The sequence below is a fragment of the Felis catus genome, chromosome C2, assembly GCF_018350175.1.
Source record: "Felis catus isolate Fca126 chromosome C2, F.catus_Fca126_mat1.0, whole genome shotgun sequence".
Lineage (NCBI taxonomy): Eukaryota > Metazoa > Chordata > Mammalia > Carnivora > Felidae > Felis > Felis catus.
This window is the reverse complement of record NC_058376.1, coordinates 158144464-158258885: the sequence shown is the minus strand read 5'-3', so window position 1 is coordinate 158258885 and position 114422 is coordinate 158144464. Positions and strand designations below refer to the sequence as shown.

Here is a 114422-nt window from a genome sequence, read left to right as displayed (position 1 = left end):
TTTATCCATTCATCAGTTGATGGACATTTAGGCTCTTTCCATAATTTGGCTATTGTTGAGAGTGCTGCTATGAACATTGGGGTACAAGTGGCCCTATGCATCAGTACTCCTGTATCCCTTGGATAAATTCCTAGCAGTGCTATTGCTGGGTCATAGGGTAGGTCTATTTTTAATTTTCTGAGGAACCTCCACACTGCTTTCCAGAGCGGCTGCACCAGTTTGCATTCCCACCAACAGTGCAAGAGGGTTCCCGTTTCTCCACATCCTCTCCAGCATCTATAGTCTCCTGATTTGTTCATTTTGGCCACTCTGACTGGCGTGAGGTGATACCTGAGTGTGGTTTTGATTTGTATTTCCCTGATAAGGAGCGACGCTGAACATCTTTTCATGTGCCTGTTGGCCATCCGGATGTCTTCTTTAGAGAAGTGTCTATTCATGTTTTCTGCCCATTTCTTCACTGGGTTATTTGTTTTTCGGGTGTGGAGTTTGGTGAGCTCTTTATAGATTTTGGATACTAGCCCTTTGTCCGATATGTCATTTGCAAATATCTTTTCCCATTCCGTTGGTTGCCTTTTAGTTTTGTTGGTTGTTTCCTTTGCTGTGCAGAAGCTTTTTATCTTCATAAGATCCCAGTAATTCACTTTTGCTTTTAATTCCCTTGCCTTTGGGGATGTGTCGAGTAAGAGATTGCTATGGCTGAGGTCAGAGAGGTCTTTTCCTGCTTTCTCCTCTAAGGTTTTGATGGTTTCCTGTCTCACATTCAGGTCCTTTATCCATTTTGAGTTTATTTTTGTGAATGGTGTGAGAAAGTGGTCTAATTTCAACCTTCTGCATGTTGCTGTCCAGTTCTCCCAGCACCATTTGTTAAAGAGGCTGTCTTTTTTCCATTGGATGTTCTTTCCTGCTTTGTCAAAGATGAGTTGGCCATACGTTTGTGGGTCTAGTTCTGGGGTTTCTATTCTATTCCATTGGTCTATGTGTCTGTTTTTGTGCCAATACCATGCTGTCTTGATGATGACAGCTTTGTAGTAGAGGCTAAAGTCTGGGATTGTGATGCCTCCTGCTTTGGTCTTCTTCTTCAAAATTACTTTGGCTATTCGGGGCCTTATGTGGTTCCATATGAATTTTAGGATTGCTTGTTCTAGTTTCGAGAAGAATGCTGGTGCAATTTTGATTGGGATTGCATTGAATGTGTAGATAGCTTTGGGTAGTATTGACATTTTGACAATATTTATTTTTACAATCCATGAGCAGGGAATGTCTTTCCATTTCTTTAAGTCTTCTTCAATTTCCTTCATAAGCTTTCTATAGTTTTCAGCATACAGATCCTTTACATCTTTGGTTAGATTTATTCCTAGGTATTTTATGCTTCTTGGTGCACTTGTGAATGGGATCAGTTTCTTTACTTGTCTTTCTGTTGCTTCATTGTTAGTGTATAAGAATGCAACTGATTTCTGTACATTGATTTTGTATCCTGAGACTTTGCTGAATTCATGTATCAGTTCTAGCAGACTTTTGGTGGAGTCTATCGGGCTTTCCATGTAGAGTATCATGTCATCTGCAAAAAGCGAAAGCTTGACTTCATCTTTGCCAATTTTGATGCCTTTGATTTCTTTTTGTTGTCTGATTGCTGATGCTAGAACTTCCAACACTATGTTAAACAGCAGCGGTGAGAGTGGGCATCCTTGTCGTGTTCCTGATCTCAGGGAAAAAGCTCTCAGTTTTTCCCCGTTGAGGATGATGTTAGCTGTGGGCTTTTCATAAATGGCTTTCATGATCTTTAAGTATGTTCCTTCTATCCCGACTTTCTCAAGGGTTTTTATTAAGAAAGGGTGCTGGATTTTGTCAAAGGCCTTTTCTGCATCGATTGACAGGATCATATGGTTCTTCTCTTTTTTTTTTTTTTTTTGTTAATGTGATGTATCACGTTGATTGATTTGCGAATGTTGAACCAGCCCTGCAGCCCAGGAATGAATCCCACTTGATCATGGTGAATAATTCTTTTTATATGCCGTTGAATTCGATTTGCTAGTATCTTATTGAGAATTTTTGCATCCATATTCATCAGGGATATTGGTCTGTAGTTCTCTTTTTTTACTGGGTCTCTGTCTGGTTTAGGAATCAAAGTAATACTGGCTTCATAGAATGAGTCTGGAAGTTTTCCTTCCCTTTCTATTTCTTGGAACAGCTTGAGAAGGATAGGTATTATCTCTGCTTTAAACGTCTGGTAGAACTCCCCTGGGAAGCCATCTGGTCCTGGACTCTTATTTGTTGGGAGATTTTTGATAACTGATTCAATTTCTTCGCTGGTTATGGGTCTGTTCAAGCTTTCTATTTCCTCCTGATTGAGTTTTGGAAGCGTGTGGGTGTTTAGGAATTTTTCCATTTCTTCCAGGTTGTCCAGTTTGTTGGCATATAATTTTTCATAGTATTCCCTGATAATTGTTTGTATCTCTGAGGGATTGGTTGTAATAATTCCATTTTAATTCATGATTTTATCTATTTGGGTCATCTCCCTTTTCTTTTTGAGAAGCCTGGCTAGAGGTTTGTCAATTTTGTTTATTTTTTCAAAAAACCAACTCTTGGTTTCATTGATCTGCTCTACAGTTTTTTTAGATTCTATATTGTTTATTTCTGCTCTGATCTTTATTATTTCTCTTCTTCTGCTGGGTTTAGGCTGCCTTTGCTGTTCTGCTTCTAGTTCCTTTAGGTATGCTGTTAGATTTTGTATTTGGGATTTTTCTTGTTTCTTGAGATAGGCCTGGATTGCAATGTATTTTCCTCTCAGGACTGCCTTCGCTGCGTCCCAAAGCGTTTGGACTGTTGTATTTTCATTTTCGTTTGTTTCCATATATTTTTTAATTTCTTCTCTAATTGCCTGGTTGACCCACTCATTCGTTAGTAGGGTGTTCTTTAACCTCCATGCTTTTGGAGGTTTTCCAGACTTTTTTCTGTGGTTGATTTCAAGCTTCATAGCATTGTGGTCTGAAAGTATGCATGATATAATTTCAATTCTTGTAAACTTATGAAGGGCTGTTTTGTGACCCAGTATATGATCTATCTTGGAGAATGTTCCATGTGCACTCGAGAAGAAAGTATATTCTGTTGCTTTGGGATGTAGAGTTCTAAATATATCTGTCAAGTCCATCTGATCCAATGTCTCATTCAGGGCCCTTGTTTCTTTATTGACCGTGTGTCTAGATGATCTATCCATTTCTGTAAGTGGGGTGTTAAAGTCCCCTGCAATTACTACATTCTTATCAATAAGGTTGCTTATGTTTATGAGTAATTGTTTTATATATTTGGGGGCTCCGGTATTCGGCGCATAGACATTTATAATTGTTAGCTCTTCCTGATGGATAGACCCTGTAACTATTATATAATGTCCTTCATCTCTTGTTACAGCCTTTAATTTAAAGTCTAGTTTGTCTGATATAAGTATGGCTACTCCAGCTTTCTTTTGGCTTCCAGTCGCATGATAAATAGTTCTCCATCCCCTCACTCTCAATCTAAAGGTGTCCTCAGGTCTAAAATGAGTCTCTTGTAGACAGCAAATAGATGGGTCTTGTTTTTTTATCCATTCTGATACCCTATGTCTTTTGGTTGGCGCATTTAATCCATTTACATTCAGTGTTATTATAGAAAGATACGGGTTTAGAGTCATTGTGATGTCTGTATGTTTTATGCTTGTAGTGATGTCTCTGGGACTTTGTCTCACAGGGTCCCCCTTAGGATCTCTTGTAGGGGTGGTTTAGTGGTGACAAATTCCTTCAGTTTTTGTTTGTTTGGGAAGACCTTTATCTCTCCTTCTATTCTAAATGACAGACTTGCTGGATAAAGGATTCTTGGCTGCATATTTTTTCTGTCTAGCACCCTGAAAATCTCGTGCCAATTATTTCTGGCCTGCCAAGTTTCAAAAGAGAGATCAGTCACGAGTCTTATAGGTCTCCCTTTATATGTGAGGGCACGTTTACCCCTTGCTGCTTTCAGAATTTTCTCTTTATCCTTGTATTTTGCCAGTTTCACTATGATATGTCGTGCAGAAGATCGATTCAAGTTCCGTCTGAAGGGAGTTCTCTGTGCCTCTTGGATTTCAATGCCTTTTTCCTTCCCCAGTTCAGGGAAGTTCTCAGCTATTATTTCTTCAAGTACCCCTTCAGCACCTTTCCCTCTCTCTTCCTCCTCTGGGATACCAATTATGCGTATATTATTTCTTTTTAGTGTATCACTTAGTTCTCTAATTTTCCCCTCATACTCCTGGATTTTTTTATCTCTCTTTTTCTCAGCTTCCTCTTTTTCCATAACTTTATCTTCTAGTTCACCTATTCTCTCCTCTGCCTCTTCAAGCCGAGCTGTGGTGGTTTCCATTTTGTTATGCATTTCGTTTAAAGCGTTTTTCAGCTCCTCGTGACTGTTCCTTAGTCCCTTGATCTCTGTAGCAAGAGATTCTCTGCTGTCCTGTATACTGTTTTCAAGCCCAGCGATTAATTTTATGACTATTATTCTAAAATCATTTTCTGTTATATTATTTAAATCCTTTTTGATCAGCTCATTAGCTGTTGTTATTTCCTGGAGATTCTTCTGAGGGGAATTCTTCCGCTTGGTCATTTTGGATAGTCCCTGGCATGGTGAGGACCTGCAGGGCACTTCCCCTGTTTTGTGGTGTATAACTGGAGTCGGTGGGCGGGGCCGCAGTCAGACCTGATGTCTGCCCCCAGCCCACCGCTGGGGCCACAGTCAGACTGGTGCGTGCCTTCTCTTCCCCTCTCCTAGGGGCGGGATTCACTGTGGGGTGGTGTGGCCCGTCTGGGCTACTTGCACACTGCCAGGCTTGTGATGCTGGGGATCTGGCGTATTAGCTGGGGTGGGTAGGCAAGGTGCACAGGGGCAGGAGGGGCAGGCTTAGATCGCTTGTCCTTAGGTGATCCACTTCAGGAGGGGCCCTGTGGCAGCGGGAGGGAGTCAGATCCGCTGCCGGAGGTTTGGCTCCGCAGAAGCACAGAGTTGGGTGTTTGCGCGGAGCGAGCAAGTTCCCTGGCAGGAACCGGTTCCCTTTGGGATTTTGGCTGGGGGATGGGCGGGGGAGATGGCGCTGGCGAGCGCCTTTGTTCCCCACCAAACTGAGCTCTGTCGTCAGGGGGCTCAGTAGCTCTCCCTCCCTTTGTCCTCCAGCCTTCCCACTTGCCGAGCAGAGCTGTTAACTTATGACCTCCCAGACGCTAAGTCGCGCTTGCTGTGGGAACACAGTCCGTCAGGCCCCTCCGCTTTTGCAAGGCAGACTCGGGGGCTCTGCTTGGCCGGCGAGCCGCCCCTCCGCCCCGGCTCCCTCCCGCCAGTCTGTGGAGCGCGCACCGCCTCGCCGCCCTTCCTACCCTCTTCCGTGGGCCTCTCATCTGCGTTTGGCTCCGGCGACTCCGTTCTGCTAATCCTCTGGCGGTTTTCTGGGTTATTTAGGCAGGTGTAGGTGGAATCTAAGTGATCAGCAGGACATGCGGTGAGCCCAGCGTCCTCCTAAGCCGCCATCTTGCAAACCTCCCTGAAGCTTTTTTTTTAAAAAAAAATTTTTTTAACGTTTATTTATTTTTGAGACAGAGAGAGACAGAGCATGAACGGGGGATGGTCAGAGAGAGAGGGAGACACAGAATCTGAAACAGGATCCAGGCTCTGAGCTGTCAGCACAGAGCCCGATGGGGGGCTCGAACTCATGGACCGCGAGATCGTGACCTGAGCTGAAGTCGGCCGCTTAACCGACTGAGCCACCCAGGCGCCCCATGAAGCTTTAATATATATTGGTACAAGGCCATCGCTTGGTATTCTGATTATTGAAGTGTTATATATCACATAAATAACCGGATTTCTTGTCAGCTATACTCTCATCAGATCTTTATGTCAATTTTTTACTCTTTTTGTCATTTATAGTTTTTGTGACTCTTGTTAAAATATTTCTGGTTCTCTAATGTGTGCTTTTCCAGATTAGGGAAATTTCTCTTAAGATATTTATGATTTACAGAAAGGTGATAGAATATTCCTCTGTGAACAAATTGAAGCATTTAACTTTCTCCTTGAACCCTCTGAAATTCAGAAAACTCTCATTGAGTATTCTTTTTTTTTCATGGCAACTACAGATATTTGCATAAGTTCAATAAGCATCTGTTCTTGTAAGAGGACACCATTGGAAATACTGGTTATTTTACCAAGGCATCGACTGAAATGTCATTATCTGACAGACATACATAGACTCAAATGACTATACAACGTTAAGGAACTAAGGTTGACTTTATGAAGCATGAGCCATTAAAGCCCCTTGGAAATGTTGGCCTGATACCTTGCTTATAGAGTTCCCAGCAGCCTTACTAGGTGAGTAAAAATTGTCACTTCCTGGCAAGTGCCAAACCTCAGGATATTTTGGGGACCTTGAGAAGAGGAATTCACCCAAATCTACAGGTATTTCAAGCATGTGTAATGGCAAGTACTTGGCTTGGCTTCTGGCCTGGAGAGACTACTAAAAGTTCAATCTAGAGATTCCTTATGAAAAAGTCCCAGCAAAGCAAAAATTTTAAAGATCTATATGATCAATCACTATTGTTACTGAGCTTATGTAAATAATTAGGCCAAGTTTGTTAAAATTAGATTTGTTTTACAAATGACTTAGTTTTGATTTGGCTATGGCTCTCCAAATTAAGGTTTCTAATATTCTTCCAAAAAGCCTTTTCTTGTAGAGTTAACAATAGATGGAGACTATAATGCTCTGCTAAATTATTACATGAGACCAGGTTAATTCATAAATCTCTAAATGAATATGAGAAGGAAACCTGGTAAAAAGCAGACAAAAAGGGCCAGCCAAGATGTCCGAGGCTGGATACTCCCTTTGCATGCTTTTGGCTTCTGCAATCTTGCTTGCCTCTTGTATCAGCCAGCAGCCAGGAAACAAAAGCTTCTCTGTACTAGTCCCACCCAGCCTGGAAGCACTTATGTATAAAAGACCAGTAAAACGCAAGCCGGATGCTCAGCTTTTGGAATAACTCAGCTGGGGGCGGCACTGGTGCGAAATAAAGTCTTTTCTGATTCCCCGAGTGCGTGTCCCTTCCTGGGCACTGAGTATTCCTGTAACAAACATGCAAACTGTATCCTCCCTAAATCTGATCTGACGGTTACTAGCAACCCCATGTAAACTCAGGAGACCAGGTTTATTTAAAGGTTTGGAAGTCTAATACAGTGGGGTATTTAACTGCAAAATGTCAGGGTCATATTATGTACTCCCATTGCAGTAAATTAGAAGGACATTCCTCATGGACTCATATATCAAGAATTAAACATTTCCTTCTTCCCAGGAATCTAGTATGCCCGATGACATGCCTTCTTATTCCTATGAACCTGTGGAACACCTCAAATTCCTCTTCCAACGACAATGAAGGACTTGAGGAAAATTTTGGTCAACTATCAAAGGTCTTTTATTCAGGCTTCTTTTTCTCACGATAATATTAAACTTATTTTGTTGTCTTTTCCAGTGTCTTTCTGCCTGGCCTTTCTTCACTGCCATAACTTGTAGCTGACAGATGATCCTTTCTACTCAAGAAGGTTCATATATCTTGGATTGTTTCTGCCTCTGGTAACTCCTACATATATATATATATACCCCAACTGACCAATGTTGACCCATAGGTAGGGACATCTCTATGCCCCTATTCAGCAGGAAGAGGTTACAGAAGGTAAGACCTTCCACTCTCAGCAACCTTAAAGATTTAAGGGTCAAAATTGTCCAGGGGTGAATGATGTGGGAAACAAAGGCAGAAAGAAATGGTAGATAAAATTAAATTTCCTTATAACCTGCAGCCCATTGACAAATACTTGAGTCTGGCAGAGTATGACATTCCTCCAGGAACTCCCAACTGTCTTAATGTTAATGCTTTGCTAGAGAGAAAAACAACCTTGGCTTCACAATAAGCTAGGCCTCCAGGATCCTGCGAATCTTCGTTAGCATATTAAAATCTCACTGGAAACTTCCTCTTGCCTTACCTTCCTCAACTCCCAAGTATGTAATCAGCCACTCTTCACAAACCCCAGGGCAGCTCTTTCTGCCCATGGACCCTGTCCCCATGCTTTAATAAAATCACATTTTTTGCACCAACGATGTCTCAAGAATTCTTTCTTAGATGTTGGATCCAGACCCCCCTCACCACCACTCCATAACCTCATCAATTTCTACAACCTTATTGTGCTTTTGAGTTTTAATTTGTCCTGCTTTATAGATCTTCTTCTTTTGTTTTGGATTTATTGAAGCCTTTAAATTCATTTTTTTCTCTATACTATGGTAGAAGTTATATGCTATTTCTGTTATCTGAAAATATCATGCATTTTATACCATATACATACTTACATTGTACCTCTATTCATATATGATATTGTTATTACTACTTCAATTTTTTTGAAACACTGTCTCTACTCACTTTCCATCTTTAATTTTTTCTTTTTTGAAAAGAAATTATCCAATTAAAAACTGTAAATGAGCAACTATTACACAAAATTTTATAGAGCAAAAATTATTAGATGCTAAGACAGAACTGCTGAAATCTCTCCTACTTCCTTTTTTCATTTAATATTGACAATATGTTATAGACTTCCTTCAAGGTCAGTATATATAGACACTTTCCATGTTAATGTCTGTTTTAATTTTGTTTGGTTTTTATCCCACAAACTACACATTTTTATTATTGTTTTATACACTGTTTACTACTGAGGTAGACATCTTTAAATACAATTAATTTCTGTCCATTTTTTAACCTTCTGTAAATGGAGTCAAAAAGTATTTTGTCTTGCATCTTTTGCTCAAAATTATGTTTGTCATTTTATGCATGTTACTACATGCCACTGTGCTTTAGTTTGTTTTATGGTATTCTGCATAACACAACTGATATCCAGACACTGGGCTCTTTCCAGTTTTTGTCCTAGCTCACTGGGAATATCTATGTCCAACACTATGAAATAACGTCAAATCATAACAGTTCTTCTTGTTAATGCTTGATTTTGTCAGATTTCTTCACATTTGCCAATATGATAGATTTGTTATAAAAAGCAGCACACTTAATCTCATCTTTACTCACAACACCAATGTTATCTTCTGCAAAGGCTGCCTGCTTCTTCATAGCCATAGCTCAAAACTGTCTTGGTTGAGTGTACAGAGTGGTTATTTTTTTCAAACTTGCAAGGAACCAAATTATTCAACTGTCCATGTTATGGCAGGCCACAGTTGGAGTTACCTTCATTAATAATACAGGGTCCTTAACAACTCTCCTTGCATACTGGATAACTCCAGCCAGAGACCATCTTTCTTACAAGACTTTGCTAAAAGCAGCTGGAAAAAAGCCAAGAAATCCACCATTCTGGATTCTTGTTACCATTTTCCTAATGCCATCTGTGTGGTCAAACTGTGCCCTAACCCCCAAATTAAAGCAGACTGCAACCTGGCTGAACATTTTACTTGAAGCACCAGCTTCCCAATCTGCCTAGCTAAAAGCCAGGGTTTCTATTATTAGGGAAAAGTGGAGAATGGACATTGATGTCTTTGTTATAGTTTCCTCTGGCATCATTTCCCCCCCCTGAATAATATGCTTTAGACCAGTGTTTCTCCTCAAGGGGACATTGCTCAATGTCTGGAGACAACTGGGAAGAGGGTGACATCTAGTGCATGGAGGGCAGGGTACTGCTAATTATTCTACCATGCACAACACACTGCCCCCCCTCCCCTCACCCTCTACACCCCCAAGGAATCCTCTGGCCCAATATGTCAGGAGTGCTGAAGTTAAAAAACACCATTTGAGACATTTCTTTAGGTCTGATTATAGTAATTCACCTTGAAAATCTTTATATTTCCCTAATTCTTGATTAGCTGAGCATACAAATCCCAGCTGGTGGCTGGTTTTTCCCCACATGTTAAAGATATTCCACTAAACTCCATCATTATTGATGGCATCAGTTATTTTCTTTAGCCACTTTCAAGGTTATCTTTAGTGTTCCATGGTTTTGCTACTATGTAACTTATCTTGGGATTTAGTGGGGTCCCTGAGAATTTCTGTCTTTCAGCAACTTGGAGGAAGTCTCAGCTTTCTATCTTTGATGTAGCCTCCCCACCTCTTCCTGTTCTGTTCTAGAGGTTTCTCTCTCTGCTCTGTATGTTGTCATTCAAATTTTCTTTCTCCTCCTCTCTACTACTCAAGAAATATGGCACTTAAGTCTTGTTCAAATTTAGCCCTGCTTCCATCTGTGTCTGATTTTGTTTAATCTGTCCATTAACTTCTTACTCCTAATGATATATATATTTTTTCATTTTTAAAATTGAAAAAGCACATTAGCACAAAGAATGAAACAGTAGTATTGTTTTAAAATGAATTTATTTGTGTCTCATGTACATAAAATACAACCAGACCAACACTGAACCATCCTACACACCTAGAAAACTGGAAGATTAACACAACAATCTGCACAACCTGAACCACAGAATTCAGCAGGCACGCAGTGTGGAGAGCTGAACTTTGGGAGCAAGAAGTCCCAAAAGGTAGGGAACTGCTTTTGCGGGCAGAGGGAGGACGAAGACTGGGGAGGAGGGAAGAATCACCCTTCCCCAAAAGCAGCTGGAGAGAAAGTGGAAAACTGGAAATAGCCGCAGAGACGAAACTAAAAAGGGAGAAAGGAGAAAGGAGAGGGTTTGAATTCCATTAAGACTGTAAACAAGGGGAGCGCAAAGGCCGCAAATCTGCAGCTCGATACTTGGCGGTGCTTTGATGGGAAGGGCAAATCCCCAGGAACAGAGTGGGGTCCGGGAGGTTCTAGGGCCACAAGGGGAAAAGTGGTTCCACTGCTGGAAGGACATTTGGTAGAGACTGTTGAAGCCACCTGGTCCCAGCAGACCCCGGAAGGTGGCCACGTTAGCTGGTGCTGGGTCAAGGTTGTTAAGGGTGAAGCTGGTGCCGGATGTGGGTTGTGATTTTCCATAATCCCTGAGACACTGCTGCTACACTGTCTCGCAAACATCTGGGATGGGCTGGCACCTGGCTGCAGTCTCAGGGCATCAGCAAGGCATCGGCAACAACAGCGTCCAGCAGGAGTTCCTGGGTGCAGCTGACATTCGGCCATTGCTCATTCAGCCATTCCTCGGTGAGACCCTCCCACAGAGGGGTGGAACGGGTCAAAGCCAAAGTACTTTGGAAGTAGGGGGCCGGGGAAAACAGCCGCATCTGAGACAAAACTCGGGGGAGAGGTGCTGCCTGGGGCCTGGTCACGGAGAGTGAAGAAGCAGGGAGTGGATGAGAGCTGAAGAGAGGACGGATGCGCAATTGCTGATCCAGGAGAACAGACTGGGAAGCTGGGTGGCGCCATTTTCATTGCTGCCACTACGCACCTACGAGTCCCACAACAATCCATCCCAGTAGACTAGCAGCGCCACCTAGTGGAGAGCAGAGCTGTTACCCAACTGGACCAACTTCACTGTTCAAGAACACAAGTCTCACCGCGGACTTAATTTATGGACGATAAAGAGCTAGACTGACATAAAGAGCTAGACTGACTTCTAGGGGAAAACGAAGCAATTTCAGTCCTACTTCAATCTGTTAGCAGATTCATCTATTCGATTTTCTTTTTTCTTTTTCCTTTTTCTCTTTTACAATTCTTTTCTTTTTCTTGTATACATAAAGAGAAAACATTCATTTTTATTTTCAATTTTTATTAAAAACATCTTTAATTTTTATTACTGTACTTTTTACTTTTGTATAAATTTTTTCAAATTCTACTTCCATCATTTTATTTTAGCCTACTTCAGTGTACTCACCTTTTCAAACTCTCAATTTCCTTTTTTTTTTCTTTTTTCCTCTTTTTCATTTCTTTTCCTTTTCTTGAATACAGAAAGAGAAAAACTTTATTTTTACTTTCAATTTCTACTAAAAATGTTTATTTAATTTTTATTACTATATTTTTTGTTGTTTGGTAAGTTTTTTCAAATTCTATTTTACTTCCATCATTTTATTTTAGTCTACTACAGTGTATTCACTTTTCAAATTTTCAAATGATTTTTTTCTTTTCTTTTTTATCTATTTTTCTCTTGTTCATTTCTTTCCTTTTTCTTAAATACAGAAAATAAAAAATTTGATATTTATTTTTAATTTTTATTAAAAATATTTTTCTTTAATTTTTTCTACTACATTCTTTACTTTTGTGTATATTTTTCAAATTCTATTTTACCCCCATCATCTCATTTTAGTCTACTTCAGTGTATTCATTTTTCCAAATTCTCAAAAGATTTCCTCCCCCCATTTTTTTCTCTAATCTGTCAAACCACTTTCAACAACCAGACCAAAACACATCTAGGATCTAGCATCATCTATTAGATTTGTGTGTGTGTGTGTGTGTGTGTGTTTAATTTTTAATTTCAATATTTTTTTAATTTTAGTTTTTTTATTTCAATTTTTCTACCTCATTAATTCCTTTTCTCCCTTCAAGATGACAAAACTAAGGAATTCACCCCAAAAGAAAGAGCATGAAGAAATGACAGCCAGGGATTTAACCAACACAGATACAAGCAAGATGTCTGAACCAGAATTTAGAATCATGATAATAAGAATACTAGCTGGAGTCTAAAATAGATTAGAATCCCTTTCTGCAGAGATAAAAGAAGTAAAAAATAGCCAGAATGAAATTAAAAATGCTATAACTGAGCTGCAATCACAGATGGATGCAGCGGTGGCAAGAATGGACAATGCAGAACAGAGAACCAGCAATATAGAGGACAAACTTATAAAGAATAACAAAGCAGAAAAAAAGGAGGAGACTAAGGCAAAAGAGCACGATTTAAGAATTAGAGAAATCAGTGACTCATTAAAAAGGAACATCAGAATCACAGGGGTCCCAGAAGAGGAAGAGAGAAAAATAGGGGTAGAATAGTTATGTGAGCAAATCATAGTGGAAAACTTTCCTAACCTGGGGAAAGACATCAAAATCCAGGAAGCACAGAGGACCCCCCATTAGATTCAACAAAAACCGACCATCAACAAGACATATCATAGTCAAATTCACAAAATACTCAGGCAAGGAGAGAATCATGGAAGCAACAAGGGAAAAAAAGTCCCTAACCTACAAGGGAAGACATATCAGGTTTGCAGCAGACCTACCCACAGAAACTTGGCAGGCCAGAAGGGAGTGGTGGGATATATTCAGTGTGCTGAATCAGAAAAATATGCAGCCAAGAATTCTTTATCCAGCAAGACTGTCATTCAAAATAGAAGGAGAGATAAAAAGTTTCCCAAACAAAAATTAAAGGAGTCACAAACCACTATACCAGCCCTGCAAGAAATTTTAAGGGGTACTTTCTGAGGGAAGAAAAGATGAAAAAAATATATATGTAAATAAAAAATATATATGTATATATATACACATATATACATATATATGTATGTATATGTACACATGTATGTACATACACATACACATACATACACATATATGTACACATACATGTATGTACACATGTATGTATATATGTATGTGTGTACATATGCATGTATGTATACATATGTGTATATGTGCACACATATACGTATATATACATATATATGTATATGTATATATGTATTTATATATATGTAAATAAAAAAAATATATATGTAAATAAATACCAAAAGCACCAGAAGATTAGAAAGGACCAGAGAACAGCACCAGAAACTCCAACTCTACAAGACAAGCATCATAATGGCAATAAATTCATATCTTTCAGTACTCACTCTAAACGTTAATGGACTCAATGCTCCAATCAAAGACATAGGGTAACAGAATGGATAAGAAAACAAGATCCACCTATATGCTGTTTACAAGAGACCCACTTTAGACCTAAGGACTTCTTCAGATTGAAAATAAGGGGATGGAGAACCATCTATCATGCTAATAGTCAACAAAAGAAAGCTGGAGTAACCATACTTATATCAGACAATCTAGACTTTAAAATAAATACTGTATCAAGGGATGCAGAAGGGCATTATATCATAATCAAGGGGTCTATAGACCAAGAAGACCTAACAATTGTAAACATTTATGTGCCAAATGTGGAAACACCCAAATATACAAATCAATTAATCACAAACATAAAGAAACTCATTGATAGTAATACCATAATAGTAGGAGACTTCAACACCACACTCACAGCAATGGACAGATCATTTAATCAAAAAATCAACAAGGAAACAATGGCTTTGAATGACACACTGGACCAGATGGACTTAACAGATATATTCAGATCATTTCATCCTAAAGCACCAGAATATACATTCTTCTCCAGTGTACATGGAACGTTCTCCAGAATAGTCCATATACTGGGACACAAATCAGCCCCAAGTAAGTATAAAAAGATCAAGATCATACCATGCATATTTTCAGACCACAACGCTATGAAACTTGAAATCAACTACAAGAAAAAATTTGGAAAGGTAACAAATACTTGGAGACTGAAGAACATCCTACTAAAGAATGAATGGGCTAACCAAGCAGTTAAAGAGGAAATTAAAAAGTATATGGAAGCCAATGAAAATGATAACAGCACAGCCCAAAACCTCTGGGATGCAGCAGAGGTGGTCATAAAAGGGAAATATATAGCATTCCAGGCCTTCCTAAAGAAGGAAAAAAGGTCTCAACCTAACCTTAATGCCTTAAGGGGCTGGAAAAAGAACAGCAAATAAAACCCAAAACCAGTGGAAGACAGGAAATAATAAAGATTAGAGCAGAAATTAATGCTATTGAAACCAAAAAAAAAAAAAAACCCAGTAGAACAGATCAATGAAACCAGAAGTTGGTTCTTTGAAAGAATTAACAAAATTGATAAACCACTAGCCAGTTTTATCAAGAAGAAAAAGGAAAGAACCCAAATAAATACAATCAAGAATGAAAGAGGAGAGATCACAACCAACACAACAGAAATAAAAACAATAATAAGAGAATATTATGAGCCATTATATGCCAATAAAATGGGCAATCTGGAAGAAATGGACAAATTCCTAGAAGCATATACACTACCAAAACTGAAACAGGAAGAAGTAGAAAATTTGAACAGACCCGTAACCAGTAAGGAAATTGAATTAGTAATCAAAAATCTGCCAAAAAAACAAGAGTCCAAGGCAAGATGGCTTTTCTGGGGAATTCCACCAAACATTTAAGGAAGAGTTAACACCTATTCTCTTGAAGGTTTTCCAAAAAATAGAAATAGAAGGAAAACTTCCAAACTCTTTCTATGAAGCCAGCATTACCTTGATTCCAAAACCAGACAGAGACCCCACTAAAAAGGAGAATGATAGACCAATTTCCCTGATGAACATGGATGCAAAAACCCTCAACAGGATATTAGCCAACCGGATCCAACAATACATTAAAAAAAGTATTCACCACGACCAAGTGAGATTTATACCTGGGATGCAGGACTGGTTCAATATCTGCAAAACAACGTGATTCATCACATCAATAAAAGAAAGGACAAGAACCATATGATCCTCTCAATAGATGCAGAGAAAGCATTTGACAAAATGCAGCATCCTTTCTTTATAAAAACCCTCAAGAAAGTAGGGATAGAAGGATCATACCTCAAGATCATAAAAGCCATATGTAAACGACCCAATGCTAATATCCTCAATGGGGAAAAACTGAGAGCTTTCCCCCTAAGATCAGGAACGAGACAGGTATGTCCACTCTCTCCACTTTATTCAACATAGTATTGGAAGTCTTAGCCTCTGCAATCAGACAACACAAAGAAATAAAAGGCATCCAAATCAGCCAGGAGGAGGTCAAACTTTCACTCTTCACAGATGACATGATACTCTATATGGAAAACCCAAAAGATGTCACCAAAAAACTGCTAGAACTGATTCATGAATTCAGCAAAGTCGCAGGATATAAAATCAATGCACAGAAATCGGTTGCATTCCTATACACCAACAATGAAGCAACAGAAAGAGAAATCAAGGAATTGGTCCCATTTACAATTGCACAAAAAAAAAAAAAACATAAAATACCTAGGAATAAATCTAACCAAAGAGGTGAAAAATCTATACACTGAAAACTATAGAAAGCTTATGAAAGAAACTGAAGAAGACACAAAAAATGGAAAAAGATTCCATGCTTCTGGATAGGAAGAACAAATATTGTTAAAATGTCGATACTACCCAAAGCAATCTACATATTCAATGCAATCCCTATCAAAGTAACACCAGAATTCTTCACAGAGCTAGAACAAATAATCCTAAAATTTGTATGGAACCAGAAAAGACCCCGAAGAGCCAAAGCAATCTTGAAAAGAAAACCAAAGCAGGAGGCATCACAATCCCGGACTTCAAGCTATACTACAAACCTGAAATCATCAAGACAGTATGGTAGTGGCACAAGAGCAGACGTTCAGATCAATGGAACAGAATAGAGAACCAGGAAATGGACCCACAAATGTATGGCCAACTAACCTTTGACAAAGCAGGAAAGAATATCCAATGGAATAAAGACAGTCTCTTCAGCAAGTGGTGCTGGGAAAACTGGACAGCGACATGCAGAAGAATGAACCTGGACCACTTTCTTACACCATACACAAAAATAAACTCAAAATGCATGCAAGACTCAATGTAAGACAGGAATCCATCAAAATCCTCGAGGAGAAAGCAGGCAAAAACCTCTTTGATCTTGGCCGCAGCAACTTCTTACTCAACACGTCTCTGGAAGCAAGGGAAACAAAAGCAAAAATGAACTACTGGGACCTCATCAAAATAAAAAGTTTCTGCACAGTGAAGGAAACAATCAACAAAACTAAAAGGCAACTGAAAGAATGGGAGAAGATATTTGCAAATGACATATCAGATAAAGGGTTAGTATCCAAAATCTATACAGGACTTATCAAACTCAACACCCAAAAAACAAATAATCCAGTAAAGAAATGGGCAAAAGACATGAATAGACACTTTTCCAAAGAAGACACCCAGATGCCCAACCGACACGTGAAAAAATGCTCAACATCACTCATCATCAGGGAAATATAAATCAAAACAACAATGAGATACCATCCAGGCAACAACAGATGTTGGCAAGGATATGGAGAAAGAGGATCTCTTTTGCATTGTTGGTGGCAATGCAAGCTGGTGCAGCCACTCTGGAAAACAGTATGGAGGTTCCTCAAAAAACTAAAAATAGAACTACCCTATGAGCCAGTAATTGCACTACTAGGCATTTATCCAAGGGATACAAGTGTGCTGTTTCGAAGGGACACATGCACTCCCATGTTTATAGCCGCACTATCAACAATAGCCAAAGTATGGAAAGAGCCCAAATGTCCATCTATGGATGAATGAATAAAGAAGATGTGGTATATACATACAATGGAGTATTACTCAGCAATCAAAAAGAATGAAATCTTGCCATTTGCAACTACGTGGATGGAACTGGAGGGTATTATGCTAAGTGAAATTAGTCAGAGAAAGACAAAAATCATATGACTTCACTCATATGAGGACTTTAAGAGACAAAACCGATGAACATAAGGGAAGGGAAACAAAAATAATATAAAAACATGGAGGGGGACAAAACAAAAGAGACTCATAAATATGGAGAACAAACTGAGGGTTACTAGAGGGGTTGTGGGAGGGGGGATGGGCTAAATGGGTAAGGGGCATTAAGGAATCTACTCCTGAAATCATTGCAGTATATGCTAACTAATTTGGATGTAAATTTTAAAAAATAAAAAAATTAAAAAAAAAGAATTTATTTACAATAATTACACATACATATATGGAAAATAGTAAATATTCGAGAAAGACTTCAACATTAGCCTCTGAGACATTTTAAAAGACAAACCAAGTCATGATTTGAGTCAGACTGAAAGCCTCTGAGGACCCTGTGTAGGTCCTGTGAGTAATGCAAACAGCCTGGAAGACCATTTTCTGGAGGCTGAAGGATGTTACCTTTGTGGACAAATCATAAAAGTAGGAAAGCCCTTGTTCTAGGAGAGTGCCCTGGGGGGAGGGAAATGATGCCAGTGGCCAGCACAGTGGGGGAGTCTGAGAATGGAGAGAGCAGAATGCCTGGTTCTGCTAATGAAGGAGGGCTCTTGATAGCAGTGAGCACCTGCCCAGTGCCTGGTGGAGACCAACCAGGGCTTCTTAGGCTACTTTCTCTCAGGGAGGCAGCAGCAGGGGTCCCCAATGGACTCAGTGTCTGTGTAGGGACAAAAGATGAGCCTCTGAGATAGGAAGGAGCCACATTCTCAGCCCACATCCAGATAGAGGTCTACATCTCATGCTCAGCAGAGAAGCAGGAGATGGTGTGGAAGGATTTATCTTCTATGTAAGGTAGGTAATTTGTGCAGTGACTTCATTTACCCATATAAATGTAGGTAAAAGCTTATTCCTTGACCCCAACTGACTTATCATCTAAAGGAGAGGAAAGAAAGCCTAGGTGAGTTCTCCATCAGTGGTCAATGGTGGGGAATTCTCTTCGCACACATTGGTTCCAAGAAACCTCATGGTCCATGAGCTTCAGTGAACTAGCCTATGCTCCATAGGGGTACAAGCTTTTCTCAGAGACTTTAAAAACTTTTCCAGGAATATGAGAGATCTCATAAGCTGCCCCAATTTAATTTTTAGGTTTGATTAGAACTTCAGTAAGAAACACACTGCATTTCTCCAAGTCATCCATTCTTGCTCTAAATAACCAACACGCATTTGCCAAGGGCCATTTCCTGTGAATTTATGGGTTCTATTTCTTTTGTAAGGTATGAAGTGATGATCTTTTCCAGTGACATCTGACAGCCCTTATCTTCTAAGTCAAAACAGTTTTTGTGGTCTGAGCACTGTTTTGGAAATTGATGCTGGGTGGGGAATGTGGGTTAGCTGTGGGAAGTGTTTGGGTCCGTGACTGGAACGCTGTGACAGTTCTAAGGCCATGGTCAGTGGGTTTGGGAGAAGGATGGCTGCAAAGGGAAGTACAAAGAGGAGGAGTGGCAGAAGACCTGCAGTACTCTTTCAACTCCACAGCCCCCTCCTTTTATTCTCTGGCACCAGCACTTGGCCTTTATGACATCAAGGCTCCCAGCCAATCATAGAGAATCATAGAGCTTTGCTTTCACAATGGGTTGTCCAAGGCGATTCATGGATGAAAGCACCTTTACTACCAGTATAAATACATACTTCTTTGCTTGTGCTAGTTAGCATGCTTGGGCGAGGGCAATTATTTTAGTCATATGAACTTTAATTTCTGGGCAATTAAATTAAATTTAATTTTTGTGAGTTCTATATTTTAAAGGTGAATTTGCTTCTATGATGTCATTTAAAAACATGAATAAAATAAGGTCAGATGTATCTAAGGGAATTGATATTATTTTAAGAATATGCTAAAAGTACTGAGAATTAACCAAATAATTTGGTAACAAAGAGGAACCTCTAGTACTTTAAACATTAAAAAAAATCCACCAAACAACTATTAGAACTAATAAATGGGGGTGCCTGGGTGGCTCAGTCGGTTAAGCACCCTACTTCAGCCCAAGTCATGATCTCACAGTTTGTGAGTGTGAGCCCCACGTTGGGCTCTGTGTTGACAGCTCAGAGCCTGAAGCCTGCTTCAGATTCTGTGTCTCCCTCTCTCTCTGCCTCTACCCCGCTCTCTCTCTTTCTCAAAAATAATTAAACATTAAAAAAATTAAAAAAAGAACTAATAAATGAATTCAGTAATGGTGCAGAATACAAAACTAATGTACAGAAATTATTGTGTTTCTATATGCTAAGAATGAAATAGCAGAAAGAGAAATTAAGAAAATGATGCCATTTACAATCACATCAAAAAGAATAAAATACCCAGGAATAAATTTAGCCAGGGAGATGAAAGACCTATACACTGAAAATGATGACATTGATGAAAGAAATTGAAAACAACACAAACAATGGAAAGATATTGTTACCATGGATTGGAAGAATATTGTTAAAATGTTTATACCACCCAAGCAGATTTAATGATATTCCTATCAAAATACCAATAGTACTTTTCACAGAACTAGAACAAATAATCCTAAAATTTGTATGGAAATACAAAGGACCCCAAACATTAGCCAAAGCAATCTTGAGAAAGAACAAAACTGAAGGTATCATAATCCCAGATTTCAAGGTATACCACAAAGATATAGTGATCAAAACTGTATGGTACCACCATAAAACAAGACACATAGATCAGTGGAGTAGAATATAAAGCCCAGAAATAAGCCTACAATTACATGGTCAATTAATCTATGTCAAAGGAGGCAAGAATATTCAGTGGAGAAAAGACGGTCTCTTCAATAAATGGTGTTTGGAAAACTGGACAGCTACATGTAAAAGAATGAAATTGGACCACTTTCTTACACCATAGACAAAAATAAACTCAACATGGATCGAAGACCTGAATGTAAGATCTGAAACCATAAAACTTCTAAAAGAAAACATAGGCAGTAAATTTTTGGACATTGGCCTTAGCAACAGTTTTCTGGATATGTCTCCTTGGGGCAGGGAAACAAAAGTAAACAAACAAACAAAAAAACAAAAACAAAAACAAACTATTGGACTATACCAAAATAAAAAGCTTTTACACAACAAAGAAAGCCATCAACAAAATGAAAAGACAACCTATTGAATGGGAAAAGATATTTGTAAATGATATATCTGATAAGGGGTCAATATCCAACATACATAAAGAACTCATACAATTCAACACCAAAACAAAAAAACAAACAAGAAACCAAAAACAACTTGATTAAAAACTGGGCAGAGGACCTGAATGGTCAATAATATTGTAATAACGTTGTATGGTAACAGATGGTGACTATCATAGTGAGTACTGAGTAATGTATAGAATTGTTGATTCACTATGTTGTATACCTGAAATTAAATATTGTCAACTTGTATGTCAATAAAGCAAACAAGAACCTTAGTCCTTTTACATGAGAGACTGTATTAGGGTTCTTCAGAGAAATAGAATCAATAGGATGTATATATAATACATGTGTGTGTTTATATCTATGAGAGTTATTATAAGGAATTGGCTTACACGGTTATGAAGGCTGAGAAATACAGTACTGGGAGGGCTGATGGTATAGCCGCCATCCAGGTCAGAGGCCAAAGGCAGGAGGAGACCAACGTCCCAGCTTCAGGACAATCAGGTAGAACTTTTATTCTATTCAGGCCTTCAACTGATTGGATGAAGCCCACCCACATTGGGGATAGCAGTCTGCTTCACTCAGTCTAGGGATTCAAATGTTAATCTCATCCAGAAACACCTTCACAACGCATCCAGAAATAATATTTAGCTAAGTATCAGGGGCCTAGTCAAGTTGACACATTAGCCATCAGAGACCCAAGTGTTAATTTTACTCTTTTGGTACATTATTTATGTAACAAATTATAATAAAGGAGCAATCAACTTACTTTTATTTGTATGCATTTAAGTATACACAGATGTATAAATATATACACAGGTAATAAGTTAAAGTTTCTAACTATGGCTTAAAATATAATTCACTTAATTGTATATTAATGAAACATATATATATATATATATATATATATATATATATATCATACTAAAATTATCAGTTGAGTGAAATGTAACAACCATTTGAAATAATAGAATATCACATCTGTATACCTGTATCTTTCTGTTATTACATATCCTGTGCAATTAACTACCAATTGTTAATTAGAGTAACCAATCTTTTTTTTTTTTTTTAATGAGAAATGTGGGGGAAAAAAGAGAAACTTGGGGATGAAGAGTTAAAAATCACACAGCTATATATTTCTGAGTATTTATCTTACATTATTTTAAAATCAGAGAAGGTAGGGGCGCCTGGGTGGCTCAGTCGGTTAGGCATCCGACTTCAGCTCAGGTCATAATCTCACGGTCCGTGAGTTTGAGTCCTGTGTCAGGCTCTGTGCTGACAGCTCAGAGCCTGGAGCCTGTTTCAGATTCTGTGTCTCCCTCTCTCTCTGACCCTCCCCCCATTCATGCTGTCTCTCCCTGTCTCAAAAATAAATAAATGTTAAAAAAAAATAATAAATAAATAAAAAATAAAATCAGAGAAGGCAAAACCAAACACATATGCAAATATACAAATAATCATGTTCAATAATCAATGTGTTTCTAAATCTTTTTTTCTTTCAGAAAATATATAGGTCTTAGGGAAGGAAAAAATAAGATAAAAACAGAGAGGGAGGCAAACCATAAGAAACTCTTAAATGCAGAGAACAAATTGAGGGTTGCTGAAGGTGGGGGTAAGTGGGGAGATGGGTTAAATGGGTGACGGGCTTTAAGGAGGGCACTTTTTGGGATGAGCACTGGGTGTCATATGTAAGAGATGAATCACTGGGTTCTACTCTTGAAGCCAAGACTACATTGTATGTTAACTAACTTGAATATATATATAAAAAAGAAAATATATAATTCTTTAAAGATTACTTATTAATTGATTTGCTTGAAGTTTTTAAAACTAGTTAAAAACGTGGAGATGACAATTTAACACATCAAAACTTTGTGAAATGTAGTATTGTAAGTAATTTATAAAATTGAGGCATTTAAAAAGACATTCATTGGGGCTCCTGGGTGGCTCGGTTGAATATCAGACTGTTGATTTCAGATCAGGTCATGATCTCAACGTTTTGTGGGATTGAGTCTTGCGTCAGGCTCTATGCTGACAGCCTGGAGCCAGCTTGGGATTTTCTCTCTCTCTGTCCCTCTCAAAATAAGTAAATTAATTTAAAAAATTTAAAAAAAACATTCATGGAAGATTGAGGGAAGATGGCAGTGTAGGAGGACGCTGGGCTCACCGCGTCCTGCTGATCACTTAGATTCCACCTATACCTGCCTAAAAAACCCAGAAAACCACCAGAGGACTAGCAGAATGGACTCTCCGGAGCCAAGTGTAGACGAGAGGCCCACAGAAGAGGGTAGGAAGGCCAGAGAGGCGGTTGCGTGCTACACGGACTGGCGGGAGGGAGCCAGGGTGGAGGGGCGGCCCGCCGGCCAAGCAGAGCCCCCGAGTCTGGCTTGCAAAAGTGGAGGTGCCAGACGGAGTGTGTTCTGACAGCAAGCAGGACTTGACATCTGGAAGGTTATAAGCTAACAGCTCTGCTTGGAGAGTGGGAGGGCTGGAGGACAGCGGTAGGGCTGGAGGACAACGGGAGGGAGAGTTGTTGAGCCCCGGATGACAGAGCTCAGCTTGGCGGGGAACAAAGGCTCTGGCCAGCGCCATCTCCCTTGCCCGTCCCCCAACCAAAATCCCAAAGGGAACCGGTTCCTGCCAGGGAACTTGCTTGCACCGGCGCAAACACCCAACGCTGTGCTTCTGCAGATCCCTCCCTCCAGCGGGTCGGACTCCCGCCCGGTGCCGCAGGGCCCCTCCCAATGGGATCTCCGAAGGATAAGCGAGCTGAGCCTGTCCCTCCTGCCCCTGTGCACCTTGCTGATCCGCCCCAGCTAATACGCCAGATCCCCAGCACCACAAGCCTGGCAGTGTGCAAGTAGCCCAGACGGGCCATGCCACCCCAGAGAATCCTGCCCCTAGGAGATGGGAAGAGAAGGCACACACCAGTCTGACTGTGGCCCCAGCGGTGGGCTGGGGGCAGACATCAGGTCTCACTGTGGCCCCGCCCACCAACGCAAGTTATTCAAGACACCACAGGGGAAGTGCCCTGCAGTTCCGCACCACTCCAGGGACTATCCAAACTGAAGAAACGGAAGAATTCCCCTCAAAAGAATCTCCAGGAAATAACAACAGCTAGTGAACTGATCAAAAAGGATTTAAACAATATAACAGAAAGTGAATTTAGAATAATAGTCATAAAATTAATCGTTGGGCTTGAAAACAGTATAGAGGACAGCAGAGAATCTCTTGCTACAGAGATCAAGGGACTAAGGAACAGTCAGGAGGAGCTAAAAAATGCTATAAGCGAGCTGCAAAATAAAATGGAAACAACCACGGCTCGGACTGAAGAGGCAGAGGAGAGAATAGGTGAACTAGAAGATAAAATTATGGAAAAAGAGGAAGCTAAGAAAAAGACAGATAAAGGGGCGCCTGGGTGGCGCAGTCGGTTAAGCGTCCAACTTCAGCCAGGTCACGATCTCGCGGTCCGTGAGTTCGAGCCCCGCGTCAGGCTCTGGGCTGATGGCTCGGAGCCTGGAGCCTGTTTCCGATTCTGTGTCTCCCTCTCTCTCTGCCCCTCCCCCGTTCATGCTCTGTCTCTCTCTGTCCCAAAAATAAATAAAAAACGTTGAAAAAAAAATAAAAAAAAAAAGAAAAAGACAGATAAAAAAATCCAGGAGTATGAGGGGAAAATTAGAGAAGTGATGCACTAAAGAGAAATAATCAATGCATAATTGGTATTCCAGAGGAGGAAGAGAGAGGGAAAGGTGCTGAAGGTGTACTTGAAGGAATCATAGCTGAGAACCTCCCTGATCTGGGGAAGGAAAAAGACATTGAAATCCAAGAGGCACAGAGAACTCCGTTCAGACGTAACTTGAATTGATCTTCTGCACGACATATAGTGAAACTGGCAAAATGCAATGATAAAGAGAAAATTCTGAAAGCAGCTAGAGATAAACAGGCTCTAACTTATAAAGGGAGACCTATAAGACTCGTGACTGATCTCTCTCCTGAAACTTGACAGGCCAGGAAGGAATGGCAGGAAATCATCAATGTGATGAACAGAAAAAAATATGCAGCCAAGAATCCTTTATCCAGCAAGTCTGTCATCCAGAATAGAAGGAGAGATAAAGGTCTTTCAAACAAACAAAAACTGAAGGAATTCACCACCACTAAACCAGCCCTACAAGAGATCCTAAGGGGGATCCTGTGAGACAAAGTACCAAAGACATCGCCACAAGCATGAAACCTACACACATCACAATGACTCTAAATCCATATCTTTCTATAGTAACACTGAACGTAAATGGACTAAATGCGCCAACCAAAAGACATAGGTATCAGAATGGATAAAAAAAGAAGACCCATCTATTTGCTGTGTACAAGAGACTCATTTTAGACCTGAGGACACCTTCAGATTGAGAGTGAGGGGATGGAGAACTATTTATCATGCTACTGGAAGTCAAAAGAAAGCTGGAGCAGCCATACTTATATCAGACAAACTAGACTTTAAATTAAAGGCTGTAACAAGAGATGAAGAAGGGCATTATATAATAATTACAGGGTCTATCCATCAGGAAGAGCTAACAATTATAAATCTCTATGCGCCAAATACGGGAGCCCCCAAATATATAAAACAATTACTCACAAACATAAGCAACCTTATTGATAAGAATGTGGTAATTGCAGGGGACTTTAACACCCCACTTACAGAAATGGACAGATCATCTAGACACACGGTCAATAAAGAAACAAGGGCCCTGAATGAGACATTGGATCAGATGGACTTGACAGATATATTTAGAACTGCATCCCAAAGCAACAGAATATACTTTCTTCTCGAGTGCACATGGAACATTCTCCAAGATAGATCACATACTGGGTCACAAAACAGCCCTTCATAAGTATACAAGATTTGAAATCATACCATGCATACTTTCAGACCACAATGCTCTGAAGCTTGAAATCAACCACAGGAAAAAGTCTGGAAAACCTCCAAAAGCATGGAGGTTAAAGAACACCCTACTAAAGAATGAGTGGGTCAACCAGGCAATTAGAGAAGAAATTAAAAAATATATGGAAACAAACGAAAATGAAAATACAACAATCCAAATGCTTTGGGATGCAGCGAAGGCAGTCCTGAGAGGAAAATACATTGCAATCCAGGCCTATCTCAAGAAACAAGAAAAATCCCAAATACAAAATCTAACAGCACACCTAAAGGAAATAGAAGCACAGTGGCAAAGACAGCCTAAACCCAGCAGAAGAAGAGAAATAATAAAGATCAGAGCAGAAATAAACAATATAGAATCTAAAAAAACTGTAGAGCAGATCAACGAATCCAAGAATTGGTTTTTTGAAAAAATAAACAAAATTGATAAACCTCTAACCAGGCTTCTCAAAAAGAAAAGGGAGATGACCCAAATAGATAAAATCATGAATGAAAATGGAATTATTACAACCAATCCCTCAGAGATACAAGCAATTATCAGGGAATACTATGAAAAATTATATGCCAACAAACTGGACAACCTGGAAGAAATGGAAAAATTCCTAAACACCCACACGCTTCCAAAACTCAATCAGGAGGAAATAGAAAGCTTGAACAGACCCATAACCAGAGAAGAAATTGAATCGGTTATCAAAAATCTCCCAACAAATAAGAGTCCAGGACCAGAGGGCTTCCCAGGGGAGTTCTACCAGACGTTTAAAGCAGAGATAATACCTATCCTTCTCAAGCTATTCCAAAAAAATAGAAAGGGAAGGAAAACTTCCAGACTCATTCTATGAAGCCAGTATTACTTTGATTCCTAAACCAGACAGAGACCCAGTAAAAAAAAGAGAATTACAGGCCAATATCCCTGATGAATATGGATGCAAAAATTCTCAATAAGATACTAGCAAATCGAATTCAACGGCATATAAAAAGAATTATTCACCATGATCAAGTGGGATTCATTCCTGGGCTGCAGGGCTGGTTCAACATTTGCAAATCAATCAATGTGATACATCACATTAGTAAAAGAAAAGATAAGAATCATATGATCCTGTCAATCGATGCAGAAAAGGCCTTTGACAAAATTCAACAACGTTTCTTAATAAAAACCCTCGAGAAAGTTGGGATAGAAGGAACATACTTAAAGATCATGAAAGCCATTTATGAAAAGCCCACACACAGCTAACATCATCCTCAATGGGGAAAAACAGAGCTTTTTCCCTGAGATCAGAAACACGACAGGGATGTCCACTCTCACCGCTGTTGTTTAACACAGTGTTGGAAGTGCTAGCATCAGCAATCAGACAACAAAAGGAAATCAAAGGCATCAAAATTGGCAAAGATGAAGTCAAGCTTTCACTTTTTGCAGATGACATGATACTCTACATGGAAAGCCTGATAGACCCCACCAAAATTCTGCTAGAACTGATACATGAATTCAGCAAAGTCTCAGGATACAAAATCAATGTACAGAAATCAGTTGCATTCTTATACACTAATAATGAAGCAACAGAAAGACAAATAAAGAAACTGATCCCATTCACAAGTGCATCAAGAAGCATAAAATACCGAGGGATAAATCTAACCAAAGATGTAAAGGATCTGTATGCTGAAAACTATAGAAAGCTTATGAAGGAAATTGAAGAAGATTTAAAGAAATGGAAAGACATTCCCTGCTCATGGATTGGAAAAATAAATATTGTCAAAATGTCAATACTACCCAAAGCTAATTACACATTCAAAGCAATCCCAATCAAAATTGCACCAGCATTCTTCTTGAAGCTAGAACAAGCAATCCTAAAATTTATATGGAACCACAAAAGGCCCCGAATAGCCAAAGTAATTTTGAAGAAGAAGACCAAAGCAGGAGGCATCACAATCCCAGACTTTAGCCTCTACTACAAAGCTGTCATCATCAAGACGGCATGGTATTGGCACAAAAACAGACACATAGACCAATGGAATAGAATAGAAACCCCAGAACTAGACCCACAAACGTATGGCCAACTCATCTTTGACAAAGCAGGAAAGAACATCCAATGGAAAAAAGACAGTCTCTTTATAAATTTTTTTTATAACATATTTATTTTTGAGACAGAGAGAGAGCATGAGCGGGGGAGGGTCAGAGAGAGGTAGACACAGAATCTGAAACAGGCTCCAGGCTCTGAGCTGTCAGCACAGAGCCCGATGCGGAGCTCGAACTCACAGCCCTCACGGACCACGAGATCATGACCTGAGCTGAAGTCGGCCGCTTAACCGACTAAGCCACCCAGTCGCCCCTAAAAAAGACAGTCTCTTTAACAAATGGTGCTGGGAGAACTGGATAGCAACACGCAGAAGATTGAAACTAAACCACTTTCTCACACCATTCACAAAAATAAACTCAAAATGGATAAAGGACCTGGATGTGAGACAGGAAACCATCAAAACCCTAGAGGAGAAAGCAGGAAAAGACCTCTCTGACCTCAGTCATAGCAATTTCTTACTTGACACATCCCCAAAGGCAAGGGAATTAAAAGCAAAAATGAACTATTGGGACCTCATGAAGATAAAAAGCTTCTGCACAGTAAAGGAAACAACCAACAATACTAAAAGGCAACCAATGGAATGGGAAAAGATATTTGCAAATGACATATCGGACAAAGGGCTAGTATCCAAAATCTACAAAGAGCTCACCAAACTCCACACCTGAAAAACAAATAGCCCAGTGAAGAAATGGGCAGAAAACATGAATAGACACTTCTCTAAAGAAGACATCCGGATGGCCAACAGGCACATGAAAAGATGCTCAACGTCGTTCCTCATCAGGGAAATACAAATCAAAACCACACTCAGATATCACCTCATGCCAGTCAGAGTGGCCAAAATGAACAAATCAGGAGACTATAGATGCTGGCAAGGATGTGGAGAAACGGGAACCCTCTTACACTGTTGGTGGGAATGCAAATTGGTACAGCCGCTCTGGAAAACAGTGTGGAGGTTCCTCAGAAAATTAAAAATAGACCTACCCTATGACCCAGCAGTAGCACTGCTAGGAACTTACCCAAGGGATACAGGAGTAGTGATGCATAGGAACACTTGTACCCCAATGTTTATAGCAGCACTTTCAACAATAGCCAAATTATGGAAAGAGCCTAAATGTCCATCCACTGATGAATGGATAAAGAAATTGTGGTTTATATACACAATGGAGTACTACGTGGCAATGAGAAAGATTGAAATATGGTCCTTTGTAGCAACGTGGATGGAACTGGAGAGTGTGATGCTAAGTGAAATAAGTCATACAGAGAAAGACAGATACCATATGGTTTCACTCTTTTTTTTTTTTAATTTTTTTTTTCAACGTTTATTTATTTTTGGGACAGAGAGAGACAGAGCATGAACGGGGGAGGGGCAGAGAGAGGGAGACACAGAATCGGAAACAGGCTCCAGGCTCTGAGCCATCAGCCCAGAGCCTGATGCGGGGCTTGAACTCACGGACCGCGAGATCGTGACCTGGCTGAAGTCGGACGCTTAACCGACTGCGCCACCCAGGCGCCCCTGGTTTCACTCTTATGTGGATCCTGAGTAACTTAACAGAAACCATTGGGGGAGGGGAAGGGAAAAAAAAGAAAAAAAAAGAGGTTAGAGCGGGAGAGAGATCCAAAGCATAAGAGACTCTTAAAAACTGAGAACAAACTGAGGGTTGATGGGGGGTGGGAGGTAAGGGAGGGTGGGTGATGGGTATTGAGGAGGGCACTTTTGGGAGGAGCACTGGGTGTTGTATGGAAACCAATTTGACAATAAATTTCATATATTGAAAAAAATATTCATTATTTTTATTACTTTATTTGTTCAATACTTTAGGCATATGCTTTTTAAGCTTAAACTAGTTATGGAAAGAATGGAAACATATTTAACTCATAAAACCAATCTTGGAATTTTCAGAAGTTTGAATTGTGAGGAATGTAATCTTGGTCTTAGATAAACCAAAATATTTTACTAGCTTTTTTTTATGATGATAAATTAGTAAAGACTGAATCATACTGAAGTTTTTCTTTTATTTTGAAAATTATGCCTTTTGTTATTATCTTACAGGCAATTATAAAAGCTATTAGGTAAATATACTTAAAAAAAAAACAGATTACTGGTTTATTATAAAAGGGTAGAACTCAGGAAGTGCCAGATGGAATAGAGGCGTGGGGCAGGGTGTGAAGAAAGGGTGCAACCCTTTCCAGCACCTTCACGTATTCATCAACCCGAAGCTCTTAAATAAACTTTCTAAAGTCCATAAAAAGAAACACAGTTTAATAATGTTTCTCTTTTTTCTTATGTAGACAATTTTGGCTTTATCTGAACCAAACATTCCTGAAGAATTTGTAAAACAAATGAATGTGTTTTGGATGAATAAAGGAAATCTGTCATGTTTCCAAGAAAGGGGAGAATGGAAAGGGAAGTGAGGTAGAAAACATAAGAAGGAACTGGTTTTAGACAACTAATCATTTTTCTCTGTAAGCAGAGGAGATAGCTGAGGCAAGCACACACACCAAAGAGAGTGTTGTATATTAGATTTTGACATTGACATCACTTGGGTCCTTGACGGTTCTGTTGAGTCACAAGATTTTTAATACCAGCACTTATTAAAATTTTTTTTTAACATTTACTTATTTTTGAGAGAGAGAGAGTGAGGTAGGGGCAGAGAGAATGGGAGAATCAGAAGCACGCTGCAGGTTCTGAGCTGTCAGCACAGAGCCCGACACAGGGCTCCAGCTCAGGAACCACAAGATCGTGATCTGAGCCGAAGTCAGCTGCTTAACCGACTGAGCCACTCAGGCACCCCAACACCAGCACTTATTAATTCACAATGTATGGAAAGCAAGGAAGGATGACTCCTGCATGAAACAATTTCATGAGACTTCTTTCTTTTTTTGGTATCTACCTCCTTAAAATATATAGCCAAACACTGACATTTATGCAATCAAGTGATTTACCAGTCAACATTAAAAACAATTTTTTTTTTTAAGTTTAGTTATTTTGAGAGAGACTGTGAGGCTTGAGCTGGGGAGGGGTAGAGAGACAGAGAGAGAACGAATCCCAAGCAGGCTCCACATTGTTAGCATGGATCCTGATGGGGGCTTGAACTCATGAACTGTGAGATCATGACCTGATCCAAAATCAAAAGTCATATGCTTAATCCTACTGAGCCACCCAGGCGCCCCTCAGCCAACATATCTATGCTAACATATCTCAGCTAACGTACCTATGATTTCTGACTGTAAGCCTTTAACAGACTGGAGAAAAAGCACGGGACATGTCAATACCAGAAGCTAATCCTAAAGGTGCTGATGAGGGAGAAAATTCTCATACATTAGTTTTAGCTACAAAATATTTTAGGAAGGCAATTTTTGAGTTCGAATTGTGTTTAGAATCCTTCTTATACCAATTAAAGAAAGCAGGTTATTGGACAGTCAGAATTTTGTTTTCATTTTTTAGAGTAAGTCACCTCTCAAATGAATAGTTGTGTCCATATTAAAATTTCTCAAAAGAGGCCATTTTAATTCCAAATTATTTTTGATGAGATTGAGCCAGTTAGGGAGATATGCATTAGCATTCTAGTGAGAAAACATACAGAAAGCAGGTATCTGGTCTGGAAGAGGCAGAGTTTTAGACGGAGAAGATCCCAGAGAATTGGGGGTATGTCCATAGGTTGGTGCTCACGTAACTTTTCAGCCCTGAGTTTGTCAAAGGCCATACATCACCACACTTTTCTGACTGCATGGAAGACAAAGCCCTCAGAGTACAGTCTCAAGAGCTGCATGTCCTGGTGGGAACAGGGGAAACCTTGAGCCCAGGGATGCACACAGCAAGCGTGTGCCTGTCAGCGATGGGCCTGTCAGCGTGGGCCTCCGGTAAGGCCTGTTCCTGGTCCCGGAAGGATTTCTGGAGCACCTGGGAAAGCATCTGTCTTCCTGACAGAATCCTGTCACTGGCTGTCTAGTCCTAGCCCAGGGGCTGATGGTTCCTTTTGACCCTGGCTGTGTAGAGACAGCCCTCTGTCCCCACTATGGCCAACTAAAGATGCATCTGTGTTGCCTCAATTTCCTCCTTTGTAGCTATGTCTAAGCGTCTGTTTGGACAGGGGGAGAAACCTCTAGATACGTTTTTCTGGGTAAACGAGATAACTGGAGAAATCACCTATCCCCCATGAAGACAGATGTACTTGAAGCTTCTCCAGCTTCTCTGGAGAACCCCCAAGATAGGCCCAGATCTCAGCATGGGAGCGTGCAGGGGCTCCTTCCAGTGACCAGGGTCTGTCCAGCACACCTGCACAGAAGGCTGTCTTTCACTTCCTTCTAAGACTTCGCTGAAAGACACTGGCTCAAGAAATTCCCTCCCATCTGCACCAACCTATGGCCTGGCTAAGGCTGGACCAAGGAGCACCCTCCCCTTCTCCCCACCCCCCCACACCCAGCCAATCTCAGCAATTCCTGTCACCATCTCACCACCAGGAGGCGCTCCACCAACATGAGGCGCCCTTGGACCAGCAGCCTGCCCCCGGTGTCTTCCTTTCTTCCCAGCCCTTCTGTCCCCTGGGCCTTCACCTGCAAGCTGAAAAATGTCCTTAACTGGGAATAACCGATTTTCCTTTTGAACTTGAGAGTATTTGCATGGTCACACCTTCCTGAGCTGCCCATGGCCAGAGTGGCCTGTGACCTCTACACCTTCGTGCTCCCCTCTGCCTCCCCTGCAAGTGCACAGGACTGTGGCAGAGTTCTTAGAAGAACAAACCAAGTGCTTTCAAACCTCATTTCAATTTAACTTAGATTTTGACACATAGCATTTTCTAGACCTTCTTTTACCTCCCAAACCACCTTGGTATTTTGCTCCTAAGTTTTTTGGGTTCAAGAATTTGGTTCTGATGTTGGTGTCAGAGCAGTACTTTGGTTCCCAGCCAGAGTCAGAAGGATGCTTCTTTGGTGGAGATGGGAACAAGCTAGGATGAGTGTGACCCAAAGGCCCTGTGTCCCTGGGCACAGCCCGGGGCCACCTGGACTTGGGGATGGCCCTCAGGGCTGCCCTGGACCTTGAGCACAAAGGGGCTGGGGCCCTGACAGGAGCTTCGAGGCAATCTGAGGCTGAGAGAGACTTTGGGCAGGGCGCCCCTTCCAGCTATGTGCCTTCCCTAGTGGACAGGCTCCCTGATGATGCTTTGGTGGGACAGTGGACAGCTGCTCGGCCCTCCAGGAACGGATGACCACTTTCCTACTGATCCGGTCATGCTGGAGTGGGAGGCAGAAGCAGGGGCTCGGAAACACTGTCTCAGCCTGAGGACTCCAGGAAACCCCAGTTCTCGGGCCTGTGGAGCAAGGGCCTGCCTTGATTCTGTGGCCAGTGTGTCCTGTGACCCAGTCAGAATCCTGCCTCCCGTGGCCTCAGTGCAATGTAGGGGTGAGCGAGCCCGTTCTGCACAACACGCCCGTAGCATGTCAGCCCTGCTGCCTGCTGGCCCGTCCGCACCACGGTGCCAGGCCTGACACCTCGCCATCCAAGGGCTCTGTTTCTGTATCCCCCCTGCCCACCCGCTAGGGGCAGGACTGCTGCAAGGGCACATCTGATCCTGAATTGTGGGTTGCCTACGTGCAGTACTAGCTCAGCAGTGGGCAGACACACGGCCGGGGGTGCTTCTGCCCGCTCAGACCCCTCACAGCCCCTGGGACACCTGGGCTCTAACCCCCCCTCTCTTGTCTGCCTCAGGCAGAAAGGCCTTGGGCAAGTCTCCAATTTTGGGTGTCAGTTTCCTCATATGCAACATTCATCAGCTTAGGGGGAAAAATTGCTATAATGCTCCATAATAGGTATGTCCCCTGAGGGAAGGGTTTTGAGGGACCAGCAGCCTGAACTTGCAGGAAGCAGGGGAATGCAGGGAAGGAGAGGGTCCCGTGGCACTGACTCAGGTCTGATCTGTCTGGACACTGGCTGCCCCGCATCCTCCTCCTCCTCGTCCTTAGGAGTGAGGGGAACGTAGGCTGGCGGCCAAGACCACCCAACGGAGGGCTCTGCATTCCTGGGGCAGACTCACTGAGGGCGGGAGAAACTTCAAGAACACAACCTGGTGTCTCCTCTTAGAGATGGGGAGACTGAGGCCAGATGAGGCCTTGCCCAGAGCCACTCTGTGCAGGGAGCCACTGGGAGCCCTACAAAGGTGCCCTGGGGATTGTGTCAATAATTACAGAACAGGCACCTGCCAGGTCACAGGGCTCGTGGTTGGGATCGGTGCCAGGTGGCACACGTAACAGGCAGTCTGGAAACAAGGGGGCACTTTGTGGGCAGCTAGCTGCCAGGCCTCACCCAGTGCATCGGTGGTTCCTGCACCCTGGGTCTGGGTGCCAGCCTCCCAGGAGCTTAGGCTCCCAGCTCTGGGGCCTGTGGTGGAAGGCTGCCAGGACCACAGCCCCCTGTAGAAGAGCCCAGAGCCTTGGAGCTACCAACCTCCACAGGACATGGTCTAACTGGCTCACTCTGGGGAAGCACAGACAGGTCCCTCGAGGGAAGTTGGGGTGGGGTGGTGATACTGGATTAGTATAGGGGAGGTAGGAACTCTAGGGTGGTGGGACAGTAGCCTGAGCTGGAGGGGTTCACTTCAGGGGCCTCTGCCTGGGATGTGCAGAGTCCTTGGAGGTTTCAACGGTGAGCTGACTCCAGATGCAGCCCTGGTCCCTCTTACTTCACCGATCCATTTCTCAATGCCCACCACTCCCTCATGAGCTCAGGGGGGCTGCCTGGAGGCAGAGGTCTTTAAGAAATGAAGGAGGAAGTAGGGCTTGGGGAGATCTGTCCTGAAGACAGATGCGGCTTCCGATGTAAGCCAGGCCATCAGTTTCTTGTAATTTCTTATTATGTTCTAGGAGTTGTGAAACTATTAATAACTGAATAAGGAAAACAATAATCTGATTAATGTATTATTTATTATATTATTGTTAACAATCAGTTCTGAGACAAAGTCCAATTCAAAACATATTACTGAGGATTCTATATTAGTTGATTTTAGAAATGGCATGATCCAAAGCTACTTTTCAATAAATTTTCTTACATAACCTTTAAGGAAGGAATTGTTCACCCCCATCATTTGGCTCTGGAAAATCCTTATAGGCAACATTTTTACATTAGAAAAACAAATTCAGTATACTTGGTACTGAAGGTTCACAGGGATGATATGCACAAACTATAAAAATTACACATCAGTATTTCTTTTGAACACACATTTGAATTTAAACAGTTTAAACAATCGGTGTTTTAGATGAATTTGAAACATACTTCAAGAATGGTTAACAGCTCCTTCCCTTTCTGATGCACTGTGAAAAAAACTTCCTTTCTTATTTCTTCAGCCAGCAGTAGGAGCCACGAAAATGGTGTCCCAAATTAGATTCACCTTATCCTCCTGAGAAACAAGCTGGAGAGGTTTTGGATCTGGCGAAATACATTATCCGAAGGGAAAGGACTGCAGAGAGAGAAGCCCGGCGTCTCCAGAGTGGGCCCGCCATGGCCCTTAGGTCTGGGCGGTGCTGCGACCTCAGGGAGGCCACACAACCTCACACACGGGCGGCTCAGAGGGACTTCATGCCGGATGCGAAACACTGGTAGGAACAGGAAGCACGGGGTTGAGGAGGTGACAAATCCTGGATGGCCCGAACCATTTTACACTTGATTCTACTTGCTGGAACTCTGTGGGACACCAGCAAGGGTTTTTCCAGACAGTTTGTCCATGAGAAACCAGAGTCCCCTCACTGATTCAAAGACATTCACTGTCTGTTGTGTCATGCTACCAACAGTTGTGATAGATTAATGGGTAGGAAAACCCGCGGGTTTAAACCCAAGTTTTCTGTCACTAAGATGTTTCTAACGAACTGGTATCAGACTGCTTATGTCCATGTCAATACCATACATACATCTAGTTGCTTTTTTTCCTTCTACTCTTTCTTTCAGGAAAAATTCGGTTATCTAATTTTTGCCATCCGTCGGTCGTCTTCTGTTTTGGACAGCAACTGTCCCGTACTGGCTGCAAAATACGCATTTGTATTGACCCATGAGATGTAACTACAAAGTTGCATGTGGAATGAGTTCCATCGCTCCGGAGCTATGCTGAATGAGACCTGATTACACTTATGCACGCTCACTCATATAAAAATATATATCCTCAACTTCGTAGAACCCCTCATTTATATACCGCAAAATATGTTCCTTGATGCTGACATCTTTTTACCCAATCTTGCCAATCAGCTAAGAAACGCCATAAGACTGGGAGATAAAACCTTTTAAAGCAAGTTTTGTAGCAGAAATTAATTTTTAAAAAAGGTCTACTTTTAGAGCAGCAGTTAGAAATTCTGTCCTTGTAATATGTAAATAATACTGTTATATTAAACTGTGGATTTAAATAAGTTTAATGGTTTCTTGTCTCTTCAAAAAATAATACCGATTTCTGTGTTACTTAACGGCTTCTCCATCCTTCCAGTTCCAAGGAATACAAACGTCTCCATCTTGCATGACAGAATAAAAATGTGAAATGCAGAGATGCATCCCTCGTAGGTAAGGCAGCGACTGTTCTAGAAGTCTCTTACAACAATCCACCATTTGTATACTAGAAACGCTGGGCTCCTTATAAAACTTTCCCAGAGAAAATTTCTTCGTTGAAGCCTCTATCAATTCATTTTCAATAACCTTTAACCTGTCATATTGAAAATAAACGTAATATTGCCACAAGCTATCACCAAATAAAATAACATAAAATGTAGATACAATTTTATATATTGGGGCTCTAACTTTCCACTCTCAACATTGAAAATGGTGTTGCCCGCAAGGGGCGAGTTACATGCTCAGAACACATGCCAATCGTTGTCGTGCATGTGTCTCTAAAAGTATTTGTTAAATCTTTTTTAGCAGCAATGGGTAAAAATAATTAATACATAGTTTATAAAGTTCTAATCCTGCCTCACTGAGCAGCTGTTAGTGACCAAAGAAGGCAGAAAGCAGAGTGTAAAAGCCATAGTTTTAGGAACCACCTGCTCTCTGACCCTTGGGCAGTAATGACTTCTGGAAATTCCCAAATACCCAAGCTGGCCCCCTGAGGAGGAAGGGCTCACTCCACTCACTTCCAAACCCATCAGCTCCCTTTCTGCTCCCTCCCCTTCGCCTGCAAGCAACAATGCCTCTTCCATCAAGGGCTTGAGTAAAGGCCTGCAAAGTAGACAACTCCCGGCAGAACTTTGTGTCTTAAGTACATTATCCCACAGGTGGTCAATGTTTACAGATATGTTTTAATGTTTATTTACTTATTTGAGAGAGAGAGAGAGAGAGAGAGAGAGAGAGAGAGAGAGAGAGAGAGAAAGCATGAGTCAGGGAGGAGCAGAGAGAAAGGGAGATACAGAATCTGAAGCAGGCTCCAAGCTCCAAGCTGTCAGCACAGAACCCCATGCAGGGTTCAAACCCATGAACTGTGAGATCATGACCTGAGCCGAAGTCAGACACTCAACCGACTGAGCCACCCAGGCGCCCCAGTGAGCATTCTTTTAAATGGTTGTTTCTTCTATATGTCAGTATCGAAATTATTTAAACATTCTTCTATTATTGTACATTTCCATGGTTTCCAGTTTGTCTAAGTGACATTAAAATTTATAGTATGTGATATAGGGTAGGAACAAACGTGAGTGAACTTCCACAGAAACACTGAGTGAGGACAGCCTGTCTGGGGACAGCTGGCTTACCGCTAGGCCCAGGTTACCCTGGGTCACGACCGCCCTATGTAAGAGCTGTGCACAGGTTATTCCCAGCCTCCAAACACAGCAGGGGTTCCACAGACAGTGCCTGCACTCTCCCTGGCAGCCAGGAGGTGCAGCTAGGCGGTGTTACGAGGCAGTCTTGAGAAGGCCACGTGGAGTCTACTTGGGACCCAGGTACTAGCTTATTAGCATAGTGGTTTTAAACCGCTGGCAGGCTCCTGCAGAGCTATTCCGAGGTTCCCTGTGGGGACGGGGGCCCCTAGTTCCCTTCCTCTTCAGACAGAAAACCAGCGAGTTTTTACCTTTTTTATAATTTGAATTTCCACTCGGAAATCCACTTTATAGAGATATGCAGCTAAAAGGTGAAAACCACGGTCTAGGAGCACACTTCATCTGAGGGAAGCCAGTAGTCTTAACCACCCCCTGGTGATTACAAGGAGGGCAACCTTGATAGGGTGGGGAAAAAGAGCAAAGGAGAAGAGAAGGCAGAGTGGAGGGGACCTCTGGGCCCAGAGTCAGAGGTCTGCAGAAGGATGAAAGCAATGATTATGAGGGGAGGTATACTGGGACCAGCAACAAAGTGGCTTCCTCTCCACGGGTGGTGAAGCAGGGACGAAGGCTCCAGGGCCAGGGCCAGAGCAAGGCTCAGGCAACATGCAAGTTAATGGATTCAGTCCGTTATCTTCCCGAAGGCCTCCTGTGTGCCAGGCGCTGATGCTGGCACTGGAGGGAATAAGAGACAAAAGTCCCTGCCCTTGTGGTACTCACATTCTGTCTGGGTGGGCACAGGCACTGAATAAATAAGGAAAAGAGCTTGTCAGAGGCCGATGGTGGTGAGTTCGAGGGAGCAAGGCAGACCAGGGCATGTGGAGGGGGTGCTGCAGGGGAGGGGGCTGGTTCCGCTAACCGCCAGGGAAAACCTCACCCAGAAAGAAGGTAGATGCGAGCGGAGACCCAGAGGGAGGTGAAGGGCAAACCGGGAGGACACTGGGAAGAGGCGCTCCAGGCAGGTGCCAGGGGAGAACAGAAGGGCCACCCGGCTGTGGCAAAGTGAGTGAGGGATGAGTGGAGGGGGTCCTGGCCTGCAGGCCACTGATGAGCCCCGACTGGGCTTCTCACAGAGTAACTCACTCTGGCTGCTCTGATGAGCCACTGTATTGACCCGACTCACTGGTAGGATGGAACTTTCAAAAGCTAACCCATGTGAACTGCATTTCTTTTTATTTGACTTCCTCAAAATCTAGTAGCAATACACTGAGCCTATTAAGTGGCCGTTGAGAAGACAGAAGCAGCAGCGACAGTGTAGCCAACAAAATTGTCAGCCCTGACGATGACAGGCTGGCCAGGGCTGCTCCCGAGGGTTCAAGCTGACTCACAACTGAGAAAATCACATCACAAACACGGAGGCTGAGCACCCAGTCAGGAAGTAGGGTGTTTGTGCCATCGGATCCCGCCAACGCAGCTGTCACCAACCCCACAAGCCAAACAAAGACGCAGCTCCTTCACTTAGTTTTTATATGCAAACGACCCCGTTATTTCTTGTCAGAGAGATGACTTCCGTGGCCCTCCTCCACTGCCACCCTCGATCTCTTCTGAATGAGCAACTGGTAGGGACGGAGGGGTGAGCGGGTGGCAGGACAGGAAAACCTGGAACCGATGCCCCAACGGTCCACGGCTCAACGGTCACCTCTACCTTCCGGGTGCCAGTCTCCGTCCTCCTTGCTGCCTCCCCGGACACGTGCAGCCGCCTTCTCTGGGCCTCTGTGGCCTTCGGGAGCTAGCCAGCTAGCCCTGGTGCTTCTCACTCAGCCCCACCCTGGCCCAGCTACCCGGCGCTCGCACCTCCCACCAGAAAAACACATTCCAGGACGGCCGGGACCCGGCCTCCATCTTTCTATCGATGGCACCTTTCAGTCATGGCAAATGACAGCTGAATGAATGAATGAATGAATGACTTCTCAGTATCCAAACCTCCTTTGCCAACATCTTTAGAAAAACAACCCTGTTTTGAGTGTAATATCCTCCTTTCTTCATAGTAGAAACATTATTAAGCAGTATCCACTGGCCACAAAACAGGAAACTGTTGGCTAAGATTCCTTCAAAGATACAAACGACACAGATACAGGACTGCTTATGAACTGCAACAATTTTTTACTTCTAATCTCTTCTCCTTTACTTAAATTCAGACGAAGCTTGCTTTGCACCAGTAGGTCTCAAAGTTTTAAACAGAAAACATGCCTGTCATCTTTCTTTCTGATACTCTTATCTTCGTTCTGCTCTTGAGTTGACTTTTATATTAACAAGTCTTGATCCTCAAATTGAGGCACATGGTGGTAATGTAATTTAGACTCTTATATGAGGAAACACCATATGCAATTCTTGGCAGAATAAGGTGGGGGATAAGTAAACATGGACTATGCGCCGATGAATCAATTTTCTAAGTGTAATACAGTTTTTATGTACCATATTTATGAATTCTGAATATTCAAATTTTTATTTATTTATTATTATTATTTTTTAATGTTTATGGTTGAGTGAGAGAGAGCACGAGCAGGGAAGGGACAGAGAGAGAGAGAGAGAGAGAGAGAGAGAGAGAGAGAGAGAGAGGATCCAAAGCAGGCCCTGTGCTGACAACAGAGAACCCAACACAGGGCTCGAACTCACGGACCGTGAGATCATGACCTGAGTCAAAGTCAGACGCCTAACGACTGAGCCACCCAGGCGCCCCTGAATGTTTAATAGACTGACTGGTAGGAAGTTACAGAGGGTTCATAGCACTCACTCTTCTTTCCTCTTCATGTTGTCTCTTGCCTGTTGGGCTTTGGTTAGAATAAACCACTGGAGCTTTGTTGGATCACAGAGGCTTGGGATGTTAAAGTGCCCGAGTTCATGCAAGCTTGGAGCATATCTGTCACTGTAATGAAATATACATAAAAGGAAAAGTCACTGATCTCTCATCCCCCACTCTGCCCCCAAAGAAAACATGTTATTAGTCTGATTAGTGATAAGGGAATTTTTCAAGAAAATCCATTTTAAAAGTATAGTAAAATTACATTTTAACTTTTGCTGTCCCCAAAGAGACACTTTCAGGATAACCGCATTCTTCCTCACTGTATGGCCACCCTCACCTGTAAATGGAGGCAGTAGCCCACTAGACGGTGAGGTGTGCTCTTAAACAGCAAGCATAGGCTGTGAAAACAATGTGTGCACAACAAACACGGGCTGATTCAAATTAGTCTAACGCTATAAAGTTTTCCACAGGATTGACTTTGCCTTGAAGTGGCAATGTATTTCAAAAATGTTCTATGGCACAAAAACAGACACATAGACCAATGGAATAGAATAGAAACCCCAGAACTAGACCCACAAACGTATGGCCAACTCATCTTTGACAAAGCAGGAAAGAACATCCAATGGAAAAAAGACAGCCTCTTTAACAAATGGTGCTGGGAGAACTGGACAGCAACATGCAGAAGGTTGAAACTAGACCACTTTCTCACACCATTCACAAAAATAAACTCAAAATGGATAAAGGACCTAAATGTGAGACAGGAAACCATCAAAACCTTAGAGGAGAAAGCAGGAAAAGACCTCTCTGACCTCAGCCGTAGCAATCTCTTACTCGACACATCCCCAAAGGCAAGGGAATTAAAAGCAAAAGTGAATTACTGGGACCTTATGAAGATAAAAAGCTTCTGCACAGTAAAGGAAACAACCAACAAAACTAAAAGGCAACCAACGGAATGGGAAAAGATATTTGCAAATGACATATCGGACAAAGGGTTAGTATCCAAAATCTATAAAGAGCTCACCAAACTCCACACCCGAAAAACAAATAACCCAGTGAAGAAATGGGCAGAAAACATGAATAGACACTTCTCTAAAGAAGACATCCGGATGGCCAACAGGCACATGAAAAGATGTTCAGCATCGCTCCTTATCAGGGAAATACAAATCAAAACCACACTCAGGTATCACCTCACGCCAGTCAGAGTGGCCAAAATGAACAAATCAGGAGACTATAGATGCTGGAGAGGATGTGGAGAAACGGGAACCCTCTTGCACTGTTGGTGGGAATGCAAACTGGTGCAGCCGCTCTGGAAAGCAGTGTGGAGGTTCCTCAGAAAATTAAAAATAGACCTACCCTATGACCCAGCAATAGCACTGCTAGGAATTTATCCAAGGGATACAGGAGTACTGATGCATAGGGCCACTTGTACCCCAATGTTCATAGCAGCACTCTCAACAATAGCCAAATTATGGAAAGAGCCTAAATGTCCATCAACTGATGAATGGATAAAGAAATTGTGGTTTATATACACAATGGAGTACTACGTGGCAATGAGAAAAAATGAAATATGGCCTTTTGTAGCAACGTGGATGGAACTGGAGAGTGTGATGCTAAGTGAAATAAGCCATACAGAGAAAGACAGATACCATATGGTTTCACTCTTATGTGGATCCTGAGAAACTTAACAGGAACCCATGGGGGAGGGGAAGAAAAAAAAAAAAGAGGTTAGAGTGGGAGAGAGCCAAAGCATAAGAGACTGTTAAAAACTGAGAACAAACTGAGGGTTGATGGGGGGTGGGAGGGAGGAGAGGGTGGGTGATGGGTATTGAGGAGGGCATCTTTTGGGATGAGCACTGGGTGTTGTATGGAAACCATTTGTCAATAAATTTCATAAAAAAAACACAAAAATGTTCTAGAGATTCAATCCTTCAATCCTCTCATGTTGGCTTTTTTAATGTGTAAAGAGAGCTGCTAACAGGAGTGACATTCTTTTCTTTAGTTCCTAAGAATCACACAGTGAAACACAAAACAATTTAATCTACCTACACACACAACACATCTAAGTGAAAGAATAAAAATAATTCTTATTTTAGATATTTACCTGTTAAGGATCATTTTTAAACCACGTAGACTTCGAGGGTGAAAGGGTATTCTATTTTTCAACAGCCGATTATAGAACACATCAAGAAGAGAGTAATACTCTTCAAGTGTCAATACTGGCTGCAACTCTTCGATATAAACCACTTGTATGCCACCTAGAAGATAGCTTATTTGGTCTTCTAACAGCATCAGCCTCCTCCGAAGGTCAAAATAACTTGGTAATCTTTCAAAAAGCTACAGTATTTAAAAAAATGAAAGAAATACTTAGTTTAATAACATAAAACTAAGTAAACATAAAACATAAAACAATGTTAGGATTCCAATTAGTGGTATTGAGAAATTTTAACAACAAAATTGTTTTTCTAGAAGGAAAGCTCAAATAAGTACTATGACTTAATGTAGGGCTAGAAATATTAATATTCAAAACAACCCACTGTAAATCTTAGGAATTTTTAGATAGGACTGAAGAGATTGCAGAAAAAAAGAAATACGTTCCAAATAAAAATAAGTCCTAAGTACTAACATTTAAATAATCAGGTAAGTGGGGCACCCGGGGGGCTCAGTTGGTTAAGCGTCCAACTTTGACTCAGGTCATGATCTCGCGGCTCCAGACGCGAGTTCGAGCCCCACGTCGAGCTCTGTGCTGACAGCTCAGAGCCTGGAGCCTGCTTTCTGATTCTGTCTGTCTGTCTGTCTGTCTCTCTCTCTCTCTCTCTGCCCCTCCCCGACTCGTGCTCTGTATGCCTCTCGCAAAAACAAACAAACATTTAAAAAAAATAAAAAAAATCAGGTAAGAATCTCAAATTAGTTTAGAATGATTATATGGTCTAATAAAGAAGGGTCTGGGAAATAAAGTACATGTAGTTCCCTCCAAGTATATTTCTTCAGAATTTACTTTTAATTCCAACAAAACTCAATTACATGCAATAAATATCACTGAGCACCTACCATGTACTTAAGCACTAAACTGTGTGTACAGATTATAAAAGGTGGGCCCTACTTTTCAGCTGGGGTGCAAGGAAACAAAACAAGAACCAGGATTCTTTGTACTAAGTGCCATGTAAACATGAGTGGACACAGGGGAGAGGTTCAAGCAAAGGTTTCTAAGGAAGTCTAATGTGACCAGTCTGAAAAGCTGAGAAGACAACCAGGATTTAGCAAGAGTTAGATACATGTGGAAGTGTTTTGGGGGTAGAAAGAAGAACATGTGTAAAGACAGAAGCATGGCAAGGGGCAGCACATCCCAAATTCTGGAGTCTGGTGTGGCTGGAGTGTGGCACGTGTGTGGAAAGGAAAAGGCTGAAGACGCGGGAGCGGCTGGACTGGGGAAGGCCCTGGGATGCTGCACTGAGGACTCAGACTTGACGTAAAGAGCTGGGGATGTACAACTCGCAGAGGGGTCGAAAGGCATCAAAAACTCTGCGATGATAAAAGCAATAGCGGTACACAAGTTATTCGTAATGTATTTCCAACACTTTGTGAAAATAATTTCCCTACCCACTTTTTCCATTTTTTTCTCTTAATGAGTTATCCAAGTATGGATGGTAGGTAGCTACCTTTAAAAAACTTTTTATTTTCACAGAACATCTTTCATACAGTTTCCCCAACGGTAACATCTAACAAAACTACGGTATACTATCACAACTGAGAAACTGACATTGAAAACAATCCACTGACCTTCTTCAGACTTTATCAGTTTTACTTACACTCGGGTGTGGGTATGGGGGGCGGGGCGGTGTGTGTGTGTGTATGTAACTGTATCCCATGTGTAGACTGATGTGCCATGACCACAGTCAAGATACAGAACAGTTCCACTCTATGGACCCTGCATGCCTACCCATGCACTAGCCACGGACCACGGCGGGGAGAGTCCCTCACTCTCCAACCCCTGGGAACCACTAATCTGTTCTTTCTACAATTTTATTTTAAGACCATTATGTACATGGAATCACACAGTATGTAGTCTTTTGATACTGACTTTTTTCACTCAGCACAATGTCCTTTTGTGCCAATCCACCCAAGTTGTGGCTGGTATCAGTAGTTCATTCCCTCTTTTTGTTGGGTAATATTCTGTTGTACGCATGTGTCACAATTTAAACATTCACACACTGAAGGACATTAGAGTTTTTCTAGTTGTTGGCTATTATGAACATTTATGTACAGGTTTTATGGGAACATAATTTTTCACTTCTCTAGTACAAATGCCCAAGGGTGCAACTGCTGGGTCATATGGTCACACTTGTTTAGTTGTGTACCATCACACTTTTTTCCAGACTGCCTGTAGCACTCTATACCCCCACCAGTGACCAGTGCCAGAATTTGGTGGTATCATTACTTTTCATCTTAGCCATTCAAAAAAAATTGCCATCTGTAGGTCACCTTCTGTGACAAACCTGTTCATGTCTTTTATTTTTGTTTTTGGATTGTTTGAGGTTTTTTTTTGACTGTTGAGTTTCAGAGTTCTTTATACATTAGGTACACAGACTTTGCAAATATTTTCTACCAAATATTTGATTTGAATAGCCACTTCACAAAAGCAAGTACGCGGATGGCAAATAAGCACATGAAAAGATGCTCAACATGATGGGTCATTAGGGAAACACAAATGAAACCCATATGAGATAGAACCATACTCGTGGTAGAACGGCTAAAACTAAAGACAACCATTGCAAATTTTAGCAGTTTCTTAAAAGATAAAATGCCCTAACATGTGATCCAACTATTCACGGACAAATGTTCCTAGCAGCTTTATTTCCAACAGCCCAAACTAACACAGCTCAATGTCCATCAGTAGGTAAATGGATAAACAGACTGGGGTAGATTTAGATGATCAGATACTAACTACATGGCAATAAAAAGGAATAAATTCTTGATACATGCAACAGCATGGATGAATCTGAAAAAAATTATGTTGACTGAAAGAAAACAGAACCTGCCCCCCCCCCCGCCAAAAAAGAGAAGTAAATACTTTGTGATTCCACTTATAGAAACTCTAGTAATATAAACTGACCTACAGTGACAGCATGCCAGAGGTTGTTTGTGGAGAGGGTGGTGGGATGGAGGAGAGGGTTTACAAGTGGACATGAGCACACTTTTGTGGGTGATGGATACGTTCACTATCTTCTTGTGGTAATGGCTATTTATACAGGTTAAATCTCATCAAATTATATACCATCTGTGCAATTTATTGTATGTCAATTATAGCGCAGTAAATCTGTTAACACCAAAACAATAGAATGCAAGCCTTTTAGGCGGTGCCTCAGAAAGACTACAAAATTTCCAAATAAAAACTGACTTAAAAATCAGGCCCCTAAGTATTTTAACTACATGATAGTAAACACCTAATCTGAAAACAGCCGAAACTATGATTCAAGTTGTTTTTTAGTTCATTGACGTAACAACATAGTTTGAGACAAGCGTATGTCTATGACAAATCAGAGATTCTTTTGCTTTTAAACTCTTCCTTACTTTTGTCCAGTGATGATGGACATCCATTGTTCCTAGCATCACATGGCCCACTGCACTCATCCCGGAGCGGTCTGTAAATATTATTGTACATCCTGATGATAAAAACACAAACCCTTTGGTCACTGTCCAGAGATGCTTCATTCACCACTGTGCAAATAATTACTTAAACTTAGCATACAAATTCAGGATTAAATTAGGTAGAAGCTTAAAGGCTAATCTTATGTTGCTGTTTTATTCAAAGGAACACATTTAAAAATTCAGCTGTGATAAGGTCACAGCTGTAAGGATTTTTAACACTTAGTTTTCCTCCACAAGTTACAGATGTGTATAGCAGCTGTGTGATATTTGAAAAGAAAATGGAAATTGTTTACCTTTTGCATTTTTAAGCGTTTCCAAGTTCTGCTGTGCTAGGCGGCCTAAACTGTGAAGCTGGCTACAGCGATGGGCGATGCCCCAGCCCCTCTGCCACCTAGGACACCAGAGCACAAAGGCACGTTAGCAGCAGGCATCCCTGAGGGAAGAGCCGTGCATTCACCCCAGCTGCTTAATTCCTGTGAAAGACAGAGAATTAATTCCTGCGAATGCTTTTTTCAAGTAGTCATGTTTTCCAACTAGCTCATTATCTTATGAAACAACCAAATGGAAAATGAATGGTTGGCCAGAGGGTAAAAATATTACTACTATGTTCAGGTACCCAAAGATTTAAAACAAGCAAATACAGGGGTAACTGAGTGGCTCAGTTGGTTGAATGTCTGACTCTTGATTTTGCCTCAGGTCACAGTCCCAGGGTCATGGGATAGAGCTCCAAGTCTAGGTCTACACTGAGTGTGGAGCCTACTTAAGATTCTCTCTCTCTCTGCCCCTCCCCATTCACCCTCTCTCTCTCTCTTTAAAATAAAATAAAACAAACAAACAAACAAACAAACAAACAAACAAATAAAGCAAGCAAATACACTATGCTGTTTCTATTTTAAAATAAGGGAATGAGGGGCCCCTGGGTGGCTCAGTTGGTTAAGCATCAGACTTTTGATTTCAGCACAGGTCATGGGTCATTCTTGCTCTCAAAATAAAGTTAAAAAAAGAAAAAAAAGAGAAAAAGAAGAGAATGAAATAGGAAACACTTAAAAAAATCTTTTCCATCTCCACATCACTCAAAGATGATGATTTTGTTTTAGATTTAAGTTTTTTTTTAATTTATTTATTTGAGAGAGAGAGAGCAAGAGAGCAGATGGGAGAGACGGAGAGACAGAATCCTAGGCAGGCTCCTTACAGTCAGTGCAGAGCACAATGTGGGGCTCGAACTCATGCTCCATGATATCATGACCTAAGCCAAATTCGGACACTTAACTGACTGAGCCACCTGGGGGCCTCTGGATTTAAGTTCTAATTAGGAATTCCAGTTAGGTTTATCAGATTCTTTTTATCTTATTCTGGACTAAGTGATTTTTGTGACACGTGATCTACTTATTTTTATAAATGAACACTAAATCTTAGTGACAAGATGGAACCTGATGTTCACATGATGTTACAGAGGCACTGGTGTGCAAATGTAATATGTAAATATATTATTATTATATAATAATATATATTATATGGCACTGATCTTTAGCAGTGTCTGAACACCCACCCACCTGTGAATTCTAATTCCGTGGCTTACTAGCTCTGTGACCTTGAACAAGTTGCTTCTGTCCTTACTAAACTTTCCTTTCCATACATGCAAAGTGGGATCACCTCCTCCAGCACAGCATAAATCATAGGGAGAATATATGTGAAGGAGTAAGACTCTCAAAACACGTGCTCAAAAAACTTAGGTTCCTTCTTTACCCTATCACTGATTCTGATGAAAGTCATTTCTGTTAAGATTAAACCAATTTTCAAAAATTTTCCTTTAGCCCACAGTTGAAGAAGATATCATTTCAAATAAAATTAACACTGTGATAGAGCTACTAAATACAGTTCCTATTAACAAAGGGTCTTTCACACAGGCTGAATAGTTAGAAACGTCATTGGTTGCAATTTCTCCATCTTTTGGAGGTTTGGGTAATTTTCTAATAGTGGAAAGCCATCATGCCCATGGTCCTCAAATGTTTTGGTCTCAGAACGCTTTTGCACTCTGAAAAATGGAGAACCCCCAAGAGCTTTTGTTTATGTGGCTTATATTTATTGACATTTACCATGGTAAAAATCAAAGCTGAGAAATTTCTACACCATATTGTAACATAATGCTTGTTTCTTTTTATGTTTAAGAAATCCTTAAAAAAAATCCTTTTATTTTCCTAATCCCAGTCTCTTTGATAGATCATTTTAGAATTTGCACTAGAAAAAGTTACTTTTATGTACAGGAATTTACTTTACAAACTTTTAAAAGGGATCTTGTTATTTGGTTGGAGCTAGAAAAGTCCGTGCTACTAGATTGTGGAATTGGAAGAATGCCCTATAAACAAAGCAGGGCCTAAAAATATTGACCTGATGATCAAAGAGCAGCTATCAGCACAAAACCCAACACCCCACATACCCCAAGTCCACATGTTTTCCTTGAAATCTGAATTCTCTTATAAAACTATAATTTGAAAAAAAAACCCCAAACCCACTATGATTTGAACATACAAGAACAGAACATATACGTCTTATTAATACCGGGCAGGCACAAAGAAAAGGTGCTATTATGGTACCCAAAGAGTCATTTCAGTTCAAAAGAAGAAAAAGCATCCTGTTAATGAGGGTTGAAAACAACAAAGCAGGTTACAAGAAACAGTAATAGCAATGTCCAAGCTTCACACTGCACAAGTTTTTTTTTTTTTAATATGAAATTTATTGTCAAATTGGTTTCCATATGACACCCAGCGCTCATCCCAACAGGTGCCCTCCTCAATACCCCTCACCCACCCTCCCCTCCCTCCCACCCCCCCCATCAACCCTCAGTTTGTTCTCAGTTTTTAGGAGTCTCTTATGTTTCACAACAGTTTCTCAGAGTTCTCCTAATGGGGAGTCCTCCCTGGTGGGGAGTCCACCAGGCCCTGCCCTTTCTCTTCCTTACCATTTTAAACAGCTGTTAAATCTGTTTTTATAATAAACACCTACATGTATCTTTATGTACCTTGCAATTTCCAGGTTAATGAAAGCTTCTTTAAAAAGTCATGTTGGGGTGCCTGGGTGGCTCAGTCAGTCAGACTCTTGATTTCAATTCAGGTCACAATCTCATGATCGTGAGATTGAGCCCCACATTGGGCTCTGGGCTGGGCATGGAGTCTGCATAAGATTCTCTCTCTCTTTGTCTCTCTCACTCTCCCTCGGCCCCTCCCTTGCTAGTGTGTGCTCTCTGTCTCAAAAAAATTATATATACATTTAAAAAAGGTCATGTTATAAAACATGGAACCAAGAATACAACACCCATTTTCTCTCTCCCTTCATTTTAAACTTGGATACTGATCTCACATGATGGAGGAATAATTATTTTTGATATATTATGTGTATATGGAATAGATATTTTTCTTATAAACATTACTTTAAAAAATTAAACTGCTATGCTAAAAATGTCAGTATCTAAACTTTAGTTCAGTATCTAATGTCAGTATCTAAACTTTAGTTCACTGTTTTCAGCAAGAAATTGATCATTTTCTTACACAGATGAACATTTGACAATTTCTGAAAAAGATGACTGAAGATTATTTAGTAATCAGAATAATTAAATTAAAGATGCAAATATCTAACTGCTGGAAAGCTTGACCAATAGATAGCACCTGCTTACTCCCATCTCCAAATTAGGCTCTGCCTTTGTTACCTGATGTCCGAGAGCTGCAGCTGATTAGACAGGTCATCTTTTAGACGATCTAGTTCTTTTCTAAGTGGCAAACTGTCCTTCAGCTTTCTAACTGCACTTTTCCCATTGTTATCTAACCAGGATCTGGAAAGAAAAAACAGACATACACACTTTGTAATACTGACTATAATGCAAATATTTCTAGTACTAACAGATATAAGCACTACCGTAAAGTAGCCCCAGTATTAAACTGAGTTTCCAACCAAGGCTTTACCAAATTATAAGCAAAACACCAGGTGGGGAAGAGTTGAGCACAGCCCACAGTAGCAGAGTGGACGGGGCATGTGGTAAGGTGGAAGGAAAGGAGGTGGCAGTGAGCCCCAGGGGAGTAAATAGACAGGTATTTTTGGAGACTCTGGGGTAAAAACAAAAACAAAAACTGGACTGGTAAGGTCTGGCCACTGTGGGCCTTGGATAGAGCTATGGGGGAGTAAACACTGAGAGCTCAGGGAATTAATAATGAAGATTAAACTAAGGAAGGAGTTGGAGTCTACCCAGCTAGTACCCACAAAGTGATCTTTGCAAGTTCCTTCAGCCACGGGCATTGCCTTCTCAATGTCACCAGCACCATTAGCTGTGCCTTCTGAGTCTGACTCTTTCACCTTATTAGTTTGCCCATCTGCTCTGGTTAGAAGTGTAGCTCTGCCCTCTCACATGGACATGGCTGAGTGACGGGCTAGTGCAGCCTACTGAAAGGCGTAGCACATGTGACTGATTGTGAAGTATCCTGACGTTTGAAATCTTTATCCCATCTCTAGAAATCTAGCAACAGGTTTAGCATAATTAAAATTTAATTTTTTTATATACAAAGGAAGTTATCGAAACTAGAGTAGGATTTTAAAAAAAATTTTTTTTTCAACTTTTTTTTAATTTTTATTTTTGGGACAGAGAGAAAGAGAGCATGAACGGGGGAGGGGCAGAGAGAGAGGGAGACACAGAATCGGAAGCAGGTTCCAGGCTCTGAGCCATCAGCCCAGAGCCGGATGCGGGGGGACCGCGAGATCGTGACCTGGCTGAAGTCGGACGCTTAACCGACTGCGCCACCCAGGCGCCCCATAGAGTAGGATTTAAGAGGTGCTGGCAGAAGAGACATTTTAAAATGATCAAAGTTGATAATCTTGAAACCAATAAAATCTTTCTGCATTTATCCAATGCCTGATACTGTGCTGTGCTGAGATATAAGGAAGATAAAGTCGCTGTGTAAAGGAAGACACACCTACTAAGGAATACGGAGATAAAAAATTAGGATTGATGAGCCTTTGTGAGAACAGAGGAAGAATGAATTCTGTCTGTAAGAGTCTGTGGAACAGGTGATATGTGACCTGGAACCTGAGAGACGTGTCAGATGTTTCCAGGCAGATTACTGTCGGGGGAAGGGCAAGCCAATCATGCTAGTGCGCTGGGAACCGTGAGGTGAATCAATGTGCCCAGATCATATAATGCCCCGAGGGAGGGAAGTATGAGATGAGACTAGGGAGGAAGGTGGGAGGACTTGCACATTGGGAGAAGGAATTGGGACTTTATCCTCTAAGTAAAGGTATTCAACTTTTAATTAATTTTTAATTCAGTAACTCTGTATAGTAATTAATAACTCTCCCTACTCCCTTTTTAAGAATATTGGTAAAAATTTTGTCATCGGTGCATAATGGGATAAATAAGAAAATAAATAAAAATCTTATTTCACCTCACTATTATAAGCTATTGCATTATAAATTTTCAAGATTTTCCTCATTTATTAATGTTATTCAACTTATTTTAAATCATATAAGAGAAAGCATGATTTGTTGACAAATGAATCATCAAAGAGCGTGCCATATTTGGTTGGAGACAAAATGTCTTAAAATGTAGGCTGAAATATAATCGTATGACTATATGCTCATGACCTGACTTTTGGAATTCTTACATTTAGTGTATAAAAATCAGCTGGTCTAGTTTAACAGTTTTTGTGTTTTGTTTCTAAACACGGAGATAGAAATGAAGCTTCTAAACACAGTATTTACTACATACATGTAGATAAAGATACATGTTTCCTAGCCTCAGCCATGAGGGGTTTGGGAGCTACGGAGCACATCTATCCGCCCCAGACCTCAGATTCTACAAACCATTCCTTACTAAAAAGAACGAGAGCTTCCTGGCCAAATGGCTGAATCAAATATTGGGGCACGGACAGTCCAGATGAGCCTGGAACGACTTAATGAATCAGAAAGCAAAACTTCCCAAGGAACGATAGGGACATAGGAGCCAGCTTGAAGGGATGATGAAATTAGAAAATTGTTATATGGATGCTATCATTTAATATGTGATTTAGGCAAGAATCATCAATGAAGATTAGGGCTAAGGGGTAAGAATGCAGTGAGTAAAAGGATATCTAAATAGCTGTATCTCTTCAAAAGCAAGTAACTGAAAGGAAAACTTTACTATGGAAAAACAGAGGTAATCATCTTACTCATTTTTTTTTTCTTTAGTGCACTGGTTGGACCCTCTAAGACATGTAAGTTATAAAGGGGGACAGCAGTCTTGTTGCTGGCCAGCTTGTTTCTCCTCTCATCTGCTTTCTATTTTTCAAAAATTCCCCCAAACATGTCTCTTACTGACATTCCTTTGCTGTCTCTCACCAACCTCCATGAACTTCCATAAATTCCTAAGGATCTGCAGGCTACCAAAGAGAAATGCTTCTCTGGATAATGCATGAGTTATTAAGGGGAATGACAGGATAAAATTGAATATGTAGGTTAGGGGGAATACAGAATCTAGGATGCAGGGAAGAGAAACCAACAGCACCAGATCCTTTAGGAAGTTACAATCTGGGAGAAAGTAGCAACGCAGATTTCCATTAAGTATTTTTGAATGATCTTTTTCTCCCCTAAGTAAGAACTATGAAAACAAACTGGAATAAGTCAAGAGCTACATTTACTTTAAAACTTGTCTGGACATACCCTCCCCCTAACTTCTGTCCTATGACTGGCCAGTGTACTTTTTCAGTATCTCTTTTTGAGAGATACAGTCTGTAGAATAATTTCTGTAAGTGTTTCATTTCCTCCATTACCTTATTACCTCATGAGGGAAAGATAAGTCATCCCTTACCTAATGTTGTTTTAAATTCAAACTTCAGATTTCAATTTCATCTCAGGAGCTCACTAGACAACCTACATTTTCACTATGCAAATTAAACCATAAGGCAAAGAGAAAAGTGTATCTTCTTGTCCGATATGGAGACACATGGTTATCCTGACTGTCCATATTCTAGAACTAAGAGACAGAATTCTATGTTATTCTCTGGATGGATTTAAAAAGGACATTAAGGGCACCTGGTGGCTCAGTCAAATATCCGAGTCTTAATTTAGGCTCAGTACATAATCTCGTGGTTTGGGAGTTCAAGCCCTGCCTGCTCCCCTGCTGACAGTGCAGCGCCCACCTGGGATATTTCTCTCTCTCTCTCTTCCCCCTTCCCCCCCTTTATCTGCCCCTCCCCTGCTCATGAGCTCGCTCTCAAAATAAAAAAACATTTAAAAAATGTTAAAAAACCAAAAAGGACAATTAATGCCTGAATTTGCCATAAAAATAATTTAAATTCTTAATTTTACAATCATAGTCATTTGTAAAATTTGAACACTTGATTTTTAATGGGGAAAAGTCCATTCAAATTATTATTGAGATTAAAGAGCCATCTTATATTTATTCTATAATAAAATACAGTTAAACCATACTTTAAATTTTTTTTAAACATTTATTTATTTTTTTTTTAATTTTTTTTTCAACGTTTATTTATTTTTGGGACAGAGAGAGACAGAGCATGAACGGGGGAGGGGCAGAGAGAGAGGGAGACACAGAATCGGAAACAGGCTCCAGGCTCCGAGCCATCAGCCCAGAGCCCGACACGGGGCTCGAACTCCCGGACCGCGAGATCGTGACCTGGCTGAAGTCGGACGCTCAACCGACTGCGCCACCCAGGCGCCCCTTAAACATTTATTTTTGAGAGAGAGAGAGTGTGTGTGTGGGTAGGGAGGGTGGGGGACGCACAGAGAGAGAGGGAGACACAGAATCCGAAGAAGGCTCCAGGCTGAGCTGTCAGCACACAATCCACGCGGGGTTGAACTCACAAACTGCCCACATCAGACGCTTAACCGAGTAAGCCACCTAGGTGCCCCTAAACCATACTTTTTTTTTTTAACTTGAAAAAACTTTTTTTAAATGTTTGTTTATTTTTGAGACAAAGAGCATGAGCAGGGGAGCACAGAGAGAGAGGGAGACACAGAATCTGAAACAGGCTCCAGGCTCTTTGTTGTCAGCACAGAGCCTGATGCCGGGTTCAAACCCACGAACTGTGAGATCATGACCTGAGCTGAAGTCGGAAACTTAACTGACTGAGCCACCCAGGCGTCCCCGCAAACCATACTTTTTAAACTTTACTACTCAAGAACTTTAAGAAATGTTGAAATTTCTTATTATAAAAACTTATCAAAAATGAAATAATCCAAATAAATAGTATTCATGAATATATATTTTTTAAAAATAGTAATAGTTTTGCGTTTAAAACTTTATTGAGGCACTAAAAACCATAAGATGCCTCAGAATACACCAAAGCAAAGAGGTGAAAGACCTATACTCAGAAAACTATAAAACACTGATGAAAGAAATTGAAGATGACAGAAAGAAATGGAAAAAAAAAAAAACATTCCATGCTTATGGATTCAAAGAACAAATATTGTTTAAATTTTTTTTAAATTTATTTTTGAGACAGAGAGAGAGCGCAAGCGGGGGAGGGGCAGAGAGAGAGGGAGACACAAAATCCGAAGGAGGCTCCAGGCTCCGACCTGTCAGCACAGAGCCTGACGCGGGGCTCGAACTCACGGACCACGAGATCATAACCTGAGCCGAAGTCGGACGCTTAACCAACTGAGCCACCCAGGCGCCCTTTTTTTAAATTAAATTAAATTTTTTTTTTTGAAGAACAAATATTGTTAACATGTCTATATTACCCAAAGCAGTCTACACATTTAATACAATCCCTATCTAAATACCACCGGGCATTTTTCAGAGCTAGAACAAACAATCTTAAAATTTATATGGAATGACAAAAGACCCAAATAGCCAAAGCAATCTTGAAAAGGAAAAGCAAAACTGGAAGCATCACACTTTTGAACTTCAGGTTATATATGGAGCTGTAGTCATTGATACAATATGGTAGTGGCACAAAAACAGACACATGGATCAGTGGAACAGAACAGAACAGAAAGCCCACAAGTGGACCCACAAATATATGACCAGCTAATCTTTGACAAAGCAGGAAAGAATATCCAATGGATAAAAGGACAGTCTCTTCAACAAATGGTCCTGGGATAACTGGACAGTGACATGCAGAAGAATGAAACTGGACCACTTTCCTACAGCAGACACAAAAATAAATTCTTTGACCTCGCCCATAGCAACTTCTTAGTAGATATGTCTCTTGAGGCAAGGGAAACAAAAGCAAAAATTAACTATCGAGACCTCATCAAAATAAAAAGCTTCTGCACAGCAGAGGAAACAATCAACAAAACTAAAAGGCAACCTACAGAATGGGAGAAGACATTTGCAAATGGCATACCTGATAAAGGGTTAGTATCCAAAATCTACACAGAACTTCTCAAACTCAACACCCAAAAATAAATAGTCCACGTAAGAAACGGGCAGAAGACATCAATAGACATTTCTCCAAAAAAGACACACAGATGACCAACAGACAAATGAAAAGATGCTCAACATCACTTACCATCTGGGAAGTGCAAATCAAAACTACAATGAGATATCGCCTCACACCTGTCCATATGGCTAAATGTAACAACACAAGAAACAACAGGTGTTGGTGAGGATGAGAAAGGGAAACCCTCTTGCCCTGTTGGTGGGAATGCCAATTGGGGCAGCCACTATGGAAAACAGTAAGGAGTTTTCTCAAAAAGTTAAAAACAGAACTACTCTACAATCTAGCAATTGCATTACTAGGTATTTACCTAAAGAATCCAAACAATACTAATTTGAAGAGATACATGCACCTTGATGTTTATAGCAGCATTATCAACAATAGTCAAATTTTGGAAAGATCCCAAGTGTCCATTGACTGGTGAATGGGTTAAGAAGCCATGGTGTAGTGGGGGAGCCTGGGTGGCTCAGTCAGTTAAGCATCAGACCTCGGCTCAGGTTATGATATCCTGATTTGTGAGTTCAAGACCTGCATTGGGCTCTGGGCTGACAGCTAGGAGCCTGAAGCCTGCTTCAGATTCTGTGTCTCCCTCTCCCTGCCCCACCCCCGCTCACATGCATGCTCTCTCAAAAATAAAAATTAAAAGAAGAAGAAGAAGAAGAAGAAGAAGAAGAAGAAGAAGAAGAAGATGACGACGACATAGTGTAGGGGCGCCTGGGTGGCTCAGTCGGTTAAGCATTGGACTGTTGATTTTGGTTCAGGTCATGATCTCACCGTCTGTGGGATCAAGCCCCATGTCCGGCTCTGTGCTGACAGTGCAGAGCCTGCTTGGGATCCTCTCTCTCTGCCCCTCCCCTGCTTGTGCTCTCTCTCTCTCTCTCTCAAAATAAATAAATAAACTTAAAAAAAAAAAAAAGGAAGACGTTGTGTACACACACACACACACACACACACACACACACACACACACACACTGGAATATTATTTAGCCATAAGAAAGAATGAAATCTTGCCATTTACAATGATGTAGATGGAGCTAGAGAGTGTAATGCTAAGTGAAATAAGTCAGTCAGAGAAAGACAAATCACTCATATGTGGAATTTCAGAAACAAAATAAATGATCATAGGAGGGAAAAAAGAGGAAAACCAAGAAACAGACTCTTAACTACACAGAACAAACTGATGGTTACCAGAGAGTTAAATAGGTGACAGGGATTAAGGAGGGCACTTGTCATGAGCACTGGGTGTTGCATGGAAGTACCGAATCGCTACATTGTACACCTGAAACTACTATTACACTGTTAACTGGAATTTAAATGAAAAAATAAATGAAAATAAAAGTTTTATTGAAATGTAATACACACACCATGCATGTTGTGTATATTCTCAGAGCTGTGCAATCACCAGTACAATCAATTTGGGGATACTTTCATCACCCTAGTAAGAAACACGTAGCAGGGCGCCTGGGTGGCTCAGTTGGTTAAGCATCCAACTCTTGATTTCAGCTCAGGTCATGATCCTACAGCTCCTGAATTCGAGCCCTGCATGGGGCTCTGTGCTGACAGTGCCGAGCTTACTTGGGAATCTCTCTCTCTCCCTCTCTCTCTGCTCTTCCCCTGCTCTAAATAAATAAATAAACTCAAAAAAGAAAAAGAAATCATGTACCTATTAGCAGTTACTTCAATACTCACTTCCACCTCTAAGCAACCACTAATCTACTTCCTGTGTCACAGATTTGTCAATTCTATACACTTCACATAGATGGAAGCATTCAATATGTGGTCCACTGTGACTGCTTCTTTCTCTTAGCATAATGTTCTCAAAGTTCATCCATGCTGTAGCATGTATGAGTACTTCCTTTGTTTTTAGGGCCAAGTACTATTTTCACTGTATGAATATACCACATTTCGCTTAACCATTCATCCATTGATGGACCTTTGGATCATTTCCACTTTTTGGTGATGATGAATAATGCTGCTATGAACAAGTTTTTATGTAGACGTGCTTTTTTCTACATCCTTCCCAATACTTGCTATTTTCTTTTGATTGTAACCATCCTAGGCTATGAAGTGTTATCTCATGGTAGTTAATTTACTTGTTAGACCTTGTCTTGGTTCCAAAAATGATTTCATTATACTTATAATAATAAATATGAAACATGTATTGTTATAAGATGCAGGGAAAGAGAAAAAACGCTGGTAATGAAGCCGCAGGGAAGTGGTATACAAAAATGAATACAGGAATATCATGTACAGGGTCTAAAGTTAGACTGCAGACTGAAGACAACTGGTTTAGTTCTTAGGCTAATGATTCTTTTGAGATAAAAATATTTCAGTAACTCAAGAGAAGTTCAGTTTTTCATGGATACAAGAGGATGAAAAGGACAGCCATGATCCAAATCGCAGTAAAGTTAAAATGGCATAAATTTCAAACTCCTAGGCCTCAAACTACATGGAACTACATGACATTTACACCACAGCTTTTCAAACTTCTCTGATGGCAACCCACAGTAAGAAATTTTAAATGGCGACTCAGTATACACACATACGCATATACATATATGTTTACACAGAACTCAAACGAGTATTTTGAGAAACGTTGAAATTTACTGAAAATATATATTTAAAAAATGTTTAAAAGGAAGAACACAAAGCAACTTTGCTGGTCCCAAATCACTAAACTGTGTCATGACTTGTTATTTGAAAAACACTGACTTAGCCTGTAAACAAGGGGAAGAATAAATAAAGGCATGATAGGAGTTAAAATTTCCAAACGTTCTATAGAAATAATTCCAATGTTATAGTTGTCCAAGGTGTCATTTCGTGGGCAAAGATTGATTTACAACTTAGACACTGAAGGTGGAAAAAAAAAATTCGCAATTGAGCAAAATTCGAATGGAGAAAACAGAAGTCTGACATTTATTGGTCTTTCAGTATCTGATAGAATAGCATTTCAATGATCCTTCTACAGTTTATGTTTTCTCAATGGGAAAGATATTACATATGGGATTATTTTATTTTGTTTAAAAAGTTTATTTTGAGAGAGAGGGAGAGAGAGAAAGAGAGAGGGACAGAGAGAGAGGGAGACAGTGAGAATCTCAAGCAGGTTCTGCACTGTCAGCATGCAGACTAATGCGGGGCTTGATCCCATGAACTGTGAGATTATGACCTTAGCTGAAATCAAGAATTGGACACTTAACCGACTGAGCCACCCAGGTGCCCTGGGATTATTTTGTGTAGACATAAATGGATCCTGTTGGCTCCTTCCAAATACAAATTATATAATTAAAATCCATTTTTGTTATAACAGTATTTGATAATCAGAGAATATATTCAAAATATGAACATACTAAAATCTACAACATGGAGTGGCATTTCCTAATCTTTTTGAGACTCGTAAATTCCCATTACAGTATATAATTAAAGAAAACTCCTGAGGTATTAAAATTTTAATTTTATTCTTTTTATATGGTTATACAGTAAAATGAGTTTGAAGTAAGCTAAAGCATAGTTTGTTGAGAAATTCAGAATTACACAGCATGTCCTAAAATGTGGATTGAAATACAGTTACCAGATGTAGTATGAAAACAAATTAAATGGAGCTTTTATGACCTGATAATTCTTCTATTTAAAAAGCAATCCCAACTGATTTATTTTCATAATTTCTGTGTTTTATTTCATAATAGTAAGAGACTACTTAAGCTGCACTTCTCAACAAAAACAGAATTATTGAAAAAATTAACTCTAAACTAAATAACATTGCTGCTATATCTTCTCTTTTTAATATTATATCCTAAAATATTAGAAGTATCTTAATGTGCTTTCCAAAATGAATTTGAATCCAGTGAATATAATTTATACATCAAGTGAAGATCAGTTTGATGTAAATTTGATGCTCCTTCTGACCATATAATTCAGCATGTGCTCTGATTCTTCTTCTGCAACCTACATACATAAGATGAAATTAAACAATACAAGAATACAAACAAAAACTTAAACTGCAGAATGGCCAAAATGACCATGGTGGCCAATAGGTTTTGGTTGAGTTATAGGCACCCTAAATCTTATCAAGTGGTGTCACACAATTCATGAGTTGGAAGCTTTAAAATGGTTCAACAATTTTGTAATTATGTTTAAAATAATTACTAATTTATTTTTTTTATTTTTCAATATATGAAGTTTATTGTCAAATTGGTTTCCATACAACACCCAGTGCTCATCCCAAAAGGTGCCCTCCTCAATACCCATCACCCACCCTCCCCTCCCTCCCATCAACCCTCAGTTTCTTCTCAGTTTTTTTTTTAATTTTTTTTCAACGTTTTTATTTATTTTTGGGACAGAGAGAGACAGAGCATGAATGGGGGAGGGGCAGAGAGAGAGGGAGACACAGAATCGGAAACAGGCTCCAGGCTCTGAGCCATCAGCCCAGAGCCTGACGCGGGGCTCGAACTCCCGGACCGCGAGATCGTGACCTGGCTGAAGTCGGACGCTTAACCGACTGCGCCACCCAGGCGCCCCTCTTCTCAGTTTTTAAGAGTCTCTTAGCTTTGGCGCTCTTCTACTCTAACCTCTTTTTTTTTTTTTTCCTTCCCCTCCCCCATGGGTTTCTGTTAAGTTTCTCAGGATCCACATAAGAGTGAAAACATAGGGTATCTGTCTTTCTCTGTATGGCTTATTTCACTTAGCATCACACTCTCCAGTTCCATCCACGTTGCTACAAAGGGCCATATTTTGTTCTTTCTCATTGCCCTGTGGTACTCTATTGTGTATATAAACCACAATTTATCGATTCATCAGTGGATGGACATTTAGGCTCTTTCCATAATTTGGCTATTGTTGACAGTGCTGCTGTAAACATTGGGGTACAAGTGGCCCTATGCATCAGTACTCCTGTATCCCTTGGGTAAATTCCTAGCAGTGCTACTGCTGGGTCATAGGGTAGGTCTATTTTTAATTTTCTGAGGAACCTCCACACTGTTTTCCAGAGTGGCTGCACCAATTTGCATTCCCACCAACAGTGCAAGAGGGTTCCCGTTTCTCCACATCCTTGCCAGCATCTATAGTCTCCTGATTTGTTCATTTTGGCCACTCTGACTGGTGTGAGGTGATATCTGAGTGTGGTTTTCATTTGTATTTCCCTGATAAGGAGCGACGTTGAGCATCTTTTCATGTGCCTGTTGGCCATCCGATGTCTTCTTTAGAGAAGTGTCTATTCATGTTTTCTGCCCATTTCTTCACTGGATTATTTGTTTTTCGGGTGTGGAGTTTGGTGTGCACTTTATAGATTTTGGATACTAGCCCTTTGTCCGATATGTCATTTGCAAATATCTTTTCCCATTCCATTGGTTGCCTTTTAGTTTTGTTGGTTGTTTCCTTTACTGTGCAGAAGCTTTTTATCTTCATAAGGTCCCAGTAATTCATTTTTGCTTTTAATTCCCTTGCCTTTGGGGATGTGTTGAGTAAGAGATTGCTACGGCTGAGGTCAGAGAGGTCTTTTCCTGCTTTCTCCTCTAGGGTTTTGATGGTTTCCTGTCTCACATTCCTTTATCCATTTTGAGTTTATTTTTGCGAATGGTATGAGAAAGTGGTCTAGTTTCAATCTTCTGCATGTTGCTGTCCAGTTCTCCCAGCACCATTTGTTAAAGAGACTGCCTTTTTTCCATTGGATAGTCTTTCCTGCTTTGTCAAAGATGAGTTGGCCATACGTTTGTGGGTGTAGTTCTGGGGTTTCCATCGTATTCCATTGGTCTATGTGTCTGTTTTTGTGCCAATACCATGCTGTCTTGATGATTACAGCTTTGTAGTAGAGGCTAAAGTCTGGGATTGTGATGCCTCCTGCTTTGGTCTTCTTCTTCAAAATTACTTTGGCTATTCGGGGCCTTTTGTGGTTCCATATGAATTTTAGGATTGCTTGTTCTAGCTTCAAGAAGAATGCTGGTGCAATTTTGATTGGGATTGCATTGAATGTGTAGATAGCTTTGGGTAGTATTGACATTTTGACAATATTTATTCTTCCAATCCATGAGCAGGGAATGTCTTTCCATTTCTTTATCTCTTCTTCAATTACCTTCATAAGCTTTCTATAGTTTTCAGCATACAGATCTTTTACATCTTTGGTTAGATTTATTCCTAGGTTATTTCATGCCTCTTGGTGCAATTGTGAATGGGATCAGTTTCTTTATTTGTCTTTCTGTTGCTTCATTATTAGTGTATAAGAATGCAACTGATTTCTGTACATTGATTTTGTATCCTTTGCTGAATTCATGTATCAGTTCTAGCAGAATTTTGGTGGGGTCTATCAGGCTTTCCATGTAGAGTATCATGTCATCTGCAAAAAGTGAAAGCTTGACTTAATCTTTGCCAATTTTGATGCCTTTGATTTCCTTTTGTTGTCTGATTGCTGATGCTAGCACTTCCAACACTGTGTTAAACAACAGCGGTGAGAGTGGACATCCCTGTCGTGTTTCTGATCTCAGGGAAAAAGCTCTGTTTTTCCCCATTGAGGATGATGTTAGCTGTGTGTGGGCTTTTCATAAATGGCTTTCATGATCTTTTAGTATGTTCCTTCTATCCCAACTTTCTCGAGGGTTTTTATTAAGAAACGTTGCTGAATTTTGTCAAAGGCCTTTTCTGCATCGATTGACAGGATCATATGATTCTTATCTTTTCTTTTACTAATGTGATGTATCACATTGATTGATTTGCGAATGTTGAACCAGCCCTGCAGCCCAGGAATGAATCCCACTTGATCATGGTGAATAATTCTTTTTATATGCTGTTGAATTCGATTTGCTAGTATCTTATTGAGAATTTTTGCATCCATATTCTTCAGGGATATTGGCCTGTAATTCTCTTTTTTTTACTGGGTCTCTGTCTGGTTTAGGAATCAAAGTAATACTGGCTTCATAGAATGAGTCTGGAAGTTTTCCTTCCCTTTCTATTTTTTTGGAATAGCTTGAGAAGGATAGGTATTATCTCTGCTTTAAACGTCTGGTAGAACTCCCCTGGGAAGCCATCTGGTCCTGGACTCTTATTTGTTGGGAGATTTTTGAGTACTGATTCAATTTCTTCGCTGGTTATGGGTCTGTTCAAGCTTTCTATTTCCTCCTGATTGAGTTTTGGAAGCGTGTGGGTGTTTAGGAATTTTTCCATTTCTTCCAGGTTGTCCAGTTTGTTGGCATATAATTTTTCATAGTATTCCCTGATAATTGCTTGTATCTCTGAGGGATTGGTTGTAATAATTCCATTTTCATTCATGATTTTATCTATTTGGGTCATCTCCCTTTTCTTTTTGAGAAGCCTGGTTAGAGGTTTATCAATTTTGTTTATTTTTTCAAAAAACCAACTCTTGGATTCGTTGATCTGCTCTACAGTTTTTTTAGATTCTATATTGTTTATTTCTGCTCTGATCTTTATTATTTCTCTTCTTCTGCTGGGTTTAGGCTGTCTTTGCCACTGTGCTTCTATTTCCTTTAGGTGTGCTGTTAGATTTTGTATTTGGGATTTTTCTTGTTTCTTGAGATAGGCCTGGATTGCAATGTATTTTCCTCTCAGGACTGCCTTCGCTGCATCCCAAAGCATTTGGATTGTTGTATTTTCATTTTCGTGTGTTTCCATATATTTTTTAATTTCTTCTCTAATTGCCTGGTTGACCCACTCATTCTTTAGTAGGGTGTTCTTTAACCTCCATGCTTTTGGAGGTTTTCCAGACTTTTTCCTGTGGTTGATTTCAAGCTTCAGAGCATTGTGGTCTGAAAGTATGCATGGTATGATTTCAAATCTTGTATACTTATGAAGGGCTGTTTTTTGACCCAGTATGTGATCTGTCTTGGAGAATATTCCATGTGCACTCGAGAAGAAAGTATATTCTGTTGCTTTGGGATGCAGAGTTCTAAATATATCTGTCAAGTCCATCTGATCCAATGTGTCATTCAGGGCTCTTGTTTCTTTATTGACCGTGTGTCTAGATGATCTGTCCATTTCTGTATGTGGAGTGTTAATGTCCCCTGCAATTACCACATTCTTATCAATAAGGTTGCTTATGTTTATGAGCAATTGTTTTATATATTTCGGGGCTCCCGTATTTGGGGCATAGACATTTATAATTGTTAGCTCTTCCTGATGGATAGACCCTGTAATTATTATATAATGCCCTTCTTCATCTCTTGTTACAGCCTTTAATTTAAAGTCTAGTTTGTCTGATATAAGTATGGCTACTTCAGCTTTCTTTTGACTTCCAGTGGCATGATAAATAGTTCTCCATCCCCTCACTCTCAATCTGAAGGTGTCCTCAGGTCTAAAATGAGTCTCTTGTACACAGCAAATAGATGGGTCTTCTTTTTTTATCCATTCTGATACCCTATGTCTTTTGGTTGGTGCATTTAGTCCATTTACATTCAGTGTTATTATAGAAAGATATGGGTTTAGAGTCATTGTGATGTCCGGAGGTTTCATGCTTGTGGCGATGTCTTTGGTACTTTGTCTCACAGGATCCCCCTTAGGATCTCTTGTAGGGCTGGTTTAGTGGTGACGAATTCCTTCAGCTTTTGTTTGTTTGGGAAGACCTTTATCTCTCCTTCTATTCTAAATGACAGACTTGCTGGATAAAGGATTCTTGGCTGCATATTTTTTCTGTTCATCACATGGAAGATCTCCTGCCATTCCTTTCTGGCCTGCCAAGTTTCAAAAGAGATCAGTCATGAGTCTTATAGGTCTCCCTTTATATGTTACAGCACGTTTATCTCTAGCTGCTTTCAGAATTTTCTCTTTATCCTTGTATTTTGCCAGTTTCATTATGATATGTCGTGCAGAAGATCGATTCAAGTTACGTCTGAAGGGAGTTGTCTGTGCCTCTTGGATTTCAATGCCTTTTTCCTTCCCCAGATCCGGGAAGTTCTCAGCTATTATTTCTTCAAGTACCCCTTCAGCACCTTTTCCTCTCCCTTCCTCCTCTGTAATACCAATTATGCGTATATTATTTCTCTTTAGTGTATCACTTAGTTCTCTAATTTTCCCCTCATACTCCTGGATTTTTTTATCTCTCTTTTTCTCAGCTCCTTCTTTTTCCACAATTGTGTCTTCTATTTCACCTATTCTCTCCTCTGCCTCTTCAATCTGAGCCATAGTTGTATCCATTTTATTTTGCAGTTCATTGATCGCATTTTTTAGCTCCTCCTGCCTGTTCCTTAGTCCCTTGATCTTTGTAGCAAGAGATTCTCTGCTGTCCTTTATACTGTTTTCAAGCCCAACGATTAATTTTATGACTATTATTCTAAATTCACTTTCTGTTATATTGTTTAAATCCTTTTTGATCAGTTCATTAGCTGTTGTTATTTCCTGGAGATTCTTTTGAGGGGAATTCTTCCATTTCGTCAGTTTGGATAGTCCCTGGAGTGGTGCGGAACTGCAGGGCACTTCCCCTGTGGTGTCTTGAATAACTTGCGTTGGTGGGCGGGGCCACAGTGAGACCTGATGTCTGTCCCCAGCCCACCGCTGGGGCCACAGTCAGACTGGTGTGTGCCTTCTCTTCCCCTCTCCTAGGGGCGGGATTCACTGTGGGGTGGCGTGGCCCGTCTGGGCTACTTGCACACTGCCAGGCTTGTGGTGCTGGGGATCTGGCGTATTAGCTGGGGTGGATCGGCAAGGTGTACAGGGGCAGGAGGGACAGGCTCAGCTCACTTACCCTTCGTAGACCCGCTTCTGGAGGGGCACCGGGCGGGAGTCAGACCCACTGGAGGGAGGGATCTGCAGAAGCACAGCGATGGGTGTTTGCGCGGTGCAAGCAAGTTCCCTGGCAGGAACCGGTTCCTTTTGGGATTGGCTGGGGGATGGGCAAGGGAGATGGCGCTGGCGAGCGCCTTTGTTCCCCGCCAAGCTGAGCTCTGTCGTCCGAGGCTCAACAACTCTCCCTCCCGTTGTCCTCCAGCCCTCCCGCTCTCCAAGCAGAGCTGTTAGCTTATAACCTTCCAGATGTCAAGTCCTACTTGCTGTCGGAACATACTCTGTCCGGCCCCTCCGCTTTTGCAAGCCAGACTCGGGGGCTCTGCTTGGCCGGTGGGCCGCCCCTCCACCCCGGCTCCCTCCCGCCAGTCCGTGTAGTGCGCAACCGCCTCTCTGGCCTTCCTACCGTCTTCCTTGGGCCTCTTGTCTACACTTAGCTCCGGAGACTCTGTTCTGCTAGTCTTCTGGCAGTTTTCTGGGTTATTTAGGCAGGTGTAGGTGGAATCTAAGTGATCAGCAGGACACGCGCTGAGCCCAGCGTCCTCCTCCACTGCCATCTTCCCAGGATTCTCAATAATTACTAATTTAAAAACACTAATAATTGAAGCAACAATTGATAGATAACGTTCTGGCTTTCATGATAAAATCCCCTGGAATCCTTACTGGGAAAAACTAACATAAAACAAACTGTTGAAGAAGCCCTCAGAGAATGCCTTCAAAGTGGGCAATTATCTGTGTTTGGGAGCAGGTCAAGACTGGTTTGAAGGGGCTCAAAGGGGCTTGAAGTGGCCCAAGGGCACAGCAACCCACTTGACTTCCAATGTAGCCTCTGCACGTAATTCACCTTCAATCATCTTTTATTTTTCTAAACTTTTTTCTAAATCACCACTTTCTATCCTACCATGACTGCTCTTTGTTTTTCTTATCCCTACTTCTTCATGCTATCTTCATTACTGCTGGTCTATCATTAAATTATCATTCCCAGTGAGCCATAGCATAAGTGACTCTTAAAAACTGAGAACAAACTGAGGGTTGATGGGGGGTGGGAGGGAGAGGAGGGTGGGTGATGGGTATTGAAGCGGGCATCTTTTGGGATGAGCACTGGGTGTTGTATGGAAACCAATTTGAGAATAAATTTCATATATTAAAAAAAAAAAGAAAAAATAAATTATCATTCCCATAGCCACATTTTCCTCTTGGTTTTATTTACAAAGAAAATTTGAACAATTAAAATCCACATATTTAGGGAGGTGATTTACCTATTAGCTACACATATAGATAGAGACACACCTTCACCACAGACATGCCTTCAGGCAGACACTGGTCTCCCTTTCTGTACAAGACTCTGTTACTTTCTTGTCTCTTCAGCTTTGTTTGGAATCTAGCTAGATAATGGGAGCAGGGATTCCTGAGGTAGTACAGGTAATCTACAAAGCAAATGTTCTGCCAATGGAGGATTAAGGATTATCTACCATGCTGTAAAAAGTGAGAATCCTCTGGTAAGCCATGGACTCTTTAAATACAACCACAGAACAGAATATGGCTGGTCTTTATGGAGTCCAAAAAGGACTTACTTAAAAAACATTAATGGTGACTTTACAAACAAGATAAATTCATAGGGAAATATTTCATACACGGCTTTTATAACTAAAAATTATTCTTTCTCAATACATTCCAGATGATATATTAAAAAAAATTAGATATAAGTGACATGTAACATTAGTTTTATGTGTATAGAATAATGATTCGATATTAGTGTATATTACACTTACTAAAGTAAGTCTAGTTAACAGCTATCATCATATGTAGTTATCAACTGTTTTTCTTATGAAGATCTACTCTCTCAGCAACTTTCAAATACACAATACAGTATTATTGACCACAGTACCCATGCTGTATGTTACATCGCTAGGACTAGTTTATTTTATAGCTGAGAGTTTGTACTTTATAACCCCCTAGAGATGATATTTTCAAGCGCTGTCTCCATGCATTTTTATTATGTATGGACTGTTATACTAAAGAACATTACTCCTACACTAGCTGAAGAAACTGGAAATGCTTACCTGAAGAAGCCTCATATTTTTTATAGTCTTAGGTATATACATCCTTTTTCCATATACCAGGGGTAACTTGAAGAGTAGAATTTTTAAAATTTAAAACAACTTCCTGCATTTGTTTGGCATCAAAAGACCACAAATTAAATACATTTGAAAGTATTCTGGCCACTTTAAGAAACATGAACTATCTTTTTCATAATGGTCACTGGATTAACTATATTGATAGAATTATTTTTCCTGAAAAATTAGGCTTTACTTTTAAACATGAACTAGAAATAAGTTTAATTAAATAGGAACTTTTACATACGTGAGGGTTGTTTCCATTCTCGAGACTTGTTCAAGGTCTTCATGAGGGTCCTTGAATCCAGTAAAGTAGTAATAAGACTTGTCCCACTTGATGGGCCTGTCAGGCATCCTTTTAGCCTCTTTGAGAGGCTGGGAACACACATTAGTATTCAAGCTTTGGATATGTTCAACAGATAAACTGCAGGAGTTGAGAATATATAATACTGTGCTTAGCAGATCTCTGGTGTGCAAAGTAAATTTGACTGCTCGAAATCCTAGAGAATATAATTCCCCCAAACAATTAATACAGATGATTATTCATTTATTTAAAAATAATTTTTCATGCAACATTAATAAAATCAAAATCTTTTAAAACATTTGATTACTGCTTAAAATCCATCCTATTGGCAAATCATCTGTAAATGGAAAACTACTCTTCTCTAAAACTTTACCACAGTATCTTTACCTTCATGAATTCCTCTGTCAGTTTTTCTTTCTAGTCTGGCACTAGAGACCAAACCCATTCCAGCCCAAGGAGGGGATTCAGAATATTTTCAATGCTGCCCATAAATATGGTCTCTATAGTCTAGAATGGAAAAGCTCTCCTATTAGCAAGTATCCATGAAAGATGGTTTCTAGCACCAAGACAAAGGAGGAGAGATGGGAGATGGGGAGGTTTTACTGTAACAATGGTTCAGATGGGAGTGGCCTAGTCTCAGGGGTGACAGAAACCCATCTCAAATTTTCTCTGTGATTACAGGAGACCATCTTCCTATTTGTCCACTCAGCTACCTAGTAACTCAATATTTTTGGCAGTGATGTAAAATTCCCTAACTGGTTAAAAGTTAATGCTTCACAATCTGATTTTGATTTTGGGTAGTCAGGGGGTAAGGTCAGTAATCTAATGTGTTACATCCTAATAGGAAATCCACTGTTTTCTTTTCTTCATTACTGGGGGTTAGGCATGGTTCCAGCTGAATTTATACAACTTCTCAACATCCTCACCAACTGTGTCACTATTATCTTTCTTCAACTGTGAACAAATCTGGCTTAAGGAGGTTAGGAAAACAGAGCAAGGGCTTAAATCTGAGTTGACCCCAAGCACAGTATTTTCTCCATTATACCACCCCAACACTGACTCTTTCTTCTTTTTTTTTTTAAAAAAAGTATTTTTAGTTGGTTTCAAAAATTATACAATTATTTTATAAGTACATCCTCGCTATGAAATTGGAGATACATATAGTAAAAATAAAAGTCTGTTCACAGGCATACAGACTCACATCTTTACTAGACATAACCATTACTAACAATTAGGAACCTGTGCTTTTTGACCTGCACTGTCTAATATGGTAGCTACTAGCCCTCTAATGGCAGTTTAGGATTAAATTAATCAAAGTGAAATAAAATTAAAATTCAGTTCCCGGTCACATTAACCCCATTTCAATAGTCACATGGGGCTAGTGCCTGCTATATTAGTGCACATACAGAACACTGACATCATTACAGAAAGTTCTCTTGGACAGCACTGCTCTAGACTTTTTCTATGTGTTTATGCATGTATAATACATGTGATATATGCCCATATTTGTTTACACACACCCCTACAATTCTTAAAAAGAATTGTTTCTTTTTAATATAGAAATAGTAACATTCTAGGTATATTACTTTGAGCTTGCTTTTATTACTTAACCAGTTGTCTGTATGTATAGATCAACTTATTCTTTTTAGCAGCTATATATACCAGTCCATATATTGAAGGCAGTGCAATTTTTATTTAACACTTCTGAAACTGATGGACACAAACATTTTTAATTGTTCGCTTTTCATATAAGGCTGAAATGTATTTTCTTATCTTGGCCACTGATGACAGACACCAGAGTTTAAATCATTATGAGAGATACACACACGCCTTGCCACACAGACTTAAGGAATCCAGAACATGCAAACTAAGAAGTTTTTTAGTTCAATCATTTGATGGTAAAGTGAGAAATACTGGCAGAAGAGTCGTTCTAGTTAGTGAAAGAAGAAAGCAAAGTCCAAATTCCTGCATTTGAGGTAAGGAAGAGCTCAGTCAAGAAACAAATTCCCAGAAGAGTTGTCAGGAATAAATCTCAGTTTCTATCTTATCGATTCTGTTAATTATTTATTCCAATGTAAGGGCTGCTATATAGTGAGGAATGCCTCTACCAATGTGACTACAGAAGCTACACATTTTAATGGTTGTTGGCTATTTGTATATATTATTTCCTGGGGTGCCTGGGTGGCTCAGTCAGTTAAGCGTTGGACTTCAGCCCAGGTCATGATCTCACGGTTCATGGGTTCAGGCCCCGCGCTGGGCTCTGTGCTGACAGCTCAGAGCCTGGAGCCTGCTTTGGATTCTGTATCTCCCTCTCTGCCCCTCTTCTGCTCACACTCTCTGTCTCTGTCTCCCTCTCTCTCTCACAAATAAACATAAAAAAAAATAGAGAGGTGCTTGGGTGGCTCAGTTGGTTAAGCATCTGACTTAGCTCAGGTCATGATCTTGTGGTCTGTGAGTTTAAGCTCTGCATCGGGCTCTGTGCTGATAGCTCAGAGCCTGGAGCCTTCTTCAGATTCTGTGTCTCCCTCTCTCTCTGCACTCCCCTGCTTGCACTCTGTCTGTCTCTCTCTCAAAAATAAACAAACATTAAAAAAATTAAGAAAAAAAAGTAGAGGATTTTTATTTCTACTCAGTCACCGCTGACTACAACTACTTGTTTTAGCATTTTTATGAAAGTTTATTTATTTATTTGGGGGGAGGGGAGAGAGAAGGGGGAAAGAGTGAGAAAGAATCCTAAGCAGGATCAGTGCTGTCAGCACAGACCCAGACGCCAACGCAGAACTTGATCTCACCAACCTTGCGATCATGACCTGAGCCAAAATCTAGAGTTGGACACTTAACCAACTGAGCCACTCAGGCGCCCCCCACTAGTTTTAACATTAACTCACAGAAGGCTCCTGGTAACTCTTCCACTTGTTTTAATGGAGTATATCTCCTCACAGGCCACCAAAAAATGTAGAGCTAAAGAAAGATTTAGGCCTTTCAGTACTGAAAATCAGTAGTAAACATTTTACCTTGTTACCATCTTAATTATCAGTGATCTTAATTTTACAATCAGATAAAAAGGTTAAAAACATAAAAATCTTTTAAATACTTGTCAGATTTCCAGACTCTGTCATAACGGCAGAGGCAAAAATGATTACTAACAAAATTTTTGAAGAGGAATAGATAATGTAAAATACAAATCACAACATTAGACTATGAATGAGGAGATGTTAGGTCTAGTAACAGCTCTGTCCCTAATTTGCTGTGTGAAACTTTCTAAGTTTGAGTTTCCCTCTGTTTGCTCCTTCCCTAACAAATAAACCTGGTTCATTCTTTTTTTTTTTTAATTTTTAAAATTTTATTTTTGAGAGAGAGAGAGAGAGAGAGAGAGAGAGAGAGAAAGAGACAGAGGGAGGGGCAGAGAGAGGGGGAGACATAGGATCCAAAGCAGGCTCCAGGCTCTGAGCTATCAGCACAGAGCCTGATGTGAGGCTCGAACTCACGAACCATGAGATTATGACCTGAGCCGAAGTTGGCACTTAGCCAACTGAGCCATCCAGGCACCCTATAGACCTGGTTCATTCTTTAACTCCATGTGAGGTGAACATCCAAGACAAACCCAGTTAATGGCAGTAGTGGAAGTGGCAATGACTAGAAATGAGCCTGACTCTCCAAAACCCAGACAAATAAAAATGCAAAGGTGATAATATTGTTTTAAAAACTGTAAAGGACTTAACCTACCTTTACAAATTCTATCTACCAAGGAGAAATCATTAACTCTAAGTAGACAACTATGCATAAGTATGAGGTTTTTCAATTCCTAGCCTGATCTTGACTGTGTATCTATTTGAAGAGTATTTATGAATATTTTGTCTTATACTACTAAAGAATGTATCTCAGCTGCTTAAGAAGAGCACATTTATAATTACTTACAATTTCAAATAGAATTGTGTCATTTAGAGTGATAAGCATAATTACTTGTTACGACTACTATTATCATTAACAGCATTCTTCAGTAGGGCTGTGCTTTCATAACAGGACTCTGAGTTGACTTTTTGTCTCTGGATAATGAAGAATAGTGTCTTTCTTTAAATAAAACTCCCAAATCAGAGGTAGATGGAGAAACAGACAAGGAATTTCTGATTTCTGATCTCCCACATTCAAACATGAGAGGGTAAGAAAACAAAGAGAAGATACATGATCAAATGTTCATTCCTGGAGAGATTGGGTGGGAAGTGTTTTTCAACATAAAGATCCTGCTTTAGCCCTTTTTAGCCCAAGCTCTCCTCACTCCATGCGAGCTCCTGAGAGCCTTATGAGCCCCGGGTATAAGGTAGGGTCTTCACTGAATGCTTCAGTACTTACACACAGTATTTCACCTCTTTCATTTTAATAATGAAGAACCAGAAATTAAGGTCACATAGCTAGTCACTGGCAGAGCAAGAAATAGACTCTAGGTCCCCAAAACGATCACATTTTGAGTTTTCTAATAGTTTGTTTCAAGAAAAAACATTATAGCGCATTTTCTAATTGTTTTGACCTTAACTCACAGAAAGCTCCTGGTAAACCTTTAAATTATTTTAAGGTTCACTCCAAAAATAAAGTTATTTCTTCAAGGATCACCAAAAGAGTATATATTTAGAGAAAATATAGACCCTTATTTGCCCTTAATTTTAAGTATTTCTGGATCTGGATTAAAGTAGTAACAAAGGATCAAAAAGAAGGCTGTATATTGGGGTGCCTGGGTGGCTCAGTTGGTTAAAGCAACTGACCTCGGCTCAGGTCATGATCTCACGGTTCATGAGTTCGAGCCCCGCGTGAGGCTCTATGCTGACAGCTCAGAGCCTGGAGCCTGCTTCAGATTCTGTGTCTCCCTCTTTCTCTGCCCCTCCCCCACTCACACTCTGTCTCTCTCTGTCAAAAATAAATACTAAATAATAATAATAATAATAATAATAATAATAATAATAATAAAAAGAAGACTGTATATTAAGACTGATTAAAAAGAGCCAAAAGGCACCTGCATGACTTAGTCTGTTGATTTCAGCTCAGATCATGATCTCTTGGCTCTGAAGATTGAGCCCTGTGTAAGGCTCTGTGGTGACGGTGTGAAGCTTGCTTGGGATTCTTTCTCTCTCTCTCTCTCTCTCTCTCTCTCTCTCTCTCTCTCTCTCTCTCTTTCTGCCCCTCCCCATCTTGTTCTCTCTCTCTTTCAAAATAAATAAATACCACTTAAAAAAAATAAATAAAAGAGCCTAAAGCTGGAGTTGAAAGGCCTAAGTTCAAGACCCATATTCCATCTCCACAGTCCTGGCAAAATCCCCGCACATTACCAATTTATTTGGGCAAACACTACCTACTTCAGAGTACTTTGAGGACAAAATAAGGGATTATAGGCTGTACTTTAAAAAATGTAAATTGTTATAAACACGTTTAACACTTAAAACAACACTGAAATAGGAAGTGGACAAATAGATTAAAAAACAATTTTTTTTCATTTTTTTTTGTTTATTTATTTTTGAGACAGAGAGAGAGAGAGAGAGAGCATGAACGGGGGAGGGTCAGAGAGAGGGAGACACAGAATCTGAAACAGGCTCCAGGCTCTGTGTGGGCAGCACAGAGCCCGACGCAGGGCTCAAACCCACGGACCGTGAGATCATGACCTGAGCCGAAGTCGGCTGCTTAACCAACTGAGCCACCCAGGCGCCCCTAAAAAACAATTTTAAAGGGGGCACCTGGCTCATGAGTATCTGACTTCGGCTCAGGTCATGATCTCATGGTTCAGGGGTTCAAGCTCCACACTGGGCTCTGTGCTGACAGCCTGGAGCCTGCTTGAGATTCTCTGTCTCCCTCTCTCTCTGTCCCTCCCCGACTTGTGTTCTCTCTCTCTCAAAAAAAATAAACATTAAAAAAAAAATTTTTTTTTAAGTGGACAAATAGGAACATTTTAGTTTTACAGACAAAAAAGTTTAAACACAAAAAATGGCTTGTTCAAACACAGGTAGCCAGAAATAGAATCTAATTCTAGGAAAACAATTAAATGATATTATTACTACTTTTTTTTTTTTTTAAGACCAAGTCTTCAATCCAAAGGTATTCTGGCAACAACACACTTAATGAACAGATTTATCACAGAGCTTATAAGGGAAACACTAGAAATGAGAACACATACCGGATGTGCTAAAGGGTTCCTGGGCTTCAGCAGAATTCTGCTCTGTTTCTCTTACATAAAATGTAAGCTGAGTTGGTTTCAAAGACTTGGAGCCTGGTTTCTGGAGGTTTTCTAAGTAGACACTTAATCTCTTAAGAGAATTTTCATTGACTTCCTGGGAAAAAAAAAACAGTAAGGGGCATTTACATGCAAAATAGAACAAGGAAACAATTATACCCTGACCTTTAAACACATTATTGAGGGTATTAAATAATTACTATCAGTGTTAAATAATTTAGTGTTAAAAATGTTGGGATTTCATAGCTCTCTGGTGAAGAATAAAACTGGACCCACGTCTTATAACATGTAACAGAATGAACTCCTTATGACTAAGATGTGAAAAAAAGTAACTGCCTAAGTAGTGGAAGAAAACATGGTTGAATTCCTTTATAACCTTGGTGTGGAAAAAGCCTAACTATGACTCAATCTCAAACTGATACAGGATTGATACATCCCATTACATAAAACATTTAAAAACAAAAAAAATCACACAAGAAACCACACACACACACACACACACACACACACACACACACACACACACAGCTGTTTACATACAGGTAAGCTACTGAGAGAAAATATTTTCAAGTTATTTGTCTCTATAAATGGCTCTTAAAATGACCACCCAGGGGAGATTGGTTGAATTACAGTACATTCATTCAATGGAGTACTATACAACCAAAAAAGAAGGGAGAGAAAGAATGTGGTGTAGAAGTCTAGGAATTGACATGGAATTATTTCCAATGTTTTAAGTGAAAAAAGTAACATCCTTTAGTGAAGGAACAGCTCTACAGAACGGCATAAATAGTAACCATGCTTCTTATCACTGTAGATTTCTTCTCAGACACATTGTGTGATCTGAAATTAGGAACACTTTATTTTTTTATTTTTGTTTTTATTTTTTGAGAGAGAGACAGAGAGAGCTTGTGAGCAGGGGAGGGGCAGAGGGAAGGGAGGGGAGAAAGCATCCCAAGTAGGTTCCATGCTGTCAGCACAGAGCCCGATGGGGGGCTCAAACTCATGAATCGTGAGATCATGACCTGAGCTGAAATCAAGAGTCAGACACCGACCCGACTGAGTCACCCAGGCGCCCCTGTTTGTCTGTTTAATTTGATTATAATATGCTGTTCTTAGCTGTGATCCAGTGGACTAAGGTACATTTCCTGCTAAGACTAAATCTTATTATGTTTTGCTACAAGTTTCTGCTTTTGCCAGAAAGAAATAGGCAGAACAACCAAGAAAGAATCTAATAAAAATGGTTGCCTACAGGAAGTTCACAGGAATGGGGTAAAGGAAACAGGGACAGGAGTGAGACTTCTGAGTAAGCTTTGCATTTAGTTTTGATTTTTGAAACTTGGAAATGCTTTGTGTATTTTACAATGGAGTTAAAATGAAGAAACAATAATAAAGCAGCGATAACTGTGTTTCACTTTGAGACCCTGGCCTGATGCTGACTGGATGGCACTTTAAGTCTGCTTCCCTAGAAGAGGGATGGGGGTGTCCTGCACAAGTGCAGAGAAGACCGGACTGAACATGTGGTGCCAAGAAGGGTGAACTGCCTGCTCAGAGCTGGCCTCTTGGTGCCAGTTTTTGACATGTGAGGGAAGGGGACACACACAGCAGCAGAAACACTATGGCAGGGCATGGGGGACAGAGTGCTGGGAAGCAAGGTGGGGTGGCAGGCAGTCTCAAATGGCGCAGTCTGGGAGAGCCTCATGAAAAGGAGATACTTAAACAAGAAAGGAAAGGACACGCCACACCTATGTGACCAAGTCCCAGTAGAAACCCTGGACCCATGGCTTGGTACAGAGGAGGCACGCAAACACAGTGAGAGAGTAAATGGAAATACAGCTGACTCTTGAACAACACGGATTTGAGCTGCACAGACTCACTTATCCGCAGACTCTTTTTGGATAAATACACAGTAAATGTATTTTCTCTTCCTTATAATTTCCTTTTTAAATACATATTTCTGATAGAGGGCACGAGCAGGGGAGGGACAGAGAGAAGGGGAGACAGAGGACCTGAAGTGGCTCAGCACTCTCTGTGTAACTGACTGAACCACCCAGACACCCCTCTTCCTCATGATTTCTTAAAACCATCTTCTTTTCTCTAGCTTATTTTAAGACTTTAGTATATATTACACATAACATGTAAAATATGTGTTGATTATTTATATTACTGGTAAGACATCTGGTCAACAGTAGGCTATTAGTAGTTAAATTTGGGGGAGTCAAAAGTTATATACAGATTTTCAAATGTGCCATTTATGTGGTCATTCAGAGCACTAAAATGAGACCATCTTCAGAGGGGACAACCAAAATGAAAACCCCATAAGCCATGCCCCTGATGTGGAGACAATCACTGGTAATCTGAATGTATTGGGGACCTCTATCTATGAGGGCTCAGATAACCAATGCCTGGGGCTCTTCACGGTGACTCCCCTAAACCAACTGTCTATCAGAAACCCAGAGCCTCGGGTGACTCTAAATATAGAAGAAAAACTGGTTGATTTCCTTCTTAACACCAGAGCTACTTTTTCTGTCCTCCTTTCCACTCCAGGCCAACTATCCAAGTGCAGCATGATGATTAGAGGCATCTCTGGAAAACGTCTAACTAAATTTTTCTCTCAGCCCCTGGGATGTATATGGGGAAACCTAATTTTTTCTCGTTCTTTCCTGATAATGCCAGAGAGCCTTGCTCCCTTGCTAGAAAGGGACATTACAACTGAATTAGAGACTATGGTGCTACCAACTCCAGGACAGATAAACAGTTACGTGAGTTATTGGAAATTACTAGACATTGTAGGCTGTGCATATCAGGGTTCAGGAAAATAGTTTGCCTGCTATATCAATTATTAAAGGAGACTCAATCCCACCTACTCTCCAAAAAGATAAATAAACAAACAAACTGGGGTCTGACTCCTAGACACTGTTTCTAGCCCTTGGAATGGTTACAAACACAGCAGGGCAATTACTATTACCAAGCTCACAGAGCTAAACGTCATTAAAACACAGCGCCAGGCCTTTCTTGAGGGAGGGGCAAACCTTATCAAATGGCCCAAAGGATGTTTACTAAAAAAAAATTTGTCAAGGACAGTTCTGCAAGTAGTGTCAGCCTGTGAAGTGTGTCTTAGAAACAATCTTTCAACCACAAACTTGTTCACTCAGGCAATCAAGGAACCGAAGGCTATCCAGGAAAGACTAACAATTAGGTTTCCCTCATATGCCAAGGTCAAAGGAATTCCAACACCTGTTGGTATGGATTGATACTTTCACTAACTGAATAAAGGCCTTCTCCTGCAACACAAAAAAGGCACAACAAGTAATAAAAGTTTTGCTTTATAAAATAATACCCAGGTTTGGTTTACCTAAAATTGTGCAAATTAATAATGGCAAATGGCTGCTTTGACTCTTTCTCTAATAGAACTCCTGGCTGTTAAAAAAGTTTTACAGCTCAAAATAAAGCAGGCTGTCTGCTTATACTCAGCAAAACTCTAAATAATACCTCACAAGCATTAGATGCTTTAAATTTTTTTAAATTAAGTTAGGGCCAAACTCTTGGAAATAGAGCCACCACTGCTCTCCTGCTTCCCCATCACCTGGGTTATGAGAGACTCCCCAACATATATTGTTTACATAGTCAGGGTCTCTCCTAGACTGTTTCACATGTTTGGAAACTGTAGACATTATCTTAAGATGCCATCTTGTTGGTCAGTATAATCTTTGAGTTTTTCTCTTTGTGTCTGCTAATGTTTATGCCACCTCACGCCTGCCAGCCTTCCTGTAAAACCATACTGTGGGCCACTCGAACAATCCTTGAGTAGACTCTAACTGCTGTACCCCTACACCGTCCCTTATCAGCTTGAAGAAACCAGAACGGTCATCATCCCTGTTCCCTAATGGCAGTTAGGGGCCCTGTTCCAGGGGGAGGAATGAATAGGAAAAGAGTTAACATGAGGCAGGGAGAGATAAGGGACCTTCAGGGAGGCAGACTGCAGCTGCAGGTGGGAGGCTGAAGAAGCAGATGTGATTTTCCCCTTATAAAATCCTTTTTGGGTGCCCTCCTTCCATTATCAAGGGTACAAGGCGGGGAATGTAAATGAGACAGACAATCTAACCCTAAGACAACAGATGCGGGGCCTTGGTTCTACCCTAACCATCTTACACCCCTGGGTCTGGGAGCGATTACCTGTGAGTCTGACCGCAGACGCTCACCCCTTTAAACCAGGAGATGCGATATGGATAAAGGAGTGAAACGTCCAACCCCTAACACCCCTCTGGAGGGGTCCCTTCACTGTCATTTTGTCCACCCCTACTGCAGTAAAGGTGGCTGAGGTAGGTCCCTGGATTCATCACAGCAGAGTGAAGTCCGCATCTCGAAACTGGGAGTGCCTTCCTGATCCATCAATGCCTTGCAAGCTGACCATATGGAAGAAGCAATCTGCAACCCCAGAGGCTCTGGGAGACCGCAGCCCTGCTTCAGTCACTCTGGAAGCTGACTGATCTAGGCACGGCAGAAGCTTGAGGAATGGACGGTCCGGTGAAACAGAAGACTGTCCTTATTTTCTATGCTTCCTTACTGTGACGCACTGTCACGCCTTGTTTCTCACCGTTATTGTGATTCTTGCTCTACTCTTTGCCATAGGATTGGCCGAGGCTGACCCGGAAATGTGGGGAGAGTTTTCTATTAGCACTCACCTTCCTCTTGGGGATAGGATACTTCATTGGTACCAACATGGGGAAACAATGGCCATAAGGGACTAGAAAATTAGATTCCCACAAACCTTATAGTGAAACAAAATACCCCAGTCCTACTACCGGGGTCTGGCTCCTCAAAAGCTCAATTATTGGGAAAAAATAATTATTGGTGGAAAAAAAGTTCATCATCGTCTCTGTTAAAAACTTAACATACCTAGGCCAAAGATTTTATAACCGAACTGCCCGGAAAATCCAATCAATGGTGGGGGACTCCAGACCACCTTGAGCCAGATCCCCATTCCTTGTCTAACTTCTCTCATCTCTGAGAGGCCTGGGACAATGTCGATGCAGCCATCAAATGGCAGGCCCAGGTGGACTATACTAGATTATGTGGAAGGACAGCCTATATAGTACTTCCCTCCGTCTGGTCAGGGTCATATGTACTGAAAACTATTCATCCATCTTTCTTCCTGCTCTCACTTGCTAGAGGGAAACATTTGGGAGTCCAAGTGTATGGGGACAGGGAGACTCAAAAGAAGCAGTGTGCCTTACAAACTGGCAATTAAAAAGATAATAAATGGCTTCCTGAGTGTATAATCCAATATTATGGCCCTGCCACCTGGGCAGAGGATGGTCCCGGGGCTACCACACTCCCATTTACATGCTAAACCATATGATTAGAGTGCAAGCAGTTGTAGAAATTACAACCAATGAAACTGCCAGGGCTCCTAACTTACTAGCCAAGCAACAAACCAAATGGGCAATGCTATCTATCAAAATCGCTTGGACTTAAATTATCTGCTTGCTTCTGAGGGAGGAGTTTGTAAAAAGTTTAACTTAAGCAACTGCTGCCTACAGATAATGAGAAAAATACATAGAAGAGATCACAGAACAAATGAAAAGGACTGCTCATGTCCCCGACCAGGCCTGGAATGGTCAAAACCCCAGGGAATTATTTGGAGGATTCTCAACTGTCAGGGGATTCAAAACTCTCATAAAAATTATCCTCCTAATTCTGGGAGGGTGCTTAATCCTACCTTCCTTAGCTCCCCAGTCTGCCTCCAGTCTCACTGAGGCCATGATTACAAAAAAAAAAAAAAAAGACAGCACTCATGTAATGGTGTTATAAAAATATAAACCTCTAAACCAAGATGATGCTCTTTGACCCAAAACAGAGGGGTCTGAGCATGAAAGGGGGGAATATGGTAGGGTCCCCTCCCTAAAGAAAGAAAAAAAAACCCTCAAGGCAATCTGACTATATGCTTATGACAACATCCCTCAGGACCTTGTAACATGAGACCACTTAATCAGACTGCATGTTTGTGTGTTACCATATATGGAAGACAAAGAAGTAAAAAATACATTAAAAACTATGCCATGTGGCACTGGGGCCTCAGTTCTTCTGGTAAGAACCCAACTAAGCAGTGCCCCAGGAATAAAGTTGCTTCCTGGAAGGCAAAGCCTGGTATCATGACTCTGTGTGAGAATCCTGCTACAGTGGAGGAAGGAAAACATTCACCTACTACTAGGCTTAATTTTTGCATACGTGCTGGGTTTAAAAACTAGGTAATTAGCAACCCCGAGGTAATGGCTATTTTTCTGTTGATTCATTTTACCAATCACTTAGAAAGGATCTGAACTTGAGTAGCCAACATATGTATCAAATATCACAATCAGAATATTTTCCTAGAGCAAAGAAGCAAAATTAATTTTTTCCACAAGTAGAAAAAAATTATATAATAATGTTCTAAATTTTCAAGAGTTTTAAATTCCTTATCATGTTAAACCAGGTATTAATGTTAAGGAAGATAAACAGAACCAGTGAAATAATTTCTATCTAATGTCAAAAAATATTGACCCTCACACTAAGTTTATTGTAAGTTCCTTTTCATCTCAGTTTGCATTCCTTCAACATACAATAACTAAGGCTGTAGGGAATTAATCAGTGGCATGCAACAGAAGGGAAAACCATTTAGGGGACTAAAAAACCTTCCTGTAACCATCCTTTTTTTACTTTACATTTTAGTTTTTATTAAAAATTTTTTTTCTCACATTTATTTGAGAGAGAGAGTGTGAGTAGGCAGAGGGGCAGAGGGAGAGAAAGAATCTTTAGCAGACTCCACGCTCAGCACGGAGCCCGATGCAGGGCTCCATCCCACGACCCTGGGATCATGACCTGAGCCAAAATCAAGAGCTGGATGCTCAACTGAGCCACCCAGGTGCCCCCCTTGTAAGCATCCTTAACAATAGGATGGACCATGGTCATAGAAGCCTGAAATTTTCTTTCTAACACTCAATTTTACTCTGAAAACTGATCAGAAAACATGATTACTAGTACTGTAAAGAGTTTCCATGATAACTTTATAGACTTCATTAAAAATGACAGCTTTCATATAAAGGAAAAACTCAGTCTGTCTCCTGTGTGTCTCCTTTATTATTCACACAAAACACTTCACTTCTGATACTTCTGGTCACCAAATGGGTGGTTTTTCCCCACAATAAGCAATTCTCTGTGACATCAGCTGGGTGCCCTACAATTTAATTCAATTGTGACATTACTCACCCAGAGACAGTATCAGATCCCACAGGTTAAGGGCTCGGTCTCACAAGACTGTCCTCTCCCCCCACCCCATACATGCGTGCGCACACACACACACACACACACACACACACACGCCAGATGCCAGGTGCACCCGTTATCACCTGTGCCTCTGACCAACCAGCTATTTGCAGCACCCCCTCCTTAGGTTCTATTAATTTGCTACAGCGGCTCACAGAACTCAGGGAAAAACTTACCTATGTTTACGGTATTAAAGAATGTAAAGGATGCAGATAAACAGCCAGATGAAGAGATACACAGGGAACTTGTGTCCCTGCAGAGTTGGGGAGCCCTACCCTCCAGTGTAGATGTGTTTATCCACCTGGAAGCTGTCTGAACCCCACACTACAGGAGTTTGATGGAGGCTTCCACACGAGGCATGATCAATTTTTAACTCTATTTCCAGCGCTTCTCTCTTCTCTGGAGGTTGAGGTTTGGAGCTGAAAATTCCAAGCTTCTAATCATGACTTGGTCTTTCTGGCGACCAGCCCTCATCCAGGAGCCACCCAGGGTCACTTCATTAGAACAAAAGACACTTCTGGTGCTGCTACCACTTAGGAATTTACAAGGGTTTTAGGAGCTTTGTGTCAGGAACTGGGGGCAGAGAGCAATATATGTATTTTCCATTTCCTCAGATTTCATAAAAAAAAACATAGCTATATTTTCAATTTTCAGTATATATATTTCAAATTAATTCAAAACACTGACTTTATCACCATGACAGAAAAATTCAAATTTATAAAACTCTGTATTATACTGTGTCAAAAGAAATAAAATAAACTGAAATGTGAACTAAAGGTTAAATAAATAAATAAATGTTTACCCTCTCTCTGGGGTGTTGTCCAAAGAAATCTGGATGTACTGCAAAATAGAATGGCCTCAAGGCATTGACTGCTTCAGCTCCAGATAAAGCTCTTGAGTAGAGAAACCAGTGTGGAAATATCTTCTCCAGACATAACCTTTTAAAAAGATTCAGATTTATTATATCAAGGCACTGACACACACACACTCAGATCCTCAATGCATAAAGTGACAATAACATCAAAATTATTATGTATGGAAGATACCATAGAAACAAGACAGAAACCAAAACTGTGGTTTTCTGAAATATATAAAAGTTTTGACAAGCAAATGTCCACGTCTGAAATAAATAAGTTGCGGGGATGTGATGTACAACATAGGCAATATAGTCAATAATATCAGAACAACTTTGTATGGTGACGGATGGTTAACTATGCTTATCAGGGAGATTATTTAATAATGTATAAAAACACGACTCATGATGTACACTTGAAACTAAGGATACTGTATGTCAATTATACTTAAAAAGAATTTAAAATTAAGAAATATATTAAAGTTTTAACAAGCAGCGAGTACCACGTGGCTTCTAAAAACAGTGATTTTAAATTCTTCTGGTGCAATATGAAAAAATAATATCAATTAATAATGAAATTTCCAAATTTTCCCTCAAAGCCTATTATGAAATACTAAATGGCATTACTACAGATGATGACAATTTTCTATAACATTTTTTTCTTCAGATAAAAAAAACTCAATATCCAATAATATAATCTTTTCTTTATAGTGAAAAATATTTTGAAAATTATAATGCTTAAAAAGAGATACAAGATGTCCCTTGGTTTACTTCCTCATTGCTAGCATGCTAAAATTATTTTAGTTGGATAACTTAACATTCTCATTCTTAGATTCTGGCATAACTCACCTAGGAGTGTTTTTTTAAAGTGTAGTTTTAAATCCAAATGAAAATATTTGCAATTTTGGGGAAGCACTTCCACGACATCTATTTTTGAACATTACAATTTTACCTTTTCCATTCCATAATGGTCTATAAAGAAGTCTAAATATTAGGCACATTTTTGTCTTAATACATTACCTCATAGATAATTGAGCATGAGTGTTGTCTCATACAGTATTGAATCTATAGAAAGGTTTTATATTTTTAAAATGAGAGATTATCGAATCATTTATGAGATTTTGCTAACAATCTGGAGACCACCAGCATATTTTCAGATTACCTTTGGTTTTGTTTTGGGGTTTTTTTTTGCATATATTTGACCCTTTTACAAAGTCAGTATATGTAGGCTGTGTACAAAGGACTACAACAGGAGCCTGAACAATAAAGGAAACAGTAAACAGGTACCCGAGTCCTCAAAGTGAGGCAGCATGAGTAAAGATTGGTGATGGCTCCACTCAGTCCCCATTTGAGTTTCAGTTCTCATTTCTAAGTGTCTCACGGACACTTAGCTGTCCTGTCAGCCTGTCAAATTCTGTGTCTTTAAAAAGGAATAGAGATCACTGTCTTCCTTCTAATCTCTGCCTGGATACAGAACGCAAGGAAGCAGTTCAATCCAGGATTATCTTCCTTATTTCTGTCATTCGGGTACCACTGTTCTCAGAGTTGCCAAAGCACAAAGCTGCAGAGGTACCACTGCCCAAAGCAGTTCACACCCCCACCCCATTTTGGGGTGCTCTGGAAGTGGGTTATTTCTTCTCACTTTACAGTGTCCCTGGAAACCGTTCCTTCTTTCCATTTTCTGTGCTCCCCATTTATCACCACAGGGTTGGACTGCATAGCCTCACCATCCGTCTACCCCCCAGTCTTATCCCTACCATATTACATACAGGTTAATTTTCCTGAAATTCCACTACCACTGTATTCCCTGCTAAAACACCTCTGCTGGTGTTTCAACTCCTGCTGAATAAACTCCACTTCTTAGGCTGGTATTCAAGTCCTCTGTAACCATTTCCAATCTGTCTTTACAACTTGACCTCCTACCACTTCTTTAGACACCTCAGGTCAACTCTCAGTGATCTTTCTCATTCTTCCCTTTCTTCTGCGTGGTTTCTAAGCCCTAAACACGCTCCCTGTGCCTTAGTTCCATCTACCCAAACAGTACTCACTCACTAAACAATTATTGTGTAAGTGCTACGTGCCAGAAGGCAAGATGCCCGTTTCCCCCAGATACTTCCCTTTAGTATCCTCACTATAAACAGTCTTCCCTTCTTCTAATCTCTAAAAACAGAAACTGTGGACCCAGCATATTTGGAGCACCATACCATAACGTGTGAGAGATGTTTCCATTTGTTCTCTTCCTCCACCCACACTCATCCTCCTCAGCTATCATGCCCCCTTGAAGGCTGTAAACATGGTTTACATGTGTACTTGCCGTTGTTCGGTTCGTTAGTTGGCATCTGCTGAAAAGCACTAGCCAAACACACTTAGATGTGCGAGAGAAGTGCTGGCAAAGGGAGAAGGGAGGGAGAACTTTCAAACCAGGAGTTAGGTCTGACACCTGTAGGGGAGAGGGGAGGCAGGACTGGGTAGGAAGTCTTGGGCTGCAGCACAGTTCCAAGAAGCGCTCAGGTAGGCCAGTGGAGTGTCCTTGGGCCAAAGATGCCCACTGGCAGAGTCCTGTGTCTTGCTGGAGTGAGCCTGACTTAGTATTCCTGCTTTGCTTGGTCACTGACAGCCAGGAAAGCGTGGCTTCGGGACAAATCCTTTGGTGGACCCGGAGAGGCCAGAGAGCTCAGTGGGCATCTTATAACCACCACAGCACAGGGTCTGGCACAAGTATTATTGTTTTTATTTTTAAAATTTTTTTAAATGTTTATTTATTTTTGAGAGAGAGAGACAGAGACAGAGAGGGTGAGCGGGGGAGGGGCAAAGAGAGAGGGAGACAATCTGAAGCAGGTTCCAGGCGCTGAGCTGTCAGAACAGAGCCCAGTGTGGGGCTCAAACTCATGAACCACGAGCCAAACTCATAACCTGAGCCAAAGTCGGACACTTAGGTGCCCCAAGTATTATTTTTAATGTACGTTAAATGAATGTATAGTCAGTTTTTAATGAAAGGAAACAAAACAATCAAGGAAAGGTAAATGGAAAACAATATTATACTGCTTGAAATCGAGCAGATTCAGCACATGAAAATCTGAAATTGCAAGATATTAAGGAAAAGATTAGATTTTGTAGGCCACGTGGCCTGTATTACAACTATCTTCCTTTGCTGCTATAGCAGGAAAGCAGCCACAATGAGCACGTGAATGAGTGTAGCTGCGGTCACAGAACTTCACTCACATAAGTAGGCAGTGGGCCCGTCTGCCTCATGGACTATACTTTGCTGACCTTTGCACTAGAGGAAGCATCCCAAGTACATTAAAAAATACGTGCACAATTTCTTTCTAATTTTTGTGGAACAGACTATGCAAGAGAGAGATCTGTCAAATTATTTGCACTTTTCCAAAAGGAAAGTTATCCTACCTATAAGAGCAAAGCTGCTTTGAGTTAAATGCAGAGCCATTAACAACACGTCAGGGGATTAGGTCCTAAAGAATGTCACTACTGGTATCTGTTTTGCATATGATGTGATTTCTTTTTTTTTTTTTTTTCAACGTTTATTTATTGTTGGGACAGAGAGAGACAGAGCATGAACGGGGGAGGGGGAGAGAGAGAGGGAGACACAGAATCGGAAACAGGCTCCAGGCTCCGAGCCATCAGCCCAGAGCCTGACGCGGGGCTCGAACTCCCGGACCTCGAGATCGTGACCTGAGCTGAAGTCGGACGCTCAACCGACTGCACCACCCAGGCGCCCCGCGTGATTTCTAATTAACAAAGAGTTTGCACTGCAGTTACTCCAGGGCAGTGTTCATCATGATGCATAGCACTGTAAAATAAACTTACTCATTAAAAAAGAGAGGATGCACAATAGAAAATATCACTGGATACATATTTTTTAATGTTTTGTTTTTGAGAGAGAGAAAGAGAGAGAGAGAGGTGTGACCCAGCGTGAGAGGGGGAGGGGCAGAAAGGGAGGGAGACTGAATCCGAAGCAGGCTCCAGGATCTGAGCTGTCAGCACAGAGACATCATACCCTGAACTGAAGTCGGAAGCTTAACCGACTGAGCCACTCAGACGCCCCAATATCACTGGATATTTTCTCAGGCTCAGTTGGTTAAGCCTCTGACTTCAACTCAGCTCCTGGTTTCAAGGTTGGCGGCTTTGAGCCCTGTATCCGACTCTGTGCTTACAGTGTGGAGCCTGCTTGGGACTCTTTCTCTCCCCATCTCTTTCTCTGCCCCTCCCCAACTTGTGTGCGCGTGCATGCTCTCTCTAAATAAATAAATAAACTTTAAAAAAAAAAGAAAATATCACTGGGTAACTATTGTCATGAAACTTGTATTTTAAGGATTATGATTAAAATACTGTTTTCTGAAGGCTGGAATAAAAACAAGCTGGAAAAGCGTGGCTCTATTCTACAACCACTACTATTCACTGCCTGTCAAAGGCATGGAGTGAGGAGGCAACCATCACTGAAGGGAATGGTCCATGAGATGTTACAGAACCCATTCCTCCAGGCTCCTATGGTCTCTCCTGTATCAGAGCATGAAAACACAATACTTTAGCCTGGTTTTCTGTGGTTGAATATTATTAAAAATACCACACCATGAAGAATGTCTCCTCATCTGCAGAAGAACAGTTTTTCAGGGCACTGTATCCCACAGTTGCTTTGTTTCCCTGCCACTCCCCCTCCCCCTTCATCTCTTCACAGTTGTGTCAGGAATTCTGTCAGAGAAAGTCTCCCTTTGTTTGAGAATCTTTGTTATTTACAACTTGGTGGAAAAAGTGTTTCCTCTAAACAACTTCCTTTTGCCAGGAACTATTTACTTACACAGAATAGTTATTTAAAGGAACTAATTACTGCCAAGTATGTTTCAGAAAACTAAAACTTCACATATTTTTATGTAGCAGGTCAAACTGTCTTGTAGTTATATATTTTGAGCCAAATGAACAATATTTTCCCCTTTTTTGACTTGGCTACCAAGAAGCCAGGACTGAATTTGATGTCTGAGTAATTGTTGACCAGTTCTGTTTTGTTTTTTTTTTAATTCTTAATGTTTATTTATTTTTGAGAGAGATAGAGTGTGAGTGAGGAGGGGCAGAGAGAAAGGGAGACATAGAATCCGAAGCCGGCTCCAGGCTCTGAGCTGTCAGCACAGAGCCCGACATGGGGCTCAAACTCACGAACCTCGAGATCATGACCTGAGCCAAAGTCAGATGCTTAATCAGTTCTGCTTTTTAATATGATTTTTTTTCTCTACAGGGCTTTTGATCTCTTTCAATTATACTATATATGCCTATTATACAATGTCAATTAAATTCATATATTTGAACTCAAATCCTTTCTTGAAGTAGGATTTAGATTATATATCATTAGTAGCAAATACAGTAATCAAACGATCTTACTATACAATTAAATACAATTTAAATGTAAAGTGGTTTTCCATATGACAGCATAGACTTGAGGGCAACATGACAAAAACTGTGCTAAGGACAATCTTTATCTTTTCTTCTCTTAAATTTTTCATACCGAACTATTCTGAAACATGGTATTTTTTTTTCAGCTTCTGCCCTGAATGAACTCTTGGAGGGTCTGGATGTTAATATGAATTTTCTTTTTCTTTTTTCGTTCCTGCCCTCCATCATAATATAATTTTAGAATTTGAAAAATAAAAATAAATTAAAATTATCCAAATGCATAACAGATACCCCCACCCACACTATTTACAGATTGGACCACACAGCTTACCTTCTCACCGGTCTCAGGTGGCAAAACATTTCTGAATATATGTATATACATCAACTGCCAGCCATCCATTAATCACCTAAAAAGTTAAGCAGATACAAGTAATGAATAAATGGAATTTGAAATTAAAAATTACCATTTATATTAGCATCCCCCACTCCCAATATGAAATGCTTATCCATAAATCTAACAAAATATGTACAAGATCTATGAGTAAAACTGTGAAATTGATGATGAAATCAAAGAATTAAATAAATGGATATCCTATGCACATGAATAGGAAGACTCAATATTGTCAAGATATCACTACTTTCCAACTTGATCTATAGGACAATAGATGAAATCTATAGATTCAGTGCAATCCCAATCAAAACTCCAGTAAGTTATTTTATGGATATTGGAGGTTCTTCAAAAAGTTAAAAGTAGAACTACCCCAGAACCCAGCAATCACACCATTAGATATTTACCAAAGGATAAAAAAATACAGATTTGAAGGGGCACATGCATCCTGATGTTTATAGTAGCATCATCAACAATAGCCAAACTATGGAGAGAGTCCAAATGTCCATCAAGTGATGAGTGGATAAAAAAGATGTGGTACACACACACGTAGGAATATTACTCAGCCATCAGAAAGAATGCAACCATGTGGATGGAGCTAGAATGTATTATGCTAAGAGAAAGAAATCAGAGAGAGAAAAATACCATATGATTTCATCACTCATATGTGCAATTTAAGAAACAAAACAGACCAAGAAAAAAAAAAAGAGAAACAAAATAGATAAACATATGGGATGGGGGAAGAAAAAGAGGAGAGAGGGAAACAAACCACAAGAGACTCTTAATGATGGAGAACAAACTGAGGGTTGATGGAGGGAAGTGGGTAGGAGATAGGCTAGATGGATATTAAGGAGGGCACTTGTGATGAGCACTGGGTGTTGTATGTGGGTGATGAATCACTGAATTCTACTCCTGAAACCAATATTGCACTGTATGTTAACCAAAATTTAAAAAAAAGAAAGAAAGAAACCAGCATACAGATGTCTAAAGAAGCTTTATTCATAATTGCCAAAACTGGGGAGCAACCAAGATGTTCTTCAGAAGGTGAATGGATAAACTGTGGTACATTCAGACAATGGAATATTATTCAGCACTAAAAAGAAAAAAAGCCATCAGGCCATGAAAAGATGTGGAAGAAGCTTCCAAAGCTATAGTAATTAAAACAGTATACTGACATAAAAATAGACATATAGATTGATGTGACAGAATAGAGAGTCTCAAAATAAGCCCATGCATATATGGTTAATTAATTTATGACAAAGGAGCCAAGACTATACCAAGGGGAAAGGACATTTTCTTCAAGAAATGATGCTGGGAAAATTGGACAGACATATACAAAAGAATGAAATTGGACCCCTGTCTTATACCATACACAAAAATTAATTCAAAATTAATGATTTGAACATAAGACCTAAAAGCATAAAACTCCTAGAAGAAAACAAAAGTGGCCAGCTCTTTGACAATGATATTTTTGAATATGACACCAAAAGCAAAAGCAACAAAAGCAAAAATAAACAAGACAATATCAAACTAAAAGGAAAGCATCAACAAAATGAAAAGGCAACCTCCTGAATGGGAGAAAATCATTGCAAAGCATAAATCTGATAAGGGGCCAATATCAAAATGTATAAAGAACTCAACTCAATAGCAAACAAACAATCTGATTAAAAAAACCTGAATAGACATTTTGTAAAGACATACTGATGGGCAACAGACATATGAAAAGATGCTCAACCTCACTAATTTCAGGGAAATGCAAATCAAAACCACAATCTGATATCACTTCACGCCTGTTAGAATGGTTATTATAAAAAAGGCAAGAAATAACAAGGTTGGTGAGGACGTGAAGAAAAGAAAACCCCTGTACACAGTTGGTTGGAATGTAAATTGGTGTAATCACTATGGAAAATAGTATGGAGTTTCCTCAAAAAATGAAAAATAGAATTACCATATGATCCAGTAATTACTTTACTGGTTATTCAAAGAAAACAAGAACACTAATTAAAAAAGATAAAAGCACCTCTATATTTGCTAAAGCATCATTTAGAGTAGCCAAGATATGGACACAATCCAAGTGTCCATTGGTTGAATGAATGGATAAAGACATTGTAGTACACACACACACACACACACACACACACACACACACACACAGAAGAATATATTATTCAGCCATAAAAAAGAATGAAATGCTGCCATTTGCAACAACATGGATGGACTTCAGGGATCATATGCAAAGTGAAATAAGTCAGACAAAGAAAGACAAAAACTATATGACCTGTCTTATGTGTGGGATCTAAAAAAAATAAAAAGAAAAAACCCATCAAGCTCAGAGATAAAGAGAACAGATCGGTGGCTGCAAAGGGTGGGGTGGGGGTGGGGGGAAGAAATGGATGAGCTGTCCTTTTTTTAGTTTACATAAATTCAATATAAAATTTTTAAAAGTTTAAAAAAGAAAAATGAGCTATCAAACCATGAAAAGATGTGGAAGAAAAAGTGACAGAAGCCAATCTACAAAGATTATGTACAGTGTGATTCCAACCATATGACATTCTGGAAAAGGCAACACTATGGAGACAGTCAAAAGTTCAGTGGTTGCCAGAGGTTGGAGGGAGAGAAGGATGAACAGGTGGAGCACAGAGGATTTTTAGGACAGTGAAACTACTCTCTGTACTACCATGGCAGACACACGTCATTATACTTTCGTCAAAACCCATGGAATGTACAACACCAAGAGTGAACCCTAATGTAAGCTGTGGATTTTGGGTGGTAATGATGTGTCACTGTAGGTTCAAACTGTAACAAACGTACCATGCAGGTGTGGAAGACTGTGTGTCAGGGACAGAAGGTATATGGGAACTCTATACTTTGCTCAATTTTGCTGTGAACCTAAAAGTGCTCTAAAAAATAGTGTATTTTTTGGGAAGCCTGGGTGGCTCAGTCGGTTGAGTGGCCGACTTCGGCTCAGGTCACGATCTCACAGTCCGTGAGTTCGAGCCCCACATCGGGCTCTGTGCTGACAGCTCAGAGCCTGGAGCCTGTTTCGGATTCTGTGTCTCCGTCTCTCTGACCCTCCCCTGTTCATGCTCTGTCTCTCTCTTGTCTCAAAAATAAATAAACGTTAAAAAAAATTAAAAAAAATTAAAAAAATAGTGTACTTTTTAAAAAGGTAAGCAGATAAAAGGGGGAAGATTTTAATCACATGAACTTTTCCAACAATTTAGATCATAGGAAGATGTTCAACTATAGTATGATATCCACGTCAACTGACATAGTGATTTAAAAAAATCCTAAGAGGAAGAAAAATCGTATGAGCAGTCCCTTAATAAGTATTGAAATGCCCTATTCACCCAATAATCACCAAGTAAAACATTCCTTTTCTCCCTATTATCAAGCTCTTAGCTGTCTTACTCCCTATTATTCCACTCTTCCAGGCATCTGTTCAGCAGCATTATTCTCTCAAACAAACCATTACATGGCTAAAGTCCTAGTCCATCAAATCTTGAGCATTAAGTATGTTTAAAAAATATTTTCATGATGTAGTTAATATACCTGAACCAAGGTAATGTAATGAAGCATATCTGCCATTAATAAAATGACAGAAATATGTATTTTAAAGACAAATCGAGAATTACCTTGAAAAATTTATGTATTCAAACAACAATGGATACTTTACTTTCTGGTTAATTGGTGTGGCAAGAGTCTCTGGAATGCAGAATGTGTTAGACATATTCATTTCAATGTTTAAAAAGATGATTTTACTTAACCATCTACCTTTATATTTTGTTTGAGACAAATACACAGATACAGGAGACACTCCTACCATTTTGAAGATTTCTGAGATGAAATGGAGGAAAAAGAACCATTTGGGCTATCTAAAAGTTCAGTGCAATCTGTGATGGACTGAATTCTCACAAAATTTTCTCAAGAAGTAACCAGAATAATCTAATCTCAGTTAAGATGGCACAGATAGAAGGCTCAAAGCCTGCAAAGACCAGAAGGATATACATAGCCAATCTTTAACTGGCTACCTGTAGGTAGTAAGATATTAAGTGCTTTAATTTTATTTCCTGGTTTACTTACAATGAACACGTGGCATACATTCTTAATTGTTTTTAATCAATGCTTTTAACATTCACATTTAATGAAGAAAATGAGTATAGCAGGAAAGAGGGTTGTTCACTCAGTATTTAAGACAGGACCCTAACCCTGGAATATCTGTCCAAAGACATTCCTGGACTGTAGTCCCAATTTAGCTCAAGAAGAAACAGCTCACCACACTCACACATAATGAATTCATTTTTATATTATTATTTTTTTAAGTTTATTATTTTTTTTTAGTAATCTCTACACCCAATGTGAGGCTTGAACTTAAAACCGTGAGATCAAGAGTCCCATGCTCTTCTGACTGAGCCAGCCAGGCGCTCAGTTTTTATATTATTAAGAACATTTATGCCACTTAATGGCAAAGATACTACTAAATGAGCTAAAACTGTGGGTAAGAAATGAGGAATAATACTTGAGAGGCAAATGATCATCTAAGAATACAGATGGGAAACAGATGAAATACACAACCATGCTCTAACCAATATCCATTATTCAGCATAAAATGATCTGAAAGCACCCTTGAAAAGCCAGAATTACTAAACACCACAAAGCACCTCTGTCTACAACACAACAGTGCAACCTGTTTTGTCTTTTGCAGCAATATCTTAGAAGTTCATAAAATCGAAATGTCTACATCCAATGAATAATGTAGGTGATCCAGAGGACATGCTCTCCTACACATTTTCAAAAGCAAGACATTAAAACACAACACTGAAAAGAAACTGTTATGATAGCTGATTTGAAATAAATGTTTTGAATTTTGAAGTTAAAGGACACCATAAAGATAATTTAAAAATCTGAAATGAATTTAGGAAAGACTAGCTGTTTCAATTTGATTCAAAAAGTGTTTTAGAGGCAGATAGCCAAGTTACACTAAACACTTATGAATAAGATTTCCTAGGAAAAGTAGCTCATTTATCACAGAAAGCAGTTTTGTAACTTCAGAGTCAGCTTGGAATTGATCTCCAAAGAATCACCAACAGCAAAATTGCAAAAACTACAGAATGTGACCTTAATGATTTTCTTTATTTTTGTATTATGAAATTTATTGTCAAATTGGTTTCCATACAACATCCAGTGCTCATCCCAACAGGTGCCCTCCTCAATACCCATCACGCACCCACCCCTCCTTCCCACCCCCCATAAACCCTGTTTGTTCTCAGTTTTTAGGAGTCTCTTATGTTTTGGCTCCCTCCCTCTCTAACCATCATTTTTTTCTTCCCCTCCCCCATGGTCTTCTGTTAAGTTTCTCAGGATCCACATAGGAGTGAAACCATATGGAATCTGTTCTTCTCTGTATGATTTATTTCACTTAGCATCACACTCTCCAGTTCCATCCATGTTGCTACAAAAGGCCATATTTCACTTTCTCATTGCCACATAGTACTCCATTGTGTATATAAACCACAATTTCTTTATCCATTCGTCAGTTGATGGACATTTAGGCTCTTTCCATAATTTAGATATTGTTGAGAGTGCTGCTATAAACATTGGGGTACAAGTGCCCCTATGCATCAGCACTCCTATATCCCTTGGGCAAATTCCTAGCAGTGCTACTGCTGGGTCATAGGGTAGGTCTATTTTTAATTTTGTGAGGAACCTCCACACTGTTTTCCAGAGCGGCTGCACTAGTTTGCATTCCCACCAACAGTGTAAGAGGGTTCCCGTTTCTCCACATCCTCTCCAGCATCTATAGTCTCCTGTTTTGTTCATTTTAGCCACTCTGACTGGCATGAGGTGATATCTGAGTGTGGTTTTCATTTGTATTTCCCTGATGAGGAGCGATGTTGAGCATCTTTTCATGTGCCTGTTGGCCATCCGGATGTCTTCTTTAGAGAAGTGTCTATTCATGTTTTCTGCCCATTTCTTCACTGGGTTATTTGTTTTTCGGGTGTGGAGTTTGGTGAGCTCTTTATAGATTTTTGGATACTAGCCCTTTGTCCGATATGTCATTTGCAAATATCTTTTCCCATTCCGTTGGTTGCCTTTTAGTTTTGTTGGTTGTTTCCTTTGCTACGCAGAAGCTTTTTATCTTCATGAGGTCCCAACAGTTCATTTTTGCTTTTAATTCCCTTGCCTTTGGGGATGTGTCAAGTAAGAAATTGCTGCGGCTCAGGTCAGAGAGGTTTTTCCCTGCCTTCTCCTCTAGGGTTTTGATGATTTCCTGTCTTACATTCAGGTCCTTTATCCATTTTGAGTTTGTTTTTGTGAATGGTGTAAGAAAGTGGTCTAGTTTCATCCTTCTACATGTTGCTGTCCAGTTCTCCCAGCACCATTTGTTAAAGAGACTGCCTTTTTTCCATTGGATATTCTTTCCTGATTTGTCAAAGATTAGTTGGCCATACTTTTGTGAGTCTAGTTCTGGGGTTTCCATCGTATTCCATTGGTCTATGTGTCTGTTTTTGTGCCAATACCATGCTGTCTTGATGATTACAGCTTTGTAGTAGAGGCTAAAGTCTAGGATTGTGATGGCTCCTGCTTTGCCCTTCTTCGATATTACTTTGGCTATTTGGGGCCTTTTGTGGTTCCATATAAATTTTAGGATTGCTTGTTCTAGCTTCGAGAAGAATGCTGGTGCAATTTTGATTGGGATTGTGTCGAATGTGTAGATTGCTTTGGGTAGTATTGACATTTTAACGATATTTATTCTTCCAATCCATGAGCATGGAATGTTTTTCCATTTCACTGTATCTTCTTCAATGTCCTTCATAAGCTTTCTATAGTTTTCAGCATACAGATCTTTTACATCTTTGGTCAGGTTTATTCGTAGGTATTTTATGATTCTTGGTGCAATTGTGAATGGGATCAGTTTCTTTATTTGTCTTTCTGTTGCTTCATTATTAGTGTATAAGAATTCAACTGATTTCTGTACATTGATTTTGTATCCTGTGACTTCGCTGAATTCCTGTATCAGTTCTAGCAGACTTTTGGTGGGGTCTATCGGGTTTCCCATGTAGAGTATCATGTCATCTGCAAAAAGCGAAAGCTTGACTTAATCTTTGCCAATTTTGATGCCTTTGATTTCCTTTTGTTGTCTGATTGCTGATGCTAGAACTTCTAACACTATGTTAAACAACAGCAGTGAGAGTGGACATCCCTGTCGTGTTCCTGATCTCAGGGAAAAAGCTCTGTTTTTCCCCATTGAGGATGATGTTAGCTGTGTGTGGGCTTTTCATAAATGGCTTTCATGATGTTTAAGTATGTTCCTTCTATCCTAACTTTCTCGAGGGTTTTCATTAAGAAAGGAGGGTGAATTTTGTCAAATCCTTTTTCTGCATCTTTCGATTGACAGGATCATATGGTTCTTATCTTTTCTTTTATTAATGTGATGCATCACATTGATTGATTTGCGAATGTTGAACCACCCCTGCAGCCCAGAAATGAATCCCACTTGATCATGGTGAATAATTCTTTTCATATGCTGTTGAATTCGATTTGCTAGTATCTTGCTTAGAGTTTTTGCATCCATATTCATCAGGGATATTGGCCTGTAGTTCCCTTTTTTTTGCAGGGTCTCTGTCTGGTTTAGGAATCAAAGTAATGCGGCTTCATAGAATGAGTCTGGAAGTTTTCCTTCCCTTCTATTTTTTGGAACAGCTTGAGAAGGATAGGTATTATCTCTGCTTTAAATGTCTGGTAGAATTCCCCTGGGATGCCATCTGGGTCCTGCAGTCTTATTTGTTGGGAGATTTTTGATAACTGATTCAATTTCTTTGCTGTTATGGGTCTGTTCAAGTTTTCTATTTCTTCCCGTTTGAGTTTTAGAAGTGTGTGGGTGCTTAGGAATTTGTCCATTTCTTCCAGGTCGTCCAGTTTGTTGGCATATAATTTTTCATAGTATTCCCTGATAATTGCTTGTATATCTGAGGGATTGGTTGTAATAATTCCACTTTCATTCATGAATTTTTCTATATGGGTCATCTCCCGTTTCTTTTTGAGAAGCCTGGCTAGAGGTTTATCAATTTTGTTTATTTTTTCAAAAACCAACTCTTGGTTTCATTGGTCTGCTCTACAGTTTTTTTAGGTTCTATATTGTTTATTTCTGCTCTGATCTTTATTATTTCTCTTCTTCTGTTGAGTTTGGGGTGTCTTTGCTGTTCTGCTTCTATTTTCTTTAGGTGTGCTGTTAGATTTTGTATTTGGGATTTTTCTTGTTTCTTGAGATAGGCCTGGATTGCAATGCATTTTCCTCTCAGGACTGCCTTTGCTGCATTTCCAAAGCGTTTGGATTGTTGTATTTTCATTTTCGTTTGTTTCCATATATTTTTTAATTTCTTCTCTAATTGTCTGGTTGACCCATTCATTCTTTAGTAGGGTGTTCTTTAACCTCCATGCTTTTGGAGGTTTTCTAGACTTTTTCCTGTGGTTGATTTCAAGCTTCATAGCATTGTGGTCTGAAAGTATGCATGGTATGATTTCAATTCTTGTATATTTATGAAGGGCTGTTTTGTGACCCAGTATGTGATCTATCTTGGAGAATGTTCCATGTGCACTCGAGAAGAAAGTATATTCTGTTGCTTTGGGATGCAGAGTTCTAAATATATCTGTCAAGTCCATCTGATCCAATGTATCATTCAGGGCCCTTGTTTCTTTATTGATCCTGTGTTTAGATGATCTATCCATTTCTGTAAGTGGAGTGTTAAAGTCCCCTGCAATGACCACATTCTTATCAATAAGGTTGCTTATGTTTGTGATTGTTTCACATATTTGGGGCTCCCATATTCACCCCATAGACATTTATAATTGTTAGCTCTTCCTGATGGATAGACCCTGTAATTATTATTATAATTATCTTCTTCATGTCTTGTTACAGCCATTAATTTAAAGTCTAGTTCGTCTGACATAAGTACGGCTACTCCAGCTTTCTTTTGACTTCCAATAGCATGATAGTTCTCCATCCCCTCACTTTCAATCTGAAGGTGTCCTCAGGTCTAAAATGAGTCTCTTGTAGACAGCAAATAGATGGGTCTTGTTTTTTTGTCCATTCTGATACCCTATGTCTTTTGGTTGGAGCATTTAGTCCATTTACATTCAGTGTTATTATTGAAAGATATGGGTTTAGAGTCATTGTGATATCTGTAGCTTTCATGCTTGCAGTGATGTCTCTGGTACTTTGTCTCACAGGATCCCCTTAGGATCTCTTGTAGGGCTGGTTTAGTGGTGATAAATTCCTCCGGTTTTTGTTTGTTTGGGAAGACCTTTATCTCTCCTTCTATTCTGAATGACAGACTTGTTGGATAAAGGATTCTCGGCTGCATATTTTTTCTGTTCATCACATTGAAGATTTCCTGCCATTCCTTTCTGGCCTGCCAAGTTTCAGTAGACAGATCCGTCACAAGTCTTATAGGTCTCCCTTTATATTTTAGAGCATGTTTACCCTAGCTGCTTTCAGAATTCTCTCTTTATCCTTGTATTTTGCCAGTTTCACTGATATGTCATGCAGAAGATCGATTCAAGTTACGTCTGACGGGAGTTCTCTGTGTTACTTGGATTTCAATGCCTTTTTCCTTTCCCAGTTCAGAGACATTCTCAGCTATTATTTCTTCAAGTACACCTTCAGCACCTTTCCCTCTCTCTTCCTCCTCTGGAATCCCAATTATGCGTGCATTCTTTCTTTTTTTTTTTTTTAATTTTTTTTTCAACGTTTATTTATTTTTGGGACAGAGAGAGAGAGCATGAATGGCAGAGGGGCAGAGAGAGAGGGAGACACAGAATCGGAAACAGGCTCCAGGCTCCGAGCCATCAGCCCAGAGCCTGACGCGGGGCTCAAACTCCCAGACCGGGAGATCGTGACCTGGCTGAAGTTGGACGCTTAACTGACTGCGCCACCCAGGCGCCCCATTTTTTAATTATGTCACTTAGTTCTCTAAGTCTCCCTTCATGCTCCTGGATTTTTTTATCTCTTTTTCTCAGCTTCTTCTTTTTCCATAATTTCATCTTCTATTTCACCTATTCTCTCCTCTGCCTCTTCAATCCAAGCTGTGGTCGCCTCCATTTTATTTTGCACCTCATTTATAGCATTTTTTAGCTCCTCATGACTGTTTCTTAGTCTCTTGATCTCTGTAGCAATAGATTCTCTACTGTCCTCTTTACTTTTTTTCAAGCCCAGTGATTAATTATATGAGTATTACTCTAAATTCTTGTTCCATTATATTGCTTAAATCGTTTTTGATCAATTCGTTAGCTGTCGCTACTTCCTGGAGTTTCTTTTGAGGAGAGTTCTTCCATTTTGTCATTTTGGGTATTCCCTGGTGGCTCCAAACTACAGGTCACTTCCCCTGTACTGTCTGGAGAAACTTGTGTTGGTGGGCGGGGCCACAGTGAGACCTGATGTCTGCCCCCAGCCTACCACTGGGGCCACAGTCAGACTGGTGTGTACCTTCTCTCTCCCAGGGGCAGGACTCACTGTGGAGTGGTGTGGCTCCTGTCTGGGCTGCTTGCACCCTGCCAGGCTTGTGGTGCTGCTTTGATGGGATCTGGCCAAGGGCGTATTAGCCGGTGGATCCGCAAGGTGCACAGGGGCGGGAGGGGCAGGCTCAGCTCGCTTTGCCTTCGGTGGTCTGCTTTGGGAGGGGCCCTGTGGCACCGGGAGGAGGCAGACCCGTCGGAGGGATGGATCCACAGAAGCACAGTGTTGGGTGTTTGTGCTGTGCAAGCAAGTTCCATGATGGGAACTGATTCCCTTTGGGATTTTGGCTGGGGGATGGGCGAGGGAGATAGCGCTTCCCAGCACCTTTGTTCCCCGCCAAGCTGAGCTCTGTCCTCTGGGGCTCAACAACTCTCCCTCCCGCTCTCTGAGCAGAGCTGTTGACTTACAACATATCAGATGTTAAGTCCCACTGGCTGTCAGAGCACACTCTGTGCGGCCCCTCCGCTTTTGCAAGCCAGACTCCAGGGCTCTGCATTGCTGGGCGGGCTGCCCCTCTGCTGCCCTGGCTCCCTCCCACCAGTCTGTGTAGCGCGCACTGCCTCTCTGCCTTTCCTACCCTCTTCCGTGGGCCTCTCGTCTAAGCTTGGCTCCGGAGAGTCCGTTCTGCTAGTCTTCTGGTGGTTAGCGGGGCAAATTAGGCAGATGTGGGTGGAATCTAAGCGATCAGCAGGACACGGTGAGCCCAGCGTCCTCCTATGCTGCCATCTTCCTGTCTTCCCTTAATGACTTTCAAACATGGAACAAAAAGTATGTTATACAGAGAATTTTTTGTTTGTGCAGAGAATTTATGTTGCATGTTTTAGAAGCATTTCCATAAAAAATAAGGCAAAAAAAAGTTTCTGTACCTAAAGTACTGGTTTTCAGTTGTACAGAAAAATTATATATTCAATGTCCACTCTGTAATCACATGGCAAATTTACTACTGAGCAATGACTAATAAAGGACATTAATACTTAGAAATGGGACAACGGATTCCCCCAAAGAAAATAAAATGTTCCTAAATACAAATCTGAACATCACATCATGGTTTCTAGATTTAGGGAGAACTTAAAAAAAAAAAGTTGGACTGTTACAGGTTAAAAGTTAGGTGCTTTCTGCCTGCTTTTTTGGTGAGTAGGCAATTTCCTTAAAAGGTGCACATGGCACTAAAACGATTTCAAATCTAGGCCACCTAATAAGGTAGCCACCTAAAGCCACCTTCCCCAAAGGCCTTAATGGTCTCACAGGTAGAAAATTTTGCGGCAGGGAATGTAATAGACTCTGGTGTGTGTGTGTGTGTGTGAGAGAGAATGTGTGGCTCAGCCAGCCTTGCTGATTTCGAGTTTGTGGCTCCACGGACAGGCACCCTTAAGGTCCCCAAAACTCTACTGAGTCTGAGTAGGCTCTCCTTGTCCTTTGGGAGCATAAGGTCTAGGGCAGTATTGGATCAGATTCTGATATCAAGTCACGAAGCTGAGTCCGCTCCAGCCAAACCTCACCTAAAGTTTCCCTCGGGAACATGACCAGAGGAGTATCTGATTGGTCCTCTCATCCGAGGAAATACTCTCCTTTTGTCTGCTCTTGTGACACTGAACATGAGAAAGAAATTAATAATGGGATCAAAACAGGGTAAGCTTACGATTTTAGAGGTCATGCCCAAAAATTTTACAAAGGGATTTTTCAGGTGATTATGGGGTGAAAATGACACCTGGGAAGTTAAGGACCTTTTGGGAACTAGAATGGCTTATATTCAATGTAGGATAGCCCCTAGAAGGGACACTAAATGTTCAAACAGTGCAGTGGGTTTGGCTAATAGTCACTGGGAACCCAGGCCACCCTGATCAATTTCCATACATCGACTCCTGGCTTGAAATTGCCTGAAACCCCCTACCTTGGGTGTGATTCATCCTTAGCAAGCAGAGCCAGGTAATGTTTTAGCCATTTTATCTGGACGCTCACCCAGGGAACCAAAGAAGCAACCCACCGCTCCTCTAATATTTAAAGGAGATGTGGAGAAAGATTTTGTCTTTCCACCTCCTTATGAGTCGTCAAACTCCCTCCCCGATGCCCCTGAGCTTTAAACCCCACCCCCGTCTGTCTGTCTGTCCCATCTGCTGCTGTTGCCACCACCATTGTCACCACGGCCCATCTCCCTGCCCCTCTCAGACCTGGAGAACTTTCCCCCACAAAGGCCAGCAGCCAGATTGCATGCCAGACCCAGACCTAACGCTCTCCAAATGCCTGTAAGGGATATGAGAGCCTGAAAGACAGAATGAGGCGGGAACAGTCCAGCCCAGCCATTCCATGATGTATTACCAACCTTTCTCTATAACTGACCTCCTCATTTGGAAACACAACACTCCATCATACTCTGAAAAGCCACAAGCAATGGTCGACTTGATGGAGTCCCTCTTCCAGACCCACCGACCGAGTTGGGAAGACTGTCAACAGTTACTCCATACTCTGTTTAATACAGAAGAAAAAAGAAGAAGAATGAGAGAAACATGACAGTACCTAGAAGATCACACACCTCTGGGGATCAATGACCCTGCTGTCTGGGCTCAAGCTGCCATGTCTGAAGAACGCCCAACATGGGATTTCACCACAGAAGGACAAGCCCATATCCCACGATACCAGGAAGCCCTCCTTTGGGGAATCTGAGCTGGAGCCAAAAGGCCTATGAACATGACTAAAATATTATCAGTCACGCAGCACCCTGGGGAGTCTCCCAGAGACTACTATGAAAGATTATGTGAAGCATACCATGTATACACCCTGTTTGACCCCGAGGCACCAGAAAGTCAACAAATGGTAAATACCTCTTTTGTGGCACAGGCTGCCCCAGATATCAGAAGAAAACTCCAGAAGTTGGAGGGCTTTGCCGGAATGAATGTCACTCAGCTGATAGAGGTCGCCAATAAAGTTTTCATGAACAGAGAAGTCACAGCCGAGAGAGAGAAGTGGAGAGAAGACCAAAAAAGAAAGCCACCCTTCTTGCAGCAGCACTAAAAGAAATGGACACTGCAAAGACAGGAAGACCCCAACCACCAAAAGGGGGGAAGCCCAGAGCACCCTCAGCAAAAGACCAATGTGCATACTGCAAAGAGAAGGGACACCGGAAGAATGAATGTCCGAATCCGAAGGGGCTCTCAAAACCCAGCCAATATCAGGAGGAACTCAAGGCGAGAACCTCATTGGTCTGGCTGGGGTAGAATCAGACTGAGGGGGACTGGGCTCTTTCTCTCTTGGCCCCCATGAGCCCACGGTCGGAATGAAGGTAGGAGGCCAAACAGTAACTTTCATGGTTGACACTGGGGCTGAATACTCCATTGTTAATTCCCTGGTGGTGCCCTTAAGCCAAAAGACGGCAACCATACTTGGGGCTACTGGGGCACGGGTGATGCAACAGCCCTTCTGTCAAGTTCAACAATGTGAACTTGGGGGTCAAAAAGTACGGCATGAGTTCCTCTACTTACCTGACTGCCCGATTCCTCTCCTGGGCCGGGATATGCTCTCCAAACTTGGGGCCCAGATAACTTTTGAACCCAATGGACACACTAGCCTCCAATTAAACCCAAGCAGGAGGAAACCCTGGTCTTGGCGATTACCCTGCCAAGGGAAGAAGAATGGAGACTATTCTGTGCACAGGCCCTACTCTGTAGCCCCTCAGAATTCAGGCTTACATTCCCCTCTGTATGGGCTGAAGATAACCCACCTGGACTAGCTTGCAGTTGGGGCCCCACCGTTGTTGACCTGATCCCTGGAGCCCAACCTCAGAGACAAAGGCAGTACTCTTCCACTCGAGGCTAGAATGGGTATACAAGAGCACCTGACCAAGCTCAGAGAAGCAGGTATTCTAACTGAGTGCCAGTTGGCTTGGAATACCCTGCTCTTGCCAGTCAAGAAGCCAGGAGGAGGATACTGACCAGTACAGGATTTGAGGTCCATTAACAAAGTGACTGTTTCCTTACACCCAGTGGTTCCGAACCCATATACTCTCTCCAGACACATTCTGGGGTCAGCCAAATGGTTTACATGCCTCGACCTAAAGGATGCTTTCTTCTGCCTCCACCTGGCTCCTCAAAGTCAACCATTGTTTGCCGTTAAATGGACTGAGCCCGTTACAAGGCACCAGATGCAGCTGACCTGGACACGACTTCCCCAAGGTTTCAAGAACTCGCCTACTCTTTTTGGGGAAGCACTAGCTGCAGACCTCGCTGACTTTCTGAGGGAAACCACAGGGTGTGTCCTCCTCCAATACGTAGGTGACATCCTCCTTGCCAGCGACACCCAAGAAGACTGTATGAAAGGTACCAAGGCCCTCCTGCAGCTCCTGTCCTACTCGGGGTACCAGGCCTCTGGGAAAAAAGGCACAGGTTTGTCAGCAGCAGGTCTGATACTTAGGCTTCCTCCTCACAAAAGGAAAAAGAGAACTAGGACCGGAAAGGAAGAAAGTTATCACCACACTGCCACAGCCCCAAACAAAACGACGCTTGCATGAATTTTTAGGGGCCACAGGGTTCTGTCGCATTTGGATTCCTGGATTCTCAGCCATAGTGAGGCCCCTCTATGACCTGTTGGGAGGGCCAGACTGGGGGCCCCTCGCATGGACTAAGAAGGCAAGAGCTGCTTTCACAGAAATAAAGTGGCTCTGGGATGAGCCCCAGCCCTGGGTTTGCCTGACATAGAAAGACCCTTTAACTTCTTCGTACATGAAAAGGACAAATAGCCCTTGGAGTGCTCAGAGTATGGGGCCTTGGCAATGGCCAGTGGCCTGTCAAAAAAACTTGATCCTGTGGCTGCAGGATGGCCACCGTGCCTCAGAGTGCTGGCAGCCACAGTCCTGCTCATCAAGGATGCAGACAAAGTCACGTTGGGACAAACGCTTAATGTTAAGGTCCCACACACGGTCATGTCCCTCATGAGCACCCAAGGATATCGTCTCCTCTCCAATTCTCGGCTGACACAATACCAAGGCCTTCTCTACAAAAACCCAAGGGTCGCTCTTGAAGCAGTAAAAACACTAAACCTGGCCACCTTCCTTCCCATGGGGGAGGGAGAACCCGACCATGTCTGTTCCAAAGTAGTGAATGAAGTCTATGCCAACTGCCCGGACCTCCAAGACCAGGTTATATAATAAGTCCGGAGATCACCCTGTTCAGCGATGGGAGCAGCTATTTACAAGAGGGCAGCCGAAGAACAGGATATGTAGTAACCACAACCACCGAAGTTCTGGAAGCCAAGGCCTTGCCGGAAGGATGGTCGGCACAACGGGCTGAACTGTATGCCTTAACCCGAGCCCTCATCCTTAGCAAAGGTAAATGAGTTAACATCTACACTGATTCCCAGTATACCTTTGCTACTGTGCATGTACACAGGGCCATCTATAAAGAAAGAGGTCTCTTTACTGCTGCAGGGAAAACTATCAAAAACAAGGAAATAATACTAAAGCTTCTTGAGGCCGTATGGCTACCAGACAAGGTAGCTAACTTACACTGTAAGGGACATCAGAAAGGAGACGACCCTATAACTCAAGGAAATCGCCTGGCAGACAAAACAGCCAGAGCGGCTGCCTGTGGCGACCCAGGACAAGCTCCTACCTACACTATGACTCTTGCGCCCCACAGGAAGCCTCCCTGCCCCTGTACACAAACAATGAAATAAGTTGGGCCTCGACAGAAGGGGGCACACTAAGCGAAGAGGGATGGTGGGTCATGCCAAGTGGACACATCTTTGTCCTGTCGTCTATGGGAAAACACCTAGTGAAGGAATATCACCAACTCATGCACCTAGGGAAAACCGCACTGAAGGCCCTCCTCAAAAAGAACTACTATATCAGCCAGGTGCCAGCATTATGCCGAGCTGTCAGTGAACAATGTGTAACATGTACCAAAACCATGCTTGGTCTGCCCCATGGCCCCCGCCTGGCACGCAAATGATGGGGGCCGCCCCTTTTGAAGACTTAGAGGTGGACTTTACCGACATACAACCAAATAAAGGATTCAGGTACCTTCTTGTAATAATCTGCACATATTCGGGATGGGTCGAAGCATTCCCGACCAGAATGGAACGAAGTCGCAAGGTGGCCAAAACTCTTCTACGGGAGATTGCACCTCGGTTTGATCTACCCTTAACCATACACAGTGATAATTGACCTGCATTTGTGGCAGACATTATATAAACCCTGACAAAGTCCCTCAACATTACCTGGAAACTGCACACTGCTTACCGACCCCAGAGCTCAGGGAAAAGTAGAGCAGATGAATCGCGCCCTCAAGGAAACCCTGCCCAAGTTCCACCAAGAGACTAATCTCCCACGGCCAGATTTACTACCGCTGGCCCTCCTGCATGCCCGATGCACACCTCGGGCACTAGGATTCTCCCCTTTTGAGTTATTATGTGGGCGACCCCCTCACATGTTTAGGAAAACTCCCAGGAGACCTACACCAGCTTGGAGACAAGGGAATAAGAGAACAGCTCCAGACCTTGGGGGCAGTCCTAAACAAGTTACAGAGATATACCACAGAGAGGGCCCCAATTTCCTTAGGGACCCCCATTCACCCCTTTCAGCCAGGAGACTCTGTGTGGGTCAAAGATTGGAAGAGGGAACCTCTTAAACCACAGTGGACTGGGTCTCATACTGTTATTCTAACAACTCCTGCAGCCCTTCAAGTTTCAGGTGTCACCCCATGGGTCCATCACTCAAGAGTTAAGAAGGCCAACTCAGAAGAACCCACAACCTGGCGAAGTGATCCAGATCCAGTCAACCCACTTAAACTGACCCTCAAAAGGGAAACTGCCCCTGAGACCTCCAGCCCTGCTCCAGCCATACCCCAGAAGCTGGCTGGCCTGCGTACGGTAGAAGCTTGAGGAATCAACGCATGAACCTAGCCCAGGGGTCTGGATGCAACTCTGCCAGCCCTTGCCCCTTATTGGTGTCATAGCCCTGATCTTACTTCTTACTGTTGGGCTGATAGAGACTGTACCATCAAGCTGGACACGGGACAAAAGATGCATTCTGGGTCTCACATATCTCCTCTGGATGGGAGGGCCATTAGGTATTGCCTGTATATTATGATAGCCTCTCTCACCCTCACAACTGCCGCTTACCCACTTTGCCTCTAGGATTGTCATATGATAATAAGGGGGTCAAGGGCATTCAGTGCCTTCACCTGCCTCCACAAGATTTCTACAAGGGAAAAACACCCACTCTCTGTCAGTCACCCGGTGCCCCAATGACTAAGTATTGGACTGCAGAGATAACCCAAAATGTCAGGAACCCATGTCACAACAAGGGCCTCCAGAGAGGGAAGCGAGCTTGCTACACTTACTTTCCTCAATAGGGGAATCTCGGATGGGGGAGGGGTGCAGGACAGGGCCAATCAAAAGGTTATAAAGGATACCCAGGATAGGGTAATACAAGCCACAAAGGCGACCACTCCCCCGGCAGCCTACCAAGGTGCGAACCTTTCAGCCCTCAATCAGATGCTTACCGTTTCCCCACTCCAGCGTTGGGCCAACACTACTCTACAAGTCCTCCATAAAATAGATATTCACACCCAAACCTGCTGGATGTGCTTGCCCCTCAGCTGGAAGGCTTACTTAGCCACTCCTATCCCTTTGACCTGGGAAGCTCCTGAAAATCTCAAAACCAACACCTCTGTCTTAATTGGACCCCTGGCCGCTGGGGTCCGTCTCACAAATGCCAACAATCTAATCTGTACAGTTGCTGAAGGTATGAATGGTACCTCTCTATGCAGAATAAATATAACCTTAAGGAGGAACACAACCCTATGTTCAGCCTTTGGGGTGTTCTATCTGTGTTCTAATTCGGCCTACCGATGCTTAAAGGCCAACTGGACTCAGATATGTTATTCCGTCTTCCTAACCCCAGAGCTATCCATATACACTGAAGATCAGTTCCTAACAGCCTTTAGCCCCAAGTCCCAGGCCAAACGGCAGTCTTGCCACCTGTTCTGATAGGAGCAGGAATTGCGACAGGAATAGGAACCGGAATAGGGGGCATAGGTTCATCCGTAGGACTCTACCATAGACCATCTCAAGAGCTAAGTGAAGATGTGGAACAAACAGGTGGCAGATTCTCTGGTAACCTTACAAAGCCAAATAAACTCTCTGGCAACAGTGACCCTCCAAAATAGGCAAGCCCTCAACCTCCTCACTTCAGAAAAAGGAGGGACTTGCATCTTTCTGAGGGAGGAATGTTGCTATTTTGTAAACCAGTCAGGAATAGTTATAATTAAGGTTAAGGAACTCAAGGAAAGAATTTAACGTAGACAACAGGAAAATATCAATCAATGGAAAGGATAGGATCTCATGGATTGGGCATCCTGGCTTCCTGCCCTGGCGGGGGCCCTCCTCTCCATAACTTGTACCCATTGGCCCCTGTATACTGAATGCCATGGTTTTACTGAAAACACTGCTCGCCAAACTACTGCACACGTATCTTAGCCTTCTGAGAGTACCAACCTGTAAAACTGAAAGGTGATGCCTACTAAACATTTTTTTTTAAAAGGCATTAAAGGGGGGCATGTTGGAGAAGTGAATAAAGTATGCCAAAGATGGCCAACAGGGCTAAAACAGACTCTGGTCTCTAGCTTATAGACCCCTCCTTCGGGTTCTTCTTCCTTTGTTTGCTGTGCGCACAAAACCCCCACAGATATCGAAGCGGACGACTACAAATTAGCCTCCCCACTTGCGTTCGGCACTCAGGTCTTTGAAGAAACAGTCTCCTCTGATCCTGCCGGTGTTAAATAAATCTCTGATCCACCAAGATCGTCGGGTGCCGCTTGGTTTTTCTGCCAGCATTCCTGCCTGGTTCCGTAACACAAGAACTGTCCGTTCTGCTACAAAAAAAGTTTCTTTAATGTGAACTAGCTTATGTGCAATTGGTGAATAAGGGAAATAGGTTACACCTTGTGAAGTTTTTTCCCAGCATGTAAGTGGTTTAGAGCAATCAGAAGTGGTCTTTCTACGATTACAGTGGCTTCAGCTGTATGTAAAGACCTTACAAAACCTGAAAATCCCCCAGGAGTTCCTTCCTTTGATTTAAGCTTATGTTTAGTGGCTTCAAGTATCCCTGCGTTTTTCACTACATCAAGCAATCTGGAAAGCTGCTGGTGCAGATGAAAAGGCTGGAGACTTCCACATGTCTCATTTTGAGTGGTATATATTTTTTCTTCATAACCCCTGTTATTTTAATGTATTATCCTACAGAATCTCAGGATTTCCAGGAATGTGTACATATCCTTACAGCAGAAACACCTGTATAATAAATAGGCACTGTCACCCCAAATTGCCCTTTAATTTAAAATTTAAAAATTTTCATTAACTGAGAGAATACTTTAAGCTAACACTGTCTGCTAGACAGGAGTGGTTTAGTCAGAAACTTTACTGTAGAAATGTTAATTCCGTAAGTATTTTATTAAATTTTGTCTTTATCAAAAGGATTACATTTCCTTTTTTTTTTTAATTTTTAATGTTTATTTTTGAGAGAGAGAGAGAGAGAGAGAGAGAGAGAGAGAGAGAGAGAGAGGGAGGGAGGGAGGGAGGGAGGGAGAGGAGGGGTACAGAGAGAGGGAGACACAGAATCTGAAGCAGGCTCCAGGCTCCGAGATGTCAGCACAGAGCCTGACGCGGGGCTTCAACCCATCAGCTATGAGATCATGATCTGAGCTGAAGTCAGACACTTAACCGACAGAGCCACCAGGTGCCCCAAAAGAATTACATTTCTAGTGCTAGCAATAAAGACTAACAAATTGAATACAAATGAAACAATAAATACAGGTATCATCATTTGTCCTTTATCTGATGCTCCCTAAAGCGATCTTCACTGTGTATTTAAGAAAAAATGTTGACAGACACATATAAAATGCTGGAAATATTCATTACAGACTGTTTCTAAAAGGTGAAATGTAATCTAGAATATTATAATTATTTTTTAGTTCTCTGGATATGGAATCCCACATCAAACTTTTGTACATGTTTTAATGAGTGTGTTATGTATAAAAGTAGGGGCTACTTGTGTTAGGATTTTGTGAATCTTAAATAAAATACATAAAGGATTAGCAACATCTGGCAAATAGAAAATTTATATGACATCTATTATTATTAGATAATTTGGGGCTCATAAAATTCTGCAGAATTCCTTTTTCCCCTCCTAAGGGCTTACAAATAGATAGAACATGTAGTTAAATACAACATTTTATCGAAAAACAAATTTTTTGATTGGAAAATAAGGATAAGGATATGTGAAAGTCTTAAAAAATACAATGCAAGGCTAGACACAAGTCAAAAATCACAAATGAATGATTTAAGTTCACAAACTATAGGGAAAAAATTGAATCTATCAGAACAAATAAATATGGCTATTTATTTTTGTTATTCAAAACAAATAAAGTTAGCATTTGCTAAGTAATAAAAAAACAAGTTTTCACAGGAGTATTTCTCTTAAAAAAAAAAGAGAGAACTTAAGTGTGTATAATAAAATTATATTGTGCTGTGGGAACTGCCTTTTTAATGAATAAAGTGGTTTTCTCAACTGGGAGATGGAGGGACTTCTTTCCCTTTGGCCAAAAATCTTCCCCTGCCCCCATCAATGGTGGCCAACTCGTATTTCTATAGGAAAATGCCTATATACATAAAATGTCCACTTAATTCCGATATACCCTCAACCTAATTATTACCCTAAAATGATTGTTTCCTATTTAAATCATTGGAAAAAATTAAAAATATGTGTTCTGGTTCTGTTGAACCAGACAGGACAGGAAATGTGTGGTTTCCCCTGGAAGTCCTAGGAGTGTTTTTAAGTGTTTCCATAAGCTCTCCTTGAAGAGTAGGCTGACAATTTGATCGTGATGGGTGGGATCAGCAGTCAGCTCTGGAAGGGCAGGGATTAAAGAAAAGAAAGGGGTGCCTGGGTGGCTCAGTCGGTTAAGCGGCCGACTTCGGCTCAGGTCATGATCTTGCAGTCCGTGAGTTCGAGCCCCGCGTCAGCTCTGTGCTGACGGCTCAGAGCCTGGAGCCTGTTTCGGATTCTGTGTCTCCCTCTCTCTGACCCTCCCCCGCTCATGCTCTCTGTCTCAAAAATAAATAAACGTTAAAAAAAATTATGAGAAGAAACAGCAAACAACCTTTAGGGCAGTGGTTCTCAAAGCTGGAAGAACATTCTTGAGAATTTGTTATAAATGCAAATTATCAGGCCCCACCCTAGACCTGCAGAATCAGAAACTGGGTGGGGCCCAGCAGTCTGTTTTAACATGCCTTTAGGATTCTGATGTTTAGGGAACCCTAATGTCATCATTTTATAGGACCCAGGTGTCTGTCAGGAAACTTTTAAGCTTTAATTCATTAAAAATACTTCTTTAACACAACCTTAGGGAAAGATCTCTAGATAGCTATAGGGGAAAAGTCAAATAATTTTAAGTTTTGTTTTAACTAGTTCTTTGTTTTCTGTATGATTTACCCACTTCTTAAGAAGAAAAAAAAAAAAAAAAAGCAGTTCTAACTGGAAATGATGAGGGAGCATAAGGCAGGCTGAGGGCAAAGTATAAGTGAGCATTACCCCGCCCCACCCCCAGGTGGGATATGTGTGGCATTTCTCAGGCACTCCTGGCTGCCCAAGGACAGAAAACAAATGGTTAAATGATAGAGATTGCATTCATACAGGACATGGGTCTCCCTCACTTAACAAATCTTAGTAAATTACAAGAAAAGGCAATCTTATCAATAGCCTAATCTCCAGAAACCTACAGACTGTTTCCTGGAGCCCCAACATCACCCTCCCTCCATAGTGATGGGGGGGAACAAAGGCAAGAAGGAAATGGCAGAAAAAACTGAATTTCCTTATAACCTGCAGCCCACTTGACAAATATTTAAGGCTGGCAGAGTAAAACTTTTCTCCAGGAACTCCCCAGGGTCTTAATGTTAATGCTTTGCTAGAGGGAAAAACAACCTTAGCTGGACAATACCTAGGCCTCCAGGATCCTGTGAGTCTTTAGCATATGAAAGTCTCCTTGGAAACTTGCAGGACTTTACCTTCCCCAAGCCCGTAGCGTATAACCAGTCATTCTTCACAACCCCAACGCAGCTCGTTTTGCCCTGGGGTCCTTCCCCGTGCTTTAATAAAACCACTTTTGCACCAAAGATGTCTTCAAGAATTCTTTCTTGTCCATCGGCTCTGCATCCCCACGAACCCCACCATCATCCTAAAACCTCATCAGAAACAAGGTTAAAACCCAGCCGGTTGGCAGGCATGGCTGCTTGTTTTTTCACGTGGCACAGATCTTAGATCAGTTCTCATCTCTGCAAGACCAAGAACCCAATTACATCACTTTAGTCAGAGATAAACAGGCCTAGGGAAAACAAAATCATAAGGGGCCTGATAACTGCAATGTCAACTTTTTAATTTACTATGAGAAATGTGATTGCTAACGACAAGAAGATTTAGATCTGTGGTTCTTAGGCCTTAGTTACCCAGAAAGTCAAATGATTTTTAGCAGATTGAAAATCTGCTTCAGAGTGGAGTTGGGTGCACTCATTTGCTAGTGAGAAATGGTCTGAAAGCCTGGGACACCCAAGTCAACCGCAGGGTTTTGTCTCCAGATAAATTCTTCCGTTGCCTACTATTCTTCCATTTGGAAAAGGCCTCAGGCATGCTACAAAGTAACTAATTTTTCAGACTTCAGAGGCACTCTGGGTCCCTAATTCACCTAATTCCTCAACAGGCATTTACCATGTTCTTATGTGCCAGGCTGTATGCAAAGTACTGGGAATAAAAAACAAAACAAAAAACACATTAAGACAATCCACTTGTCCAAAATTTTAGCGTAGGAAAGAGGGAGAGAGTGGAAAAATAGACAAAGATAATTATAAAACAATATAGTAAATGAAATAATACAGCCGCGCACAGAGTATTATGGGACACTCTCTGGTACAATAGGTAGAATGGGAGAGGGGAGTTGGAAGGTCTTTTCCAAGGAGATGGTGAACTCTGGACGGAGGTGGAAGATGAGGAAGGTCACAATTTATTTACAGTCCATCGAAAATGGCCTCTGTCATCCGTTTAATAGTGATGTTAGCTTTTATTTCATAAAATGAAAACTTCTCTGACCTTAACCTAAACTGTGCGAACCGAGGCATTAAATCTATGCAGTTTCAGGTCAAATGTGGTAGGAAGAGATAATCGAAATTGGTGGAAAAGCCACATTATGGGTTGTTTAAAAAAACAAAAAACAAAACTGTTCTGCTTACCTCTGATACAGAAACAGTAACAATGATTGTTAAATAAAGGCCCTAAGATTGACTTTTGGCCATTTGGCATAATTTTTATTTGAAAGTAACTTATTTTAACAAAGTTTAATATCCCCAGGCTTCTCTCATTTAAACTGTGACTTATCTTACTATTTTGCAAGGGTTTAAAAGCAATTTGCTCTGTCAAGGAGGAATAAAAGCAATTTTTCATTGCTTTTCGGTTGACTACTCAGGAAAGCGAAAAAGGTAAAGGAAAAGCAAAAGCAGCAAGTCCCATTACATAAATTAATAAATTACAGCAAGAGCAAAGCCATGTAGACTCTTTAGTTTCCTTCCTAAGTCTCTGGCTACGAGGTTTGAATCACAAGTTTCCTATAAGGTAAAGGGCTTCGGGGATATATTGCCGGAAGCAAACCTGTATCTTCTTTGGCTTCTCATTTCCAAACAAGTTAAGACAGGTGCGGTGCAGGTACCCCGGGCCCTGGCAACGCCTCAGTTCAAAAGGTAGCGCGTCGACCTAAGGTGACTGTGCACGCCGCCCGCCCAGACGCCCGTTCTGAACGCGCCCGTTCAGTGCCGAGCGGCCCGAAGGTACCACTTGGCGCACCCTCCTGCTCCTTACAGCTCGGACCAGCGCCCAGCGCAAACGACTCCTCAGACCTGCTCCACCTACCACCCGGTACCAGGGCGAAGGGCGGTCGCTCCCGCCGGGCGGTGCGGGGGCGGGGGGCGCATGCGCAGCGGCGGGCCAGCCCTGGCAACGGGAGCGCGCCGCGGGGCCCGGCGCTCCCACCTCCACTCGCCCCACCGGGGGAGAGGCTGACAAATTCCTACCAGCAGTGCTCGCCAAGCCCCCGTCCCTGAAACCGCAGCCGGGCGCGCACCCCTGCGCGCGTCGCTCCGGCGCCCGCCGCGACGGGTCGCTCGAGGCGAGTTCGGCGTCTGGCCGGCGCCGAGCTCGCGCTCCCATTGGCCGACGCGTGCCCGGCCTTCCTTCCCTGAGCGCCTGCGCGCAGCCGGACGCAGGGGAAACCCCGCGCGCTCCCCAGCCCCGCGCTGGTAGCACTGCCCAGGTCGCCGGCCTGGGGCCCCCGGACCTCTTGAGACCCTTGCCCCTCCGCCTTCTTACCGCCCGGCCGGGAAGGAGCTCCGCCCTCCCCGGAAAGCACTGGGAGACGCGAATGAGCCCTCCGAGACCTGATGGACTAGGCCGGAGGGAGTCAGAAAATGACTGGGTGGCAGGTGACGGGGCCTGACCGGAGCAGGGCAGGCTGGACGGGGAGCGGAGGGCGACCGAGCACGCGCTGGAACCCTGAGCGGGGACTGGCGGGGGGCGGGGGGGGTGGCGCGCATGCGCCGGGCCGCCCTCCGCCCTCCCGCCCCGCGTCCCCCACCGGGGCTGACTGGGAGCGTGGGGGGCGGGGGGAGGCTGGCCCTGTGAAACGCGCTCGGCGCTTTCGGAGCTGATGCCTTAGGTCGGCCCTCAGTGGAGAGTTCCAGGTTTTAAAGGTCTTATTAAAGTGTGCCCTTTGGCATTCCATATAGAAACATAGCTAATTTTTAAACATTTCTTTTCTCCAGCTTGCATTTTCTGACTTCGGTCCCTTCGATATCTGACCTTTTTCAAACTTGAAGCGCCCCCTTGCCCTCCCGTCACCGCCGCCTCTTTAAACTATCCATCTAGGGTTTTAGCTTTATTTTGCTCTTTTGGCTTTGATTATCCCTAGAAACAGCAACAAATGAAATTAGGCAAATGCAACAAACGCTCTTTTCCCTTTCTTTGGCACTGTTGACAGAAGCAAAAAGGAGCGCCTCCATTTTTTCCAACCCTAGGACCGTAAGGGCTCTTGATTTGTCCTTAGAAAGGGTCTGGCCACTTGTAATCTATTCCATTCAATCCCATTTTTTAAAAAATTCTTTTAAATGTTTTTTATTTGTTTTTGAGAGAGACAGAGCATTAATGGGGGAGGAGCAAAGAGAGAGGGAGGCACAGAATCCGAAGCAGGCTCCAGGCTCCGAGCTGTCAGCACAGAGCCCAACATGGGGCTCCAACCCACAAACCGTGAGATCATGACCTGAGCTGAAGTCGGTTGACTTCAGTCGGTGACTGAGCCACCCAGGCGCCCCAATCCCATTTTTTCTTAAAAGCTTAATTTACAGGGTGCCTGCTTGGCTCAGTTAAGCCTCCCACTCTTGATTTCGGCTCAGGTCATGATCTGGTGGTTTTCTGAGTTAAAGCCCCGAATCGGACTCTGTGCAGGCAGCCCAGAGCCTGCTTGGGATTCTCTCTCCCTCTCCCTCTGCCCTTTCCCCACTCACGCTGTTTCTGTCTCTCTCAAAATAAAAAAAAAAACACACCTTTTTTTATTAAAATAAAAAATTTTTAAAAAGTTTAATTTATGCTCTTTGCCATTTTAATCCTTTCAAATGCATCCTAGCCACAAGCATCTAAACAGTGTTGCTCTTTGCATTTCAGTTTCCATTTATAGGAAAGACTAATTTATAAGCGGCCACTTAACATTCTCCACTTGTCCCCAAAGGCACCTTAAACTAACGGTAGTAATCTCCAAACCTAATCTATTTCCTAGGTGCCGCAATTAAGTAATGGTAGTTATAGTCATCTGGTTTTTTCATACTAGACAAGTGGGCATTTTTCTTGACATCTCCTGCCTCATTTCCACTATCCTGTTCATGATAGTGTTCATTTCATATCCTATCATATGGTAAAAGGTGATGTGAAATGTTGGGGTCCAGGAGCAAATGGTCAAGAAAGAACTGAGACCTCTCCAGCGCAAAAAAGTGGTTGTATTGAAGCACAGGACCCTGGGCAGAAAGAGCTGCACTGCAGTTGTGAGGAATGGCTGATAATAGACTTTCAGGTTGGGAGGGGGTCAGGTATAGTGTAACTCTCTAAGGAATTTGGAAGCAAGTTTTCCAGCACCTTGAGAGGCAAGCTGTTGTTAGGAAAAGGTCATTTACAATGGTCTATAAAACCTTAGTCATGAGACCCTTCAGATGTGTACCAGTGCGCCCTATGCTTGGAGGATAATTGCTAACATGTATCTTGGGAGGT

At 41.3% G+C, this 114422-nt stretch overlaps 1 protein-coding gene across 6 annotated transcripts; it reads right to left on the bottom strand.

Moving 5' to 3' along the window:
- Positions 1-34581: 34581 nt before the first annotated feature.
- On the bottom strand, positions 34582-112615 carry TCAIM (T cell activation inhibitor, mitochondrial). 6 transcript variants are annotated; one of them, XM_023260823.2, is made up of 12 exons: positions 112479-112613; positions 100418-100543; positions 87508-87583; positions 81726-81861; positions 73565-73718; positions 67351-67603; positions 49549-49671; positions 46139-46236; positions 45768-45859; positions 42301-42533; positions 40191-40322; positions 34582-36357 (listed from the first exon to the last, which is right to left on the bottom strand). In XM_023260823.2, exons 3-12 carry the CDS (start codon positions 87534-87536, stop codon positions 36117-36119), a joined length of 1491 nt encoding a protein of 496 aa, XP_023116591.2. In that variant the 5' UTR covers positions 87537-87583; positions 100418-100543; positions 112479-112613; the 3' UTR covers positions 34582-36116. The 6 variants fall into 6 exon arrangements, with proteins under 6 accessions (XP_023116591.2, XP_023116592.2, XP_044893922.1 ...); XM_023260824.2 differs by lacking the exon at positions 112479-112613 and adding an exon at positions 112184-112309; XM_045037987.1 differs by lacking the exon at positions 112479-112613 and adding an exon at positions 111765-111919.
- Between the last annotated feature and the right edge of the window lie 1807 nt (positions 112616-114422).

What these genes read in the sequence shown, in the direction of transcription:
- TCAIM (XM_023260822.2), bottom strand. Translation starts at nt 87,536, where the DNA reads ATGTTTTGCCACCTGAGACCGGTGAGAAG. An exon ending in GACAACACCCCAGAGAGAGG is followed by an intron (nt 73,719 to 81,725) that starts GTAAACATTTAT and finishes TTTTTTTCCCAG; the next exon opens with GAAGTCAATGAAAATTCTCT. An exon ending in TCCATCATCACTGGACAAAA is followed by an intron (nt 42,534 to 45,767) that starts GTAAGGAAGAGT and finishes TAAATACTGTAG; the next exon opens with CTTTTTGAAAGATTACCAAG.